Source organism: Girardinichthys multiradiatus, chromosome 23 (assembly GCF_021462225.1).
Source record: "Girardinichthys multiradiatus isolate DD_20200921_A chromosome 23, DD_fGirMul_XY1, whole genome shotgun sequence".
NCBI classification, from domain to species: Eukaryota; Metazoa; Chordata; class Actinopteri; order Cyprinodontiformes; family Goodeidae; genus Girardinichthys; species Girardinichthys multiradiatus.
The window spans coordinates 436691-580869 of NC_061815.1; the positions used below are offsets into that span (position 1 = coordinate 436691).

General features: G+C 41.2%; 1 protein-coding gene across 4 annotated transcripts; it reads left to right on the forward strand.

Annotated features, from left to right (window-relative positions):
• The first annotated feature begins 29898 nt into the window (after positions 1-29898).
• csnk1a1 (casein kinase 1, alpha 1) lies at positions 29899-118285 on the forward strand. Of its 4 annotated transcripts, none has more exons than XM_047352699.1 (11): positions 29899-30527; positions 30715-30821; positions 31755-31881; positions 34423-34521; positions 57711-57794; positions 68418-68557; positions 77286-77364; positions 78808-78882; positions 95632-95738; positions 97880-98028; positions 117607-118285. In XM_047352699.1, the coding sequence occupies exons 1-11, from the start codon at positions 30405-30407 to the stop codon at positions 117612-117614; spliced, it is 1098 nt and encodes a 365-aa protein (XP_047208655.1). In that variant the 5' UTR covers positions 29899-30404; the 3' UTR covers positions 117615-118285. The 4 variants fall into 4 exon arrangements, with proteins under 4 accessions (XP_047208655.1, XP_047208657.1, XP_047208656.1 ...); XM_047352701.1 differs by having other exon boundaries at positions 97880-97992; XM_047352700.1 differs by lacking the exon at positions 117607-118285 and having other exon boundaries at positions 97880-98033.
• The last annotated feature ends 25894 nt before the right edge of the window (positions 118286-144179 follow it).

The following is a 144179-nucleotide window of genomic DNA, read 5'->3' on the forward strand; positions in this document are numbered from 1 at the left end:
AGATATCGACTAGAAATAGTCGGGCTCGCCTCCACGCACAGCGTGGGCTCTGGAACCCATCTCCTTGAGAGGGGTTGGACTCTCTTCTACTCTGGAGTGGCCCACGGGGAGAGGCGGCGGGCTGGTGTGGGTTTGCTTGTTGCCCCCCAGCTTAGCCGTCTCGTGTTGGGGTTTACCCCAGTGGATGAGAGGGTTGTATCCCTGCGCCTTCGGGTTGGGGAGAGGTCTCTGACTATCATTTCAGCCTACGGGCTGAGTGGTAGTGCAGAGTACCCTGCCTTCTTGGCGTCCCTGTCGGGGTTGCTGGATAGTGCCCCTCCCGGGGACTCCATTATTCTGCTGGGGGACTTCAACGCCCACGTGGGGAACGACAGTGACACCTGGAGAGGCGTGATCGGGAGGAATGGCCTCCCCGATCTGAATCCGAGTGGTGTTTTGTTATTGGACTTCTGTGCTAGTCACGGATTGTCCATAACGAACACCATGTTCAAACATAAGGGTGTCCATCAGTGCACCTGGCACCAGGACACCCTAGGCAGGAGGTCGATGATCGACTTTGTTGTCGTATCATCAGACCTTCGGCCGCATGTTTTGGACACTCGGGTGAAGAGAGGGGCTGAGCTGTCCACTGATCATCACCTGGTGGTGAGTTGGATCCGCTGGAGGAGGAGAAAGCCGGACAGACTCGGCAGGCCCAAGCGCATAGTGAGGGTCTGCTGGGAACGCCTGGCGGAGCCCTCGGCCAGGGATGTATTCAACTCCCACCTCCGGGAGAGCTTCGACCAGATCCCGGGGGATGTTGGAGACATAGAGTCCGAGTGGACCATGTTCTCTGCATCTATTGTCGATGCTGCTGCCCATAGCTGCGGCCGTAAGGTCTGCGGTGCCTGTCGTGGCGGCAATCCCAGAACCCGGTGGTGGACACCGGCTGTTAAGCTGAAGAAGGAGTCCTATCGGCTGTGGTTGGCTTGTGGGACTCCTGAGGCGGCTGACGGGTACCGTGAGGCCAAGCGTGCTGCGGCCCGGGCTGTGGCAGAGGCAAAAACCCGGGCCTGGGAAGAGTTCGGTGAGGCCATGGAGAAGGACTACCGGTTGGCCTCGAAGCGATTCTGGCAAACCATCCGGCGCCTCAGGAGGGGGAAGCAGTGCTTTGCCAACACTGTTTATAGTGGGGGCGGGAGACTGCTGACCTCGACTGAGGACATTATCGGGCGGTGGAAGGAGTACTTCGAGGATCTCCTCAATCCTGCCATCACGCATTCCGTGGTGGAAACAGAGGCTGGTGACTCGGGGTTGGATTCTTTCATCACCCAGGCTGAAGTCACCGAGGTGGTTAAAAAGCTCCGCGGTGGCAAGGCTTCGGGGGTGGATGACATCCGCCCTGTGTACCTCAAGTGTCTGGATGTTGTAGGGCTGTCATGGTTGACACGCCTCTTCAACATTGCGTGGCGGTCGGGGACAGTGCCTCTGGACTGGCAGACTGGGGTGGTGGTCCCTCTTTATAAGAAGGGGGACCGGAGGGTGTGTTCCAACTACAGGGGGATCACACTCCTCAGCCTCCCTGGTAAGGCCTACGCCAGGGTATTGGAGAGGAGAGTCCGGCCGATAGTCGAACCCCGGCTTCAGGAGGAGCAGTGTGGTTTTCGTCCTGGCCGTGGAACACTGGACCAGCTCTATACCCTCTACAGGGTACTCGAGGGTTCATGGGAGTTTGCCCAACTGGTCCACATGTGTTTTGTGGACCTGGGGAAGGCATTCGACTGTGTCCCTCATGGTGCCCTGTAGGGGTTGCTCCAGGAGTATGGAATCGGGGGCCCTTTATTAGGGGCCATCCGGTCCCTGTACGAGCGGAGCAGGAGTTTGGTCCGCATTGCCGGCACTAAGTCGGACCTGTTCCCAGTGCATGTTGGACTCCGGCAGGGCTGCCCTTTGTCGCCGGTCCTGTTCATAACTTTTATGGACAGGATTTCTAGACGCAGCCAAGGGCCGGAGGGGGTCTGGTTTGGGGACCAGTGGATTTCGTCTCTTCTTTTTGCGGATGATGTGGTCCTGCTGGCCCCCTCTAGCCAAGACCTACAGCATGCGCTGTGGCGGTTCGCAGCCGAGTGTGAAGCGGCTGGGATGGGGATCAGCTCCTCCAAGTCCGAGGCCATGGTACTCGACCGGAAAAGGGTGGCTTGTCCTCTTCAGGTTGGAGGGGAGTTCCTGCCTCAAGTGGAGGAGTTTAAGTATCTCGGGGTCTTGTTCACGAGTGAGGGAAGAATGGAGCGGGAGATCGACAGACGGATCGGTGCAGCTGCCACAGTAATGGGGGCGCTGTGCCGGTCCATTGTGGTGAAGAGAGAGCTGAGCCGAAAAGCAAAGCTCTCAATTTACTGGTCGGTCTACGTTCCTACCCTCACCTATGGCCATGAACTTTGGGTCATGACCGAAAGAACGAGATCACGGATACAAGCGGCTGAAATGAGCTTCCTCCGTAGGGTGGCTGGGCACTCCCTTAGAGATAGGGTGAGGAGCTCGGCCATCCGGGAGGAGCTCGGAGTAGAGCCGCTGCTCCTCCACAGGAGAGGAGCCAGTTGAGGTGGCTCGGGCATCTATACCGGATGCCTCCTGGACGCCTTCCTCGGGAGGTGTTCCAGGCACGTCCCACCGGGAGGAGGCCCAGGGGACGGCCCAGGACACGCTGGAGGGACTATGTCTCTCGGCTGGCCTGGGAACGCCTTGGGCTCCCCCTGGAGGAGCTGGAGGAGGTGTCTGGAGAGAGGGACGTCTGGGCGTCTCTGCTGAGTCTGCTGCCCCCGCGACCCGGTCCTGGATAAGCAGAAGACGACGAACGAACGAACGAACTTAAAAATTGCTGTCATTTCCTTTCCTCAAGGCACCTGAGCAAGTCTTTTGTACTTGTTGTAATAGGGAGCCGGGGTTTCATTAATATGACTTTTAAATATCTTTGCCGTGAATTGGGGATGGGTTTGGTTCCTCACTGATCACTTTAGAGACACCTGCGAAATTTCTTTCAATCCAATTAAATTTAAAGTAAATACAGGATTAAGCCACAGTTTAGCACAGTCAATATGACATGACTAGTGAATGCATGATGGGTAATAAAACACCTGGTTCTCTTTTTACTTCTTCACAAAACTTCCACTACTATTATAAACTTTACTCTTTATCATCAGCCTCATATTAAATTATTCAAGATTTGATATTTCATTTAATAATTATTTCATTTGGCATCTCTTGCTTTTTCTGTTATTCAATCTCTACAGACTAATTTTGCATTTTTCCTCCAGGAGAAAAGACACCATCTACTGATTCAATCTATTGAGATACTACTGATTCAAATAATTAAAGAGAATAAAAATAATTAAAACAATAAGATGATAAAAAACATAAAACATTAAAAATTAATGATAATATGATTGATAAAAAATGAATGGACTGAAATTTATTTATTGATTTACTGAATAACAGAAGTATTTTAAAGTCTATTCTTTGAGATATGGGGAGCCAATGTAATGACTTTAGAACTGGGGTGATGTGCTTCACTTTCTAACTTTTAGTGAGGACTAGAGGGTGACACGGGAGTGGATTTTCTCTCCTGTCCCATCCCGCTCCCACAGAAAATGTCTTGTACCATCCCAATCCAGGCCAGCATAAAAAAAAAAAAAAATCCTGTCCCGTCCCACTCCTGGTAAATTGACTCCCACTCCCATTTAGAACGACTCCCACTCCTGTGCCACTCCCATTTTTGTTTCATTCATTTAGTCTTTTGGTAATTTCTTTGAAAGACCAGTTAGGTCCCTGTTTTTAGCTGTAGTAAAGGCCAGTTAAAGTAAAAAGAATAATAATCAAGAAATAAAATATCAATCAAGGAAACAGACCATGTCTATCTTAGTTGAATAAACAAAATGTACATAGTTGTATTTTACTCATTTATTAAGTGATTGTTTCCTTTGAACAATGACATTACTTTTATGTTTCAAGTTGCTGAAATGAAAGAAAAATGCACCTAGCAAGAGAACTGCACTTGGTGAACAAAAGTGCAAAAAGGCATTACCTTCACAATTTAGAAACTGTACCTCAATGGTTCACAGCCCTGGTCCTCAGAGACCCCTTCCTTGCAAGTTTTAGATGTGCGTCTGCTCCAGCACACCTGATTCAAATTCTGACATGACCTATACAGGCATCAAGAATGGAGGGTCAAACATAAAAAATAAAAAATTAATGATAATATGATTGATAAAAAAATGAATGGACTGAAATTTATTTATTGATTTACTGAATAACAGAAGTATTTTAAAGTCTATTCTTTGATATATGGGGAGCCAATGTAATGACTTTAGAACTGGGGTGATGTGCTTCACTTTCTAACTTTTAGTGAGGACTAGAGGGTGACACGGGAATGGATTTTCTCTCCTGTCCCATCCCGCTCCCACAGAAAATGTCTTGTACCATCCCAATCCAGGCCAGCATAAAAAAAAATAATAATAATAATCCTGTCCCGTCCCACTCCTGGTAAATTGACTCCCACTCCCATCCCACTCCCATTTAGAACGACTCCCACTCCTGTGCCACTCCCATTTAGAACAACTCGCACTCCTGTGCCACTCCCATTTTTGTTTCATTCATTTAGTCTTTTGGTAATTTCTTTGAAAGACCAGTTAGATCCCTGTTTTTAGCTGTAGTAAAGGCCAGTTAAAGTAAAAAGAATAATAATCAATAAATAAAATATCAAACAAGGAAACAGACCACAGGAGTGCCAGTTGTTCTAAATGGGAGTGGCACAGGAGTGGGAGTCGTTCTAAATGGGAGTGGGATGGGAGTGGGAGTCAATTTACCAGGAGTGGGACGGGACAGGATTTTTTTTTTTGTTTTTTTTTTTTTATGCTGGCCTGGATTGGGATGGTACAAGACATTTTCTGTGGGAGCGGGATGGGACAGGAGAGAAAATCCACTCCCGTGTCACCCTCTAGTCCTCACTAAAAGTTAGAAAGTGAAGCACATCACCCCAGTTCTAAAGTCATTACATTGGCTCCCCATATATCAAAGAATAGACTTTAAAATACTTCTGTTATTCAGTAAATCAATAAATAAATTTCAGTCCATTCATTTTTTTATCAATCATATTATCATTAATTTTTTATTTTTTATGTTTGACCCTCCATTCTTGATGCCTGTATAGGTCATGTCAGAATTTGAATCAGGTGTGCTGGAGCAGACGCACATCTAAAACTTGCAAGGAAGGGGTCTCTGAGGACCAGGGCTGTGAACCATTGAGGTACAGTTTCTAAATTGTGAAGGTATTGTCTTTTTGCACTTTTGTTCACCAAGTACAGTTCTCTTGCTAGGTGCATTTTTCTTTCATTTCAGCAACTTGAAACATAAAAGTAATGTCATTGTTCAAAGGAAACAATCACTTAATAAATGAGTAAAATACAACTATGTACATTTTGTTTATTCAACTAAGATAGACATGGTCTGTTTCCTTGATTGATATTTTATTTCTTGATTATTATTCTTTTTACTTTAACTGGCCTTTACTACAGCTAAAAACAGGGACCTAACTGGTCTTTCAAAGAAATTACCAAAAGACTAAATGAATGAAACAAAAATGGGAGTGGCACAGGAGTGCCAGTTGTTCTAAATGGGAGTGGCACAGGAGTGGGAGTCGTTCTAAATGGGAGTGGGATGGGAGTGGGAGTCAATTTACCAGGAGTGGGACGGGACAGGATTTTCTTTTTTTTGTTTTTTTTTATGCTGGCCTGGATTGGGATGGTACAAGACATTTTCTGTGGGAGCGGGATGGGACAGGAGAGAAAATCCACTCCCGTGTCACCCTCTAGTCCTCACTAAAAGTTAGAAAGTGAAGCACATCACCCCAGTTCTAAAGTCATTACATTGGCTCCCCATATCTCAAAGAATAGACTTTAAAATACTTCTGTTATTCAGTAAATCAATAAATAAATTTCAGTCCATTCATTTTTTATCAATCATATTATCATTAATTTTTTATTTTGTCCAGTTTGACCCTCCATTCTTGATGCCTGTATAGGAGGTCATGTCAGAATTTGAATCAGGTGTGCTGGAGCAGACGCACATCTAAAACTTGCAGGGAAGGGGTCCCTGAGAACCAGGGCTGTGAACCATTGAGGTACAGTTTCTAAATTGTGAAGGTAATGCCTTTTTGCACTTTTGTTCACCAAGTACAGTTCTCTTGCTAGGTGCATTTTTCTTTCATTTCAGCAACTTGAAACATAAAAGTAATGTCATTGTTCAAAGGAAACAATCACTTAATAAATATGAGTAAAATACAACTATGTACATTTTGTTTATTCAACTAAGATAGGCATGGTCTGTTTCCTTGTTTGATATTTTATTTCTTGATTATTATTCTTTTTACTTTAACTGGCCTTTACTACAGCTAAAAACAGGGACCTAACTGGTCTATCAAAGAAATTACCAAAAGACTAAATGAATGAAACAAAAATGGGAGTGGCACAGGAGTGGGAGTCGTTCTAAATGGGAGTGGGATAGGAGTGGGAGTCAATTTACCAGGAGTGGGACAGGACAGGATTTTCTTTTTTTTTTTTTTATGCTGGCCTGGATTGGGATGGTACAAGACATTTTCTGTGGAAGCGGGATGAGACAGGAGAGAAAATCCACTCCCGTGTCACCCTCTAGTCCTCACTAAAAGTTAGAAAGTGAAGCACATCACCCCAGTTCTAAAGTCATTACATTGGCTCCCCATATCTCAAAGAATAGACTTTAAAATACTTCTGTTATTCAGTAAATCAATAAATAAATTTCAGTCCATTCATTTTTTATCAATCATATTATCATTAAGTTTTTAATTGTTTTATATTTTTTATCATCTTATTGTTTTAATTATTTTTATTCTCTTTAATTATTTGAATCAGTTGTATCTCAATAGATTGAATCAGTAGATGGTGTCTTTTCTCCTGGAGGAAAAATGCAAAATTAGTCTGTAGAGATTGAATAACAGAAAAAGCAAGAGATGCCAAATGAAATAATTATTAAATGAAATATCAAATCTTGAATAATTTAATATGAGGCTGATGATAAAGAGTAAAGTTTATAATAGTAGTGGAAGTTTTGTGAAGAAGTAAAAAGAGAACCAGGTGTTTTATTACCCATCATGCATTCACTAGTCATGTCATATTGACTGTGCTAAACTGTGGCTTAATCCTGTGTTTACTTTAAATTTAATTGGATTGAAAGAAATTTCGCAGGTGTCTCTAAAGTGATCAGTGAGGAACCAAACCCATCCCCAATTCACGGCAAAGATATTTAAAAGTCATGTTAATAAAACCCCGGCTCCCTATTACAACAAGTACAAAAGACTTGCTCAGGTGCCTTGAGGAAAGGAAATGACAGCAATTTTTAAGTGTCCACCTTCGTCCGCCACCCAATCCTCTTTGCACCGGTCCCTCACGGTTCCCCCTGCAGGTGGTGGGCCCACTGGGGGGCAATTTTTAAGTGTCCTTTTTTTTTTTTTTCCTTGGAGGTTTAGAGAGAAGCGCTTATCTGTAAGCAAGACATATAGTCTGCCAGCATTACAGAGAATGACGACTGTTAGCACTACTGGGCAAAAAATATGAAATTAAATCAACAGAGAACGACTGACGGAAAGATGATCAGACAAAGGCAGGAAAAAATGCATTTATTTCAAATATTTGTTATTTGACAGTTAAGCTGACAAATCCTCTCTCCTATTCCCTTAATCAGAATCAACTTTATTGCCAAGTTTGTATGTACAAACAAGGAATTTGACTCCGGTACACTTTGCTCTCTGGTTTTTTTGTTGTTGTTTTTTTTCGCATTAAAGAATATACACACAGCTCCCGAGACACCTCCGCAAAACCGCAGACGCCTTAATTCAATAAACAGTGACTGAGGATTTTATAACCTTTATTTTTTATTTTTTCAGTTCATTTATTTCTCTGTTTTTTAGATCATCTACAAGTTACTGGTGCAGATTAGATTACTCAAACATTTGAGCAGAGGAAGAAAGGTTCTGTATCTACTTTTTGTCTTCCTTGTTTTTTAGATGTAAAAACATCCATCTAAATAACCCGTGTGAATTTACAATTCTGTCAGGTTCTCTCTTTTTATCAGAATTTCGTGTCATGTGCCTGCATTAAATTGAGTGACCTTTTAAAGTGGAGAAACTACATGTTTTGTTTTTAGATGTAAAAAACATCTAAAAATTTGAAAGATTTGCTTCCTTGTAATGACAACGTCCGGTTAATGACAACATCCGATTAATGATGATATCCGGTTACATCACAGGAAGGCCCAGCCACCGGAAGTCCCGCCCACCTGTCAAAATTTTCACACCTCGTTTGATTGAAGGATGTCCTTAATGTCTCTATCTCTAACAGCAGGCAACAGTGTCACATTACGATTCTTAATGACAGCATTAACACAGTCTTTCAAATTCAACAACTCAACCATTTGTCGGGGCTGGAGTTTCTGTTGTATGTTTTCGTCTGTGTTTTTTGACTCCTAGTAGGCGCTAGTGCTCAGCAGTGGTGGAGACAGGTGTTTTCCATCTCGGTGATCGAGTCCTGGAGTACTTAAGCAGGAAGCAGCCAGCATCTCGTCGTTCGAGTATTAGCCTCTGTGGTAGGTACTAGGCCAGCCTTGTATTAATTAAGTTTATGTGTACTTTGCCTTCGACAACGTTTAACTTGTTCTTTGTTCTTCTTAGTGAACTGAACCGGCAACTACCTGGAGGTTACCCAGGCTGGCCCCGGTGGCTTCGTTTCGCACTAGCCTCGCTCCTAGGATCTCCCCAGGAAGGATTTTCCACACACACCTGGCTGGCTGCTTCCAGACCCGGATTCTCCAGAGACCATTCAACCTAACCTGTCCACCCTCCACCACTCCGCTGACGCTTCGCCTGCACTCCAAATTCTAACCCAAGTAACTAAGAAATCATCGGACTTACCATTGTCTCCATAATCACTTCTTCTCCAGTCCGAATCCCTCTCCTCCTGGCGGATTGCCTACTCCCTCCTAGTAAGAGACATTTCACATTTAAGTTCTGGTTTCTTTTACAGTGCCAATTACCTGTCGCTTTTCCTTACAGTTGTTCCTGCACACCATACCGATCCATTCTCCTTAAATAAACCTTTTTCAAACTTGTACCCGTTTCCCTTGAGCGTTATTCTGCATGTGGGTCAGAGCCATACGTAACACTATGACAGAATACTCGAGCCAACCCGACCCAGCAGAGGCGCTCAAGGGAATTCTTTCCGATCATACTCACCATATTCAGTCTCACGATTCCTCCTCTCTAGCTGAACAGCAACGTCAGACGAATAAACAGCTCGAACAGGTAACCGCCATGTTACAGCTATCCTTGAACAAGACCCCCACTCAGCCGTTAGAGGCCGCTGCAGCCAGTTCAGAGACCCAGCGTCTTCCTTTCGTCCGTGACGTCACTTCCCCCATTCCTGAGAAAAATTCAGGTGAGACCAGTGACTGTAAGCATTTCTTGTTACAATGTTCTTTAGTGTTCAATCGTTCCCCCCACTCTTTCCCCCATGATGACTCTAAGATTTCTTATGTTATTGGCCATTTGTCAGGAAAAGCACTAAGATGGGCTGAGTCCCGTTTTCCTAGTTGTGTCCAGTTTGGTTGCACATTTTCTGATTTTGAGAAGGAGTTTAGGATACATTTTTATTTCTGTATTGATTATGTGGCTTCAGGTCAAAAGTTATGGACTATTAAGCTATTAAGGTAGACCGCTAACAGAATTTGCTATAGATTTTTGTATCCTTGCAGCAGAATCTGGCTGGGACAGCCGGGCCCTTAAATCTGTATTTTTTCATGCCCTAGATGAGACTTTAAAGGATGAGCTTGTTTTAGTGGTTGAGCCAGAGTTATTAGAGGATTTCATTGCTAAAGCCATTAGAATAGATAGCCGGTTAAGGGAGAGGAGGAAGCCCAGAAATGAACGCAGTTATGTTAGGACCCAGCCAACGCTTATGCCTACTGTTAATCCCAAGCCCCATTCCCAAGAACTGGCAGGAGAAACTGAACCCATGCAGGTGGGTAGGGCGCACCTCACTAGCGAGGAAAAGCAGAGGTGCTGGCAGGCTAGGCAATGTTTTTATTGTGGCTCCATAGACCATCTTGTAGCCGACTGTCCTATTTGTTCTCCTCGGCCAAAAGATCAGGTCCGTCAGTAGATAGGGATATACCGGCGGACAAGACTGTTTCACCCGAATCCCTCAGATTTTATTTGCCAGCCACGTTACTACTTAACCAACAGGTCCACAATCTCTCTGCACTGGTTGATTCAGGAGGTGAACATAATCTTATAGACTTGGATCTAGTTAAAGCAGCTGGGATCGAGACTGTGGCTTTAACAGCACCACGTCTTGTGACACCCCTCAACGGTCAGGAATTGTCTCGTATTACTCGCCAAACTAAACATATAGCCCTCTTGTTGTCTGGCATTAATCGAGAATTAATTTCCTTCTATGTTTTTCCTGTAGCTACGCACACTATGGTGCTGGGTTTCCCTTGGCTTAGTAAACACAATCCTCACCTTGATTGGGTTAAGGGCAGAGTTGAGTCCTGGTCCCCCGGTTGCCACACTACCTGCCTTCAGTCTGCAGTCGCTCCCGTTCCCCCTGACTCAGTTGTTGAGGAGAGTGATTTTCCGGATCTTACCCGGGTACCTTTGATATACCATGATCTTAAACAAGTATTCAACAAAGCTAAGGCGCTTTCGTTACCTCCACACCGACCCTATGATTGCACCATTGACTTACTTCCAGGAGTTTCCCTGCCAACCAGCAGGTTGTATCCCATTTCTACACATGAGCAGCAGACTATGGAGAAATATATTAATGAGTCCCTGGCTACCAGCCTTATCCGACCTTCTTCATCACCCCTAGGTGCAGGATTCTTTTTCGTCAACACGAAGGATGGTTCTTTAAGGCCCTGCATTGATTATAGGGGGCTTAATAACATTACGGTTAAGAACAAGTATCCCCTTCCTTTACTTTCTTCAGCTTTTGAACCTGTCCGCGAGGCCACAATTTTCACTAAATTTGACTTTAGGAATTCCTACCACCTAGTTAGGATCCGCCAGGGGGATGAGTGGAAGACAGCTTTTAAGAACTCACACGGACATTTTGGGCCAAATCGGAAATTCGGGCCAAATCGAGCCAGTGGAAAATGGGCATAAGAGACTGTATGCTTCTGTCCATTCATCTTTAAATGTGTGATTTTCATAGTCCACTTTAGTTATTTTTGATGAAGCCATCTTCTTTTACTCACTCATCTGTGCCCCACCAAGTCATTGTACTATCAGCAAGCGTGAGCTCCCAAGTTAGTAACTTAGCAACCTGCTTTGAAGGACCTGCATAGCGTCTTCTTTGTCGTTTTCTGACAGTAGGCATACAACGCTGTGGTGCATTACTGCCACCTGCTGGCCTGGAGTGTGGACCAGAGTGTCGCTGACCTACACAGCTGCCCGTCACGCCTCTTCAAAAGTCAGACGTGGCAGCTGCCAGGAATAAAATGTTTATATCTACATAGTAAATGAGAAAATGCTTTGCGGTTGGGGTAGCAGCAGCAGCCCTGACTGACACAGCTCATTGCCTGACTTGCATCACGTGCAGCCTCAGGCCAGAAGCTTTGCAGGGCTTTACCATATTAACACGAGTTGCAGCACAAGTGAAGTTAGGCACTGTTGAACAACATGCAGTAATATATAAATGTTTAAAATCAGGTTGGGTCCAGATTGGACGGCACGTGGGTCCGGATCCGGACCATGGTCTGCTAATCCGTGACCTCTGTTCTGGTTCATGTAAGTGCTTACTGTTCATGAAAGTACTGATGTGGTCAAAGCAGCTTTTCTTGTCTCCCTCCTCGAACTCAGGTTGGTCCTGGCCTGGAACCATACCCACATTCTTGGCAATGTGAACCGGTTCTTTCCCTGACAAACTGAGCAGACTCTTCTTAATGTCCCAAACAAGGTTACATCTCTCACTCGCAGCTATGGCAGCAGCACCTCCCTGTTCCACACGATGGGTCACCAACTGGTGGAGACTCAGCCTCTGCTTCAGCTTACAGTTCCCTCAATCCACGTTAGTTCAGATCGTGGTCCCAGATGTCTTCAGTGGGTCTGCTCCAGCTCAGCAGAGTGCGCTGATCCCAGATGAGCCCCCAAGAATTGCAACGGGTCTCAGGAATGCAGACCACAGTCACAAATGTGTAACCTCTACGAAGCAGGGGTGAAAGCAGAGCAATGAGGTAAGGTAAGTTTATTTATATAGCGCTTTTCAGTAACGAGACACTCAAAGCGCTGTACATACAATTACAATACAATCACAAAGAAAATAAACACAGATACAGACACAGAAAAACAAATTAAATGATACCACAATCCTTCTAAGAAATCTAAAAATCTATGAATCCTTCTGAGAAATCTAAAAATCTCTGGCCAACATTACAATGATACAGATAACATTAATAATCCTTTGGGTTTTACTAGTAAGAGCTGGTTCTAAACCAATCTTTCTAAAGAGGTAATTATATCATTAAGTCCTCTATGTAGGGGAAAGCATCTTGTGCTAAGAGAGAATGATCCTTGGGTTCACTGGTATAATGCAGTTGTAGTCCAATAATAACAGTCATTTGCATCCATTGAAATTTAACTAAGCAATCACTGAGTTCTAACTAAGGAAGCTGAGTCACTGGTGTAAAAACAGCTTTTGTTCAAATTTTTAAGAAACTAGTTTTATTTTCCTTTCACTGGCAAATCTAAAAATCTATGAAAAGGAGAAGAAATGAAGAAATGAAATCCACATTTAGGTAAAACTAAGGAGCATGGGAAAGCAACACACATAAGCAAAGATTTTGCAGGGGCATGGTGGACTCGTGAGGGTGCCAATAAATAAGTATGTGTGCAAAGAATTAGACTGTCAACACTGACGAAGGTGCCATTATCCTTGAAAAAGAGATGGAAGTTTTATCAAAAGGCCACACAGTTCAGTTCACAGATGAGAGGGGTTGCTGGGGCAGAGCGTTGTATTTACAGAACATCCAGGAGAAATGTTTTGATAAGAAGCCTGTGAAGGCCATCTCGGGGCACCTGAATTAGACAAACAATAAATGTTTTGGTACAGGCTGGCTGTGATTTTCCGCCTGCCTTCAAAGTCTTACTGGCATTCTCAATTTCAAATCAAAATAGCCACATTTCTGGTACTTTCAGTAGATCCTGAGCAAACAACTTTCTCCAAGATTAAATCATATCACCTTTGAGTCCGGGAAACGCAGCCAGCCTGCGATTGTGTTCAAGAATCGCGTCCAGCTTGCAATTCTGCTCTCTTAACATATCAGAGTGCTGAGATCTCTAAAGATCCCTTCAAACATCCAGGCAGTTTTACAAATCTTTCGATAAGCCAGGTAACCGCCAACTCCAAAAAGCAGAAATCTTGTTATCAGAAATCCAATTATGTACAAATCTTCCACGTCCTCGACTGACATTGTTGTCAGGCACACAATCTTCCACTGCTGCCAGGAATCCATTGCGTATCTGGAGAAGAACGTCCCGTCTGGACAAGAGGGTTCCCTTTTACCCTGTCTTCCCGTCGAGAAAATTTGATCGAGTGCGTTGAGAGACGAGCTGACCAAATCCATAATGAACAAATTAGGAGGATATGCGAACAGAGGCTCTAAGAAAAACATAGACAAAAAGCTGAAGCAGGGCAAAAAATGGGGGAGGATCAAGGAGAGAGTGGAAAAGCGTCTGATCCCACCGAGAGCAGAAGAGAAAAGAGGACAGGATGCATCTCGTCTTCCTCCTGTTTTCATCTCATTTATTTACAAACTCATAAAATTATGTTCACACAATGCATTTTTGCCTCCTGCATTCCAGATTTTTCTAATTCAATTTATAACGTCCTTACAAAATTTAACTAAACTCCGTTATATAAGAGTCTGATTAAAACATGTCAATTTTTGTTATCAACACATTTGCATCAATAATTAAATAAGGTATTTCGTGTATATTTCACATTCCGTTTTACAGTGTACGACTGATTAAATGCTCCACATTCAGTGTGATTTTGTCAAAGTGCACTATCAACTGGTGACCGATCACCTAATATTCTGAAAAAGACATAGTACTGAAATAAAATACCAGAATGTAGTTGTGTTTTGTTTAACTTTCTCTTAACAGTTATGAAAACAAGGTATTATTTAAACAGTTTAACATTTCAACATTCTTATTAAACAACATTTTGAGCTTGTGGCTCCATGGCATATACAAAAGAGTACAAAAGTCATGTAAATATTTCCCTTATTTTTCCCACAACACTGGAGCCAGCTAATTGCAGAAAACACTATGCAAAATGGCCACCGGACTGGAAATTCTCTCGGTAAATAAACCCTCTTTTGTTCGAAATAACTTACAATACAACAATGCAGAATCAGCAAAAACATTGCTGCTACCTTAATAATACACAATTTCTGACCTGTATGAAGCAGGGGAAAGCAGAGCAATAAGGACAGGATGGAGCACGTATTCCTCTAGTTTGCGTCTGAGGAAATATCGGACAAAGCCATCTTTTTACAGGTCCCCAGAACAACTATTGCAAAACAAAGGTTCCACCCCAACTTACAGCCTAAATGTGCCAAAAAATAAACGAATGAATGTCTACATTAACCAAAAAATTATTACAGTGTTTATCTTTTTGAACTGAACACCTGTGGTAATCCCTTTTTAGGGGTGCCACAGAAGCATTGATAAATCTGCTGCTCAGTCTATGGCTTTTTGTCAGACTCAAAGTCAAAGAAGAGAGCCAGAAGAGGCTGCAGGCGGCAAGATGAAACACTCTGGAAAAGCAGAGGAGCATGTGGGAAGTCATAGAGCAGTATCAAACACCGAATACAAGCTAAATGACATCTGAGGGTAAGCTAATGGTACCTAATGCTAAGCTTGCCATAGTGGTCATGCACACAGCAAGCCTAGCCTGCAACACTTTATTGGTTGAAAATAGTTATTTTAATATGTATGTGTGTTTCAGATGGCTGTCTTGTCTGGGTGTTTAACTGAGCCTCCCAGTGGTGGGATGTTATAGTTTCCAGTTTCATGAACACACAGTGGTTGCAGAATCTTAGGATGCCTGAACAAACGTTTAGCTTCCAGTGCAACAAACCGCATCCAGCTCTGGACTAGCGAGATATACATTTTCAGTAATAGGCTTAACCACTGTGTGAAGGAGCTTTGTTCTGCTCCAGATATAAAAATATTCTTCCTAACCCTGAGCCCAGACGTATCATTATATCTCACTATGAATTTTGACAATAAACTTTTGTCAGTCAGGCATTTTCTACCTCTTCTTCCTAAGTGGGTTGCGGGGACGCTGGTGCCTAGGTCACCAGTCCATCACAGGGCAACACAGACACACAAAGGGCAAACAACCAAGCACACACTCATTCACACCTAAGGACAATTTAGAGAGACCAATTAACCTAACAGACATGTCTTTGGACTGTGGGAGGAAGCCGGAGTACCCGGAGAGAACCCACGAACATGCAAACTCCATGCAGAAAGACCCCTGGCTGGGTGTTAAACCTAGGACCTTCTTGCTGCAAAGCAACATTGCTACCTACTGCGCCACCGTGCAGCCTATAAACTTTTGTGTCTTTTAAAAATGTCTCTACTTTTGTTCTGTACATATTTTAAAGAATTTGTGACATATAGAATGCTAAAAGAAATGACTAAGAATATACCAACAGCTGATAAATCACTTTTGGATTGATGTGATTTGGTAAACAGAATTATGAACCATCACGTGGTTGGTTCCATTATGGATGTGAAAAATTCCATTATTCACTAGACCAGTATCAGGATATACAGATGCCAAAATGGCACAGAATTCCTATTTGCAATCTCTAAAAAGTACAGTTTCTTCTTCATTGACACATCCAAACATTGAGTCATTTGTGTGATAACTTTACCCAATAGAATAACAAACTTATTTGGGTTACCTTTTCTTAAAAATGCATCAACAATGCAAATATGTCAATGACAAATGACAATATTGACAAGCAGGCAGCATGATGGTAAGTGCAAAAGATTTAATAACAAAAAACTCACTCACTACAGGAGGCAGGAACAAAACAAACGGGCAGGCAAGACAGGCATGGCATGATCAAAAAAACAAGACTTGGTTTGAGAATGTTTCCGCAAAGAACAACTGAACAGGAGTGTATATATAGTAAGTAAACCAGGTGGAGCTAGGAGACAGATTAGTTTGGGCAGGTGAACTTAATTGACAGACAGAACAAAACGTGGCTGCGGCAAAAACATAACCAGATCTGAAAACCAAACTTGACAAAACATGAACAAGACGACAAAACTAAAGCATGATCAGGAAAATAACAGAAGCATGATTCAAAATCTAAGAAGAATAATAACAAAAGAACGAGTCAAAACCTTAACTGTGAAAAACATAAGAAAAAACCAGAAACCAAAAACCAAACAACCCCAAATCATAACACCTCCTTGCTGTCTCTTATCTTAAATTGTTTCTGTACACTCAATAATTCCTCACTGAAGGCTCTTTCCTTGTTAAGCAGGTCCTTCCTGTCACCGGTGATCCAGGGTTTGTTATTGGGGAAGCATCTCAGCGTTCTGGTGGAGATGGGGTTTTCCACACAGAAGTTTAGATAGTTGGTGACACACATAGTCATGGCATTGATGTCCTCTCCATGTGGCTGGCACAGTGCATCCCAGTCTGTAGCCTTAAAGCAACCTCGCAGAGCTTCTTCAGCTTCCTGTGATCATCTTCTCACAGTTCTCTTTATTACAGGTTGCCTCTGAACAAGGGGCTTATATTTCGAGCAGAGAAATACCAGATTGTGATCTGATTTGCCTAGAGGAGGTCTTGCTGTAGAGATGTATGAGTCCTTGACCTTTGCATAAAACAAATCCAACATTTTGTTTTCTCTGGTAGAGCAGCTGACAAACTGTTGAAACGTTGGAAGTGTAGCAGAGAGTGAAGCGTGGTTAAAATCACCAGATATTGCTACAACGCATTGGGGTTTCTGTAGCTTAGCAACAACTTAGATGATGACATCACATGCAGTGTCGGCAACAGCTAAAGGTGGAATGTAAACTGTTGCCAAAATAACACTGGTAAACTCTCTGGGTAAATAATATGGACGAAAACCTACTGTCAACAGTTCAATATCTGGACTGCAGAGACGACACTTCACAGTAACATGTCCTGGATGACACCATAAGTTTTTGTACTGCTAATCCACCTTCTTTATATTTGCCGCACCTTTTTAAATCTCTGTCTGCTCGTATGGTCAGAAAGCCTGGCAGAGAGGCGCTGGAGTAAGGGATATGATCCTGCAGCCATGTCTCGGTAAAAAAACACATAATGCTGCATTACAATACTCTGGCTGGGTCCTTTGTAGGGCTTGTTCATCCAACTTGTTTCCCAACAATCTCACATTTTCCAATGATAATCGACAGAAGAGATGGTATGAACTTCCTCTTTCTCTCTTCTCTGTGCTCCTGCTAAGCATCTATGGCGCCCCCTTTTGAATTTATCAGGGATTTGGGGTAGTAGTTGAAGTATTATTTGAGCTTTTGAGATATTAATCAGCTGTTCCTGGTTGTAAAAAAAAACCACATTGTTGCTATGATTATGTATCATAACAAATGTACAAAAGTGAAAACGTATCAGCAAAAATCTTTCCTGCTGCACTGCATCCTATACAGGAAAGGATAATCATCCGAAAACGTAAATTTTTAATTATAATCAAATATAACTGCACAAATGAATTATGTAGTTGTAAAGCAACAACTGTGGCCTGGTGCAGGTTGGTAAATAAATTATGTAAAATAATGATTAAAACTTTTCCTGCTTATGGATGCACTACAGCTTAAGGAATAATGGAAGGAATTAATCAACTGTATAACTCTGAAGGTGCTCATCATCTATTATTTATAAGTTGAAACTAAAAACTATTAGCTAATAGTCTTCTAAACAGAGTAAAAGACTAATGCCATCTGCTGGACTGAAAGTGTAGTTCTGTTTTCATCACAACTTCCCCATACGTCATTAGGCTGATAAATAAATGGTCTGTGGCAATGTAAAAGGAAATTGGAGAATTCCCTGGGCTTCCTAAAACAGATCCTGGGGGTTAGTACAACTGACCTCCCATGATCAAGATGGTTTTCAAAGTCAACTCCTCTAAAATGTTAGGGTGGCAATTTCAAAGAAAAGTGTAATCAAGTCTACTAAGCAAATTTGAAAAAAAGTTTTTTTATATAGAGATTACCGTGGAATATTTTTACTGCAACCACTGAAACTAATATTTTGTAATTTTGTATTAATTAACAGAAGTTTAACTAGAATTGACAATCGTTGCAAATGCAGTGATAAACAACAAGTCTGAACACATGTACATATATTCATTGTTGAATGAATTTGCATTGTGTTTTAAACAGTGTCAAAAATTAATAGTACCTTGTTCCTGGGATGGATCGAATGTGTAAATTTTCTGATCTAAGTTCTTCCGTACTATCCTGGATTAGAAGTAAACACCTCAAACTACAGTTGTTCGCCAAGCCCGCAAAATTTGTCTGTTTTTTTTTTTCTATTCCTTGACATTTTTGATTTTTTAGGGGGTTTATCGTGATTGTTTTGTTAACACAACTGAAATTGTACCTTTTTGGAGCAGATTTCTAGGATAAAGATGATGATGGGAGTGCAGATAAAAAGGCTTCTTCTGATAATGAAGTGGCAATAAATGCTCCAGAAAAAGCTGCTGGTATTTATTTTGATCATACCAATTTAGAATTTTTCTGCACCGCTTTTTGGGCATTTTTCTATCTGTGCAATAATTTCTCATACGGACAGGCATAAAGGTACATTACCAGTGTAATTACGTTATAATTAACACATTGTTTTTCCCCTTTTATAAATCTCTACCTTTACAACATAGTTGTATGAATATAAATGCATACTTTTCGATATACAGACCAATTTAATAATATAATATTCAATAATTGAATCTGACAAATGAGCCTCATCAAAATGCAGATCGTAATTTATTTAATGACTGTATAGATATTTATAAAATCCCTCCTATATGATTTATATATAGTTATTATCAAAATAAGTAATGTGATTTAATTTATTTTAGTTGAAATAGTTTACTGAAAATGAGATTTACTGCAGACTGGTACAATTCTTGTTAACCTTTAAATCTAGATAGTTTTTATTTTATATGGAAACATGCAATATATTTTAATGTAGTTTTGTGAGCTACCATCAAATACATATGTCAAATTAGGCGATAACAACTTGAAAATACTCTTGGTTGTTCTTGTTTAGGTGTACATCAATTGCATTTGTGAGTTCAATACTGAATAGTTTGTATCTTTGAACTATGTGTGTTATTTTGTTCAGTTAAAACCAATAAGAAATACTTTATTGATCGCAGACTGTGGCTGAACCATCATCTTCCAAATACCGCAGAGCCCCACCACCTCCTAATCTATCTCCTCCTAATCAGGACCTTCAAATCACTTCTCTGTGATACAGTCTGGGCGCCAGTGGTAACTCTATCAGAAATGAGCATGTCCAGGAAAAACTTGGGCCCCTAATAGGAGATAGTTGTAAAATCTCTGTGCTTATACGTGACAGAAAGAACAAAGTCAAAAGGATAAGAGACGTAATAAACAATCAACAAAAGCCATAAACTGTCAGGTACAACCAGACACAGAGTTAATATCAACAACTAAGTCATATAAACTGGCTTTATTTAACATTAGATCTCTGTCAGGAAAATCATTTTTAATCAATGACTTCATTACTGACCACGATCTTGATGTTCGGTTTTTAACAGAAACATGGTTACATGAATTTAATGAAGCTCCCATTCTGATAGAGGCAACGCCTCCAAACTACAATTTTCTTTGTGAGAGCAGACAGCAAAGAAAAGGTGGAGGGGGGGGCCACTTTGTTTAAAGATTTATTAGAGTGTAAAAAAGTATTTCTGGGCAAATTTGACTCTTTTGAATATCTGGCTCTTCAGGTAAAGAGCCCAGTCCAAATGATGTTCTTGAATATTTACAGGCCTCCTAAGTTCAAAACAAACTTTATCAGTGATTTTAATGAGCTTTTATCTGTGATATGTGTTGATTATGACTGTTTATAAAACACATTATAATAAAAAATATCTTTAAGGACGGTGCTGCTGAAACCTTTAACCAGATTTACTCTTCTACCTCCACTATGCCCTGTAACACTGTAGATGAGCTGGTAGAAAACTTTCATTGTAAAATGTCGGACATCATTGATTCAATTGCTCCAATTAAAGTGAAAGTCATTTCTGGGAAGAAAATGGCTCTGTGGAGAAGTGCTCCACCAGTCAGAAGTGAAAAAAAGGAGTGTCGAAAAGCTGAACACAGGTGGAGAAAGACTGGACTCCAGATTCACTATATTATCTTTAAAGATGTTGTGATTATTAATCTGAGATTATTTATTATTTAATATTAATATTTTAATATTTTATCAAATAATATTTCGGTCTGTTAAGGGTTTTCCTGTGAATACCAACCCAGTAAGGCGATGATATTAGGACAAAATAGAAAGGTGTGAGACGAGCTCTGACATTATTGAACAGCAAAACTCTGCACATATATGGAATGAATTCACACATTTTCTTAAAATACAAAAATTTATTGACAAAAATAAGTCAACTCAAAGTCAAACATATTTCAATCAACAAACTCTTTACTATGCTAAAACAACCCAACTAAACTACCAAGCAGAATTAAAAAATAGGGAAGATTAATAGACTATGTACAATATAAACAAGTTGATTAAAAATGGTTGAAAAACATGACCAAAAGAGTGATGCAACATTACCATGCAATGTTTATGTTTATGTTTGAGAACCAAGGATTATCTTGAAGAATCTGGAAGTGAAGTTAAGTTAGTCTTGGAACTAACTTAGACAACCATTCACAATGCAAGATCAGATAAAATATTATTTTAATAAAATAATATTTTAGATAATGATCTGCTGTATAAAACCAACCTTCTGGATGACCATTTCTCAACGGTGTCTAATTAGCTCCCTTTATTTATTTAAATAATATTTGAAGAAATATTATTAAGGGAGTATTTTGGAAAAGAGCCAAATCTTTCTGGAGAAATGGGTCTTAATGGTGTTTACTTAGTTATCAAATCTAGTAAATAATGTTCAGGGACTATTACTCACTAGCTTGAAAACTAACAACCTTTCTGTTAAATACTCTTTAGTAGCAAGCACGTGTTCTTACCGGTTAGTAGTTGAGCTAACAAAAGAAGCTAATAGCTTAGCACCAGAATCAACACATACCTTTAAAATACCAGGGTTAATAAAAGGGTTAAAATGCATAAGCGCAGACGGCGCGTTATGATCAATGTTCTGTTTAAAATCACCCTTTAAACAAAGTTTGTCTTCTTAACATACAAAGAACACAAACAGGGCACGTGTGCTGCAGATAGCCTGCTAGCACTTAAATAGCAGAGTTTCACCCAAAACCAAACTTCATAAAAATGAAAAACGTTCAGATCATTTCATCCTAAATCTGTCTCTGCCCAAAACACTTAACCTCATGAACCGTGGTGAGGAATGTTGTCTAAGGGCGAAGTTTGAAGAAGGTATCCACAGTGAACAAAGGGTTAGCTTCCCGCTAACCTCCTCAGCTTCTCACGATCAGAAGGTGCGTTCGCTCTGTGAACAAAAGGGTTAGCTCCGAAGCTCTCACAACAGAAGTCAGAAGTTTACAGGATATCACAATGGTGCTACTTTGTGCAATAGTGGTATCTGCATTTCAAGACCCACCCAGGGACGCCAATAATGTAAGGATTAAGATTATTGATTATGATTACTTTTTATCAAAAATTATAATTAAAAACCTTAATTCAGAAAAATTATTTCTTAACCAAAAATCATTACTTACACAAAGAAATCAGAGATGTAATCTGGTGTTGTGATTATTGGCTCAAAGCCCTTAATAATTACAATTAGTTATTTATCATTAATAATTGATAATTATTAACCAAAACCACTAAATGTTACGGTATGTTCAACTGCTACACCGAAGGTGGGGGAACTTTGACCTTGTTTTGAGAAATAAATCACTCTTGCTTAAAATAAACACATTTATTAAATCAACAGCCCTAATACACTTTGCTATTCTGATTCAAAAACCTTCACCTAACTAACGAGCACTATCCTCCACAAAGGGGCAGTGTTGCCAGATCCTGCAAGAAAAACAAGCAACCAGCTCTATGAAAACATCCCAACGGGCAACCACCACTCTATGTAAAACAGAGGGCAATTATAAACATTAGAAATGTTTATAATTATTATGGCATTATACAAAAGCAACAGCAAAATTATGCTAAAAATGTTAACCATAAAAATTTTTTATAACTTAAATTATTTGATTAACTTGTACTTTTAAACTCTGATATAAAGAAAATGCATTTTGCATACAGTACAGACCAAAGGTTTGGACACACCTTCTCATTCAAAGAGTTGTCTTTATTTTCATGACTATGAATATTGTAGCTTCACACTGAAGGCATCAAAACTATAAATTAACACATGTGGAATTATGTACTGAACAAAAAAGTGTGAAACAACTGAAAATATGTCTTATATTCTAGGTTCTTCAAAGTAGCCACCTTTTGCTTTGATTACTGCTATGCGCACTCTTGGCATTCTGTTGATGAGCTTCAAGAGGTAGTCACCTGAAATGGTTTACACTTCACAGGTGTGCCCTGTCAGGTTTAATAAGTGGGATTTCAAGCCTTATAAATGGGGTTGGGACCATCAGTTGTGTTGTGCAGGAGGTGGATACAGTGCACAGCTGATAGTCCTACTGAATAGACTGTTAGAAATTGTATTATGGCAAGAAAAAAGCAGCTACGTAAAGAAAAACGAGTGGCCATCATTACTTTAAGAAATGAAGGTCAGTCAGTCCGAACAATTGGGAAAACTTTGAAACTGTCCCCAAGTGCAGTCACAAAAAACCATCAAGCGCTACAAAGATACTGGCTCACATGAGGACCGCCCCAGGAAAGGAAGACCAAGAGTCACCTCTGCTGCGGACGATAAGTTCATCCGAGTCACCAGCCTCAGAAGTCGTAGGTTAACACCAGCTCAAATAAGAGAACAGGTCAATGTCACACAGAGTTCTAGCAGCAGACACATCTCTAGAACAACTGTTCAGAGGAGACTGTGTGAATCAGGCCTTCATGGTAAAAAAGCTGCTAGGAAACCACTGCTGAGGACAGGCAACAAGCAGAAGAGATTTGTTTGGGCTAAAGAACACAAGGAATGGACATTAGACCAGTGGAAATCTGTGCTTTGGTTAGATGAGTTTGAGATCTTTGGTTCCAACCACCGTGTCTTTGTGCGGCACAGAAGAGGTGAACGGATGGACTCTACATGCCTGGTTCCCACCGTGAAGCATGGAGGAGGAGGTGTGATGGTGTGGGGGTGCTTTGTTGGTGACACTGTTGGGGATTTATTCGAAATTGAAGGCATACTGAACTAGCATGGCTACCACAGCATCTTGGCTGCGTTTAATTGGACCATCATTTATTTTTCAACAGGACAATGACCCCAAACACACCTCCAGGCTGTGTAAGGGCTATTTGACCAAGGAGAGTGATGGGGTGCTGCGCCAGATGACCTGGCCTTCACAGTCACTGGACCTGAACCCAATCGAGATGGTTTGGGGTGAGCTGGACCGCAGAGTGAAGGCAAAAGGGCCAACAAGTGCTAAACATCTCTGGGAACTCCTTCAAGACTGTTGGAAAACTATTTCAGGTGACTACCTCTTGAAGCTCATCAACAGAATGCCAAGAGTGTGCGGAGAAGTATGTATGTATGTATATATATATATATATATATATATATATATATATATATATATATATATATATACAGAATGCCAAGAGTGTGCGTAGCAGTAATCAAAGCAAAACGTGGGTACTTTAAAGAACCTAGAATATAAGACATATTTTCAGTTGTTTCACACTTTTTTGTTCAGTATATAATTCCACATGTGTTAATTCATAGTTTTGATGCCTTCAGTGTGAAGCTACAATATTCATAGTCATGAAAATAAAGAAAACTCTTTGAATGAGAAGGTATATCCAAACCTTTGGTCTGTACTGTACATAATGGCAAAATGACAGTAAACATAGTCAATAAAAAACTTTCTTTAAAATGTTTGAAAGAAAAGACACACAAGAGCCAATTCAAACAGGCTCAGTGTAAAACCATCTATGTTCGTGGTCAGAAATCACATATGCAAAAATTAGCATAAAGCCTGGCACGGATAAAAAAGATGTAAAACGGTATTTACCTGGACCACAATACATCATTGCTATTTTCCCCACTTACTGCAACTCATTCTCCCGCTGTCACTCTGAGCTCCGGCGTGTGTGTGTTTGGGTTCTGTGGTCAACTAAGCGGGCGGTGCGATAACCAGGAAACAGGGAAAGGATGAACTACCTTCCACTCGTGTTTTGTTTTATTGTGGGGAGCTGGGAGATAATCAGGCGGTTTCATTTGGAAAGAAAGTCAAGCCCAAATAAGCAACTTCAAAATCAAAAGCAAGCCCAAAAAACTGCAACCCGCGACTTTAGAAAACAAGAAGCTTAAGCTATGAAAAGGTGCTTATAATAAGTGGACTTGGCAACACTGCAAAGAGGGTAAAAATGACTGCCTAACAATAATAATAAAACAAAATATATGCGCATTGAGTGTCTATGAAGACCAAACCTAGCAGTTTTATGGAGAAAATGTGCAATTTGGGTTAACTTGGAAAGAGAAGCCCTCCTGGTCAAGGTTTTTATCGTTAATGAAAACTAACGAAATAAGGAAAACTGGAAGTAAAAAAACATTTTGGTTAACTGAAATAAAACTAAAAACGAGACTTTACAAAACAACAAAAACTAACTGAAACTGTTATGAGTGTTCACAAAACTAACTAAAATGAACAGAATTTAGAGAGATAATGTGCTTAGTTTTTGTTTGTGTGTGTTTTATGCATAAGTATTAAGTCTAGTCTCAGGTTGTTGTTTTTTTTTCTTGCTGTGACGCATTACGCCAGCAGATGGCGGGTACGTCAGTCAAGTCATCTGTCCATACCTAGCATCATGTTAGCAAAACGTGGGATAAAGCAGCAGAGTCCAAATTGGGATACTTTCAATATGACTGCGATTTAGATAAAACCAGGTGTCTTATAGTGTAGGGTGACCAGACGTCCCCAATTTAGATGACCTGTCCCCGGCTAAAGCCGTCCCCGGAAATGTCCCCACTTTTAGCATTTTGTGAATGAGAAATGTTGGATGTAGACTTACTACGGTAACCGGGGGTAGAAAGCACGAGTGAGCTTATTGCGCACAACAACTGCTGTTACGGTAGTTGGTCGCGCTGCTAACGTTACAGACAGAGTAGAAAAAGAAGAGCTGAGTGCGTCGCCTTGGACTTGGCTGATCCTGGCCATGATGGTTTGTTTCACATCAGGAAACGTTACTAGTGTTCTCAACATTCAAAAAATGGCAAAAAAAAAAAAAAAAAGAATGGCTTGGATGCATTTTGTTTTACTAGAGCTGAGGACACGGATGCTAATAAACCAAGTTTTTATGAAGGAACAGAACAGCAAGTAGGAAGACAAGAGCACAACTCCCTGATTTGGGAAATTGGAGCTACAGTGTCAACAAGGATTCATCCAAAGTAAGATGTTTTAGAATTGATTGCTGACCTTTAGTTTATATTTCCTGAGTTAGTTAATAGTTGTTTTGCTAATTTGTTAAAGTGATTTGGGAACTCGGGCAGAGGGGTGTTTTCCACTCAGTTTGGACATATGAAAGTTACTGAAAGGAGTCAGTAACAGGGAAAGTGAATGAGGCAAGAACTGCATGAACTGAGAATGATGAGAAGGGAGAGAGAATCACTTGGTTAAATGTGCATTTCTTCTGTTATATGAGCCTGTAGCCTGCTGCAGCCAGATTTCTGTAAGACAAAACAAATTAATCAATTTATCACAAATCAGGTCATTACTGACCAAATGTTTATGTTCAATAAACTACATTTAATTGTCTTATTTTTTTGATCAGCCTTTACTTTTATGAGATTTTCATGATCTACTCTTTGTAGGTTGGTTTTTCATCTATTTCATTTTGGGCTTTGGGCAAGACAATATCTCAATGGGGTAATGGTGTATATATGGGAATGAAGACCGCAGTCCCCGCTTCCAGAGTTTGGCAAGTAAATCTGCATGTTTCCCCAATTTGATCTCTGGAGAGCTGACGTGCGTCCAACCAGAGTACAGACTGAGGTTTTTAAACTGATGAATACAGGAAAAAAGATATCTATAGAGGATTGCATGATGTTCTTTTCCTGTGAAAGTAGCCAGGGAATAGGTACAGAAAGCAAAATAAATACAATTAAAATGCAAAGCAGGAGAGAGTGTCTTTGGTAGTTTGCAAGTAATATTGTAAAAAGAAGTAAGCTTCATAAATTGAAGAACAAGTCAGAGACTTCTTCAGATCTGCAGTAATAGAGTGGTGCAGGCATCAACAACCATCACCATGTATAATGACTCTTTGAAGAATCTTGGATAGTTTGAGTTACAACAGCAACAATTAAACAACAATAAAAGCTACAAGCCTGGGGTTTTAAAGTAGGACCTTTCTTTATTTATTTTAACTGCTAGTTTCTTTATTTGTGTACACAATAACAGTTTTTGAAGTCTCTTTTTGCACGTAAAGGGTCTGAAACCATTTATTTTTATCTGTTCAACAACAATAAATATTCTATTCTATTCTATTCTGCAGCATTTCTAACCAGTAAGTCTTTATTCATGTTTTGTTTTTCAAGTTTTGGTCAAAATATTAGAAAACAGTCATTATAAAATTACAAAAGTCAAAATAAACTACACAAAACCACTTTCAAGAAAGCTCCAAATGCTGGACAGCGGTATCAAATAAGAAATTAAAGCTGCAAGCAGCGTTGAGCTGCCCTCGCAGCTTAATGCTGCTCCGGCCTGTTTCGCAACCATGGTCATCCAGCCCCTGGCGAGCCCACCACTCCAGTCCGTGAGCAAGCCTCAACGTTACCTTTGGTCAGGCTGAGTTCTGCTCTGGAGAGAGGTGTTCAAAATTTGGCCGAAATCCGACATTCCTAATCGAAGCTGTGGTCATTTCCTGTTTGGTGTCCCACCGAGACTTTGCTTTCAGTGGGCGGGACTAAAAGGATGTCATCAATTAACCATACCAACACACTGAACAGTCATCCACAATAAAGAATGCAAAATAATTTTCTGCAGATCTAAAAATGAATCAGGGAGATATTTCTGTTTGAAATAATGGAGGGTTGCAGTTGAGTCAAATTCCAGTGTAATTCAACTGACCTCTTTGTTGGTTGACAAAGCTCATTAGTATCCAGTTTGGAGCAAATTGGATTATGCATGTGTTATTTAGAGCTTACCGCATGCAAATGGTGTGATAGGTCGCCACTCTGGCACACTCATACGATCCAGCCAACTGTCAATGTTCACTGTAGGATTGACCTTCTGTATCATCAGACACTGCTTGAAACTTGTGTGTGAGAGAGACACAAGTCACTTCCTTTTCTAAGTGGACAGGGCAAAGTGATGTCAGTAAATGAGCATGTGAATGTGTTGGAAGTTAATAAACTTTCATCTTTTATGGTGAGAAGTTAGACTTTTTTTTTTTGTTTCTTGTTTGTTTTTACCGTGTCCTGTCTAGCAGAGTAGCACTCAGAATTGTTTTCTGAGTGCCAAGAAAAAGCCCAACAGATTTACTTTCACAAGTGGAGCATTACAGCTAACACTTTAAAGCTCTGCTTGATATTCATAAAAAGAAACTTTATTAGAAACTGCTTTGGGATTATTTCAGTTGTTACGGACACGTAGAAAGAAATGAAAAGGAAAAAAAGGAGGAATGAAAGAGAGAAAGGGGGGCAAAAATGAAAAGGGTAGATCTGGAGACTAGAATGGAGGAAATAAAGAAGGATGAAGAAAATACAAGATAACACCCTGCTTGCTTCTACACCTGGAGAAACGTTCATATTACCAGCTTTTTTACCGAAAAGTGCACGGTACTTATGAATGCAAGATGTATTTATTGGTAAATGCGGCTCAATATAAAACATTTGCGTATCTGTTAACAGCTGAATCTAAACACCTGTGGGTCTGAGTGTGAGCACGCTTGTGTATACAAGATTTCTCCATAAATATATGCAATAGTGAGTGTGAGGAGCCACAGACCTGCCCCCTGGACCAGGGACAGATACGGAGGAGATCCAAGTCACATACATCCAAAGGCCCCCCAGAGCACAGGAACCCCAAGAAAACCACCGCCGGGACTACCGTAACCCCACCACAGAGGAGCAGGGGAGAATCCCAGGGAACCACCCAGCAGCCACAGTGCAGAAGCCCCAGGGAGCTGCAGATCCAGCCATGGACCCAGAGACCCGGGATATATCACTCCCCAAGCAGAGGCCCGACCGAGCCCAGGGGTCCAGGCCCCAGCAAGCAGCCACCGGAAGTAAGCCAGCACACACCAAAGCACCCAGCCCCGGATACTGAGAACCACAAGTACACCAGCGGGCAGAGACACCAACCACCGGCAGGTAGTGTGGCGTGAGGGAATAGGCCCCACATTTGATGGGGGGGCCTAAACTGATCCAGGAGAGAGAGCAGCCCAAGACCCAACCTGACACAAAAAACAGGCACACACAATCACAATCACACATTCCCACCCTTATGCGTAAACATAAAAACACTCACACCCACGCACCCAATGTAAAGACAAACAACAATGGACGTTATACACTCACTCACACTCCCCAGCGATACTCCCCAAGTGCCGATACCTCATAGGGACAACCCCAGCCCAGATCCCGGCCAGAAGGCACGCTCCCTCTCCCGGCCTCCGACCCCAGACGGCAAACAGCAAACAGGGGTGTGAAAAGACTCCAAGCCTACCTCCTACCTCTGCCCACTCAAATGTGGTGTTGATGCGTGTTGTTGTAGTGTGCATTTAAAAGACAAACGGGTGGGGAAGAAGGTCTGCCACCCCTAGACACGCAGACCAAATTTGAAGTCAATAGCTCAAGGAGCAGTCTGTCAAAGTTCGACATGTAAGAAATGTCAAAAATGACCCTTTGACCCAAAGGGCTGAATTCCAGTTGGTTTTAGGACATGCATCCGAGAGATTTTTTTTCTTGTTTCGGAAGGTTTTACCTATGTAGCAAATTTCAAATCTTTACAATAGACTAGTTGGTCTATCTCAGTTTATAGGGGCGCTGTAGAGCCGTTTGGTCACGCCCCTTAATTCAATCGATATACAAAACTTTCGCTAAGGGGACAATTTTGAGCAGTTTGGTGAGTTTTTGTATGTGTTAAGTCCTCCAAAGGCCACTTAATTTAAGAGAATAATAATAATAATAATAATAAATATTAGAATTACAAAAAAAGCATCTGCAGATCTTTCGTTGCTCAGGCTTAATAAGTAAAAAATTTACAAATTATCAAGTCAATAAGTTGAGTTATTTATTAAATAATTTTTGTTGATTATGCCCAATCATGAAATAACTATGATAAACAACGGCACAGAGACATTTAACACATAATCTATCGTTATAAATTAACCATAAAAAGAACAGAAATAAAAACGGTTTGTAATTTATCTGTTTATAAAATCGTGTTTTGTTCCTGGTTTTTCTGAAATTTCCAACTGCACTTGAAGTGGCCGTGAGACAGCATTGCTAATTGCCTTCAACGGAAACCAGTTGAGAAAGGGTAGTGAAGACAAGATGGCGGAGTGAGTGGGTTGCGCTTTGTACAAACGGTTGCGGTTCTTAAAGTTAGCCGAAAAAGCAGTTAAGGGCCTGTAGAACGACAAGCATTGTCATTGGGAGCGTCACCTTTAGCTCCCTGTGACAGAGGCTCGGGGTAGTATTCATTGTTACTGCTCGTTACAGCGTTAGCTTGATGCTAAAGTTAGGTGTGCCACCGTTAGCTTCTTGTTAAAGGCCTTCAGCTTTTGGGGATTTAGTTTTGGCTTTACACCCTCAGCTTGACACGCCATTTCTAGTGAAATTAAATGTTTTAGCCAATAACAAAGTCGGTAGCTTCAAAAGAATTCTGCTGAAAATTATCTTTTGGAAAAAATAGTTTGTGTATTGGTTTTTCCAGTAACACGACTTTATGTTCTACCGATAGCCGGGCTTGACTGACAAACACAGAGATCTAGAGCTTCTCAGTTTGTAGTTCTCAAGTTGATATTATGGCCAGCAGCAGTGGTTCTAAAGCCGAGTTTATAGTCGGTGGAAAGTACAAGCTCGTCCGAAAAATTGGATCGGGATCCTTCGGCGACATTTACTTGGCAATCAACATCACAAATGGAGAGGTAACAAGTTTTTCTCTGTTCTTGTTAGGGATTGGGAAGGTTCATGTGTGTTTCTCATTGTGAGAGGCAGATTGCAACACAGTTCTGTCTGTTGTAAGGTTTCACGTTATTCTGTTGGTATTTGTAGTCTCAGATGTGTGTGCTGCAGTGATAACAGAAATGCTGGTATGTTGTGTGTGATTCGTAGGAGGTAGCTGTAAAATTAGAATCCCAAAAAGCCAGACATCCACAGCTCCTATATGAAAGCAAGCTCTACAAGATCCTCCAAGGAGGAGTCGGGATTCCACACATCAGGTAACAATACCTTTTCTACCTTTGTTGGTTTCGTTAGTGTCGTATTTATACGGTTCCGTTTGTTTAGACGTCCAAGACGCCGAGTACCAATTGTGATTTCGCATACGTCTCGTTGGGATCAGGCTAAACCACTATGAATCTATTCTTCTGACAGCTGATTATTTTTACACAAACAAGCTTATTTTATTATGAAGCCTCTTCAGGCCGCATTCGGATCCAGGGCAGGGTAAAGCTATGTGATTGGAAATGGCCGCTCCTCTTTTGTTGTGCTACTTCCCAACATGTCTGTTAGAAAATGGCGGCGGAGTGTTCTGGGTATACAGAGTTCCTCATTGAAGCTAGTCGAACGACCAGGAGCTCGATTTCTGTCGCAACGTCAAAATTATGTTCTTCACAACGAGACGCACAATGTTATCACTACACCGTATATTTTGGAAAATATGTCAATTTTGTTGACGCTGCCATTGGGTGTGGGTGTGTAAATAAACGAAATAACTCAGAATTGCTGTAGGCATGGGTATTCTCATCCATTATCACTGTTAAGTACCATGCATTCAAACTCTGTAATACAGCGCTTCTCAACTCTGTCCTGGAAGTTTTTATGTGGTTCCCTGCTGCCACACACCTGACTTGGATGAATAAGTGAGTAATAAGCTTCTTTAGCTCTCATGAAGAAGATGTGATGCAATCATTTGAATCAGGTGTGCTGGAGCAGACACCTTTATAAAACATGAAAGCCATTGGAAGATCACTGCTGTCATATATTTGGTGACACTTGATTTACTGAAACATTTTTTTTAGAAGGTAAAGAGGTGGTGAAGTCAATCAGCAACTACAGCTAAGTTGTTTCATTGCTGAAACATCATGAACTCAATTAACAAACGTCACGCATACATTGCAAAATAGCAATAAATGTGTTTTTTGTCTTATCAGGTGGTATGGCCAGGAGAAAGACTACAACGTCCTAGTCATGGACTTGCTTGGACCCAGTTTGGAGGACCTATTTAACTTCTGCTCCCGACGATTTACCATGAAAACCGTCCTCATGCTGGCAGACCAAGTAAGGAAAATTGCACAAATTAAGGATAATATCAAAATCTGTACATTTGGGGGGGGGGGGTTCATGGCAATGTAGGAAGACACAACACTGAATTTGTTTTTTACTGCTGCTTGTAGATGGTAAATTTTATATTTGCAAAGAAACTGTCCTTTTTTTATAAAAGCTTCCTACAGAGACAGCAGTGATAATCTATTGCTGCATGGGGCCTGCAACTACAGCTTTTAATGTGATCACAAATGCAAGCTAAGCATTTCAAATAATTCCCAGAACAGCTTAACACAGTCTCAATAGTAACTAACCTGCACTCATTCAGAAGCCTGCACAGTCCTGTTACTTTACAAAACTGACGTCAAGACTTAAGTGTAAAGTCCAAACGTAAACCAACATAAATATCAGTTCAACAAAAAGGTTGGCTTGTATGTGGGAATAACAGTAGGCAGAGTGGCCTCTAAACTGTGCACAGAAGTGAAATGGATGGAGTGTATTTTTAATTAATTTTTTCTGGAGCTTCCCCTTAGAACTGTAAACTTTCCTTAGATCAGTTTGACGTATATTGTTCATGTGCAGTTAGAACATATGTATAATATAGGACAAAGAAAGTTTCTTGGAGATATGCCTAGTAAGAAGTTGCTTAATTTTGTATCCAACCTACCATTTTGAACCCTTATGCATGTTTTATTTTAACAAACAAACTTTGAAGGCTGTGTAGAATAAAAAGAAATCGAAGGTTTGAATTTTCACCAAAGGGTATTGCCATTGCCTGGTTTCAAAGTTTTACTTCTCATCAATAAGTACAAAATGACTATAACTGGCTCATAGAACATGAGCAGCAATTTGACATTAAAACCAGGGCATCCAAGCACAGCAGAGGTATTGCTTTGAATGCTGTTAAAGGTATTGCAAATTTTATGGTTGTGTAAAAAATAAGTTAAATAAAGTATACAATTTGTTTTTGTATGTGAAGAAAGTACTTCCTGTTGACCCTGACAATGTGTTCCATTAATCTCGGAAGTTGGAACTGGGAGGTCTGAGATTACGTAATCTCCTAGTTGTAGCATTCCAGTTTTCCTTCTTATTACTAGCAACTGTAACAGCAGTCTTACAATGACAATAACACTGTTCTATGTGGTATTTGAAGCATTCAAACAGTGTTAAAACTTCTCATCTTATAAACACTGAAAAGTAGTACGTGTACGACGGACTTAATGTTACATAAATAATGAAGAACTGCTAAATGCAGTCAAAGAACATTTTACTACTATTAATGCAAGTAGCAACCACCTTAAATGTGTAAGTCGGGTATGGTTGTGTTGTCCTGACTTTCCGACTTGTAATTCCAACTTTCGTGGGCATTCCAGTTGAAATTTCCTACTCTGAGATCAGAAATTCCAACTTCCAAGTACAAATGGACTGCACCAGGATACATATTCATGATTCATGTAATGTTTCTGACAGGTTTATGACTCCCTTATGGCAACCCTAAAAATAAAGTGTTCTTGTCATTTTAGTCTAGGGATTTTACAGCTTTAGGAGCTGTTTTTGTGAAGGCACACTAAGAGCAATAGGCAGGCAGTAAAGTGACTAGTTAAAAGCAGAGATGGATTGCTGAAATTGTCTACCAGGCCCATGGGCCTAAGAGCTCAGAGGGCCCTGAAGCCTGGGGCTCTGCCCAAAGAGTCTATTGTAGGCGCTCACATTGGGTTTGTCGATCTTCTGTCTGAAAGTTGTCCATTTTCATCCTCAACATTCATCAGAATCTGTCATTTAAGGGGCTACTTTTTAACATTTCCATCTGGGGAGGCTATTTATCAGACCCCTCCTTGATGAAAATGTGTGGATGACCTGGGTTAACATGAAAGGCTACATTAACATTTAAAGGGTTTAAATGTTAAAAGGGTTATGTTCATATAATATGCTTTGCATAAATCGCTGATAAGTGGGTACAGACGATGGTTGGATAGATTATACAACAATAGCTAAATCATGAGCTATCGGGTTTCAAATTGCACACTTGGATGGTGATTTTAATAGTTACCCATATTAATGTTCTGCATGTCTATATGTTTAAAGTAATGTGTATTTGTTCGGTACCCTTGTGTACCCTACCGAAAAGTTTCTGTACATTTACCTTCACATCTGTAGACGGGACCAATATTATTCAATCCTTAGAAAACAATTATTCAAAAGTGATCCACAACGAGATGTTTGATTGCCACTGAAAGTTTATCACATTTCAGTTCAGTTTATTTTAAAGTGTTGATATTTGTCATTTCAAGGTACATTACAAAACAAACAGATCCAATTTCTATATAGAAATATGAAGTTGATTTAATATATTCTTAAAGACATATTTGAGAAGACAGAACAGACACAAAAAAAACGCAAGCACTGGTCCATGAGAACTTTCTATGCTTAAGAAAAAGTAAAGGGTTACTGGCAGCAGTAGCCCTTGTTATTGGGTTCAGCTAATCAGTTAAGTTATGACACTACTAGCTCAGAACTGAACAATGAGCAACATATGGTTTTTGTTTTTTTCCCCAGATGATCAGCAGAATTGAGTATGTACACACAAAGAACTTCATCCATAGAGACATCAAACCGGATAACTTTCTCATGGGTATCGGCCGTCACTGTAACAAGGTAAGGTCTTTGCAGCTTCTATAAATAGTTTTGAATATTGCACAAAGAAGATGTGTAGATCTTGTGGCAAAAGGCTGTATGCAAACCGTTGTAACTATAATGTGGGCGGATAGCAATACAGAAACTGCATATGCTTTTATTAGCTTAATCCCACACTGGGGTCAGGCCAGTAAACCAGCCCAATTATGCCTCTTTTCCACTGGCTCGTTTTAGCCTGCGTTGCTCCACTCCACTCGGTTTCGCTCTACTCGGTACGATAAGTGTTGTTTCCAATGACCGGCCGACGGCTGAAGCTATGGTGCCTTAAGCCCCGCCTCCAGCCATGAGTGTAGAGCTGTGCTGCTATTAACTTGCTGCGTTACATTATCACATTAAAGTAATCTGGTGAAATGATGCAAAATAAATAGAAAACATAAATAAACTAAATACTAATAATGTTTGTATTAATATATATGTATATGCAAGAAAGTCCTATTTATGTTTTTTATGTCTAAAATGATCCACTTTGATAATTATCTGGAGCCCAGCCAGAGCTTATAAAATATGGCTCATGGGTTCTGATGTGAAGGGGTTGAAGCAGGAGAAGCAGAGAGGAGAGACGCTGCTGTCTGGATGGTGAAGCTCCAAAGTTTGACTGAAGAAGTTAACATTTTGGGCTTTTTATGAGTAGCCATGGTAATAACGAGGACAAGGACTTAAAAGCGCAAAACCGTGGACTTATGACCTTTTGAAGTTAGTTATCGGTTGGATCTTGCATATTCGTTCTCCTTAGATTCAGCGGGCTCGTCCTCCTGTTTGGTCCGATGCAGGCAGTCTGATTACGGGCGGCTGCTCTCTGCCTGCATGTAATTCAGAAAGGTGATGTGTTCTTTATCTTTTCTGTCAGCCTTCAGGCATGATTTCTGATCTGTAAATGGTAAAATTACATGTATGACCTGTTCCAACCACTGTGGTCCTTAATAGTATTGTAGTTGATCTTGAGTTTTATTAACTTGTCCCTGCACTGTCTCAATGAAAACCTTGTAATTTCCCCTCCTCCTCACGTCTCATGTAAGCCCGATTCAGCCCCGGTCGGACCTGGTCAGGACCAGGGACCAAAAAACTAGGTACTGGTATGGAAAAAAACTAATGGAAACGCTCGCAAAGTGAGCAGAGTAGGGCCAAATCAAGCCAGTGGAAAAGGGACATTGGTGATTAGAATGACCCCCTGAAAATAATTAGGGACTTGGTCTGCTTTGAAAAAGAAAATAGGGCTAAAATAGAAACATTTTGCTGTGTAATCAAAAATCCCCATGTAAAAGAATAACTCCGCTCCCAGACAAATTTTGAAAAATCCCAACAAAATGGGCAGTGCCAAGTGTGGGGATGAGTGGAAGAGGTTAAGCAGGGGTGTGGTCAGGAGGACAAGGGAAAGTGGCAGCTAGCTTAATTTCACATATTGAAACACAGAGTGAGCAGAACGATACTGATAGTTTAGCCATCCTTTGAAGCGGAGGTCTCCCCCTAATCACCGGAAGTTAAAGTGCTGTGAAATTTTCATGATAAATCCAATTGCATTTATGGAAAGAAAACATTGATCAAATATTTTAAAAAGTAAATTCACATTAAACTGTTGTTGAGATATATGGTCATAAATTTCACTAAAAAGGCATTTCCAGACTACTCCTTTGCAATTTTGATGCCCTCTTTTATGACTGCAGGGGAAGCCCTGCATGTAAACTGACTGCTGCTACAATGGCCAGCAACACAGACAGCAGCAAAGAATCTGATATTTCTTTAGATATACTTCAGTCACCATTGGAGAGAGACGCAGCAGAGTCGGAGGAAGAAAGTCTGCTTTCATCAGATGGCAGAGCATAAGTGCTATGATGCACGGACAGCCATCTAATTCGACCAGAGTCTGTTTTAGCCAGATGCTGAAGCTCAATATGTATGAATCTTAACGCGCCACCAGGAAACAGAACCAGCACAATATCTGGATTTTCAAAATAATTTACTAAAGACGGAATAGATCTCGCTATATTAATAAATACGCACATATATTTATATATACACGTGTATATATTAGCAACTAACATTAGATCAATTACCGGGTTAATTAAGGTATATAATTAAACAATAAATGCACCAAATCAAGCAACAAATATAGCTTCGCTGCACTTAGTGAACTCACCCATTGTAGAACAAAACACATTAAATATCTGGTTGGATAATACGAAAAATAAAGCAGTTTAATTGGTTTACCTTCCACAGAATGAGTTGTTTTGGACTTGCTGCCCTATTTATCACTGCTGTTTATTGCACGATCTGCGTATGGTTCTTGGAGCTCCTCCAGGCTTCAAAGTGGACCAGTCCAGGGCTGACGGTGAAAATCTGGGGTTACAGTATAAAAAAGGCACTGAGGCAACGAAGGCAGCATGGAGCAGTAGTTTAGTAGCAGCAGACACAAGGAAATGTGTGATTTCTTATTTTAATAATAATAATTTTGGATTCTTAATAATAAAATAATTTCAAATTTTTAATAATTAACAATAACTGCTGATATCTAAATGTAGTTTTGTGACAGGGATGTGTTCTTACCTGCTGAGCCTTGATCCGTTTAGCAACAGCAGCAACAACATTTTCTTTGGTGATCTTTTCCCATCAGATGCTGTGAACAGTGTAGCTATAGCATCTGCTTTCAACATTCTCCTTCGTCTGTCAGATATCCTGACCCCTGACATCTATTCTCTTGCGAATTCAGAGGTTTCTTGTTCGAAGCAGTTTGCCGAAAAGTCCTTCGATCACTGCTGGCTGTGTTTAGTGGGACCAGCCCATCTGTCTCTCAGTTTTCCAGCTCTGATCCTCTTCAATTCAGGAAAGTATTGCAGACTAACTGCTGCTGTCGTAGTGTTGCTGCCACCACCAGCAATGCACCGTTTTACCATATTAACGCTGTTTTTAACACACCTTGGCTTCTACCTGAACAGTTTCTCATTGCTCTCACATATTGAGTGACCAGAGACTTCCCCTTGGACATTTCTGAGCGACTTTGGACTTGCAAAATTTAACATCGAAATATTTATTATTTTGTTTCACTATTGTCTTTTATCACGTATTTAATCCTAAAATCAATGACTATATATCAATATATCAATGACTTCAATATTAAGATGTTTTCGTTCAGTTTCCGCGTTTGTGTGAAAGCGTGTCACAGGCACTTCAAGAGAATCTTTACAGAGCCCAGCGGGCCTGAGCCTTATCAGTTCTAGTCTGGTTTAAGGTGCGGAATCAGCGATGCTCAAAGCCAGCACTGCTTCGGCAATGGTAGAACAATTCCAACTCCTGTCTCATTATGGGGGTGTTTTGAAGTGAGATGGTTTCAAACCTGAACGCGGGGGCTGTGATGTAGACATGTATTTGGCTGTACTGTTTGAACCAATTGGAAAATTAACTGCAGTAACCACTATTTAACCCGAAGAGAGCAGCATTGACAGTTTTAGGACAAATATTGCAGAATTAAACAAGTTTACATGAAATAAAAAAAAAATAGCAAAGTAACATAAAGATGGCACACTAAAGGCACAGTTTATATACACTGCTCCAAAAAATAAAGGGAACACTCAAATAACACATCCTAGATCTGAATGAATGAAATATTCTCATTGAATACTTTGTTCTGTACAAAGTTGAATGTGCTGACAACAAAATCACACAAATTATCAATGGAAATCAAATTTATTAACCAATGGAGGGCGAGATTTGGAGTCACACACAAAATTAAAGTGGAAAAACACACTACAGGCTGATCCAACTTTGATGTAATGTCCTTAAAACAAGTCAAAATGAGGCTCAGTATTGTGTGTGGCCTCCACGTACCTGTATGACCTCCCTACAACGCCTGGAGATGCTCCTGATGAGACGGTGGATTGTCTCCTGAGGGATCTCCTCCCAGACCTGGACTAAAGCATCCGCCAACTCCTGGACAGTCTGTGGAGCAACGTGACGTTGGTGGATGGAGCGAGACATGATGTCCCAGATGTTCTCAATCAGATTCAGGTCTGGGGAACGGGCCAGTCCATAGCTTCAATGTCTTCATCTTGCAGGACCTGCTGACACACTCCAGCCACATGAGGTCTAGCATTGTCCTGCATTAGGAGGAACCCAGGGCCAACCGCACCAGCATATGGTCTCACAAGGGGTCTGAGGATCTCATCTCGGTCCTTAATGGCAGTCAGGTTACCTCTGGTGAGCACATTGAAAGAAATGCCACCCGACACCATTACTGACCCACTGCCAAACCAGTCATGCTGAAGGATGTTGCAGGCAGCAGATCTCTCTCCACGGTGTCTCCAGACTCTGTCACGTCTGTCACATGTGCTCAGTGTGAACCTGCTTTCATCTGTGAAGAGCACAGGGCGCCATTGGTGAATTTACCAATCCTGGTGTTCTCTGCCAATGCCAAGCGTCCTGCATGGTGTTGGGCTGTGAGCACAACCCCCATTTGTGGACGTGGGGCCCTCATACCATCCTCATGGAGTCATGGTTTCTAACCGTTTGTGCAGACACATGCACATTTGTGGCCTGCTGGAGGTCATTTTGCAGGGTTCTGGCAGTGCTCCTCCTGTTCCTCCTTGCACAAAGGCAGAGGAATCGGTCCTGCTGTTGGGTTGTTGCCCTCCTACGGCCTCCTCCACGTCTCCTGGTGTACTGGCCTGTCTCCTGGTAGCGCCTCCAGGCTCTGGACACTACACTGACAGACACAGCAAACCTTCTTGCCACAGCTCGCATTGATGTGCCATCCTGGATGAGCTGCACTACCTGAGCCACTTGTGTGGGTTGTAGAGTCCTTCTCATGCTACCACGAGTGTGAAAGCACCACCAACATTCAAAAGTGACCAAAACATCAGCCAGAAAGCATCGGTACTGAGAAGTGGTCTGTGGTCACCACCTGCAGAACCACTCCTTTATTGAGTCTTGCTAATCGCCAGAGATTTCCCCCTGTTGTCTATTCCATTTGTACAACAACATGTGAAATTGATTGTCAGTCAGTATTGCTTCCTAAGTGGACAGTTTGATTTCACAGAAGTTTGATTTACTTGGAGTTATATTGTTTTGTTTAAGTGTTCCCTTTATTTTTTGGAGCAGTGTATTTAATCTGCAAAAACGTTGATATGGGGTTTAGTTCCTCTTTAACAAATGTTGGCTAAATAAAAAGAAAGCAACCATGTTAAAACTTAAATTAAGATGACCGGAATCTTTATTATGTCATCAAACTTCCTTTCTTGTACAGGTCCTTCTCAAAATATTAGCATATTGGGATAAAGTTCATTATTTTCCATAATGTCATGATGAAAATTTAACATTCATATATTTTAGATTCATTGCACACTAACTGAAATATTTCAGGTCTTTTATTGTCTTAATACGGATGATTTTGTCATACAGCTCATGAAAACCCAAAATTCCTATCTCACAAAATTAGCATATCATTAAAAGTGTCTCTAAACGAGCTATGAACCTAATCATCTGAATCAACGAGTTAACTCTAAACACCTGCAAAAGATTCCTGAGGCCTTTAAAACTCCCAGCCTGGTTCATCACTCAAAACCCCAATCATGGGTAAGACTGCCGACCTGACTGCTGTCCAGAAGGCCACTATTGACACCCTCAAGCAAGAGGGTAAGACACAGAAAGAAATTTCTGAACAAATAGGCTGTTCCCAGAGTGCTGAATCAAGGCACCTCAGTGGGAAATCTGTGGGAAGGAAAAAGTGTGGCAGAAAACGCTGCACAACGAGAAGAGGTGACCAGACCCTGAGGAAGATTGTGGAGAAGGGCCGATTCCAGACCTTGGGGGACCTGCGGAAGCAGTGGACTGAGTCTGGAGTAGAAATATCCAGAGCCACCGTGCACAGGCGTGTGCAGGAAATGGGCTACAGGTGCCGCATTCCCCAGGTTAAGCCACTTTTGAACCAGAAACAGCGGCAGAAGCGCCTAAGCTGGGCTACAGAGAAGCAGCACTGGACTGGTTTCAGTTCTTACCAAGTGCTGGTTCTGTGAAAGAACTGCTTCGCTTTTCCATCACCGGGGAGCCAGGTCGGAGTATCATCACATTACATTAACTAAAGTAAATGTCCTGTTAATTTGTTGTTTGATTCTCCTGCTATTCTGTATTTTTGTAGCCACAAAAATAATATTTATTAGGGATGCTCCGATCTGGCTTTTTACTGCCGATCACCGATCACATGAATTGGCAGTATATTTTTTGATTTAGCTATCAGGGCTACTGGCTACATGATGTGGATAAACGGAACCATAGAATCACCTTAATTTAGATGAATAACGTGTTTTTACTTACTTTTTCAAAATAAAAAATACAAACAATTTGCAGGCACAATGCAGCAAATATTCAGTGAAAATGACGACTGTAAAACCTGCTATCATTTATGAAATCGTTAACAGAGTTAAATCATTAACCCTCTAGTGAAATAATGCAGGAAGTCAAATCTCACAACATTGCCTAAATCAAATTATGTGAAGTAAATAAGGAATTGTTAAAAGTCAATTGCAGGTTGCTTTCGAATAAACTGTCATAAGTTACTACATAAAATACCTGAGAGCATGAGTAAACTGTTGTGCATTGTCACAGAAAAAAACTAGGTGTTTACCTTTCTTATAATTTACAAAACAAATCAAGACAGTGGGTCTGTTATGAAATAAAATAACCCATTTGCTACTTAAACAACATTAACATGATCTTAAACATCTTGAAACAGAAAAACAGCACAAGTGATATTGAAGTGCATTTGCTTTGAAAAGGGCAAAAAATGTTGAGCAGCATTTTCACATGCTAAATGCCTATTACTTATTGGTAAGCATTGTGGGAAGATTCTTTTTAATAAAGAGAAGCATCTCAGCTTTTTCAGTCATGACTCTATTCTTGTGTTCGTCCACAATGTTGGATGCAGCTCACTCTCCACACTTGTGCAGGGTGCAGACAGGTAAGCTCTTGGTACTTCAGCAAGGTCTGGAAAACGTTCCTTATTGTCCAGTATTCCAATGATGATGCACTCTGAGAGATGGATGGCTCTGAGAGGTAGATTATCATCTCTGATGGTGTTGCACTGTCGGTGTGAGCCTGCTGCATGGTTTCTTCTGCCAGGATCTCACCGAATATTGAAGACCAACATCCTGGTTGTGGCACTTTCTCTGCTGGCTCCCCTGTGCTGTTTGCTTCAGGTTCTTGGTTTGGATCCCTCTGAGCGTCTTCTGTCATCAGACCAAGAAGCAGTGTGTTTTTTCAGGCCAGTTGAGAATAAAACAATGAACTATGTTGCTTTTATAACTTCTTTATGCTTTTTTATCCATCATTATTTGATGATTAGCTCATTTTGGGTCTATGACTGTTGCCAAACTGTAGAGGGGCTCTTCTTCAATGTCAGCAAATCTTGTGGTGACAGCTTCCAGCAATGTGTCCTTAGTTATCTTCACACCATGATCTGCTGCAGTCTCTTTGGTTAGAAGACGCTTTAAAACCATCACAGAGGGCAGGACATCAGCAGCAGATGCAGTTGATGAGCATATTTCATTAGTCAGCTCTTCAAAAGGTTCCAGCAGTGTTATGTGTTCAATCAATTCCCACTGAGAAGATGTGAAGGTTGCAGGTAGCTCAAAGTCAGCTGTGTTAAAGCCCAATATTCTTTTTTTTGCTCAAGGAGACTGTGCAGCATATTCCACCTAGTGCTGACATCTTGTTGCAGTCTTTTGGAGGGCTGGCCAAGTTGTTTCTGTACACTCTGACGTCTTGCATATGCAAATGGGGAGTGCCTGAAGTGCCCCACAATGTATCTTGCTTTGGCAATAATTTCACTTATACTGCACTGTGACAGCACTGCCTCATGGATGGCCAGCTGCAGGGTGTGTGCCATATACCCAAACTTGGTAAACCAGCATCTGTCGTAGCCATGTCGTAGCACCATGTCTCTGGCATTATCTCTCAGTATCACGTGTCTTGTCTTTTGGAATTTTGCCATGTTTGAAACATTTTCTCAAATGTGGCAGCTAAAGCTGCGGCAGCATGGGAACCAGAAAACTCCTGGGCATGCAGAACAGCTTTATGAAGTTGAAAATCTGAATCAATCCAGTGAGCTGTTAAACTTAGCATTGACACAGGACTGACGTCCGAGCTTCATATATCACTCCTGAAACTTAAAGAGGATGAGATGCCTTCTTTAAGGAGATGTTTGGTGCTTCGTATATATGTTGCTTCTTTTTGCAGAGGTTTTTTTTGCAATCTCAAACTGTATCTTGATAAGCATAAAGTGTGAAATATGATTTATTTTCCCCTTCTCCTACCTAATGTGGTCTCTTTTCTTATCTACCTAAATGTGTGATTTCATTACTTTTCATAGATTTTCAGATTTCTCATAAGGATTACCAGCGAAAGCCAAATATTATTAGTATTTGAAAATTTGGACTAAAGCTGTTTTTACACCAATGACCAGAGAATTTTAGATGTCTTAAAAGGATTGTATTACAACAATTTCATACCAGTGACAGCTAAACGTTATTAGCATTAAAAAAGTTTGGACTAAAACTGTTTTATACCAGTGACCCAGCTTATTTGAATGATGGGACCACACTGCCTCATACCAGCGACCTCCAGGATTAATATTATTATTTTTCTTCTAGCACAGGATGAATTCCTTATCACAGAGGACTTAATGATCTAATTACCTTTATTAAAAAGATTGGATTAGAACCAGCTCTTACCAGTAAACTCCCAAGGATTATTAGTGTCATTTGATTTGTTTTTCTGTGTTTGATTTTCTGTATCATTGTAATGTTTTTCCTCATGTACAGTGCCTTGTTGCTGAAAAGCGCTACATAAATAAACTTGACTTGAGAGTACACTGTCTGGTGGAGCTTGGGCAGGGCTACATCTGTGAAGTACTTACGTCCTGGTAGCACGTAGTGGGGCTCCAAGTGTGAGAGCAGTCGGAGGAACCCAGTGTCTTCCACCACTGGGAAAGGCTGGTCATCTAGCCCGATGATTTCAGTTATTGTTCCGGTTATTTCCTTAGCCTTCTGACTGTCACACTCATACAGGCGAGTGTTGGCAATGGTGGGCTGCATTAACTGCCGTCTGACTGCTCCGGTTGTCTTCTTTTCATTCTCTGCAGTGAGCCTCGAAAACTCACTGTCGTATTAAATTTGTTGTGTTGAAGCATTTTGAGGTGCTTCCCCCTCGAGGTATTTTACCGTTGCATGTGTTGACATTCGTTGCATGTCTTTACATCACTCTCAGAGACAGTATAAAAGTTCCATATAGCTGACATGTCTGTTTAGGTTTTGCCGCCGCGCAAAATCAGTATCTGCGCAGTGTGAAGGACATGGGGAGCTGCAGCTACACTACACTGCAAAGCATGAGGTACATGAGATCGGGTTTTGTGATCGGCAATGAACGATATTGATCGGCACACGCCGATCACATACTTTTTAACGGAAATGGGCAGATAATGATCGGTGGCTGATCAATCGGAACACAACTAATATTTATCATAGTATGTGTGCAAACAGATGTTGTAATACACCACCTTTTTTGAACACTTCAGTCCTCATCAGCTAATCATTGGTTTTGATCTATCTAAGAAAGTAACTGGATGACAGGAACTAAACACAGCTTTAGAGCAAGATTTATTAACAGCATTTGGAAATATTAAACAGCTGAGAGTTTTAAAAAGCTAAGTCATTGATAGTGTTTGATTATGGCGAAAATAAATCAGCTGTAAGTAGAGATGGGTCCTTTTACCTTTGAGACAATAAGGTACCGATGCCCTATACCTGGGAATCAGTATCTGTACTCAACGGTATCAGCTTTCGGTACTTTTGTGTGTGTTTATGTGGTAATAAATGTTAATTTGTTTAATAATAAAATCTCAATTTTTCAATTTAACATTTATTGCCCAATATATAAACTTTAAATGTATCAAAACAACATACGGCTGTTTGAATTGTAACATCTCAGTTGTTTCAAACATTTCTTCTCCCATGTGGCTGGCTGCAGACGACGAGTCGCTAATGAATGTAGGCGTGCTAATGGTGCCGAATGCAGGAGTTGAAGCCGTAGATCTGAGGCTGACGAAAATAGTGCACTCTAGCCTTGAGAAAAATCTGGTGCTTAACCAGGTGCGTCCTCAGATTAGAAGTGCTGCCTTTGCACTTTGCGTCACAAATATTGCAGCAAGCGTAATCTGCATCTCATTTTGAAAGTGGAGCCACACTTTCGAGCACCTTCAATGAGAAATGCTTGCTTTGACTGTACCAACAACTACCGATGCTGTGCAATGCTGTGTTCATGTCCGGCATGTATGTATGTGTGTATAGATATACAAGCATGTGTGTATATATGTGTGTATGTATATATGTATATGTATATAAGAGTGTGAAGGTTCAATTAGCAGGGTAAGAGCACAGTTTTGCTCAAAATATTGAAATGAACACAACATTATGGGTGACATACCAGAGTTTAAAAGAGGACAAATTGTTGGTGCACATCTTGCTGGCACATCTGTGACCAAGACAGCAGGTCTTTGTGATGTATCAAGAGCCACGGTATCCAGGGTAATGTCAGCATACCACCAAGAAAGACTAACCACATCCAACAGAATTAACTGTGGACGCAAGAGGAAGCTGTCTGAAAGGGATGTTCGGGTGCTAACCCGGATTGTATCCAAAAAACATAAAACCACGGCTGCCCAAATTGCGGCAGAATTAAATGTGCACCTCAACTCTCCTGTTTCCTCCAGAACTGTCCGTCGGGAGCTCCACAGGGTCAATATACACGGCCGGGCTGCTAAAGTCAAACCTTTGGTCACTCGTGCCAATGCCAAACGTCGGTTTCAATGGTGCAAGGAGCGCAAATCTTGCGCTGTGGACAATGTGAAACATGTATTGTTCTCTGATGAGTCCACCTTTACTGTTTTCCTCACATCCGGTAGAGTTACGGTGTGGAGAAGCACCAAAGAAGCGTACCACCCAGACTGTTGCATGCCCAGAGTGAAGGATGGGGGTGGATCAGTGATGGTTTGGGCTGCCATATCATGGCATTCCCTTGGCCCAATACTTGTGCTAGATGGGCGCGTCACTGCCAAGGACTACCGAACCATTCTTGAGGACCATGTGCATCCAATGGTTCAAACATTGCATCCTGAAGGCATTGCCGTGTATCAGGATGACAATGCACCAATACACACAGCAAGACTTGTGAAAGATTGGTTTGATGAACATGAAAGTGAAGTTGAACATCTCCCATGGCCTGCACAGTCACCAGATCTAAATATTATTGAGCCACTTTGGGGTGTTTTGGAGGAGCGAGTCAGGAAACGTTTTCCTCCACCAGTATCACGTAGTGACCTGGTCACTATCCTGCAAGAAGAATGGCTTAAAATCCCTCTGACCACTGTGCAGGACTTGTATATGTCATTCCCAAGACGAATAGATGCTGTATTGGCCGCAAAAGGAGGCCCTACACCATACTAATAAATTATTGTGGTCTAAAACCAGGTGTTTCAGCTTCATTGTCCAACCCCTGTATATATACATATATACATATATACATACAGTATGTATGTATGTATGTATGTATATATATATATACTTCTCCGCACACTCTTGGCATTCTGTTGATGAGCTTCAAGAGGTAGTCACCTGAAATAGTTTTCCAACAGTCTTGAAGGAGTTCCTAGAGATGTTTAGCACTTGTTGGCCCTTTTGCCTTCACTCTGCGGTCCAGGTCAACCCAAACCATCTCGATTGGGTTCAGGTCCGGTGACTGTGGAGGCCAGGTCATCTGGCGCAACACCCCATCACTCTCCTTCTTGGTCAAATAGCCCTTACACAGTCTGGAGGTGTGTTTGGGGTCATTGTCCTGTTGGAAAAATAAATGATGGTCCAACTAAACGCAAACCTGATGGAATAGCATGCCGCTGCAAGATGCTGTGGTAGCCATGCTGGTTCAATTTTGAATAAATCCCCAACAGTGTCACCAACAAAGCACCCCCACACCATCACACCTCCTCCTCCATGCTTCACGGTGGGAACCAGGCATGTAGAGTCCATCCGTTCACCTCTTCTGTGCCGCACAAAGACACGGTGGTTGGAACCAAAGATCTCAAACTTGGACTCATCAGACCAAAGCACAGATTTCCACTGGTCTAATGTCCATTCCTTGTGTTCTTTAGCCCAAACAAGTCTCTTCTGCTTGTTGCCTGTAATCAGCAGTGGTTTCCTAGCAGCTATTTTACCATGAAGGCCTGATTCACACAGTCTCCTCTTAACAGTTGTTCTAGAGATGTGTCTGCTGCTAGAACTCTGTGTGGCATTAACCTGTTCTCTAATCTGAGCTGCTGTTAACCTGCGTATTCTGAGGCTGGTGACTTGGATGAACTTATTGTCCGCAGCATAGGTGACTCTTGGTCTTCCTTTCCTGGGGCGGTCCTCATGTGAGCCAGTTTCTTTGTAGCGCTTGATGGTTTTTGCGACTGCAGTTGGGGACACTTTCAAAGTTTTCCCAACTGACTGACCATCATTTCTTAGTAATGATGGCCACTTGTTTTTCTTAGCTGCTTTTTTCTTGCCATAATACAAATTCTAACAGTCTATTCAGTAGGACTATCAGCTGTGTACCGTATCCACCTCCTGCACAACACAACTGATGGTCCCAACCCCATTTATAAGGCTTGAAATCCCACTTATTAAACCTGACAGGGCACACCTGTGAAGTGAAAACCATTTCAGGTGACTACCTCTTGAAGCTCATCAACAGAATGCCAAGAGTGTGCGGAGCAGTAATCAAAGCAAAAGGTGGCTACTTTGAAGAACCTAGAATATAAGACATATTTTCAGTTGTTTCACACTTTTTTGTTCAGTATATAATTCCACGTGTGTTAATTCATAGTTTTGATGCCTTCAGTATGAAGCTACAATATTCATAGTCATAAAAATAAAGACAACTCTTTGAATGAGAAGGTGTGTCCAAACCTTTGGTGTGTTCTGTATATGTGTATATATGTATGTGTGTGTATATGAATCGAACCCACAACCTCTGTTGAATGCACCTCTCCGCTTTTCTCCATGTTAGTTAATTGAAAAATCTGAGAAATCTCAGCAGAATTGATTTATATGTACCTAAAAAGAGACAGATGACTAGTTTGTTCTTGATTAAAGTTGGAACTTGATGCTGCTGCCGTTTCTCAAGTTAAATGCCTCCCGCTGAAAAAATGTCCCAATTTGTCATGAGTGAGCGCAGGGAAAATCATACTCTTCAAACTGCTCTGTTATCTGTATATAGTTTATTAACATATGTTCATACTAACATTGCTTTGTTTTTTTTTAATAATTTTTTTAAATCATAAATTAACCACCAAATGTTTTAACATGTCTGCCTGCTGGACTTAGTCATCTTTGTTTTATAGACCATTTAGTGTAAAGTGGATTTAAGACAGCCAATTCTTGAACAGAGATTATCTAATGACAAAATGTTTCATTCATCTGTTGATATGGCTGAGAAATTGTAAAGCGTATATATTTAAACAATCACCACCCTTCATTGTGATTTGTTATCTTCTTTTAGGTCCACCTCCACACAGTGTTTCCCAAATATAACCATCAGTACCTGGTGAATGGCCTTTGTTTATAAGTTTGTGAGCATAATGGAGTTTTTGTAATGTGATAGGGGAATGTAAAGTTTTAATATTCTCTGATTAGAGAACTGGATGGCGAATATTCTGAAAAATGGAAAGCATTCAGAAGAATGTAGATAAGTAAAATGTTTTATAGGTGTTGGTAATCTCAGAATGTAAGGTTTAATAATTGTTTATTCATGCCTAAAATAGCTTGTATGTTACAGTTGTTTTTCTGCCCTTTAAGCATCATTGCATAACGTTGCTTGGCTTGCTGCTCTGAGTAATAGTTTTGTTAAGTCACATCATCAAGGATTCCTCTCTCTGTTTGATTAAAGTTTTTAGTTTCAAAAGTTTTAATTTGAGTTTTATAAAATAATCATTCAAGTAGTTGGTTCTAGATGGACAAACCTTATCAGTTTATTATTTTACTTGGTACCCCTACACATAGCTCATTCTAAAATGGCCAAACTCTAACACTCAGTAGTTTATTCTTACCTCCCTTGTGCTTGAGACGACATCTGTTGTGAATTGGTGCTATATAAATAAAACTGAATTGAAATTGAATTGAATTATGATCGGTAGACTTTTTAGGAATATATTAATAGAGCATTATGAACCAGTTTAGTATAAATGAAGTTCCAATCTTTTATCCAAATACAAAAATTTGGCTTAACACTCCAAAAGACATCAATCCAATTCAGTTTGTTTTGTGAAGATATGATGTAACTTGTGTGTTTGCTATGGAGGGATGAGACCGATCCATGTTTATCCCAAAAAGTATTCACATTAGATCCAATGCTGGATGCATAACCACAAGCAACTCTTTTATCAGTAGTGGAAAAAAGCTTCTCTTCTAGCCATACATATAAAGCAACACAAACGTTTTCTTTGTGATGTTGATCTGCAAGACATTTGACCCCACGTTGGTTACTGATCTGTGTGTGTCTAAGAATGTATGTTTGAGCACATCTGGGTGAATGTGGTTCCAGTGTAAGTTGCTATGAATGTTTAGTATAACTAAAGTGCAAAATACATTCAGTCCAATTACCGTTTGAAGGTAAAATGTAGCCCTCTAATGCTGTTAAATTAGTCATATTGTTTTGCTGAAAAACTAATTCAGGGTGTCAGCTTTATCTGTCAGAGTTATGGATTTATGGGTTGGTTATTGTGTAGCACCCATTCTCCTTGAAAGCAAACGCCTGTGACATTCACCAGGAGAGGTTTATCAACAATGATCCTGTGCCAGTTCCCCTTTTCTACACAAGAAAATATTGTTAAACCTAGTTTAATATGGGTGCAACATGTAGTGGCTAATCACCAATGCACATTTTACTGTATCAAACATTTTAACCCTAAATTGGCTTAACAAACAGAATAAGCCAACAAAAAAAAGTTAATTCACCTCGCATTAAATTTAAAAGAACACGTGGAGAGAGTAAATTGCTAGACTCTGGGCACATCTACGTTTCTGTATAAATGGCAGGTGGTGACTGATACTTCATTGGTTGTAGGATCTGTGCTCATAGAGTAAGTGGAATTCTGGAGCAGGGATTCTTGGGTTCTAACTTAAACGGGGAATGACACGACATCTTTCCTAGTCTCTCTTTATCTTTAAAGATGGAAGGGTGTAGTTAACCTTTTGAGTCTTTTGAAAAATATTTTTTTAATATCTTAAGTATTTCAGCGCTGTTGCACCCAAATTAAATTTTAAATCTTTTGTGACTCCAAAGTTAAAAATCATCTGCTGAAATGCTTAGCTTATATCCTTTATGGTTGTATAATTTAGCTTTCCCCAAAAAGAAAACTTTTATTTGATGATTATATTTTAGTCAAGTCAATCAGGTTTATTTATAGAGTGCCAATTGAGCTGGCTGTAAGTACAGCAAGAACATACAACTCCTCAAAACACTATAACAATTAAGCGATACCTTGATAAACCAAGCAGATATTTCAGGTGTACACAGCTACATTCTCGACCTTAAAGCTTTGTGAAAGTTTATTTTGTGTCCCAGAATGTGTAATATATCAAAGGTTGCTCAGTTTGTACTGCTCTCCTCTCATCTGCCATTGCCACTTATGTTTCATACGCACTTCAACCTGCAATGAATCATGGGATAGGGTGGGACATAACACAGCCATAACACAGCCACAGTTATGATGCTCACCAGGCAATTGAGGCTATATTGCCCTTAGTGAACTGCATGTGATATATAGTGCTTATCACTGAGACTGAAAAATTTAGACACTCAGCAGCATTTATTTTTTAAACAACACAGTAACACTGTTCTACGCGGTATTTCGTACATATAAACAGCCCGTCTTACAAACACTGAAAAGTAGTATGTCTATAACTGACTATATGTGGCATAAATAATAAAGAACTACTAAAAAACAGTCACGGTAAGAAAGTTTTACTACTATTGATGTGAGTAGCAACCATCTTGCGGAAGTCTGCTATGGTCGTGTTGCCTTTGTGACTTGTAATTCCGACTTTTGCGGGCATTCCAGCTGAAATTTCCTACTCGGAAGGTCGGAAGTTCCGATTTTCAAGTACAAATGGAACACAACATTTGACCTGGAGAGTGGTGGGGTGTGATGTGCCTCAATAGCATTTATAGAGACTGCACCAAAACAAGTTGCTCTCAGGCGCTTCTCAGAAGCGGGGTAAAAGAGGGGCCTGTCAGAGCTACAATAACAAGGAATTCAGGCCAAAGCATTGCAGTTCCACTTTATATAGACCACAACTGAATGATTTAAGTGTGAAAAGGAAGAATTTAAAAGCATGGTATGCCCCCCTTTAAACCCAACAGGAAGTCTGCAATTTTGGATCAAAGTTGCGAAGTTTGATGATTTTACACATGTTGCATTTTAATGAGCTATTCCGATCGATTTTGATGTTTCTGCTTCAAACTTACTTTGTGTACTTCTAAGGCATGAGAGATTAAAGTTATCCAAAAAGCAGTTTTCGCAGATAATATGGGCATGGCTGGATCTGAAAGTGTGACTTCTTGCCATTAAAAGAAAATTGCATTAACTCTCAAAGAAAATGTCTTTGCCACACCTAAATAAACGTGAATTCATGTTACCCTGGTCCTGAACAAAAAATATAGGAAATAATCAGAAAATGACCCACCCTCCCACACCCAACGTGTTGCTCGTGTGGGATTCCACATTTTGTCCAGTCTTCTTTAAATTCACCAGAACTGTTGATCATACTTCTGAACAAATTTCCATGCATGTTATGTAGCCTGAGAAAAATGAATACAGGTCCTTCTCAAAATATTAGCATATTGTGATAAAGTTCATTATTTTCCATAATGTCATGATGAAAATTTTACATTCATATATTTTAGATTCAATGCACACTAACTGAAATATTTCAGGTCTTTTATTGTCTTAATACAGTTGATTTTGGCATACAGCTCATGAAAACCCAAAATTCCTATCTCACAAAATTAGCATATCATTAAAAGGGTCTCTAAACGAGCTATGAACCTAATCATCTGAATCAACGAGTTAACTCTAAACACCTGCAAAAGATTCCTGAGGCCTTTAAAACTCCCAGCCTGGTTCATCACTCAAAACCCCAATCATGGGTAAGACTGCCGACCTGACTGCTGTCCAGAAGGCCACTATTGACACCCTCAAGCACGAGGGTAAGACACAGAAAGAAATTTCGGAACGAATAGGCTGTTCCCAGAGTGCTGTATCAAGGCACCTCTGTGGGAAGGAAAAAGTGTGGCAGAAAACGCTGCACAACGAGAAGAGGTGACCAGACCCTAAGGAAGATTGTGGAGAAGGGCCGATTCCAGACCTTGGGGGACCTGCGGAAGCAGTGGACTGAGTCTGGAGTAGAAACATCCAGAGCCACCGTGCACAAGCGTGTGCAGGAAATGGGCTACAGGTGCCGCATTCCCCAGGTCAAGCCACTTTTGAACCAGAAAAAGCGGCATAAGCGCCTGACCTGGGCTACAGAGAAGCAGCACTGGACTGTTGCTCAGTGGTCCAAAGTACTTTTTTCGGATGAAAGTAAATTCTGCATGTCATTCGGAAATCAAGGTGCCAGAGTCTGGAGGAAGACTGGGGAGAAGGAAATGCCAAAATGCCAGAAGTCCAGTGTCAAGTACCCACAGTCAGTGATGGTCTGGGGTGCCGTGTCAGCTGCTGGTGTTGGTCCACTCTGTTTTATCAAGGGCAGGGTCAATGCAGCTAGCTATCAGGAGATTTTGGAGCACTTCATGCTTCCATCTGCTGAAAAGCTTTATGGAGATGAAGATTTAATTTTTCAGCACGACCTGGCACCTGCTCACAGTGCCAAAACCACTGGTAAATGGTTTACTGACCATGGTATCACTGTGCTCAATTGGCCTGCCAACTCTCCTGACCTGAACCCCATAGAGAATCTGGGATATTGTGAAGAGAACGTTGAGAGACTCAAGACCCAACACTCTGGATGAGCTAAAGGCCACTATCGAAGCATCCTGGGCCTCCATAAGACCTCAGCAGTGCCACAGGCTGATTGCCTCCATGCCACGCCGCATTGAAGCAGCCATTTCTGCAAAAGGATTCCCGACCAAGTATTGAGTGCATAACTGTACATGATTATTTGAAGGTTGACGTTTTTTGTATTAAAAACACTTTTCTTTTATTGGTTGGATGAAATATGCTAATTTTGTGAGATAGGAATTTTGGGTTTTCATGAGCTGTATGCCAAAATCATCCGTATTAAGACAATAAAAGACCTGAAATATTTCAGTTAGTGTGCAATGAATCTAAAATATATGAATGTTAAATTTTCATCATGACATTATGGAAAATAATGAACTTTATCACAATATGCTAATATTTTGAGAAGGACCTGTACACAGTACCTCTGAGAGGATTACCAACTATCAGCCTGAACTCCTACTCTTTTATTTAGGGTTGTGAAATTAAGTACACTCAGAATACATTGGGACCCACAAAAAAGGATAATGAACCCTTAGTCCAAACTTGGCTGGAAGTTGGCCATTTTGGATCAAATGTAATATTTTTGGCATTTGGACTTGACAAAAAAAAGATGACTAAAACCACAGCTTAGGGTGAATTTCTTGAATGCTTATTAAACTTTCATGCACTATGCTCCATTTCCTCAATCTGTTTTTAAAAGTTAGAAATTTTGGTCAACACTCCAAAACGTACTTATGCCAGGCTTGTTTCAATTTCTTTGCAGCTGGTGAATACATTCACAATAAATACATTTTAAATGAGCTGCTTCGGACCTTACTCTCAGAAAGAAAGTAGAGCTTCGGTCGGGATTACAATTGGCGATCAGAAGAAAGAATTTGACAGTTTCATTGTGGTTAAATTCTGAAACAGAACTAAAATGTCTTCATTTAAGAGGAAGGTTGTAATCTACAGATTTGTAATAATTAAAGTTTGCAAGATGTCTCGTAGCAGTAGCCCACAGGGCTTCTGCTCTATTCAGACTTAAAATTGGTGAATAATAAACAATAATGAACCATTTTGATCACTTTCGATCCTTATTTCAGAACGTATAAATATACTTCAACTTTGTTGGTTTAAAAACTCTTAGTAAAGGCTTTGAGAACATGTCTCTCTCTCTCCATATTGGAAGAAACGCTCAAGCAGTGGCTGAGTTGTTTGCAAATAAAAATGCAGAAGTCCAATCAGAATTTGAATTTAACAGAAATTAGAACTTGCAGGGGATATACCTAGAGCTATGTTTGCCATATTAGAATATCAAATAACTGCTCAGATACAATATTAGGTAAGATGTTATATTTCAAATGCCATGCATACCAATTCCACATATCAATAATAAATTTGACCTGTTGGATGGACTTTCACTGCACTCGGTACCCACGCTTGATGTATAGCTCAAAAAGAGTAGTGGGGGAGAGTGTGAGGGAGAAAAAGAGAAGTGAGACAGTTCCTAGCGGTAGCAATGTTTCTATAGCTAAACGGAGCTACTAAGCCTTCTTTGGGTTGTAATGATGGACATTTTCAACCCATGAACTGTGGCTCAGTCCCTATATGGGACAAGGTTTTCCCTTTATTAAAATTTCTGCATGTACTTTTCATAGAAATAAAAGTACAGCTAAAAACTGACATCATGAGTTCAGTATTTTGTCCCTCATTTTACAAAGTGAAACTCCATTGAGATTCAGTACACAAAGAGTGAAATATTTCAAGACTATAGTCAGTCATTTTCTACCGCTTATTCCATAGTGGGTCGCGGGGGAGCTGGTGCCAAGCACACACATTCATACACCTAAGGGCAATTTAGAGTGACCAATTAACCTAACAGGCATGTCTTTGGACTGTGGGAGGAAGCTGGAGTACCCGGTGAGAACCCACGCATGTACGGGGAGAACATGCAAATTCCATGCAGAAAGACCCCCGGCCAGGAATCGAACCCAGGACCTTCTTGCTGCAAGGCAACAGTGCTACCAACCGCGCCACCGTGCAGCCCGCAGAGGCTATATGTCTCTTAATTTTCATGATTGTTTACAGATAATGGAAACCCAAGTTTTAGTGTTGGAAAATTTGAATATAACATAACATCAATAAAAAGGATATTTGACACAGAAAGTCAGGCTGGAAAGTATGTTCATTTCTAAGCTTTTAAAACTTGGTTGGACCTGCATGAATTACTGCATCAATGCGGCATGTCATGGAGGGGATCGCCCTGTGGTTCTGCTAAGATGTAATGGAAACCCAAGTTTTAGTGTTGGAAAATTTGAATATAACATAACATCAATAAAAAGGATATTTGACACAGAAAGTCAGGCTGGAAAGTATGTTCATTTCTAAGCTTTTAAAACTTGGTTGGACCTGCATGAATTACTGCATCAATGCGGCATGTCATGGAGGGGATCGCCCTGTGGTTCTGCTAAGATGTAATGGAAGCCCAAGTTGCTTAATAGCAGCTTCCAGGTCATCTACACAGTTGGGTCTGGTGTCTCTCTTCCTTTTTAATAATATGCTATAAATTCTTTATGACAGGTGTCCAATTCTAGTCCTTGAGGCATGTTGTTCTACAACTTTCAGATGTCTCTCTATCAACACCTGAATCACAGAACTAGGTCATTAGGAGGACTCTTTAGAAATGGAGGGCAAGACAATGTAATTTAAACATTTGATTCAGGTGTGGTGGACAAAAAATTGCAGGACACTGGCGCTCGAAGAGTTTGAAACCCCTGCTCTACAGGGTTCAGGTCAGGTTAGTTTGTTTTGCCAAACAAGCACAGTAACACCATGGTCATTGAACTAGCTTTTGGTAACAGTGTGGGCAGGCACCAAGTCCTGCTGGAAAATGAAGTCAGCATTGCCATGAAGCTTCTCAGCAGAAGGAAGCATTAAGTGCTCTAATATTCCTTGGTAGATGGCTGTGTTGACTGTGGCCATTCAGAAAACCTAGTGGACCAACACCAGCAGATGACATGGCACTCCAAATCATCAAAGACTTTGGAAACTTTACTCTGGACATCAAGCAATGTGGATTCTGTGCCTCTCCACTCTATCTCCAGACTCTGTGACCTGGATTTCACAGAGAAACAGTCCAGTTCTTTTTCTCTGTAGTACAGGTAAGATGCTTCTGATGTTGCCTCTGGTTCAGGAATGGCTCGACAATAGTCTGTGCATAATGGCTCTTCATATGCCGACTCTAGCTTTGGTTCACTCCTCCAAATTCTTAAATGGATTTTGCTTTACAATCCTCTCCAGGCTGCGCTTATCCCTGTTGCTGGTTCAACTTTTCGTACACTCAACTTGCTATAAATATGCTCTAACTTTTCACAATATTTAATTTTCATTATCTGTAAGCAGGGCTGGGAATTAGCAACCACCACTGGCCAAATGCGGGCACATTTATGAAATGGCAGATTTCAACAAAGCACCAGTCATAGTGGCGGGTTTGCAATTTGAACAGAAAAAAAAAAAACTGCGTTAAATTTGCACAACTGACCTGTCGGGGGCAGCAATATGCCCGAGCTGCTGCTAGTCTGCTTTTAATACCGGTATATGGAAAAGAAGAGAAACTGAACAGAAACTTTGGCAATGTGTTGCTACATTCCCGGTGTTAAGTGGGCAGCAGAAAACTAAAATCTTTCTCAAGAGGAGTCAGGGGAAGAACCCATAGTTAAAGAGCATTTTTTTTTTTTTTAATAGAAAAGAACTGAAGATGGCAAGCTGCACTACTGAGTTATGCTCCTGTTTGATGAAAGCAGCCAGTCAACGTTTGTTCCAACTGTTGACAGCATGCGCCCTTGAACAGCAAGACTTTATTTTAGGCACAAAAGATTTTAAAATGGAGGGCAGCAAGGACCACAAATCTTTGAAATGTGACAAGGTGGTGAAATGCATCATTCAAGGAATTGCAGCTCCCGAGAAAAACGTTGCCATCTGGCATTGTGCCAACTGAAAACAGTCTAGCATGAAAAGTTGAACAAACAGTTCATAAGTTATGATGCCAGCGGACCCTTCAGCAATGATTATGAATAGCTTTGCAAGTAAGTAATCCGTTTACTATTGAGCATTTCTCATAACCAAAGCAAATGGTAAACGCAAAGAAAAATAGTGGCTGGTAAAATGTTTGAGTGGCTGGTCAAAAATCTCCATCAGCCACTGTGGCTGGTGGACTATTGGAATTATTGTATTATTATTATTATTTTTTAAATTTATTTCCACCCCTGTCTGTAAGCCATAATCTCTAAATTTACTCTAATAGAGGCTTGAAATACTTCAATGTGAAATGAATTTATATAATATGACTTGCTTTCTGAAATAAAGGACACCCACTATTGAACTTTCAACTTACCGGAAACTCAATGTATAAAAAAGCTTAAGTCAACACACATTCACGCATTATTTGAACTATGGCTTTCAAACACCTGTGTAAAGGAATAAAATACATGTGTTGCATTTTTGAGCACTGGCTGCATTAGGACCCATCAAAGTTTCTTTAGACCTTTTCATTACAGGCTTGAGTAACACTAAGGTGTGAGGGTAGATTATTACATGTTAGATTTTTAATTTGATCTTTATGTTCTTCGGAAACTATTCCATTTTTACTTGGTGAAGAAGGAATTCACTCCTTTTGTATTTATTCACCATTGAATAAATAAGAAATAATATTTTTTGTTTTCTTCCAACTTAGCCAAAAATGTACTTAAACACAACTTCAAAACCAAGGGATGTACCAGCCCAGCCACCCTTCAACACCGTTTAAAAGGTTTCCTGCAGAAACCAATATTAGGTCTTCTGTCGTTTGTCTCCTTATTGATGGCCTGAAAGATAAAATTTTGACTACCCCATTTTTAAGTAGGCTTCGTGTCCTCATTGGCATTTTTATATACTGAAGTTTATGCTTATTCTAGCTGCACAGAATACTGCCTGTTGCACGTAACCAAGAAAACCATGTGGGCGTAACAGAATTGCCTGTTGTGCTCATTTTAATTTTGACAAAAGGTGGAAAGCGGCTGTTTAATTTTGACCCCTGCCCCTCTACTGTCTGCCCTAGTGTTTAGACTCGTCAGTGGGGAAGAGGAAAAGAAGCTTGGCTGTTAGCTCTTCTCAGGACCCATCTTTCTCAGGATTAAACCAGGTGTGACATTTACCACAACACCCGATGCCTCACAACAGCATTTGTTGCTTTGCTATTGTATGTTGGTTTGAATTGCATCGGTCCACAAGCTTCCATTATACCCTGGCATAATACTGGACACATGTCATCTTTTTGCTGTGTGAGAAGATTAGAGATTTCCATTAGAATTGTCATTTGTACTTATTATAGCTCCCAGTTTCTGTAGTCATTTCAAAGTTGGCTTCTTGTGTTCCATAAAGCCCAATTCATTTCGCTCTCATAATATGCTTGGAATGCATAATGTTGTAATATTTTATCCTTAGAGCTGATAAAGTGGTAAACTTGTTGTCACCTAAAAAGTATTTGGTTGCAAGTTTAATATGCAAAGGTTCACTACAGACCTCTTCTGTGCATTACAAGTGAAGTCTTTCCTGGTATTGGTGGCTTTAGATTAAAGCCTCCATTTTTGTGTACTTTGTATACACCTTCTATTTGAGTGAACTACATATTTTGGCATCGGTAGTGAAAAATGAATTAATATACTCTTAAGGCACTGGTGCTTAAAAGTATTGAAAACGTTGCTCTCCAAAGGATTTGGGCATCTGAGCCTCATAATCCAATGTCTCATAAAACAAAATTTGCTGTATCTGCCAAATACAAGGTCAAAGCAGCGTGAAAGTGTGTCATCACAGTCCACTCAACAGAGCCACATCATAGCTTTGTGATAATGACTTTAGTCCATGCCACTAAAAAATAAAAGTGCATGTTGCACTGTTAGAAGTCCTTCTTTGTCACCGTTTATTTCTCATTTGAGGCTCAAACTGTAAAAGAAAGGTTGATAGCATTTTTATAAAAAATTTGACTTTTTGTTGTATGGTGTTGCCATGGTGAGGGTGTTATTCTAAAGCACACATGAACTGATCTACACATTGTATGGTTTTCGAATGTAGTCCTCGTTATTTCTAACTTATTTAACAAGAAGTTGGCACAATGTCAAAGGCCCTTTTAGCTGATTTAAAAATGGTCCCTACCTGAATGTGATTGAACTACAGGGGTTGGACAATGAAACTGAAACACCTGGTTTTAGACCACAATAATTTATTAGTACGATGTAGGGCCTCCTTTTGCGGCCAATACAGCGTCAATTCGTCTTGGGAATGACATATACAAGTCCTGCACAGTGGTCAGAGGGATTTTAAGCCATTCTTCTTGCAGGATAGTTGCCAGGTCACTACGTGATACTGGTGGAGGAAAACGTTTCCTGACTCGCTCCTCCAAAACACCCTAAAGTGGCTCGATAATATTTAGATCTGGTGACTGTGCAGGCCATGGGAGATGTTCCAACTTCACTTTCATGTTCATCAAACCAATCTTTCACCAGTCTTGCTGTGTGTATTGGTGCATTCTCATCCTGTTACACGGCACCGCCTTCAGGATACAATGTTTGAACCATTGGATGCACATGGTCCTCAAGAATGGTTCGGTAGTCCTTGGCAGTGATGCGCCTATCTAGCACAAGTATTGGGCCAAGGGAATGCCATGATATGGCAGCCCAAACCATCACTGATCCACCTCCATGCTTCACTCTGGGCATGCAACAGTCTGGGTGGTACGCTTCTTTGGGGCGTCTCCACACCGTAACTCTCCTGGATGTGGGGAAAACAGTAAAGGTGGACTCATCAGAGAACAATACATGTTTCACATTGTCCACAGCCCAAGATTTGCGCTCCTTGCACCGTTGAAACCGACGTTTGGCATTGGCATGATTGACCAAAGGTTTGGCTATAGCAGCCCGGCCGTGTATATTGACCCTGTGGAGCTCCCGACGGACAGTTTTGGTGGAAACAGGAGATTTGAGGTGCACATTCAATTCTGCCGTGATTTGGGCAGCCATGGTTTTATGTTTTTTGGATACACTCCGGGTTAGCACCCGAACATCCCTTTCAGACAGCTTCCTCTTGCGTCCACAGTTAATCCTGTTGGATGTGGTTCGTCCTTCTTGGTGGTATGCTGACATTACCCTGGATACCGTGGCTCTTGATGCATCACAAAGACTTGCTGTCTTGGTCACAGATGCGCCAGCAAGACGTGCACCAACAATTTGTCCTCTTTTGAACATTGGTATGTCACCCATAATGTTGTGTGCATTTCAATATTTTGAGCAAAACAGTGCTTTTACCCTGCTAATTGAACCTTCACACTCTGCTCTTACTGGTGCAATGTGCAATCAATGAAGACTGGCTACCAGGCTGGTCCAATTTAGCCTCCCACACTAAAATGACAGGTGTTTCAGTTTCATTGTCCAACCCCTGTACATTTTCAGGCTTTTCAAATGTCACCTGTGTTAACATACAACTGTTGAAGTGGCGGTGGTGCTGAAAGCTCTGTCTCAACACAGGCCAGAAATCGCTGACTTACATGAACAATGATGGCTGAAAATGAACACGTTGAGCTGGTGCTGGAAGTTTAAAACACCTTTAGAATATCACACATTAACTCGGGGTAGTTTTCTTGGGCTATTAACTAACCCCCTTTCTTCTGTCTAACCCAGTCCAGATAACCAAAAGTCCAGATATGTAGTGAGTACTTTTTTGTTATTGCAGGGTTCTCTCTAAGGCTTAAAAATATTAGCCACATTGGCTGTTTGTCACCAGTTTCAATATACAAAGTTGATTAGCCACAACTTGATTTTATTGTTGATTTAAAAAAAGAAACTTTAAGCTGAACTTGTATAGTTTATTACAATTGGACAACAAACTTCAAGGAGGAATTCTGCAGACAAAAAAAGCACACAGCCGTGTATTGCTGGATGTGTACACAGTATAACTTAAATTCTAGGCATAACAAAACCTCTTTTTGATCAGCAGTGTTTTCTAGGAACCAGCTGTAGGTTAGGTTGGGAAACACAGATCCTTTATTGTGATATCAGTAAGCAGAAGATATTTAACGTTATACACATGCTACGGGTCTGTTCTTGGTTAGCAAAGTAATGAGTTTTTGTATAGAAATGTTAAAAACCAGAATTACATATTATCTGAAGGACCAGTAGAAATGGATATATCATCATTTTCTTTACTGCCCTGCACAGCTGACAGCAAATATATAAAACTATTAATTGAAGAAGTTATGTTTACTTACTAGTATACTTTGGACTAAACCTAAAATAATTCAGTGGGGAAATTCAGTATTTGATACACTGCCAATTTAACAGGTTTTCTCACTTGCTAAGGATGGAGAGGTAATTTTTATCGTAGGTATACTTCAACTGTTGGATATGGAATCTAAAAAACAAATACAGAAAATCACAGATATAATAATTAATTTTCATTTTCATTACTTGAAATGAGAATTCAATACAGTAGAAAAACAGAACTTAATATTTGATATAGAAACTTGTGTTTATAATTATGAAGGTAAGTTGTTTCCTGTAGTTCTTCACCAGATTTGTGCACACGCAGCAGAGATTTTGGGCCCTTCCTCCATACAAATCTTCTCCAGATCTTTTAGGTTTCGGGGCTGTTGTTGGGCATCAGAGTCTCAGCTCCCTCCAAAGATTTTCTATTTGGTTCAGGCCTGGAGACTGACTGGGCCACTCCAGAACCTTGAAATGCTTCTTACAGAACAACTCCTTAGTTGCCCTGGCTGTGTGCGTGTGTGAATGTCATGCAGGATGTCCCTGCTATGTGAGTCCCAATCCTCAAAGAGTCAATGACTGTTGCTGAGCGAAGGAGGTTGACCAAAATCTCGTGATACATGGCCCCATCTGTCCTAACTTTTAATACAGGCCAGTTTTCCTGTCCCCTTTGCAGAAATACACCCCGAAAGCATGATGTTTCCACCCTTATGCTTCATGGTTAGGATGGTGTTCTTGGGATTGTACTGATCCTTCTTCCTCCAAACAAGGCGAGTAGAGTTTATACCAAAAAGTTCTATTTTGTTCTCATCTGACCACATGACCTCCCAGGTGCATCATCCAGTTGGTCACAGGCAAACTCGAGAAGGGCCTGGACATGTGCTGGCGTAAGCAAGGGGACCTTGCATGAGTGCTGCAGGATTTAATCCATGACTCTGTAGTGTGTTTCCAATGCTAACCTGTGAGACAGTGGTCCCAGGTCTCTTCAGCTCATTTGCTAATCTAATTGGCCTAATCTGTTCAGGATGGTTTGGTTTAACCCATCTTCAATGGCCTTACTCAGGGAAGGAGGTTGTTGGCTAAGATCTCCAGATACATGGCCCCATCCATACTCTCCTCAATACTGTGCAGTTGTCCTCTCCCCTTTGCAGAAAAACTCCCCCAAAGAATGATGTTTACACCTCCATGCCTAACTGTAGAGATTTTGCTCTTGGAATTTTACTTATCCTTCTTCTTCCTCCAATCAAGGCAAGTGGAGTTGAGACCAAAAAGCTCTGTATTTGTCTAATCTGACCCCATGACCTTCTCCCATTCCTCCTCTGGATCATCCGAATGGTCATTGGCAAACTTCAGATGGGCCTGGACATGTGCTGGCTGGAGCAGGGGGACCTTGCGTGCGCTGTAGGATTTTTATAATCCATGGCAGCGTAGTCTGTTACTAATGGTCTTCTTTGAGACTGTGGTCCCAGCTCTCTTCAGGTCATTGACTAGGTTCTGCTGTGTAGTTCTGGGCTGATCCCTCACCTTTCTTATGATCATAGACGCCCCACGAGGTGAGATCTTGCATGGAGCCCCAGAACAAGGGGCTTCTCACCAAGCTGCTTGGCTTTGTTCCAGTAGCCCATCCCAGCCCTGTGCAGGTCTATTTTATCCCTGATGTCCTCACACAGCTCTCTGGTCTAGGCCGTTGTGAAGAGGTTGGAGTTTGTGTGGACAGGTGTCTTTTATACAGATAACGAGTTCAAACAGGTGACAGTTAATCCAGGTAATTAGTGGAGACAAGTAGGGCCTATTAAAGAGCTAAGAGGCCAGTGAGAGCCGGAATTCTTACTGGTTGTTTGGTGATAAAATACTTAAGTATTTTTGAATTGAATTATGTCGTGCAATAAAATGCAAATTAATTACTTAAAAATCACACAATATGATTTTCTGGATTTTTGTTTTAGATTCCATCACTTACAGTTGAAGAGTACCTGTGATAAAAAATTAAAGACTTTGACATGCTTTGGAAGCGGGAAAACCTGCAAAATCAAATACTTATTCTCCCCACTGTATGTTGGAGAACTTGATGGCATATTTGCTTCTTGTTTTTGGATCAAGAACATATTTAAAAGTTGCAGGACACTGGCCCTTGAGGTATTGAGGTTGACACTTGTGTTTAGAGGTATTAGTAATGAGACCCCTAAAGAGTTGGTTATTGTGTGCGGTTTTTGGCGGTCTCTGGAAAACATTTTGTCATTTAAGAAAACTTGGATTGTTAACTTAAACTTTGGTGGTGGTACAGTGTGACAGATGCACAGGCAGCCAATTTAAAGCTTCCACGACCAAATACCATCAATAATAAATATTAACCAATGATTGCTATTTTCTTTCCTCCTCCTCTCCTCATTAGCATCAGACTCCACTAGAATAACCACAACTTGCTGTCCATTTATTGATGCGCCAGTTGTATTGGTCTGTACCGTCTGGCATCGTCCATTGTGAAGTGTGACAGGAGTTAATGCCATACTGACTCTTAACAATGTGACACGTTCAAGTCCTTTTTGGTTTTATAAATTGGAGTGTGTGCTAGGCTTAACAGGTGCAGCTTTATATTAGTTCTAGTGCCAATAACTTCAAGTGTCATAACAGCGGTTCATTACGCAAGAATAATGTAAAATGGTAAATGGCCTTTCCAGTCATACAGACCACTCAAAGCGCTTTACACTAGAGCCACATTCACCAAATCATACTCACTAACGCTCACACATTCATACACCGACGCAGATCGGTAGACAACTTGAGGTTAAGTACCTTGCCCAGGGGCACATCGACATATGGCAGGAGGAAGCTGGAATCAAACCCACAATCTTCTGATTACAAGACAACTACTCTTCCTTCTGAACCACAGTCGCCTAACAATGTACAATTTGTCATTGTAGCTAATTGCATCCATACTAAGCTTGACAAAAAGCACTTTCAACGACCATGGTGAGCACACAAGAAGAACCCTGTATTGGCATCTAGTAGGAAATTGTTGTATCATTGATAGTTTGGCAACCTGGTAGACTAAAGGAAATGTGAGAGACAAGACAAGTATTACAATCATTGTAAGATAAGTACACTGCAGCACATTAATATATACCACTCACAAAAGTCCAGAAAAATTTGGTTGAAATTTCAGGATGAACCTAAAATGCACTATAAGCTTTACAGGTGAACTTAATATGACCTCTAAATTCTTTAATGCAGTTGTCCAACTATTCAATGATTTAGTCCTGTTCATACAACTTGCTGTTCTCTAACAAGGAGCTTAACGGCAAAATTCACAACAACCGTTTGATGAGGAATCGATCAATACAACCAACCGGATGAAAAATGCTACTCTACTCTAGGGACATCTAAGGGGGGTGAGAGGTCAAGTGTCACATCAGACCATTCAAAACTGTTGACATAATTTTGGTCTGCGTGCTAGACCTGCAATGGTGTGTGACCACATCACCAGGCAAATAGGCATCATCATCTTGCATGGACCAGGGAGCATTTACGCTAGACGAGGGACCAGTGGGTCTCAGTGCTGTTTCCTGAAGGTAGATTCATGTTGAACAGAAATGATGGCCACCAACAATGTTTGAGACGTCGAGGAGGACTCTATGTATCAGCCACTGTTGTCGCCAGACAAACGTTTGGTGGTGTTGCAGTGTGGGCAGGTGTGTCTGGTCAATATAGAACTGCCCTACACTTTGTGAATGGTACAGTGACAAGCCTGTACTACCTAAATAACATCATTAATCCAGCCAGTGTTGCCCTGCATGAACAACACATGCCTATTTCATGTTCATAAATGACAATTTCCTTAGGGAATGGCTGCTGGAGACTTGGGTTACCGCCAATGGAGTGACCTTTACTTTCTGCAGACCTGAATCTCATACAGAATCTATGGGATCAGCTGAGTCAACGTCTAGAGGCCTATAACTCTGTACCCCACAACCTCAAAGATCTGAGGGCCACCCTTCACAAAGAGTGGGATGCCATGCCTCACCAGGCAATGAGTCAACTTGTGTACAGCATGAGATGTCGATGTCGAGCTGTATTCGATGCTCAGAAGCTCATGACATGTTATTGAGACATTTACATTTTTTGGAAATGTGAGAGACGGAATGTAAAACAAAATCAGAATCAGAAAAGCTTTATTGCCAAGTACGTTTTTGGACATACAAGGAATTTGTTTTGGCGTAGTCGGTGCAATACAGTACAAATTAAACAGTATAAACATATCTACAATATAATATAAATATATGTGCACAGTTTTAAGTGAGTGAGAGTAAATATAGAGCAGTATTGGGTGCGAGAGCAGTACAACAGTGCAGATCAGTGTGCAAGTATGGCAGTGCAAGTAAAGCAAGAGTCCAAACTGAGCGTTAATGTAACGCATAGAGTTGCAAGTTACAAGTGTCCTGTCAGCAATAAAGGGTGTGCGGGGGAAAGGGAGAGTGTCAGGGTGGTTTCCGGGCTTTGTTAACAAGGCTGGTGGCAGATGGGAAAAAACTGTTCTTGTGTCGTGAGGTTTTGGTCCGGGTGGACCGCAGCCTCCTGCCAGAGGGGAGAGTCTCAAAGAGTCTGTGACCGGGGTGGGAGGGATCAGCCAGAATCTTCCCTGCCCGCTTCAGGGTCCTGGAGGTGTACAGTTCCTTGAGCGACAGTAGACTGCAGCCAATCACCTTCTCAGCAGACCGAATGACACGCTGCAGCCTGCCCTTATCCTTGGCTATAGCAGCGGCGTACCAGATGGTGATGGAGGAGCTGAGGATGGACTCAATGATGGCTGTGTAGAAGTGCACCATCATAGTCTTTGGCAGGTTGAATTTCTTCAGCTGCCGCAGGAAGAACATCCTCTGCTGGGCTTTCTTGATGAGGGAGCTGATGTTTGGCTCCCACTTGAGATCCTGGGAGACGATGGTTCCCAGGAAGCGGAAAGATTCCACAGTGTCAATTGTGGAGTCACAGAGGGTGATGGGGGCAGGTGGTGCTGGGTTCTGCCTGAAGTCCATAACCATCTCCACTGTCTTTAGAGCGTTGAGCTCAGGGTTGCACCACTGTTGCCTTTTGTTTCTAAAAATTGTTTGAGATGAAGAAATCACCATTGACTGCTTCTACTTAAATGTTCTACTTTCTTGATATAATATTACTATGTCACTGTTTACGATTTCCATTAATTTTACCCGAAAGCCAAATACCCCTAACATTTTGTGAGTAGTGCAGCTGAGAGTGGTATTCATTTCCCTGTTGTTTAAGAACATGGGACATCATTTAAAGGCTTGCATTTATTTCATTCTGAAACATGGCATATGCTTAAAACAAATATATTGTCAGATATATAAAAAACGCATACTGTTAGATTCCAACACCTTCCTTTGTATATCCTAATCAGTATCAGTGTGGGATTAAGTTCACAAAAGGACATACCAAACTGCTTCTTTACACACCCTTACAGAACTATGTGACTGGATGTAAATATGATTTGTTCAGGTGATTCTCCTCTTTGTCTATTCAAATGTGAACAGAACCCTTGTGGAATGTGAGCTAAAGTGCACCTAAATTAGGCAGATGTTCATAAGACAGACTCAACAAATAGTTACATTTTTTGTGTAAAAATTGAACCTTGTCCTATTATTCTTAAACCTCACTTGCATTGATCACCTCTACATGCTATTATTTTAAATGATGACTGAAATGTATCAGGAATAGGTTGAGGCAAAAGAACCCTTAAGACTAAGCCCTGAACCATAAAGTGACTGAGCCAGTCATCATCTTTGGCCAGAAGATCCTTTGTTTTTAAAAACAGACTTCTTTGAGACATTACTCCATTTAAACCCAAATTTGATTTGTCTTGTCTTTGTTAAAGGAACGGTGCTTTACACCCACACCTGAAATGCTGAACTTTAAACTGGTTGCGTTGTTTGCAGATTATACTTAGCTGGTGACACCTTTCATTAAATACTTGTCAAAGTGTGTACAAGTTTTCCAACTGTTGAAGCAGTGTTAAGTTTAAAGTATGAATTGTAATTACTGCAACTGCTTGTTTATGAAACAACTTTGGCCAGTTCACATCTCGAATAAAAATAGGTTATTCCTGTAATTGCACAAAGTAGGGTTGCCCAATATATCGGCATTAACATCGGTATCGGCCAATGCAAGTCATTTTTGTACCATGCCTGTACCAGTCTGATAAGTGAAACTAAGCCAATATTAATAACGAATATTTATTGCCATCTTGTTGGCGTTTGTGCATGTGTTTCGGGAGGGGGAGGGGATTGGCCTTGAGGTATTAGTTTGAGCATGTGACACTGATGGTAATGCAGCGCAGGATTGTGTGGTGTTTAACTAGGCCTCCTGCAGCAGACCTTATTATAAACATTTCTTTTTGCTTGTTGAGGAAGAAAAAAAACATTTTATACATATAATAAATAGCGAAGGCAAAGAGCAGCCTTAAACCATCCTTGAATTCTTTTGTGAAAGAGGCTTATGTCTAGTTTCATGTGTCTTGTGAAAGAACCAATGGCATGAAGGAGGTTAAAGTCACCCACTCTCTATCACACCATTGACTCAACAAGCAAAGTAGTCACAGGCCACATCAGTTGACTTATGAAGGGACAGAAGCCAGCTTTGTGTGTCCACGGATTGATGTAATGTTGTAAGGATATTGTTGTTTCCCTATATGAATGGTTGGATATATTGATATCTATAAATATATATAGAGAACTGAACAAAAAAAACCTATATATATGTTTTTTATATATATATATGTATATATATATATATATATAGATAGATATATAGATCTACTGAACAAAAATATAAACGCAACACTTTGGTTTTTGCTCCCAGTTTTCATGAGCTGAACTCAAAGATCTAAAAAATTGTCAATATACACAAAATAACCATTTCTCTCAAATATTGTCCACAAATCTGTCTAAATCTGTGATAGTGAGCACTTCTCCTTTGCATAGATAATCCATCCCATCCCGCAGGCGTAGCATATCAAGCTGCTGATTAGACAGGAGGATTATTGCACAGGTGTGCCTTAGCACATATCACAGTGGTCTTTTATTGTGGCCAGGCTGTTTTGCTTCATTGGGGGTTGCAAGTTAAAGTAATTTATATACAATTGCTTCTTCTCCTCATTTACACCCTCCCCAACAGGTACTTGATACATTTCAGTTGGAAAAGTAATGTTTCCAGTGGGGGACATTAATCCTCTTTAAAAAAAAATTGCTTTATCTGATAGTCAAGTATGTTGTGAAGTTTTTTTTATACCGTTTGTGTTGTCCATTATGGCCTGTGCATATCAATTCTATCAAGTTTCCATCATAATGCTCCTATATTCTTCATATTGTCTTAGTATGACTTAACTACCTCAGTGTCTAAAAACAATTTTTTTGCACATCCATTTTATGTATCTATTTTAGGTTATTGCTAATTTGAGATCTTGAAAACTAAAGATTATCATGTGTTCTCTTTCTCTCCTTTAGTTGTTCCTTATTGACTTTGGTCTGGCAAAGAAGTACAGAGACAATCGAACACGACAACACATCCCCTACAGGGAAGACAAGAATCTGACGGGGACTGCACGCTATGCCTCAATCAACGCACATCTGGGCATTGAACAGAGGTTTGTGAATATATAGATCCAATTTATATAAATAAATGTGTTAATTGCCCCCATTGTTGTGGTTCTTTTTAACTGTTCTCTTGGCACAGTGCCTAGTGCTTTTAAAAAGCTGTGGTAAGTTCTTTGTTTCAAGAACCACATCTGGATTCATCTCTCCCTAATAGTTATAGGCTGATCTCTAAATTACAGTGTCTTTCAAAAGTCCTCGCTGAACAATTAAACTTCATGGAGGCCAATTATATTATAGTGTTGGACCACTTGTTTGCTGAGTATTGGACTATCTGCACGTTGTTGGACGTCACTGTGCCTCTCCAATGGCATCGGCCATTTTGTATCCAGGACAGCCTGCTCCTACATATACCGTCGAGCATTGCGACTGATATGACGGGGCGTCCCAAGTCTGACGTCACAGGGCGCTATATATGGAGGCATCCATGTTGAACACGCCGTCTTCTGCTGGAGACCGGACTAGCAACTGAAGTGCGCCACTTCAAGGGAAGAGTTCCTTGCGGAGTTCATTTATTCTCTCTCGTTGGACAACAAACAATTCCTGACTGAGGTTTCTGGAATGAGAAGGCCAGAAATTTCACTTTGCCGATCGAAGACGTGAGCTTAACATGTAACTAAGAACACGGAGTTTCGAGGAGTCGAACCGCTACCGTGTTTCATCCCAAGTCGACTTTGATGGTCAGATTATATTTTTCCTTTTCGCCAAGAAGGCCAGAAGACGAAGACTGACTGCTTTTTCTTAAGTTAATTGTGGACGCAGAGTTAACTTACTCCCCACCTTTCCTCGCTATAAAAATGTTTCTTATCACATGTTGTGGAAGCTTAAGGCTTTTGTTTGGTAGATTAAAAGTGTTACTATTGTCTTTACTATATGTGAAAGTTGCATGTGATCGTAGTCACTCTGGATCCAGTTTGAAGAGTTATGCCTGCTTGCCAGCAAGGAGAAGCTGTCTCTCCTTCCAGCTCCGCTGGGGACCTGTGTGGAAGAGGTCTGTTTGTTGGAACGCGGGGTTTTAATTTAAACAGTGACGTCACGGGAAGTCCGCTGTTACTCCCTTCTTGTTCCTGTTCCTGGCTGTGTTGGAAGTAGATTAATGCGATTTATTTTGAAAGTTTCAGAAAAGATCAAACTGGCCTTTCTAAATGTTGTAATCAATGGCTGGACCCAAAAAGGCTAACACTAGCATGTTGGCAAATAAGAACTCATTCCATTCAATGTTAATTTATTTAGCCTTATAATTGAAAATTAGCATAAATACTAATGTTAGCATAAATATTTACATTAGTATTGAGGCTAACACTAGCATGTTGGCGAACATTATCTCACTCCATTCAATGTCTTAATCTAGGCTTGTAAGTGAATTTTAGCCTAAATGCTAACATTAACTTAAATGTTAACATTAGCATGTGGGTTATCACTAGCATGCTGGCTAACTTAGTCCATCCATAATGCTCAAGATTAATTACTGTTGGGGTTGGAACAACAGTATTTGCTGTTCAAGTACCTAACACAAAATGCCCACCATCATGTTGCCTCCTATGAAGATGGTGACAGCGTTAGTGGGAAGATCAGGGTTAGGCCATAGTAATGAATGAAAATAAATGGAAGTCAAAGCAAACTCCTCAAAAAGACAGTAAAACAGGGATGTGTGTGTGTGTCCGAGTGGGAGACAGGGAAAGAAGAGAGACAGAAAGAAAGAGAATCACAGACAGACATATACAGTAGGCGATACACAGTGATATACAGGGGTTGGACAATGAAACTGAAACACCTGTCATTTTAGTGTGGGAGGTTTCAAGGCTAAATTGGACCAGCCTGGTAGCCAGTCTTCATTGATTGCACATTGCACCAGTAAGAGCAGAGTGTGAAGGTTCAATTAGCAGGGTAAGAACACAGATTTGCTCAAAATACTGAAATGCACACAACATTATGGGTGACATACCAGAGTTCAAAAGAGGACAAATTGTTGGTGCACGTCTTGCTGGCGCATCTGTGACCAAGACAGCAAGTCTTTGTGATGCATCAAGAGCCACGGTATCCAGGGTAATGTCAGCATACCACCAAGAAGGACGAACCACATCCAACAGGATTAACTGTGGACGCAAGAGGAAGCTGTCTGAAAGGGATGTTCGGGTGCTAACCCGGAGTGTATCCAAAAAACATAAAACCACGGCTGCCCAAATCACGGCAGAATTGAATGTGCACCTCAAATCTCCTGTTTCCACTAGAACTGTCCGTTGGGAGCTCCATACGGTCAATATACACGGCGGGCTGCTTTTGCCAAACCTTTGGTCACTCATGCCAATGCCAAACGTCGGTTTCAATGGTGCAAGGAGCGCAAATCTTGGGCTGTGGACAATGTGAAACATGTATTGTTCTCTGATGAGTCCACCTTTACTGTTTTCCCCACATCCAGGAGAGTTACGGTGTGGAGAAGCACCAAAGAAGCGTACCACCCAGACTGTTGCATGCCCAGAGTGAAGCATGGGGGTGGATCAGTGATGGTTTGGGCTACCATATCATGGCATTCCCTTGGCCCAATACTTGTGCTTGATGGGCGCGTCACTGCCAAGGACTACCGAACCATTCTTGAGCACCATGTGCATCCAATGGTTCAAACATTGTATCCTGAAGGCAGTGCACCACTACACACATCAAGACTGGTTAAAGATTGGTTTGATGAACATGAAAGTGAAGTTGAACATTTCCCATGGCCTGCACAGTCATCAGATCTAAATATTATTGAGCCACTTTGGGGTGTTTTGGAGGAGCGAGTCAGGAAACGTTTTCCTCCACCAGTATCACGTAGTGACCTGGCCACTATCCTGCAAGAAGAATGGCTTAAAATCCCTCTGACCACTGTGCAGGACTTGTATTGGGCGCAAAAGGAGGCCCTACACCATACTAATAAATTATTGTGGTCTAAAACCACGTGTTTCAGTTTCATTGTCCAACACCTGTAAATAGAACAGTGAGAAATGAATTGGCCACTCATCGACTGTCATAGTAACCCGACAGCTGCAGCATTTCTAATGCAGCACGTCACTATCGTCTCATCCTGGCCGGCCCGTTTTTAACATGGTGGTGCATGCACCCGAACTACTCCCCATAACTCGGAAACCAAAAGGGCTATTGACGCCATTCTTTGACCATTTGTATCAGAAAGGACGGGATAATATCAATCTTTCGTTGTAGAAAATGTAATAATAAAGGCAAAACACTAGGTGAAAAGCAAGGGGAAAATGGAGAAAGTCAAAACTGCCTGAACTTGCTCTCGAACAACTTCCTCTAACTCGGAAACTATAAGGGCTATGGATGTGATTCATACATTGTATGAATTAGTAGGCTTTGCTGAACAATCATGGAGCTTTTCATGTTTCTACAAAAATCTGTCTAGGTGGTGTGACCCTATAAAAGAAAAAAAAAAAGATGGATAATTTTTGAACATTTTTAACCTGAGGCAGATTTTTACTCTCAAACTATTCTATTTCATGAGAAAACGGTAAAAGGTATCCAAAACATTTTTGGACCGTAGGTATCAGCAGGCATGGGGAAACAATCCTGGAAATTTACCTGTGTCTACAATAATCCATGTAGGAGAGGTGACGGTGTTAAAAAATTTGTTCATTTTTGAAATTTTCAAATTTTAAGCAGTTTTAGGTAGAACAGATTTGGTACTTTGAAACAAACCTATTTTATGACTTTGGGGTTTGTTGCCAGAAAACCGTTAGTCCCACATCAATGAGGTTGACATTTTTTGAATCTGGAAAGAGATTCCTATGTTTTGATACATAATTTGTATCAGTAAAGTGAAAATTGAGCTGAAAAATTTTAAATAAAGTTTAAACCAAAATTGTACAAAAACTGTAAAAGATATCAAAAAGTTAAATACAATAAGAGCAGAAGGTTGTGAAAGCATTTTAAAAGTTGAATGTTGTTTCTAGCTGAAGGTATGTTGAAGTAGTAAAATGCCAAAAACAGTGAAGTTTTAGTGGAATTCTTGACGTGTTCCATTCATTTCAATGGGAGCAAAAATCCATAAAAACCATAATATTTCAAAAAGTCCAAAAATATCCGCCATGTAGTTGCCTCCAGTGAAGATGCTCAAAGGGTTGGGAGTAGGGTCAGGTTTAGGCCATAGAAATGAATGGAAGTTGGTGTAATGTACTCAAAAAGATAGTAAAACGTGTGTGTGTGTTGTACTGAGAGAGACGGGGAGAGAAGAGAGGCAGAAAGAAAGACACAATCACAGACACAGTGGAAGAGCTATAAATAGAACAGTGAGGAACGAATCAGCCAATCAGCAAAGACTGTCAGTGTTATTTGACACCTGCTGTTTCTTACTTACACAGCACAACACTTTGTGTCCCATCTTTGCCTGGCTTTTTAACATGGAGGTGCATGCTGCTGAACTACTGCCCATAACTTGGAAACCTTACCTGGTATTTGAATAATGTTTGAACCCTGGGCAATAGCCGTCCCTTGTCCCCAATCATGAAGATTTTCATAGCTCTACTTCATTCACAGTGTAAGATAGGATTATGGAAATAAATGTTGACACTTATAGATCTCTGCTCAAACATCACTGAAAATACATGGGAAAAGGCCTGCGGAAAACTTTGACTCCTGGCGATCAAAAGGGGTTTGATTAAAAACCGTGAGAACTAGAGAAATTACAAAGAGATTATGTGAAAGCAGAAGCCCGGCTCTACAAGCTGACCGGAAATGGTGACTTTAGAACGAAATTTTTGTCTGTGAGGGCGAGTTAAAAATCATTTTCCTTGGATAAAATACAGCTTTCTATACTCTAGTAACTGCCATCTCCACCGTAGCAGTGGGATTTTCTCACAAACCTTGTGGCACTTAAAGTCTAAATTTAGAGAAAACGTAGCAGATATCAACAAACCATTTTCACTTCTGAAAAGACGGCAGATTTCTCTACAAACTGAAATTTAAACTGTGTTTCTAGGTGAAAGTATGCCCACACAGCAGAGCCTCATTTTTGTTTTCTTCATTTAGTCTTTTGGCAATTTCTTTCTTTGAAGGACCAGTTAGGTCCCTGTTTTTAGTTGTAGTAAAGGCCAGTTAAAGTAAAAATAATAATAATGAAGAAATAATAAAATATCAAACAAGGCAACAGACCATGCCTATCTTAGTTGAATAAACAAAATGTACATAGTTGTATTTTACTCATTTATTAAGTGATTGTTTCCTTTGATCAATGACAATACTTTTATGTTTCAAATGGCTGAAACAAAAGAAAAATACACCTAGTAAGAGAACTGTACTTGGTGAACAAAAGTGCAAAAAAGCAATACCTTCACAATTTAGAAACTGTGCCTCAATGGTTCAAAGTCCTGGTCCTCAGGACCCCTTCCCTGCAAGTTTTAGATGTGTGTCTGCTCTAGCACACCTGATTCAAATTCTGACATGACCTCCTATACAGGCATCAAGAATGGAGGGTCAAACTGGACAAAATTAATACAATAAAATCATCATTAAATAAATAATGTTGTAAATGTCCCATAAGTGAAGTAAATGTAACATGAAAGAAATGTAACATTAAATGTGCCATTAAATTAAAGGTACCATTTATTTATTTAATACATCATTAGAAACAATAATACCATTATATCATGAAATGGACTATTATGCAATTAAATGTGCCACTGAATAATTAAGTATAATTTTAAAGACGACATGACGTAATTAGTAGTACACTTAATATTTAATGATGCATTAAAATAAATTGTACATTTAATGGTTCATTCAATTTTTTTCTATTTCACAACGTATTTATTTAATATCTTCCCTTGATGAAGCCTGTCGACGGAGCCCGAGAGGGGGCATGGGGGAATTGTTTTTCTTTTGCGTCCCCACGCAATACTTTTTGCGTTCCCACGCATTAGTCTTTGCGTTATCTCGCAAAACTTTGTGGGATAGTTTCCAAACCAGATAACTGCAAAAATGGAACAAACACTACACCCGTTTTTGAGATTTATTGAATTTTACTTTGAAAACGCCCTTAAATAAAATGATCTTCAATCAGACCAAAAGACAGTTTTTATCCACAAGCTGTCAAACTACTGAACTCTGGACATTAATACTGCATGAAACCACATCTCTGACACTTTATTTGCTTATTGCTGCTGCATGACGTGTACTTTTTTTTTTTTTTTGCACGCCATTAGTGCTTATGTTTTTATCGTGATTTGAACGGTTCTTCTTATCCTAAGCATTTAATCGCATTGTTGACTGCATGTTAACCTGCATATGACAAACAAACCATATCAATGCCATATCTGTGCTGTTGGTTTTGTGAGCAGTTTGTCAAATGTGCTGCTGTTCCAAAATGCACAGCTTTCTCAAGGCGATTAACAACTTTTGCGAGCGAACGCAAAAGTATTGCGTGGGGATGCAAAAAAAAAAATCCCCCATGTCCTCTGTGGCAAAAGCTCTTAAATCTTTATTGGACATGCGAGCAATTTTGTTGGTGAGATGCCTTGACACATGATGGTACTTTTGGTTTGACGAATGAAGAGATGCAGGGCTGATTCAATCCAGAATTTGTCTTACAAGTGTGCCTTAATCACTGGTGTACTTGATTACGACTAAACACGTTTTACAAGCAGCATACTGTGTTAACACCGCTACATTCAACTCTCCTGAAGTTCGGTAATATTTGCGACTTTCCTTTCAGCTCTACAAGGTTTAATAGATAAGTCCTTACTTCTGACTTTACATTGCAAATCCAATTTTACTACGTCCACTTCACCTGCGTTTGCTCCCTCCATTCTGAACGCAAGTGGAAAACGTCGATCAGAGGCACTGTTGGCTTGTGGGTCGTGTAGTTCGTTTGACTCGCATTATAGTACAGGTCCTTCTCAAAATATTAGCATATTGTGATGAAGTTCATTATTTTCCATAATGTAATGATGAAAATTTAACATTCATATATTTTAGATTCATTGCACACTAACTGAAATATTTCAGGTCTTTTATTGTCTTAATACGGATGATTTTGGCATACAGCTCATGAAAACCCAAAATTCCTATCTCACAAAATTAGCATATCATTAAAAGGGTCTCTAAACGAGCTATGAACCTAATCATCTGAATCAACGAGTTAACTCTAAACACCTGCAAAAGATTCCTGAGGCCTTTAAAACTCCCAGCCTGGTTCATCACTCAAAACCCCAATCATGGGTAAGACTGCCGACCTGACTGCTGTCCAGAAGGCCACTATTGACACCCTCAAGCAAGAGGGTAAGACACAGAAAGAAATTTCTGAACAAATAGGCTGTTCCCAGAGTGCTGTATCAAGGCACCTCAGTGGGAAGTCTGTGGGAAGGGAAAAGTGTGGCAGAAAACGCTGCACAACGAGAAGAGGTGACCGGACCCTGAGGAAGATTGTGGAGAAGGGCCGATTCCAGACCTTGGGGGACCTGCGGAAGCAGTGGACTGAGTGTGGAGTAGAAACATCCAGAGCCACCGTGCACAGGCGTGTGCAGGAAATGGGCTACAGGTGCCGCATTCCCCAGACCTGGGCTACAGAGAAGCAGCACTGGACTGTTGCTCAGTGGTCCAAAGTACTTTTTTCGGATGAAAGCAAATTCTGCATGTCATTCGGAAATCAAGGTGCCAGAGTCTGGAGGAAGACTGGGGAAAAGGAAATGCCAGAAGTCCAGTGTCAAGTACCCACAGTCAGTGATGGTCTGGGGTGCCGTGTCAGCTGCTGGTGTTGGTCCACTGTGTTTTATCAAGGGCAGGGTCAATGCAGGTAGCTATCAGGAGATTTTGGAGCACTTCATGCTTCCATCTGCTGAAAAGCTTTATGGAGATGAAGATTTCATTTTTCAGCATGACCTGGCACCAGCTCACAGTGCCAAAACCACTGGTAAATGGTTTACTGACCATGGTATCACTGTGCTCAATTGGCCTGCCAACTCTCCTGACCTGAACCCCATAGAGAATCTGTGGGATATTGTGAAGAGAACGTTGAGAGACTCAAGACCCAACACTCTGGATGAGCTAAAGGCCGCTATCGAAGCATCCTGGGCCTCCATAAGACCTCAGCAGTGCCACAGGCTGATTGCCTCCATGCCACGCCGCATTGAAGCAGTCATTTCTGCAAAAGGATTCCCGACCAAGTATTGAGTGCATAACTGTACATGATTATTTGAAGGTTGACGTTTTTTGTATTAAAAACACTTTTCTTTTATTGGTCGGATGAAATATGCTAATTTTGTGAGATAGGAATTTTGGGTTTTCATGAGCTGTATGCCAAAATCATCCGTATTAAGACAATAAAGGACCTGAAATATTTCAGTTAATGTGCAATGAATCTAAAATATATGAATATTAAATTTTCATCATTACATTATAGAAAATAATGAACTTTATCACAATATGCTAATTTTTTTAGAAGGACCTGTATGTTTGAATATACATTTGAATAGCTATTTAAAAGACATTTTTTCTTAAAATGTTCACCTCTGATGTTTACAGTCGTGCTTAGTTCCATCTGGAACTTGGTCAGGATGCACGTTGCTGCCAGGTGTGAACAGGACCTCATAAAAACACAAGCTGTGTCAGTGAACACAGAAACAAGTACACATTGTATTCCTCTTCAGCTGCATCTTCAACTTCATCTATATAAATGTGATTATGCCCCGTTTTCTACTTAACATATGAAGTTGTTTGCATTGTTGTTTGCAGTCGCCGTGATGACATGGAGTCTCTAGGCTACGTGCTGATGTACTTCAACAGAACCAGTCTGCCTTGGCAAGGACTAAAGGTATGAAAGCTTAACATAGTCGATTTTGGTACAACCCACCTAGTTGGACAAACTGCATTTGTGTTTTAATTGAATTTTATTTGCCATTTACATGATCCTCCAGTCCGCATCTAATTTTACAACAGTGTTTAAGCTAGATTTAACCTGTTTCGAATTAAACAGATTAGGGATTTTAAGATGGTGTTGCAGCATTTTGATGTTGTAGGTGTCTTGCATTACCCTGACCCTCACATAGTGGTTGCTTGCCCTGGCTATCTTAAATACATTAGCAACTGTTTTCTTGAAATTCAATAGGGTATTCAATTTGTTATAAGAAAAAATTTATAACAAGCTCCAAGCGAGCATTAACACTTAAAAAAAAGGCCCCAGGAGTGTTCTGTTTAATAGATGGATAATTCATTGTAATGCACAGATACAAGACAAATTCCAAAGCTTTAACTCCCCTTGCCAGAATCCTACAATTACTAAGATTTTGTAAATGTTAATACTTGGCAGAAAGTGTTGGCACCCCTGAAATTCGTCCACAAAATAAAGTATTACTCCTAGAAAATGATTGCAGTTACACAATACAAATGCAATTTTTAATACAAATTCCTATGTATGTATTGTAAAAACACCAAAAAGCAGAGAAAGAAGTAACATTTGATATAGGCCAATAATGGTCCGGACAAAGTTATTGCATGGAGAACCGGAAGAGAAGAAGAAAACTGTGTGAGGAGTGGAGAAATAACAATCTCAGGGTTACAAGTTCTTCTCCAGTGATCTGAATTTTCTTTTGTCCACCATGCATAATAACAATAATAACCTTGCAAGGGAGAACAGCATCACCAGAGATGTATTCAAGAGGTGTTCAGGTTCTGTAAGCACATCATTTTACTGTTTATGGAATGAGGCCTACAAAGAAAGGAACACAGTACCTACAGTCTAGTATGTTGGGGGCTCAAGGATTTTTTTGAGGCCCGTTTTGCTGCCTCTGGGTGCCTTCACCGTGTTCAATGCATCATGAAATCTGCAAAGGACTTAGGCTCAAAATGTAGGGCCCAGTGTCAGAAAGCTGGTTTGTGCCCTAGGTCTTGGGTCTTCTGGCAGGACATTGACCCCAACCATACTTCAAAAAGCACCCAGAAAAATATGGATGCAGAGCACAGAAGAGTTCTGAAGTGTCCATCAATTAGTTGGGGATCTAAATCCCAATGCACACATGTGGAGAAATTGTAATATTGTTGTTGGAAGAAATTCAAATATGAGACCTGGAGCAATTTGCAACCTATAGGTGGTCCAAAATTCCAGTTGAGAGGTGTAAGTAACTTCGTTATGGCTATAGAAAACGATTGATCTCATTTTCTATTTCCCTTTCTTGGTATACTTGACTACTTCTAACCCAAATCCATCAAGGGTTTGTATAATTTTAAGCTTAACTTTAGGTCTGTTTTGTTTTTTTAGGCTGCCACAAAGAAGCAGAAGTATGAGAAGATCTCGGAAAAGAAGATGTCTACCCCCGTTGAGGTTCTTTGTAAGGTAAAATTAACCAGAGCATGCTTGCCTTAAAGCGTAGTTTGCAACTCCTAATCCTTTCGTGCAGGTTTTGTTCTAAATTACAGTTAGGTTTTTTTCTGTCAAATTATGCTTGACTAGCCTGTAGGTCTTTTATAGCCCAGGTGCCAAACCACACTTTAACATGTGCCAGCATCACAAAGCTAAGGCAGGCTTTTCAATTAAAAAATACTTTATTAATCCCAAAAGGAAATTAAATGTTGTTGTAGCTCATTATGACGGTTTCTTCAAAGAGCCGTTGTAGATGCTGATGGCTGTGGGCAGGAAGGATCTCCTGTAGCGCTCCGTCTTACAGCAGATCTGAAGAAGCCTCTGACTGAAGACACTCTGTTGTTGTAGGACAGTCTGATGAAAGGGATGCTCAGGGTTTTCCATAATGTTCTTCATTTTATGAGGAATCCTTCTTTGCACAATGATCTCCAGAGGTTCCAGAGGAGTCACCAGAACAGAACATCAGCTTGTTGAGCTTTTTTTTAAGTCCCTGACTCTGATGGTGCTTCCCCAGCAGATGATGGCAGAAGAGATCACACTCTCCACAACAGACTTATAGAAGATATGCAGCATCCTGCTACAAACACCAAAGGACCTAAGCTTCCTCAAGAAGTACAGTCTGCTCTGTCCCTTCTTGTAGACGGCTTCACACTTGCATCTCCACTCCAGTCTGCTGTCCAGGTGAACACCGAGGTCTTTATACTCCTACACCACCTCCACTTCTTCTCCCATGATGGCAATAGTTTTTGACTTATTCCTGTTTCTCTTAAAATCTACAATCATCTCCTTTGTTTTAGTCACGTTCAAGATGAGATGATTGTTTCCACACCATGCCACAAAGTGGTCCACCACCTTCCTGTACTCAGCTTCTTGCCCATCTCTGATCCACCCCACAACTGCAGAACCATCTGAGTATTTCTGCAGATGACAGGAGTCCGTCTTGTACTGGAAGTCTGAGGTGTACAGAGTGAAAAGGAATGGTGAGAGTACAGACCCCTGTGGTGCTCCTGTGCTGCTGACTACCTGGTTAGACTCACAACCCTTCAGTCTCACAAACTGGTCTGTTTGTCAGGTAGTCTTTGATCCAGGAGATTGTTGAGGCCTCCACCTGAGTCTTCTGGAGTTTCTGACAAAGCAAATCAATGAATTGTTAAATGCACTGGAGACATCCTCACAGTGCAGCTGGCTTTGTCCAGATGACAGTGGGTTTGTTGAAGCAGGTGTATGATGCCATCTTCAACTCCAACTCCACCGTGATAAGCAAACTGACGGGGTCCTGATGGTTTATTGTTCGCTTACTCAGGTGGGCCAACAGGAGTCTCTCCAGGACCTTCATGATGTGGGATGTCAGGGCAACAGGTCTATAGTCATTGAGGACTGATGGGTGAGTTTTCTTTGGTACCGGAACAAGACAGGAGGTCTTCCACAACACTGGAACATTCTTCTGGGCCAGAATAAGATTGAAGAGGTGCTGCAGAATCCCACAGAGCTGCTCTGCACAGACCTTCAGGACTCTAGGGCTGACATGATCTGGACCTGCAGTCTTATTCTGATTCAGGCTTTCCAGTTGTCTCTTCAGCTGACTTCTTGAGACACACAGGTGGAAGGGGGAGGCAAAGGGAGCATCGGCCTTGGTGATTTGGTTGAAGGCAAACATGTAGAAGCAGAAGGGTCTAGGGCTGAGGTGGAAGATAAAACATTTGAGGTGTTACTGGACAGCTGTGGGTCCTGTGGGTCAAAGGAGGGTGGAATGTCTGTTTGGCTGTGAACAGGAGAGGAGGATGCTGAGCTTGTTTCTGAACTGAACCTATTGAAGAATGTGTTCAGTTCATTGGTTCTGTCCAGACTTCCATCGGTCCACACATCTCTGATACTGTTTTGCCGGAGCTGCTCTCCAGCTTCCTCTTGTACACCTCCTTGCTGTCTCTTATCTTGACTTTAAGTTACTTCTGTATACTCCTCAATAATTCTCTGTCTCCCTCTCTCAAGGCTCTTTTTCTCTTGTTAAGCAGGTCCTTCAGGTCACTGGTGATCCAAGGTTTGTTATTGGGGAAGCATCTCACGGTTCTGGTGAGGATGATGTTATCCACACAGAAGTTTATATAGTCGGTTACACACACAGTCATGGCATTGATGTCCTCTCCATGTGGCTGGCACAGTGCGTCCCAGTCTGTAGCCTTAAAGCAACCTTGCAGAGCTTCTTCATCTTCCTGTGACCATTTTCTCACAGTCCTCTTTATTACAGTTTGTCTCTGAACAAGAGGCTTATATTTCGAGCAGAGAAAAACAAGATTGTGATCTGATTTGCCTAGAGGAGGTCTTGCTGTAGAGATGTATGAGTCCTTGACATTTGCATAAAACAAATCCAACGTTTTGTTTTCTCTGGTAAAGCAACTCACAAATTGTTGAAACGTTAGAAGTGTAGCAGAGAGTGAAGCGTGGTTAAAATAACCAGATATTGCTACAACGCATTGGGGTTTCTGTAGCTTAGCAACAACTTAGCTGATGACATCACATGCAGTATGAAAACTTACTGCCAACACTTCAATATCTGGACTGCAGAGATGACACTTCACAGTAACATGTCCTGGATGACAGCATCTGTTGTTCACAAGCACTGCCAGTCCACCTCCTTTACATTTGCCGCTCCTCTTTAAGTCTCTGTCTGCTCGTATGGTCAGAAAGCCTGGCAGAAAGATGCTGGAGTCGGGGATATGATCCTGGAGCCTTGTCTCAGAGAAACACATAATACTGCATTCCCGGTACTCTGGCTGGGTTCTTTGTAGGGTTTGGAGTTAATCCAACTTGTTTCCCAACAATCTCACATTGCCTATCAGAATCGACGGAAGAGATGGTTTGAACTTCCTCCTTCTCCCTCTTCTCTTTGCTCCTGCTCTGCATCCACGGCATCTCCTTTTCAACTCATCAGGGATTTGGGGTTGTAAATTTGATTCTTGTTTTATTTACCATACACTGCAAAGATTTTAATGACATCGCTTCTGCTTGGGCAATAGAGGGGGTAGTTTATTTGATTGATTGCTGATAATCGTCTCCCAGTATAGATCCTGAAGTCTCCATTGATTAGTCATGTCATGTAAAATGCTTGGTATAACTAAAGACATGCTCTGTTCTTCGTTTAAACACGCCCTGCACTCCCTCATGGCTGGTCCATATTTTCTAAGCATTACATTTAGAGTCACAAAAGAAGAGACATGGACTAGGTTTTCCAATGTTGTTCAAACATTTTGTTACATAGGTCAAAATCTTCAAGTTAAAAGTACTCCAAAAAACAACTCATTGAAGAAAATAAATATTAATTTTTATAAATTTTTGACCTGCTCAACAATATATAAAACATGCAATATTTTAATTAACAAAAAGGTAGTCAGATCTATTTTTTGGAAGTGGCACCTCATTCGCAGAATTTGTGCACTATTGAAAAGAATAGAAAAAATCAAGAAAGCAGCATTTGGATCAGTCTTTCTTTGAATTTTAAGAAATTAAATTAAAGTAGATTTGGATGAAATAAAGTCTGCTTTTTAGTAAAAGTTACTGGAAAGATAAAGATAGAAATAAAAAAGATAAAGTTAAAAAAAATAGTGTAAAAGTCAAATACTTTGTGCTGTATTATAACAACATTTTAAAGCCATTTCAGTTTGTTGGTAATAAACCTATCTTAATTAAAAATAAGAACTTCGACCAGATCCCGGGGGATGTTGGAGACATAGAGTCCGAGTGGACCATGTTCTCTGCATCTATTGTCAATGCTGCTGCCCATAGCTGCGGCCGTAAGGTCTGCGGTGCCTGTCGTGGCGGCAATCCCAGAACCCGGTGGTGGACACCGGCAGTAAGGGATGCTGTTAAGCTGAAGGAGTCCTATCGGCTGTGGTTGGCTTGTGGGACTCCCGAGGCGGCTGATGGGTACCGTGAGGCCAAGCGTGCTGCGGCCCGGGCTGTGGCAGAGGCAAAAACTCGGGCCTGGGAAGAGTTCGGTGAGGCCATGGAGAAGGACTACCGGTTGGCATCGAAGCGATTCTGGCAAACCGTCCGGCGCCTCAGGAGGGGGAAGCAGTGCTTTGCCAACACTGTTTATAGTGGGGGCAGGAGACTGCTGACCTCGACTGAGGACATTATCGGGCGGTGGAAGGAGTACTTCGAGGATCTCCTCAATCCTGCCATCACGCATTCCGTGGTGGAAACAGAAGCTGGGAACTCGGGGTTGGACTCTTTCATCACCCAGGCTGAAGTCACCGAGGTGGTTAAAAAGCTCCGCGGTGGCAAGGCTTCGGGGGTGGATGAGATCCGCCCTGAGTACCTCACGTGTCTGGATGTTGTAGGGCTGTCATGGTTGACACGCCTCTTCAACATTGCGTGGCGGTCGGGGACAGTGCCTCTGGACTGGCAGACTGGGGTGGTGGTCCCCCTTTATAAGAAGGGGGACCGGAGGGTGTGTTCCAACTACAGGGGATCACACTCCTCAGCCTCCCTGGTAAGGCCTACGCCAGGGTATTGGAGAGGAGAGTCCGACCGATAGTCGAACCTCAGCTTCAGGAGGAACAGTGTGGTTTTCGTCCCAGCCGTGGAACACTGGACCAGCTCTATACCCTCTACAGGGTGCTCGAGGGTTCATGGGAGTTTGCCCAACCGGTTCACATGTGTTTTGTGGACCTGGAGAAAGCATTTGACTGTGTCCCTCGTGATGCCCTGTGGGGGGTGCTCCAGGAGTATGGAATCAGGGGCCCTTTATTAGGGGCCATCCGGTCACTGTACGAGCGGAGCAGGAGTTTGGTCCGCATTGCCGGCACTAAGTCGGACCTGTTCCCAGTGCATGTTGGACTCCGGCAGGGCTGCCCTTTGTCGCCGGTCCTGTTCATAACTTTTATGGACAGGATTTCTAGACGCAGCCAAGGGCCGGAGGGGGTCTGGTTTGGGGACCAGTGGATTTCGTCTCTTCTTTTTGCGGATGACGTGGTCCTGCTGGCCCCCTCTAGCCAAGACCTACAGCATGCGCTGTGGCGGTTCGCAGCCGAGTGTGAAGCGGCTGGGATGAGGATCAGCTCCTCCAAGTCCGAGGCCATGGTACTCGACCGGAAAAGGGTGGCTTGTCCTCTTCAGGTTGGAGGGGAGATCCTGCCTCAAGTGGAGGAGTTTAAGTATCTCGGGGTCTTGTTCACGAGTGAGGGAAGAATGGAGCGGGAGATCGACAGACGGATCGGTGCAGCTGCCACAGTAATGGGGGCGCTGTGCCGGTCCATTGTGGTGAAGAGAGAGCTGAGCCGAAAAGCAAAGCTCTCAATTTACTGGTCGGTCTACGTTCCTACCCTCACCTATGGCCATGAACTTTGGGTCATGACCGAAAGAACGAGATCACGGATACAAGCGGCTGAAATGAGCTTCCTCCGTAGGGTGGCCGGGCACTCCCTTAGAGATAGGGTGAGGAGCTCGGCCATCCGGGAGGAGCTCGGAGTAGAGCCGCTGCTCCTCCACATCGAAAGGAGCCAGTTGAGGTGGCTCGGGCATCTCTACCGGATGCCTCCTGGACGCCTTCCTCGGGAGGTGTTCCGGGCACGTCCCACCGGGAGGAGGCCCAGGGGACGGCCCAGGACACGCTGGAGGGACTATGTCTCTCGGCTGGCCTGAGAACGCCTTGGGCTCCCCCTGGAGGAGCTGGAGGAGGTGTCTGGAGAGAGGGACGTCTGGGCGTCTCTGCTGAGTCTGCTGCCCCCGCGACCCGGTCCTGGATAAGCGGAAGATGACGAACGAACGAACGAAGTCTCTATATGCATCAACCACCTGTGCTAGTGGGCCAAATTTCTATCATTATTGAATTGCACGCAAGACCAACAGTTCAGTGGCTGCAATTGGACTCCGGGCTGTACTTTTGACACCCATGTCCCTAGGTAAAGGAACTTCGCTCTGCTGCTCAAATCTTCCCAGCTTGTGTTGAGCGTCTTCCTAATTATGTGGTGTTCTTTTGGTTTAGCTGCTCTCTAAGACAACAAGGGTAAATCTATATTTTGTAACATTTTACAGCATTATGTTTTTAAACCATTGCAGATGTAATGAACATTTTTATAGCAACATTTACAGGAACAAAATCTCATACCACCTACCTGAGAGGAGAGATCTTGCCACTTTATTCAGTACTCTTAAACTTAAAACCTACCTGATCTAATCTAAGGATTGCTGTTAAATCGTTTTTAGAAGTCAATCTTTCTTCTCTGATCTGTCTTCTTTAGTAGTTAAATAGAATGCAACTGGACTTATTCTCTTGTGTTCTGAGGACATTTCATTCTTCATCCACAAAGCTGCTTTATTTGTGGACATAGAATCAGAATCAGCTTTATTGCCAAGTTTGTACATACAGTACAAACCAAAGGTTTGGACACACCTTCTCATTCAAAGAGTTTTCTATATTTTTATGACTATGAATATTGTAGCTTCACACTGAAGGCATCAAAACTATGAATTAACACATGTGGAATTATATACAGAACAAAAAAGTGTGAAACAACTGAAAATATGTCTTATATTCTAGGTTCTTCAAAGTAGCCACGTTTTGCTTTGATTACTGCTCTGCACACTCTTGGCATTCTGTTGATGAGCTTCAAGAGGTAGTCACCTGAAATGGTTTTCCAACAGTCATGAAGGTGTTCCCAGAGATGCTTAGCACTTGTTGGCCCTTTTGTCTTCACTCTGCGGTCCAGCTCACCCTAAACCATCTCGATTGGGTTCAGTTCCGGTGACTGTGGAGGCCAGGTCATCTGGTCAGGCCAGGTCACCTTCTTGGTCAAATAGCCCTTACACAGCCTGGAGGTGTGTTTGGGGTCATTGTCCTGTTAAAAAATAAATGATGGTCCAACTAATTGCAAACCGGATGGAAGAACATGCCGCTGCAAGATGCTGTGGTAGCCATGCTGGTTCAGTATGCCTTCAATTTTGAATAAATCCCCAACAGTGTCACCCGCAAAGCACCCCCACACCATCACACCTCCTCCTCCATGCTTCACAGTGGGAACCAGGCATGTAGAGTCCATCCGCTCACCTCTTCTGCGCCGCACAAATACACTCATCAGACCAAACCACAGATTTCCACTGGTCTAATGTCCATTCCTTGTGTTCTTTAGCCCAAACAAGTCTCTTCTGCTTGTTGCCTGTCCTCAGCAGTGGTTTCCTAGCAGCTATTTTACCATGAAGGCCCGATTCACACAGTCTCCTCTTAACAGTTGTTCTAGAGATGTGTCTGCTGCTAGAACTCTGTGCGGCATTGACCTGTTCTCTAATCTGAGCTGCTGTTAACCTGCGATTTCTGAGGCTGGTGACTTGGATAAAAGTATCATCCGCAGCAGAGGTGAGTCTTGGTCATCCTTTCCTGGAGCGGTCCTCATGTGAGCCAGTTTCTTTGTAGCGCTTGATGGTTTTTGCGACTGCACTTGGGAACACTTTCAAAGTTTTCCCAATTGTTCGGACTGACTGACCTTCATTTCTTAAAGTAATGATGGCCACTCGTTTTTCTTTACGTAGCTGCTTTTTTCTTGCCATAATACAATTTCTAACAGTCTATTCAGTAGGACTATCAGCTGTGCACTGTATCCACCTCCTGCACAACACAACTGATGGTCCCAACCCCATTTATAAGGCTTGAAATCCCACTTATTAAACCTGACAGGGCACACCTGTGAAGTGAAAACCATTTCAGGTTTTCTACCTCTTGAAGCTCATCAACAGAATGCCAAGAGTGTGCAGAGCAGTAATCGAAGCAAAAGGTGGCTACTTTGAAGAACCTAGAATATAAGACATATTTTCAGTTGTTTCACACTTTTTTGTTCTGTATATAATTCCACATGTGTTAATTCATAGTTTTGATGCCTTCAGTGTGAAGCTACAATATTCATAGTCATGAAAATAAAGACAACTCTTTGAATGACAAGGTGTGCCCAAACCTTTGCTCTGTACTATACAAACAAGGAATTTGACTCTGGTACACTTTGCTCTCTGGTTTTTGTTTTTGTATTACAGAATATACATATATACAAATATAAACATATATAAATGAAAAGGTGCATTTGCAACATCTGTATGCTGTTGTTTGGTACTCTATTGAATGTTCAACAAAGAAACAGCTTGGGGGAAGAAACTATCTCTGTGGCGGCTGGTTTTAGTAAACAGTGCTCTGTAGCGGCGGCCTGAAGGTAAAACTCAAAACAGTTTTTGTGCAGAGTGTGTGTGGTCTGCACAGATTTTAGCAGCTCTTTTCCTGACTCTAGAACTGTATAAGTCCTGGATGGAGGGAAGTTCAGCCCTGATTATTCTCTCTGCAGTCCTGATTATTCGTTGCAGTCTGGACCTGTCCTGTTTTGTGAATGAGCCAAACCACACTGAGATGGATGAAGATAGGACAGACTGAATGATGGCAGTGGAGAAGATGACCATCAGCTCCTGTGGAAGGTTGTACTTCTTGAGTTCCCTCAGGAAGGCAACTCAAGAAGTAATGGAAATGTCAAGCTTATAAAGTTTAGTCAGAATAATCACACCAACACAATTCATTATAGTCGCTGTTGGGGCCATTAAGGTCACATAAGACACTGGCCCTTCCCCCCAATTTGATCAGTTGGCGGGTTGTAGTCCAACTACAACGTGGGGTGGCGTTTTTGCTTTGTGGAGTGAAAATAACAAACTAAAGGCTTCTCCAGCACATCCCAAAGATTCTCATTGGGGTTAAGGTCTGGACTCTGTGGTGGCCAATCCATGCGTGAGAACTCCATAGCAAATTGAAGCCTTTTTTTTCCGGTTATCCTCACTGATTAGTGGTTTTCTTAAGGCTACACAGCTGTTCAGTCCCAATCCCTTGAGTTCCCTTCACATTGTGCGTGTGGAAATGCTCTTACTTTCACTATTAAACATAGCCCGGAGTTCTACTGTTGTTTTTCTTCAATTTGATTTCACCAAACGTTGTGATTGCCGATCACGATCATTCAGGATTTTTTTCTGGCCACATTTCTTCCTCGAAGACGATGGATCCCCACCATCCTTCCAGTTTTTAATAATGCATTGAACAGTTCTTAACCCAATTTTTTTTGGTCTGCAATCTCCTTAGATGTTTTCTCTTCTGTTTCGGCCCTCTAAAGAAATGCCACCCCACACCATTACTAACCCACTGCCAAACTGGTCGTGCTGAAGGATGTTGCAGGCAGCAGATCGCTCTCCACGGTGTCTCCAGACTCTGTCACGTCTGTCACATGTGCTCGGTGTGAACCTGCTTTCATCTGTGAAGAGCAAAGGGCGCCAGTGGCGAATTTGCCAATCCTGGTGTTCTCCGGCAAATGCTAAGCGTCCTGCACAGTGTTGCTTCCTAAGTGGACAGTTTGATTTCACAGAAGTTTGATTTACTTGGAGTTATATTGTGTTAAGTGTTCCCTTTATTTTTTTGAGCAGTGTGTATTGGGGTTCAGTGTGTACAAAGACTTTACAACATAAAGTCGGAATTAAGGCTCGCAACCTAATGACTACTGTTACCACAGAGCACAGATAGCACAGCTACCTGTTCACGAGAAGGAAGATATACATGCTTTTCCTCCACCAAACAGACCTGAGCAAATGGTAGTCTGTTGAGGGAAGCTCTGAATTCAGCAGAGCAAATGATGCCATAAGAATGCAATGAAGATGAAACTCGGGAATCCAACAAGTTTGTCAACCTCAACCGCTTGAAAAGCTGTCAAGAGCCTTTTTTCCACTGAAAGCCCCTGGATTTTACACGGGTGATCAAAATCCCAGGGAAACTCATACTTTCTTTTTTCATTGCCAAGGACCATTTATTTAAATCAGCCTAATGATGTATGGGGAAGTTGTGATGGAAACTGCAATACACCTTCATTGCAGCAGATGGCATTACTCCTTTACCCTGTTTAAAAGCTAATAAATCATTGTGTTTCAACTGATAAATAATAGATAAGCAGGAGTATAGTTGATTAATTCCTTCCATTATCCCTAAAGTTGCACTGGAGCCATAAGCAGGAAAAGTTTAAATCATTATTTTACATTTCATTTTTTACTAACCTCTGGCCAGGGTTGTTGCTTTACAACTGCATGATTAATTTACAATAACTGCTAAACACTGATTAACACACTTATTTTTCTTTTATCATCAGTTAAACTCAAATCAGATACCTACAGTAAACTGCATTTAGTAGAATAAAAAACTGATAATCATTCCAGAATTACAGAGAATTGATGCCTTGACTGTCTAACCATAAGCAATTATTTATATAAAGTAGATGTCTAGACACAATGTTAAAGAGAATCACTGGGGAACTGCATCCAGACTAGAAAATGTGGTCTCTCCTCCCGCAGAACCTAAACTATGAAAAATTAAAAAATATTAAAGAGTTTATACCCCACTAAGTTAGGTTTATATTAAAAGAAAATCTTAGGCAAATGTGTATTTTTTTTATTTACATAGAAAATTTAAAGTGCTCTGATCATCAGCACTTTATTAAAACATTTGTTTTATTGAACTGTGGCAAAATCGTTTATAATGCCAACAATAACTTAAAATGTCAAATTTCCTGCGAAAAACATTCCGTTTTATTTTCTGGTACTTGCAGTTATTCACCACATACCTACTAAATGCTTTATATTCACAAACAGCAGGTAGCGGGAAATCCCAGAGTGCCTGGCCGAGATCAGGTAGCGGTCAGTGGGAAAGTCCCAGTCCAACCAACTGGTTAGCTTAGCTAGCTAGTAGCAGCCAGACCAGCCTGAAAGCTGAGCTCCACTCCTCTGAAAAATCAAAAAATATATGTAGGATCATTTGGGATGAACTGATTGTACAGATGAAGTTTTAAGGTCTACTTTCTTGCTTAAAAACATCTTAAAACTAGTTTGTGTGACAAATTAATGGAATGAAAATGATGAATTTGTATACTAACCTCCACCATTAGTGAAGCTGATTGTGCCTAGCCTTGCTGTGCACAGCTCTGGCCCTTTAACAAATCCCAGGGAAAGCTGAAAAGACCTACTCCAGAATAGGACCATTTACGCGTGAAAGTACAGCTCCGGGAAGGTGAAATTACTGGGGCAAATCTGTACTGAAATGTGACCTGGGCTTTACAAAGCCTGGGGCTTCTCATAAGCCTGGGCCTTTCTACTGGCAACGCAAAAGGGCTCAAGTATGGTTCAGTTGAATGTAAAGTGGAGCTCATCCTGACTATGCTACACTCAATAACCTGCTTGAAGTCTTTTCCAGGGTTTCCACTTTTTTGTCTTGTGATCAGTTGTCCAGAAGATTTGCTGTTTTAGTTGAACATGGTGTCACTCAATTATTTTAGTTATTTATTTTTTTACTCGACAGCTGGCCAGGCAGTCCCTGTAAAAACATTTGTGTGAGAGCAGTTGTTAGCATTCACTCCAGTGGTGATAAAAAGTTGTTTTACCCCTTCTTAATTTCTTATGTTCGTCGCATATAAACATTTCAAATCATGAAACAAAGATAACACCTTCACATATTCCAGTGAAGGTGTTTATAATAACGTTGAAAGAAATTCCTACCTACATTGCCTGTGTAAAAAGTGACTGCCCCCTAAACCTAATAATTGCTTGGGGCACCCCTTCAGAGCAGCAACTGTAATTAAGCATTTGCCATAACTGGTAATGATTCTTTTACAGTGCTGCAGAGGAATTTTGGCCTACTCAAATTTGCAAATATGATGCAATTTAGCAAAAATGGAGGGTTTTCGAGCATTAACTGCCTTTTTTAAAGGTCGTGCTGCCAGATTGACTAGACCACTCCAAAATCTGTTCCTCTCGTAAGCCATTAAGAGGTGGATTTGCTGGTGGGTAGGATCATTGTCCTGCTGCAGAACCCAAATGCGGCTCAACTTCAGGTCACACAGGGCCATGTAAGTTTGGATTTTTTCTACTTCATAAATAAAACAATTCAATTAATTTTATTTATATAGCGCCAATTCACAACACGTCGTCTCAAGGCACTTCACAAAAGTCAGGTACATACATTCCAATTAATCCTAATCATTGAACAGTGCAGTCAGATTCAGTTATTTATTCAAATTGGATAAAAGGTTTTTCTGTCTAAGGAAACCAAGCAGATTGCATCCAGTCAGAGACTTGCAGCATTCACTCCTCCCAGATGAGCATGTAGAGACAGTGGACAGTCACTGGCGTTGACTTTGCAGCAATCCATCATACTGAGCATGCATGTAGCGACAGTGGAGAGGAAAAACTCCCTTTTAACAGGAAGAAACCTCCAGCAGAATCGGAACCAGGCTCAGTGTGAGCGGCCATCTGCCACGACCGACTGGGGGTTTGAGGGAACAGAACAGTGACACAAAGAGAACAAAGAAGCACTGATCCAGGAGTCCTTTCTATGGGAAGGAAAAGTAAATTTAATGGATGTAGCTCCTTTAGTCGTTTCACCTAGAAAGAAAGAACAGATAAACTCTGAGCAAGTTTTCAAGGTTAGAGTCTGAAAGCGAGCACATAGAGTTAGTCACAGTAAAAGCTCAGTCAATCGCCATGTCTAGGAGAGAGAAAGGGTTAAACGCTAAAAGACAGGGCCATGTGGATCATCGGTAGAGGGTGAGCATTAAGTTGTTGCCAGCAGAAGCTTGGACGATGCATCTCTCCAGAAAGGTGTCACAGGTAGACACAGAGTCAGGCCAGGTGTAGCTTCTAGGAATAGAAAAGAGAGAACAAAGTTAAAATCTGAAATAACAGCAAATAATGCAAAATTGGAGAGTAGTGTAAGAATGTAGCGAAGAGGGTGAAAGTGGTCATTATGTCCTCCAGCAGCCTAAGCCTATAGCAGCGATAGCTCAGGATAACCTAAGCCACTCTAACTATAATGCTAGGGTTATGATTATTGATTAATTAATATTCATCAAGAATTATAATTAAAAGTCATAATTTGAGAAAATCCATTTCTTAACCAAAAATCCTCATTTATGAATCGAAACCAGAGATGTCTTCTGGGGTTGTAATTGTGGCTCAACGCCTTTGATAATTATAACCGTTAAATACTCAGTAATAATTAATAACTATTACTAGATGTCACTGTTTAATCAACCGTTTCTGCCGAAACGTGTGGAACTTTAACCTTATTTTGACTGACAAATCACTCTTGCACAAAATAAACACAAACGACTTCTCTTTATCTACGTGAATATTTATTAAATAAGAGCCTGATACACCTCGCTATTCCGATTCAATAATCTTCACCTAATCAAACATGGAAAGTTCTACATCAAAGAGGGTAAAATATTTAACTAAACCAAATAAAAACAGCAGTGAGTGTGTATGAGATCAATCTGGCAGTTATGGCAAAATACAAAGGGAATATGGTTGAACGAAGCTTTGGGAGCACCCCTCCCAAAGTGTAGCTCAGCGGGACACAGGTCATAAAACCCCCAAGCAAAGTTGTAAACAAAGAAAATGGTTGATTTTCACCATAAGGTTATTATAGCAGTCTAGTTTCACAGCGAACCTGCGCGCAGGTGTTCAGACAGTAAACACACAACTTGCGAGACTCTGTGGCCTCAGAAATCAAAAGGAATCAAGTTTCAATAAGATGGCATGCACATACAGTTCAGAACACATTAGACTATAATTGGCGATTCTAATCGCACTAAAACCTACTCTACCCTGCCCACGCTATTCCTAATAAAGAAATAAAAATAAAAGGTAGATTTTACTTGTCGTTGTCTCCTCTGAGCAGAGGGAGAGAGAGAGGAGGGGTTGAAGAGTTCCACGCGTCCGCGGATACTCAGCAAAGCGGTCTGTTTACTTCCTTGGTGGCCTCCGTGGCAGAAAGGTAGAAAATAATGACGGACCGTCACTAGTCGACTGGTACAAAACAAGGAGGGAAAATTGCGTCTCCTTGAAACTCCGTGGTTCTTTGGTTACTTGTTAAACCCACGTCTTCGATCGGTAAAGTTAAAAACTTACAAGTTTTCTTATTCCTGTAAGCTTAATTCGCTTAGTTTCTCGTTGGCCAACGAAGGAGAATGGAAAAAAATCCACGTGGGACTTTTTTTCCAGAGGGATGCGCTTCAGTTGCTGGTCCGGTTTCCAGTGTGAAAAGCAAATGGCGGCCGTCTCATACTATGTTATATAGTTGACGGTGGCCTCAGGGCTTATCAGCCGCGGTGCCCGCTGGGATTTGTAGGAACAGGCTATCCTGCGGTACAAAACGGCCGATGACGTTGGAAAGGCATAGTGGCGTCCAGCAATGTGCAAATGGTCCAATGTTCAGCAAACAAGTGGTCCAACAATAAGCTTTATCAAAAAGGAAAGTTTTAAGCCTAGCCTTAAAAGTAGGCAGGGTATCTGCCTCATGGACTAAAACTGGGAGCTGGTTCCATAGGAGAGGAGCCTGATAACTAAAGGATCTGCCTCCCATTCTACTTCTAGAGACTCTAGGAACCACCAGTAAACCTGCAGTCTGAGAACGAAGTGCCCTGTTAGGAACATATGGAACAATCAGATATCTGATGTATGATGGAGCTAGATCATTAAGGGCTTTATATGTGAGGAGGAGAATTTTAAATTCTATTCTGAATTTAACAGGGAGCCAACGAAGAAGCTAAAATAGGTGAAATATGATCTCTTTTTAATTTTCGTCAGAACTCTTGCTGCAGCATTTTGAATCAGCTCAAGGCTTTTAACTGCATTTTGTGGACATCCTGATAGTAACGAATTACAATAGTCCAGCCTTGAAGGAACAAATGCATGGACTAGTTTTTCAGCGTCACTCCTGGATAGGATATTTCTAATTTTGGCAATGTTCCGGAGATGAAAGAAGGAAATCCTAGAAATCTGTTTAATATGGGATTTAAATGTCCTGCTCAAAAATAACACCAAGGTTTTTTACTTTATTACCGGAGGTCAATTTAATGCCAACCAGGTTAAGTGATTGACTAAGCAGTTTCTTTTTTAAAGACTCCGGTCCAAAGACGACAGCTTCTGTCTTGTCTGAATTGAGAAGCAGAAAAGTCAGGGGCTAAAGTCATCCAAGTTTTTATTCAATTCAGTTCAATTCAGTTTTATTTATATAGCGCCAATTCACAACACATGTTGTTCACAACAGTCAGGTACATGTCTTCAAGACATGCTTGTAGTCTATCTAACTGGTTGGGCTCATCAGGATTCATGGATAAGTAAAGCTGTGTATCATCAGCGTTACAGTGAATATTTATCCTATGCTGCCTGATAATTTGACCTATTGGAAGCATATATAGTAAAGAGAATTGGCCCAAGTACTGAACCCTGTGGTACTCCACAATTAACCCTGGAGTTTAAAGATGATTTATCATTTACATGAACAAACTGGAATCTGTCAGACAAATAAGATTTAAACCAGCCTAGTGCTGTTCCCCTGATCCCTACAGCATATTCCAGCCTTTCTAAGAGAATATTGTGATCGACTGGATCAAACGCAGCACTGAAATCTAACAGGAGAAGTACAGACACAAGTCCATTATCTGAGGCCATAAGAATATCATTAGTGACTTTCAGCAGAGCCGTTTCGGTGCTATGATGAGCTCTGAAACCTGACTGAAACTCTTCAAACAGGTCATTGCTGTATAAATGCTCACACATTTGATTAGCAACTATTTTCTCAAGAGTTTTAGATAAGAATGGAAGATTGGATATAGGTCTGTAATTTATTAAATCATCTCGATCAAGCGAAGGTTTCTTAAGTAAAGGTTTAATTACAGCTAACTTAAAAGCCTGTGGTACATATCCATTTACTAAAGTTAGATGAATCATATCTAAAATGGGGCTGGTAATCAGAGGGAACACTCCCTGAAATAATTTGGTTGGGATTGGGTCTAACATACAAGTTGAAGGTTTAGATGAAGCTAATATTTCTGATAAGTCAGGAAGCTTCACAGGATCAAAACCGTCCAAACACAAATCAGGTTCTACAGTTACTTCCAATGTTGTCTCACTTGCTGAGGATGAAGTAATCATCTTCAGGTGTATGTCAAAGATTTTATTTTTAATAGAATCAATTTTATTTAAGAAGAATCCCATACAGTCATGATTGCTGAGAGCTAAGGGAATGGATGGCTCAACAGAGCTATGACTGTAAGTTTAGCAACTGTACTAAAGGGAAACCTAGGATTATTCTTGTTCTCTGCTATTAATGATGAGAAAAATGCTGTTCTAGCTTGGCGAAGTGTCTTTTTATACAAAAGTAGGCTATTTTTCCAGATTAAGTAGGAATCCTCTAGGTGTGTAGAGCGCCATTTTCTCTCCAATGTTCTAACATTGTGCTTTAAAGTATGCAGCTCTGAATTAAACCATGGAGCTAGCCTCCTATGAATAATTACCTTTTTCAAGGGGGCTGCATCGTCTAATGCATCACGCAATGATGAAGTAACACTATGAACAAGAGAATCAATTTGTGAAGGGGCAGAAACAAAATTATTGCCCTCCACTGTGCTTTTCTGTGATAATGAGGAAATTAAAAGTGTAACAGATTCTTTACAGGTTGTTAAAGCATTGTCTGATAATGATCTACTATAATGAATTTTTCTAATGAAAACCTTCATTTAATTTCCTGATTACTTGTGTTATCTTAAATATTAATTTTTTTGAAATGACATGTTTATGTGTGACAAACATACAAAAAGAATAAGGAACCATGAAGGACGTGAAAACTGCACATGTATTAACTCAAGCTCTGTAAATGCATGTTTACAGGGTTTTCCAGCAGAGTTTGCCATGTATCTGAACTACTGCCGTGGGTTGCGCTTTGAAGAGGCTCCAGACTACATGTATCTGCGCCAATTGTTTCGCATTCTCTTCAGGTAAACTCATAAACAACAAAAAGGTAATGGTCCACTGTTAGTGAATGATCATTGTTATTAAATAGTTGTCATGTGACACACCATTTACCTCTAGTTATGCTTAATTTACTGTAGTCTAAATGTCTAATCCCTTTCTGAGCTCTCTTTTCCTTTTTACTGACCTTATGCTAGATCTCTTTTGTTTGTGTAGTGGAATTTTCTTATCAAAGTGGGGTAAAAATTAACTCACAACAAAAGAAAGTCCGGACTTTGTCTTTATAAGTTTTATTCAAAGGCATTCGGCGTTTGAAGACCCTGTCACTGAGGTTAGTCAGTGAAGCAGAGCCCCGATCAACATTTACCTCAACGTTTTGCAGACCAACTCCTCTAGGGTAACAAAACACAGAAGTCAGAGGGGAGAGAGGTAAGGGAAGTTCAGAGCAATAAAAATAATTTTCCACAACACTTGTATGCAAATGTTTGTTTCAGCCAGCTTTATACAGGGGTCTACTGTGGCACTGGTCTTTGTTGAGATAGTTAAAATATGCTCACCGACAACCTTATTAGGTACACCTGCTTAATTGTTTTCTAAAACAGCAAATCAGCCAATCATAATCCAGCAACTTCATGCTTTTAGGCATTTAGATATGGTAATATTGACTGGCTGAAGGTCAGAGTGAGCATCAGAGTGGGGATGAAAGTAAGTAACTTTGAAAATGGTAAATTTTTTGGTGCCTAAAAAAGGAGGTCAGAATGCAAAAACTGCTGATCTGCATGGGTTTCACTTATACAACTATGTCAAGTGTACAGAAAATGCCTGAAAAAGAAAACATTCACGGAACAGCAGTTTTGTGGATAAAAATACCTTGTATTCAAAGGTAAGATGGGAATGGGAAGATGCTTTTGAGATTATAGAAAGGCAACAGTAACTCCAAAACCATATTTGAAAGTATAACACGTGGAACCTTGAAGCAGATGGGCTACCGCAGCAAAATACTATACCTGGTCGGGGTTCTGTCAGCTAAATACAGGATATTAAGGTTACAATTCACACAAGCTCACCAAAATTTAACAATAACTGTTTGGAAAAACATTTCCTGGTTGAATGAGTTTTGATTTCACTTGCAACGTCAGAATGTGGTGTAAACAGGAAAGCACAGATCCCTCCTTTGTTGTATCACCGGTTCAGGCTGATGGTTGTGGTGTAATGGTGTTACGATATTTGCACACCTCGGTGCCCCTTGTCACCAATGTAAGACTGTTTAAACACCACAGGCTTCTGGAGTATTGTTGCTAACTATGTCCACCCATTTATAATCTCATTTGCCTATTTTCTACTTCAAGCAGGATAATTTACCATGTCTCGAAAAGCTCAAATAATCTTAAAGTGGTGTTGTGAACATGACGGTACCATCACTGCACTCAAATGGCCTCCAGTCACCAGATCTGAATACAGTAGAGCACATCTCGGTTGTAATGGAGAAGGAAATTGAAATTATGATTGTGCCTCTGACAAATCTGCAGCAACTCAAGGATGTCATCATATCAATATACAACAAAATCTCTGAGGAATATTGTTGTCACCTATGCCACAAAGAATTAAGGCAGTTCTGAAGTCATAATGGGTCCACCCTTGTGCTAGCGGAATGTACCCAAGGTGGCCAATGTTTGCAAGTTTAAGTGCTTTCCCTGTTGCAAATATTATGTCATCAGTAGTCCCAGTTTACAGTGGATCTGAGATCAATCCTGATCTAAGATCCAAACAAGGCCTTATTGTCAGACGTTTGTCTCAACAGGTGCTTGTTGTTCCAGTCTTTATTAGGCTGTTTTCCACTTTGTGCTAAAAACACTTAAGCACTGTTGTGTAGCATGTATTCAGTGTATAGTGTTTCTTTTTAATGTATTTTAATGATGTCACACTATCAAACAGGAATGCATTAAAACAGACCATTAAAGAAATGACTGGCAGGAAACAAATGTAGAGTGTTGAATTCTGTGGAACAAACATTTCTACACGGAACACATTTTTTGGTTTTCAAACACGAGACTGGGAAGCTCTTTATATTTGGCAGGGTTTTCTTTAGGGTTTCTGTCTGTCTGGCATAAATAATTATTGGGAAAAATGCAGATAACTTAATGATTTGTTTTTCTGTTTGTTATAGGACTCTGAATCACCAGTATGACTACACATTTGACTGGACCATGCTGAAACAGAAAGCAGCACAGCAAGGGGCCTCTACAGGGGGCCAGGGCCAGCAGGCACAAACCCCCACAGGCAAGCAAACTGACAAATCCAAGCCTAACTTGAAAGGTTAGTAGCAAACAGCCAAGTGACGTTTTTTTACAGACACCAATTGCTCATATATCCATTCAAGTTTTTATATAGGAGTAGTAAATATCGTTTCATTAATCAATCTTTACCCCACTTCTCCTTTCAAACATACACTGCCTGGCTCAATAAAAAGTCACATGCCAAGGTGCCATTTACTTGTGAATGGTGTTTAGTGAATTTGCTAAAATTTAATGTTTTAGCTTTACGAATCCTAAAATACTCGTTTGGAAACGGGATGCCATGTGAAAAAATTAGACAAAGTGTTGCGTTTTGGATGTATAGATGTTTTTTAAAATAATGCTGTGGTTTGAAAAAAAAAAAAAAAACCCTGATTGTTTTAGAAAAGACCAGTTTTTGCAGTTTTTGAGTACAGCACACATTCACTGCAACTTTATGAAATGGGCTTCAATAAAAGTACAGCTCAATAAATGTAAATATTGTACCAAACGTTCAGTTATTTCAATAATTTGATTCTAAAAGTGAAAGTATTATTCAGAATTATTAAACACAGAGTGAATGCTTCAATAATTGTTAGTTTACTTCGACAATTATGTTTAACAGCTATTGAAAACCAAAATAAGGCTGCATTCTGGCCCCTTTTTTCATGTTCCTCTGAACAGCTCAAAAGTTCACTATGGGTTTTGGTCAGACTAGTTTGCTAGCTAATGAGGCACGGTGATACTATGGTTATTAAAGCAGTAGTAGAAGTAATTAGGTACTTCTGGCAGTGTGGGCAGGTGTCAAATCCTGCTGGTAATTTAAATCAGCATTTCCATAAAGCTCATCAGTGTAGGGATCCTTGAAGTAACCTGAAATATCCGAATGGAGGGCTCCACTGACATTGGACTTCATAAAACTCAGTGGACAAATACCGGCAGATGACATGTCTACACACACACTGGCTATGGAAACTTCACACTGGACTTCAAGCAATTTGGATTCTGTGCCTCTCCTCTCCTTCCTCCATCCTCTGGGATTGACAGTCGTTGCACAAGCTGGACGAGTCTGTGTGTGATGACTCTTGACTCAACCTGTAGACCATGCCTTGTGAATCTCGCCCCAAACACTTGCATGGGGTGTGCTCCGCAATCCTTTCAAAACTGTGCTTATCCCCTTTTGCTTGAACCTTTTTCAGTCTCCCTCTTTCTTCCCCTCAACTTTCTATGAATGTTTTCATACAACATTCGGAACAACCGGCTTCTTTAGCAAAGACATTTTATGGCTTAACCTCCATGTGGAGAGTGTCAATGACTGTCTGCCAGATAAAGGTAAAATCAGCAGTCTCTTGCCTGATTATGTAGGTCATGACATTTCCTTAATAAAAGTACATTTTTACTGGTGTGGTGTTATATTCTAATTTCCCTCAAAGCCAAATTTCTGTTTTCTGTAGCTGTTAGCCATACTCATCAAAATGACCAGAAATAAACATTTAAAACAGACCACTGTGTGCAATTAAACTATTAGTTTCACTTTTTAAATTCAATTACTGAAATAGTCAATTTACCCCTTCAATGGCATTCTTAATTAATTAGCTGTAACTGTAATTCCATATTCATTTTCATGTTGACTTGTTTACTTTGGAGTGATGCATGAATTTAAAGGGCACATCCCAAACTTTCTCAGAGGTTATGGTTTGGGCTCTTTGTAATCAGTGTGTAAAATGTGTGAGCAACCAGGTGGTTCCTTAAAGATGATGGTTCCCGAGAATTGTATATCCTAAAATGTAAAAGTCTTTCATTTTTATCATGTACTCTTCAACTGTGAGTGACGATATCTAAAATAAAAATAAAACAAAATCACATTGTGGGATTTTTAAGTAATTCATTTGCATTTTATTGCACTACATACATATTTGATCAATTAATACCCACAAGAATTCCGGCTCTAACGGGCCTGTTGGTTCTTCTTTAGGAAGCCCTCTTTTTCTCCACTCAGATATCAAATGTTTCTGTAGTTCTTGACAAGGTTTGCACACACTGCAGCAGGGATTTTGGACCACTCCTCCATACAGATCTTCTCCAGATCCAGAGTTTCAGAGCTGTCACTGGGCAATACGGACTTTCAGCTCCCTCCAAATATTTTCAATTGGGTTCAGGTCTGGAGACTGGCTAGCCGGTTTCAGGGCTTCGAGATTCTTCTTACGGAGCCACTCCTTAGTTTCCCTGGCTGTGTGCTTGGAGTTGTTGTCATGCTGGAAGACCCAGTCACGACCCATCTTCAATGCCCTTTCTGAGGGAAGGACGTTGTTGGCTAAGATCTCCAGATACATGGCCCCACCCATCCTCCACTCAATACTGTGCAGTCGTCCTCTCCCCTTTGCAGAAAAGAATCCCCAAAGAATGTTTTCTACCTCCATGCTTCATGGTAGGGATGGTGTTCTTGGGGTTGTACTCATCCTTGTTCTTCCCCCAAACACTGCAAGTGGAGTTGAGACCAAAAAGCTCTTATTTTTGTCTCATCTGACCACATGACTTTCTCCCTTTCCTCCTCTGGTTCATCCAGGTGGTCAGGGGCTAACTTCAGATGGGCCTGGACATGCGCTGGCTTAAGCAGGGGGCCCTTGCATGTGCTGCGTGATTTTAATCCATAATCGTAGTCTGTTACTAATTGTCTTCTTTGAGACTGTGGTCCCAGCTCTTTTCAGGTCATTGACTAGTTCCTGCCTTGTAGTTCTGGTCAGATCCTTCATCTTCCTCATGATCATTGATGCCCACAAGGTGAGATCTTTCATGCAGCCCCAGACTGAGGGAGAGTGAACGTCATCTTGAACTTCTTCCATTTTCTTAGAATTGCGCCAACAGTTGTTACCTTCTCACCAAGCTGCATGGCTATCTTCCTGTAGCCTATCCCAGCCTTGTGCAGGTCTACTATTTTATCCCTGATGTCCTTCCACAGCTCTCTGGTCTTGGTCATGGTGGAGAGGTTGGTGTTTTTTTGAGTGTGTGGACAGGTGTCTTTTATAGGTAGAACTGACTGGCCTGTGAGAGCTGGAATTCTTACTGATTGGTAGGTGATTAAATGGATGATTGTTTGTTTAATTTTTGTTTTAGATTCCATCACTCACAGTTGAAGAGTACCTATGGTAAAAATGAAAGACTTCTACTTGCTTTACAAGTAGGACACCTATTTGTTCTCCCCACTGTATGTAACTGAGTGAGCTTCAATATTTGTTGTTTGTATTTTTACCACATTTTTATAAAATTGTGAAATTTATAGCTGTGGTCAATTTGTTATCAATCATAAGATTCTCATTCTGTTACATTCCTAATCTGCTTTAAAAACAAATGCAAGTAATGGATAAACTACTATTTGGGTAAAACTACATGCTGCAAATTAAAGCATGAACCACTTCAGTAGTTTTGTTATGATAGGCTTTTACCTGTTTAAACAAATCCAGATAGTGACTTTTTTGGGCCAGGTAGTTTTTTAACTGATATCAACAAATTGGAAACACTTTATTTAAAATTTTGGTCAAGGCCAAACATGAGGAAGCACCCCAAAAAAAACAACAAAAACGTCTAGGGACAAAAGGTACAATTGGTCTGCCTTGCACAAGCAAAGACGTCCTTGGGGAATTTGACTACTAACTTTGTTCCCTTTTTATGGTGTTTTTATGTTGGGGCTGGAGAATGGGCTTTTTCATCTATGATTTTGGGCTAGCTAACAAATTCCCTCTGATCTCAAACCTCTAATTCTGCTTATTCTTTTTTATTAACATTCCCTCATAAAACTAAGTATGTTAAAACATTTACTTGACACCTATACTGAAAAGTATTGTAACAATGCTATTAATTACAATTGATTGAAATTATTGGTTGTGTTCAAGTAAACAATCACATTGGTCCATCAACTCCTCCACTTCTCACAGGATGAAAATCCTGTTCACATTAATTGAGTTGGGATGGGGGTGGGAAGTGGCCTGTACCTAGACTCGACAAACGGATCCTGAAAACTGGTAAAATTGTCAAGGTAGGGCAGGACCCTGACAGTACTGTCAGAGAGGAGGATGCTGTCCAAGTGAACAACAATATCAAACAATCTTCTACACTAGTGGTTCTCAGTCCTGGTCCTCAGTACCCACTGTCCTGCATGCTTTAGGTGTTTCCTTATTGCCACACACCTGACACAAACTAGTGATCAACTGGCTTCTGCAGCACTGGATGGCATGAAAAAGAGGTAATACAGTCATTTGAATCAGATGTCCTCGAGCAGAGATGCATATAAAATATGGACGGCACTCGGCCCTGAGGACCAGGATTGAGAACCACTGATCTATACCCTCTTCATGATGTGCCGGCCATTCACAAGCTAATTTAGTAAAACCAATTCCTCCACGAAATGCCACAGAAGGCTACCGGAAATCATTCCTATTTACAGGGCTGGATGATGTGACGGATAAATGTGGTGATTTGCAATTTGTGCTCCATATGTCTTAAGATGACATCATGACTATTTGATTAGAAATTTCAATGAAAACATCTGGTAGTCTGCATCTAATTTGCTGGAGCCTTTCTCTTTATTGCTCCTGAACACATTGCTGACTCCCTCTCCCACCCATGTGGAAATTTGTCACCAATTACAAATGTAAAGAGACCTTGGTTTTCACTGCCAGGTGTTTGATTAAGAGACAGACAACTTGTTAGTAAAAGAAAATTGCTCTGGATCAAGGAGTGGTGATGAGGAAGAGAAATTAAAAAATTTACTTTTAGTGCAAAGTCATCCTGAACAAGAGATTTCAGCTCATAGACATCAAACCTGCTCAGTTTTAGGGGAAGCTGTGAAACTGAGAAAAGGAAAATAAACTTTAGAATCTCTTCCATTTTCAAAGGTGGACTAATTTGGCCATAGTGGTCAGCAGTGTCTTGGCCAGTCATTGAATTCATTTGAAACTGTCATTAGGTTTTTAACCAAGTTCCCTTTCACATTGTACAGTATTGTACAGTAAGTCCTGTTGGATCTTGGCTCTGTAATTCTTCACTACCCTTAATACTGCCTCCCACGTGGACTTTGGGAGCTCCAGTCCATACTCAACAGCTTTTCCTGTTTTGTGTTTTTTTAGTATTCTAACCATATGGTAATGTCATTTCATGAGCACTTTGCCTTACTCTTATATTTGCATAGCCTAAAGCTGTACCCTATTTCTAAGCCACCTATTATCAGTGTCTTATCTCCTCATTTGACCACGTTACTTTACCTTGGGTTAGTTAATGTAAACACTAACCCAAAACCATTTCAAAATTTCTACTCTCACCTATGGCCATGAACTTTGGGTCATGACCGAAATAACAAGATCCCGGATACAAGCGGCTGAAATGAGCTTTCTCCGTAGGGTGGCCGGGCACTCCCTTAGAGATAAGGTGAGGAGCTCGGCCATCCAGGAGGGGTTCGGAATAGAGCCGCTACTCCTCCACATTGAGAGGAGCCAGTAGAGGTGTCTCAGTCTTCTATACCGGAGGCCTCCTGGACGCCTTCCTCGGGAGGTGTTCCAGGCACGTCCCACCGGGAGGAGGCCCAGGAGACGGCCCAGGTCAAACTGTCTCTCGGCTGGCCTGGGAATGACTTGGGGAGAGGGATGTCTCAGTGTCTCTACTGAATCTGCTGCCCCTGTGACCCGAACCCGGATGAAGCCGTAGACGACCAGTACGATAACTGTCAAGCTTGTTGAACGCCTGTTGAATGCTGCAGAATTTCAGTTGGATTTAGATTGATTCTTTGGAAAAGAAACTCAAAAGCTTCAAGGTTTTTTTTTAAATCCCCATAGTTGAACTTGATGCTTTGCTTTGGATCATTTTCCTTCTACATTACCCAGCATGGTTCCAGCAATTACAGTAAGTCATCCATATACCTAAGAAGAAAAGCAGTCATGGAGAGCATTAGTATGTTTTTTTAAGCAAATGTGAGACAGTCATTTGTTTTCCTTGTCAGGAGTGAGTGTTTTTACCATCAACCGAGGAGGCAATTGATCCCTACATTTCTTTAGATGTTATTTTGGTTTCTTCTGTGTCTGCTGTTTTGGTATGGTAGCCACTCGTAAAAAACTGTTCCATAATTTTCTTTTTTATTTGTGGTGAATAGTTTTCACTCTGATTTGCTGTAATCCTTTAAGCTTTAGAAATGGCTTTGCAACCCTATGCAGTCTAACAGATGTCAAGTACTTTGTTTTTCATTGTTCTTAAATTTCTCTAGATCTGGGTATAATGTTGCTTTTTCAGATATTCTGCCGTACCTCATGCTGTCAGACAGGTCTTACGGTTATCAGGTGTGGCTAGTGCCGTTGAATCAAAGAAATGTGGTTAATCACTGTTAATTCATGATTTCAAAAGGGATGCGATTACTTTTTATCATTGGTTATTTTGGATTTTTCCACTGTTTTACACACAATAAATTAATTCAAAAATTTGTTTTCTATTGCCATCTTCATAACTCTATTCAACTGATATAAAAATGTTGGATCAAAAAGCTAAAGGGGCAAGTACTATTTCCCAGACACACATTGCCACCCGTAGACAGTTGTTTTTAGAGTGAACTACTGTCTCAGCTCATCTGTTGTATCAACACTTTTGACAAAACAGAGATGCTCGTCCACTTGTTCAATAATTGTGGCTAGCTGGTAACAAGTTATACAGAAAAATCAGAATTTCTTAAAAGACCATATACAGTACATTACATTATCTATAAATTGTGGCTTTGCCTTAGCTGCACACAGTGAATAGTGGAGGCCTTAACACACATATCCTTCTTTCTTTGTGTTGAACACACAGAACAACATCCTTATATTTGCAAGAGATGTTCACAAGTAAATTTTCAAAGTCAAGTCTTTGAACCCAAGTCAGGGTTGAGTCTGAACAACTCTCATCAAATCCTTCACATCTAGGTCACCTCTAACCCTGCATCACTGTAGATTGGGATTCTAAACATGTACTGTGTGTCCTTAGGCCATTTTACATAAGTTCTACAATTACAAGTCTTTAATCATGTAACATTTCATTCACAATCCAAAAATCTAAAAGGTGATTTTGTATCAGTTTGGAAATTAATGAAATTTATTATTTACCCTATTAGTGATATAGATATACATTTATGCTTTCATAAAAATAATCTGAGATTAAATTAGTGTTTAATTTCTGAATGAATCAAAGTGCTTGTTTGTCTTTGGAATGACTTAGTTAACACCCATTTGTCCCTGTCATCATATTGTCTACTCTTTCATTACACAGTATATTGCACTGAATATTATTTGGAGGCTTTTCTTCTCCTCACTCTGAGTTGGAGCTTTTTTAATAATATTGGGAAACCATTTTCTAAATCCACATATAAAACATTTGTTCTCAATTCTGAAATGCAAAGATGATCAAATTTAAGGTATAAATTACATAATGAACCGGACAGTGTAGGAAGTAAATAAAGTATTGTTAAACTTCTGAATGAACGGAACAGGAAGTGCTTTTATTTTGATATTTTCAGTTGGAAGTGTCCCTCTAATGTTGCAGCTAGCTTCACAGTGAGATAATGTGGAGGTAAGTTACTTTTATTTAGTCATTTAATGCAGTGTCCAGCTGGAGTGACATTTATGTGGTCATTATTGTGAAGCTACAGCTAACATGAACAGGTTTTCGGCCATGAACATCCCATAATCCACCAAAGTCACTAACTAATAATCAAGCTTACCCTTTCACAGTAAAATATGTGCAGCAGCTGCAGTCTACCTTGGCTAAAAGTTGCTTTACAGTGTGTACTTTTTCTTTATTACGACATAAGTTCTGTTTCGAACACCAAATTGTATCACTGATGATTGGATGGCGTAGGACAGTTTCAGCTAAAAGTGAGACGTGGACTACTGACCCTTTAGCCGACAACAAAATGTTTGCAGAGTTGTAAATATAAAGCTTCCGTCTGCTTTTCCTTTATGCTTCCAGACTACCAATGTTGTCTCCAATGAGGGGTTCTGTGATTGGAGTCACTGATTCAGCTCATCTGTTGAGATGAGACACACTTTCATTATGGCTCCTGTTTTGTTCTCAACCCGATTAAGCTACTTTGACTGTTCGGCTGATTGCCCCACCTTTTTTGGAAACATTTTTACTTTAAGTCCCATCAATGATCACCTCTGCCCAGATCTCTGATTGAAGCATCATTTGTAGCCTTGATGCAATGGCTGCTTCAAGAAAGTGTACAAACTTGTCAATCTTTTACACCACAACAACTACCCATGCTGAGAGGTTTTTCCTGATCTCTCCGTGCTTTAAAGGACTTGTGACATCAAATTTTTATGATAAATCCAATTACAGTTATGGAAAGGAAACATTAATAGAATATTTAAAAAAGTAAATTCATCCTGCTTAAATGAACACTTTTTGAGATATATGGTCATAAGTTTCACTAAAAAGATACTTCCACACTACTCTTTTGCGCTCTTCTATGACTTTATAGGGGAACCCTGCCACATAAACTGACTGCTGCTACAATGGCCAGAAACAGATGACGGCAAAGAATTTTATGTTTCTTTAGATATACAGGTCCTTCTCAAAATATTAGCATATTGTGATAAAGTTCATTATTTTCCATGTCATGATGAAAATTTAATATTCCTATATTTTAGATTCATTGCACACTAACTGAAATATTTCAGGTCTTTTATTGTCTTAATACAGATGATTTTGGCATACAGCTCATGAAAACCCAAAATTCCTATCTCACAAAAAAATTAGCATATCATTAAAAGGGTCTCTAAATGAGCTATGAACCTAATCATCTGAATCAACGAGTTAACTCTAAACACCTGCAAAAGATTCCTGAGGCCTTTAAAACTCCCAGCCTGGTTCATCACTCAAAACTCCAATCATGGGTAAGACTGCCGACCTGACTGCTGTCCAGAAGGCCACTATTGACACCCTCAAGCAAGAGGGTAAGACACAGAAAGAAATTTCTGAACAAATAGGCTGTTCCCAGAGTGCTGTATCAAGGCACCTCAGTGGGAAGTCTGTGGGAAGGAAAAGGTGTGGCAGAAAACGCTGCACAATGAGAAGAGGTGACCAGACCCTGAGGAAGATTGTGGAGAAGGGCCGATTCCAGACCTTGGGGGACCTGCGGAAGCAGTGGACTGAGTCTGGAGTAGAAACATCCAGAGCCACCGTGCACAGGCGTGTGCAGGAAATGGGCTACAGGTGCCGCATTCCCCAGGTCAAGCCACTTTTGAACCAGAAACAGCGGCAGAAGCGCCTGACCTGGGCTACAGAGAAGCAGCACTGGACTGTTGCTCAGTGGTCCAAAGTACTTTTTTCGGATGAAAGCAAATTCTGCATGTCATTCGGAAATCAAGGTGCCAGAGTCTTGGGGAAGACTGGGGAGAAGGAAATGCCAGAAGTCCAGTGTCAAGTACCCACAGTCAGTGATGGTCTGGGGTGCCGTATCAGCTGCTGGTGTTGGTCCACTGTGTTTTATCAAGGGCAGGGTCAATGCAGCTAGCTATCAGGAGATTTTAGAGCACTTCATGCTTCCATCTGCTGAAAAGCTTTATGGAGATGAAGATTTCATTTTTCAGCACGACCTGGCAGCTGCTCACAGTGCCAAAACCACTGGTAAATGGTTTACTGACCATGGTATCACTGTGCTCAATTGGCCTGCCAACTCTCCTGACCTGAACCCCATAGAGAATCTGGAATATTGTGAAGAGAACGTTGAGAGACTCAAGACCCAACACTCTGGATGAGCTAAAGGCCACTATCGAAGCATCCTGGGCCTCCATAAGACCTCAGCAGTGCCACAGGCTGATTGCCTCCATGCCACGCCGCATTGAAGCAGTCATTTCTGCAAAAGGATTCCCGACCAAGTATTGAGTGCATAACTGTACATGATTATTTGAAGGTTGACGTTTTTTGTATTAAAAACACTTTTCTTTTATTGGTCGGATGAAATATGCTAATTTTGTGAGATAGGAATTTTGGGTTTTCATGAGCTGTATGCCAAAATCATCCATATTAAGACAATAAAAGACCTGAAATATTTCAGTTAGTGTGCAATGAATCTAAAGAATATGAATGTTAAATTTTCATCATGACATTATGGAAAATAATAAACTTTATCACAATATGCTAATATTTTGAGAAGGACATCTATTTCAGTCACGATCAGAGAGAGACAAACCAGACTAGGGGGAAGAAAGTCAGCTGTCATCAGATAGAAGAGCACAAGTGTTGCAATGTACGGACGGCCATCCAGTTCGACCAGAGGCTAGTTTTGCTGGATGCCGGAGCACAGCCGGGTCAATATCCATGAATCATACCACGTTACTTTACCTTGGCTTAGTTAATGTAAACACTAACTAACCCAAAACCATTTTAAAATTTCTACCCTCACCTATGGCCATGAACTTTGGGTAATGACCGAAAGAACAAGATCCCGGATACAAGCGGCTGAAATGAGCTTTCTCCGTAGGGTGGCCGGGCACTCCCTTAGAGATAAGGTGAGGAGCTCGGCCATCCAGGAGGGGTTCGGAGTAGAGACGCTGCTCCTCCACATCGAGAGGAGCCAATAGAGGTGGCTCATACCGCACCACCAGGAAACAGAACGAGCACTGGCAGCTGGTTAAGCATCCTTGGATGTAGACCTGAGTGTCGTAAGACGTTGGAGGCTAGTACGCCATTTGTTGGAGGGTGTGGAGTGTGACTTTGCAGCTCTTATGACCCCCTACAGGAGAGGAACAATGCTGAAAGCATGGTAGAGCTGTTTTATGCCAATCTGCACACTGAAGGTGCACACTCTGGTTGTCTTAAGAAGATGGCGAAGCCCGTCCGCTAAAAGGAGTGTGTGGCTGTGTTGTGCCTTAGTTAAAAGGTGATCTTCTTGGCACAAGCAATCATACAGCTCTCTACTGATTACTGGTTTTTCCGATCACGCGTCTACGATCAACTCAAAAAAAAAATAAAATAAAATAAACTACTTAACTTTCAAAAACAGCGAAAATACGAAGAACCGTGCAGCAATCAACAAGGGATCTCCTTAGAAGTAAAACCTCCGTGAGTTTCCACCTGCGCCAGAGTGTCGGCAGGGTCTTCGATCGGTATAGGACTCTTCTGACCTTCTTGTATCAGACAGATTTCCAGCTTTTAAGCCCTTCCGGGAATGGCTGTGTGTAGGAAAGGTTCGCCTGCGAGCTTTTGTCTCTCCAGATATGCGCCTCCGTTGCATCGTCCCGTGAGACACGATGGAAATGGCAACGAAAGTTTATTTTCCACGGATTTTATAATAGGTGACGTCAGGGCTGCGACATCTGTTGAGCTGCGCATGTTGAACTGCGCAGCCCAGCCGGTCAATCCCCCAAAATGGATAGCCCCAACAATTGGGTGATCCGCGTATGCTTCTTGGAGCAGACCGGAGTGGTGCAAATGTAAATCAGAAGGACGGAAACGTTTGTGACCGGAGCGCAGCAGAGCAGATCCAGTGCAACTCCAGGGTTACAGTCTATACGGTACTGAATGACAGGAGGCGAAGATGAGCAGCATGGAGCAGTAGCAGCAGACACAAGGGATGATTTAAGATCTGAAGACACTACCTGGTGTGTCATTTGTTTTACTTTTTATTAGAATCTTTAGAGAAACATTTAGTTAAATATATTGTATGTGCGTGTCATTTCTTATTTTAATAATAATTTCAGATTATTAATAATAGCTATAGCATCTGCTTTCAACATTCTCCTTTGTCTGTCAGATATCCTGACCCCTGACATCTATTCTCTTGCGAATTCAGAGGTTTCTTGTTCGAAGCAGTTTGCCAAAAAGTCCTCCGATCACTGCTGGCTGTGCTTGGTGGGACCAGCCCATCCTTCCCTCCTCAGTTTTCCAGCTCTGATCCGCTTATTTCTTTTGCCACAATTGTCTTTTATCACGTATTTAATCCTAACATGATGTCACTTACTGCCCAATTTCTTCATTATTAAAATGTTTTCTTACCATTCATGCATTTGTAGGGAAAGCGGGTCACAGGCACTTTAAAACCTCTTTTAAGGGTAACGACTGTCCATTGAATACTACAGTTTGAATACCCCTTAGCATGCAGAGATGTTGAGAGTGGTGTTTTGGAAGTGGGTTTGTTGAGCACAGCGGCAGGGGACTGCTGGTGTTTGAGAGTAGAAAAGCAGTTTGTGTTTTTTTTTTCTACAGAGTATTCTAGTCCTTGTAATTATGCACGAGCTGTAAAACAACATGAACATTTCTAAATGATCATTTCTAAACTGGACAGTTTTTAAATTGCTACATAGTGGGGGAGAAAGGTATTTGATACACTGAAGATTTTGCAGTGTTTCTCACATACAAAGAATGAAGAGGTCTGTAATTTTCATCGTAGGTAGTACTCTTCACTGTTAGAGATCTAAAAAACTAAATCCAGGAAATCACACTGTATATTTAATTTGCATTTTACTACATTAAGAAGTATTTGGTACAATAGAGAAAAAACTAAATATTTGGTACAGAAACAGTAGTTTACAAGTCAGGTCAGATGTTTCCTGTAGTTCTTGACCAGATTTGTGCACCCGCAGCAGAGATTTTGGCCCGCTCCTCCATACAAATCTTCTCCAGATCTTTTAGGTTTTGGGGCTATTGTTGTGGACCACAGAGTCTCAGCTCCCTCCAAAGATTTTCTATTGGGTTCAGGTCTGGAGACTGGCTGGGCCTCTCCAGAACCTTGAAATGCTTCTTACATAACCACTCCATAGTTGGCTGTGTTTCGGGTCATTGGATGCTGTCCAAATATTATAAATTATATATGAGTAAAGATATAAAATTTAGGGTAAAAAAACAACAACATTTAAGCCAAGCTTGTTCTGAAATACACTTATTTGTCTCTTTATCGCACCTTTGTTCTAGATAAATAGTGCCTGCCCTTTTAGCCTCCTGTAGACCTCTATATAACGTGGAAATGAGTCCAGAGTCCGTTGTATATACACCAATAAAGACTTTCAATAGCTCAGTATAAAATACCCTCTGAGTATCTGGGTTTAGACTGTTAATATGACGTGCCTGAAGAAATCTATAGAAATCCCTATTATTTAATCTGTACTGAGCCTCAAAAACTGAAAGTCACTCAGTATGCCCTGATTAAAAAGGTACAATATGACTGGCGCAGTCCTTTCCACTTCTTATAGCTCGCATCCATCTTCTTTGGGGTAAAGTCCGAATCAGATGAACACCATCTTAAAATCTCAATGTCCTCGAGTCATCCTCGTTTAGAAACTACACCTAACCAGATCCTTAGTGATAAAGTGATCCATCTGTTGCCAGCTTACATTTTTTTATTAGTTTTTTATCCCCTAGACATGTCTGAATTGGGGTCACCCATGACATTTTTTCTTCTATTTCTTTTCACCTGGCCCGATAGTCAGGATTACACCAACAAAACAAGACTCTTAATTGTGCAGGTAAATAAAATTCTTTTAAATAAGGAAGTGGAAGTCCACCCTCGCTTTTCATTAATTAGAGAGTTTGATACTTGATTCTTGGCTTTTTCCCTTGCCATACACGTTGAGAAATTAATTTATCCCAATCAATGAATTGCATATCAAATATTTCAATTGGAAGAGTCTGGAACAGATACAGTATCCTCGGCAAGATATTCATTTTAACAGATTAAATTTGCGATTCAAAACTTAAAAATGTTATTAGATTCCACCTCCTAATATCCTCCTTTATCTTTTTATTTAACCAACTGAAAGTTAAGGGATATAACTTTGTTAGGTCTTTTGGGATGGTTACTCCAAGCTCCATTTCAGTTGATAGTTGGATATTATAGCCTGGCTTGGTCGGTAATTGAACCTGAAGATTTGGGTTTTTGTGATATTTAATTTGTAGCCTAAGACTATACTAAATGAGTCTAGTAATGACCACAGTTTTGGAATTGAACTCTGGGTCTGACATATAAATTAAAACGAAATTTTGTGTTCTTGCCCTAGAATTTTGATACCTGTTATATTAGTATCCTGAACGATCCTCTGGCTTAGTGCTTTGATAAATATAGCAAAAAGTAAAGGATTGATGGAGGCAACCCTGCTTAGTTCCTCTTTCCAGGTCCAGCGAATTTGAAATGGGACCATTTATTTTTATTGTTGCTACCGTATGGTTCTAATAAAGACCTGATGGAATCCAAATTTTTGTAGCACCCTGCATAGGAACTTCCAGTTTACAAAGTCAAAGGCATTTTCTGTCTCCAGCCTCAGTACAACCTGGATATTATCTTTATTTATGTGGTCAATTATATATAATGTTTGGCAAATATCATCCTGGGTCTGCCTTTGCTTGAAAAAAACCTGTTTGATCTCACGTTAATATTTGGGGAATAGTTTCTTTGAGTCTTTTTGCTAAAATGTGTGTGAATATCTTATAATCTTGGTTCAACACGCTTATTGGACGGTGATGCCCACAATAAAGTTCATCTTTTCCTTCTTTAGGTATCAAGGAAATGACCGCCTCTTTCCAGGAGGGAGGTGCCTCACCTGTTTTAAGAATGTGATTAAAGGTTTTTCTCATAATCTCATGAGATTAACAGGTCTTTCATTTCCTTATACCACTCAGATGGAAAACCATCTGGTCCTGCAGCCATATTGGGTTGAAATAGCCCTTTTGATTTCTTTATCTGTTATTTCTTACTTGAAGTAAATTTATAAGATCAAGAAGGTATCTATTTTCTTTTTGTCTGTTTCAGGCTGTCTGTACAGATTGTTATAGTATTTTTCAAATGACTGTGTATAGCTGTTAAATTATAGCATAAAGAATTTGTTTTTGGATCTTTTACTTCATATTTTGTGCTGTCTGCTTGTTGTTTCCTTAATTTATATGCTAATAGTTTTGCCGATTTCCCACCTGCTTCATAATATTTGTTTTAGAAAAATTAGCTTTCTTTTTATATATCATTTGAGGTTAATTTTAATTTAATTTTTTTGTCTTTTGTAGCTAATTTTTCATCCTATGATTTTGTGCAATTTTATGGGTGTTCTCTAAATTTTTAAGTTTCGTTTGAAGGCTTCTTTTGGTTGTTTCGATGGAAGCGCCCTGTGCATTCTCTTGATGTTAAGCACCGTGGTGGTAGGAAGCTCCAGTCCTTTTATCAATAAATCCTCCACAAATGTTAGGACTGATATCGAATAGTTTTCAGCTCCCTCCGTTACTCCGCATATTCTGACATTTGCGTGTGCCCCTCCAAGTCTGTTAACTTGGGTGCCATTAGCATATGTAACTTCACAAGCTCCGTTAAGACCTCCTCCGTGGTGTTAATCCGCTCCTCTGCTTCTTCCATCCATCTTGTTTAAGTCTCGTCTTATGCCACTTAGTTGGTGACTGAAATCCTTTCTAAATTCTCGCAGCTCTTTCAGAATTCGGCTAAGTTGTCGTCACTGCTTGGCTCCGTGTCGTCCTCTGTGTTGCTGCTAGTTTGCGACAATTGACGTCATCCTCCTTGACCTGTACTTTATTCTGTACCGTACTTTAACTATCTGGGGCATTTTTGATTGTCCATAGTGTCTGTGCTCAGTTAGCCATGTCAATAAGTAAATTTGAGTTTTTTTCGGGCAGAAATTTCATCATACTGTCGGGAGCCCAACGTCTTATGCTGCCATTACTGCCTCTGCTCAACCGAAAGTCACGGCGAGTGGAGTTTATAGCAAAAAGTTCTATTTTGGTCTTATCTGACCACATGACCTTCTCCCATGTCTCCTCTGGATCATCCAGTTGGTCACAGGAAAATGTGAGACAAGCCTGGACATGTGCATGCTTAAGCAATGGTAACTTGCACAAATGCTGCAGGATTTTAATTCATGATGGTGTAGAGTGTTTCCAATGGTAACCTTTGAGACTCTGATCTCAGATGTCTTCAGGTCATTGACTGGATCCTCACGTGTAGTTCTGAGCTGGTCACTTACTTTTCTCATGATCACTGATACTCCACAAGGTGGACATTTAAAATGCTTAATAATTAAATGTCAATGTGAATTTTTTTTTTTTTTTTCCCCTGGGTTTTCTTTGAGATTTTGTCTCTTATAGTTGGAGTGTACATCTGTGAAAATTACAGAAAGTGATAAAACTTACAAAATATGTGGTGTATCAAATACTTCTTTTCCCTACTGTAAGTTATATATCAAAACACTTTAACATAGTCTTAAATAATATCTAACAAAGTACAGTGTTCTTGTGAGACCAATTGTGCTGCAGCATGTTTGAATATTTAGTTTTTTAATAACAAGATTTTGCTTACTGTCTGGTACTATGGACAGCAGCACAGCAGAGGTCAGATTTAAATCGGATTGAAAGACTGCTGTTCACTATGGGCATTAAGATTTCAGGACACTTGGAGTTCGTAAATATTTCAGCACATTTGAAATCACATTTACTCACAAAGTATAGTGTGTTCAACATGAGAAGGAAATCTGTACATCTCCTAAATGTTTAATCTGTAGTTATTTAGTTACACTTAGATTTTATGACAATTGCAGCATTGCAAAAGTGGCCTGTATACTAGAGACTAGTGTTGTGGTTGGATTTGTTTTATTTGACAAAAGTTAATTAAAAAAAATGGTTAAGAATGTTATTTATGAAATTCCGAATGGTCAAATCACTAACAGGAATATGTTAACTGAAAGAACGCTGCATGAAAGTGAAATGGTCCTGCTTTGTTTTGTATTCCTCGGATTTGGTTTACTGAATGTTAATTGACTGCATTGTTCTTTATGTCTGTCATGTTCTTTTCTTGCTGTGACGAAAATAGAAAAGGAAGACCTAAATAAGACTTTGGTTACATTTGATAATTAAAAACCGTTTCTTCATTTTGCATAATCTATTGTACCATTTGACTTGTACCATAGACTGAGTTAAACCAGGTGTAAAAATGTGTGGTAGTGCAAGTGATGAAGACATCCATTGTGACAGGAACACATGCCTTGATGACTAATTGGGCCAACCCATTTTAAATGTTTTCTGTGGTCCCTGCCTGGATATGATTTTCCTCTGAGGTCATGATTTTGCAGCCTTGGTTCAATAACTAAATGTTTCATCCATTAGCAGATGTCTCCCATATTTTGTTAAGCATTTAAGCAGAATTGTTGGGTGTGAATCTAGTCAAGACTTGGTGTAGTTCCACTGTTCACTTAAATGGTTTTGACATCTGGATGTATGCTGAATCTGATGTGATCTTCTTTGTCCACCTGTATTTGGAGGCTGTTGTTCTGATAGCTGGCTAATTTCTCTGTTGATTTCATTGTTATCTAGTCTCCATTTCCAAGAAAGATGCCCTTACCCTTGTTGAGGCTTGTGGTCTTGTTTGTTGTCAAACATCCAAAGAACTGCTACTACTGTGCATAGTGACATGAAACCCTGTGATGGCTTATTTTTGGGACAGAATTGTGGTATTAGACACTGATATGACTGTTCTTTCAATGTATCGTGCAGCTCTAATTAGGGGCCAGGTATTTTGAAACGACTGAAAAGGGCCAGCCGATACGCTTGCTGCTTTGAGTTATTAAGGCTAGTCTGCTTTATCTCTTATTTTGCTGGCATGTGTGAATGGTAGCTGAAATGCTGTTTGTTTTTAAGTGTGACTATGTATACAGGCATATATTTAGCACCTGACCAAGCACCCTCTTCTATAGAGTGGTTAATACTGTTGACATCTTCTTGCATTAATTTAAAACATTTTACAGCAGCTCTATTATGGGCTAACTGGGGTTAATTTTGAATTAAAGAATAGATTACAGGCCTACAATAGAGATCACAGTAGAGTACTGAATCTCTCCATAAAACGCATTGCGTTTACTTTTTGTACCATTATACTGGTCCTTCTCAAAATATTAGCATATTGTGATAAAGTTTATTATTTTCCATAATGTAATGATGAAAATTTAACATTCATATATTTTAGATTCATTGCACACTAACTGAAATATTTCAGGTCTTTTATTGTCTTAAAACGGATGATTTTGGCATACAGCTCATGAAGACCCAAAATTCCTATCTCACAAAATTAGCATATTTCATCCGACCAATAAAAGAAAAGTGTTTTTAATACAAAAAACGTCAACCTTCAAATAATCATGTACAGTTATGCACTCAATACTTGGTCGGGAATCCTTTTGCAGAAATGACTGCTTCAATGCGGCGTGGCATGGAGGCAATCAGCCTGTGGCACTGCTGAGGTCTTATGGAGGCCCAGGATTCTTCGATAGCGGCCTTTAGCTCATCCAGAGTGTTGGGTCTTGAGTCTCTCAACGTTCTCTTCACAATATCCCACAGATTCTCTATGGGGTTCAGGTCAGGAGAGTTGGCAGGCCAATTGAGCACAGTGATACCATGGTCAGTAAACCATTTACCAGTGGTTTTGGCACTGTGAGCAGGTACCAGGTCGTGCTGAAAAATGAAAAATTCATCTCCATAAAGCTTTTCAGCAGATGGAAGCAAGTGCTCCAAAATCTCCTGATAGCTAGCTGCATTGACCCTGCCCTTGATAAAACACAGTGGACCAACACCAGCAGCTGACACGGCACCCCAGACCATCACTGACTGTGGGTACTTGACACTGGACTTTTGGCATTTTGGCATTTCCTTCTCCCCAGTCTTCCTCCAGACTCTGGCACCTTGATTTCCGAATGACATGCAGAATTTGCTTTCATCCGAAAAAAGTACTTTGGACCACTGAGCAACAGTCCAGTGCTGCTTCTCTGTAGCCCAGGTCAGGCGCTTCTGCCGCTGTTTCTGGTTCAAAGGTGGCTTGACCTGGGGAATGCAGCACCTGTAGCCCATTTTCTGCACACGCCTGTGCACGGTGGCTCTGGATGTTTCTACTCCAGACTCAGTCCACTGCTTCCGCAGGTCCCCCAAGATCTGGAATCGGCCCTTCTCCACAATCTTCCTCAGGGTCCGGTCACCTCTTCTCGTTGTGCAGCGTTTTCTGCCACACTTTTTCCTTCCCACAGACTTCCCACTGAGGTGCCTTGATTCAGCACTCTGGGAACAGCCTATTCGTTCAGAAATTTCTTTCTGTGTCTTACCCTCTTGCTTGAGGGTGTCAATAGTGGCCTTCTGGACAGCAGTCAGGTCGGCAGTCTTACCCATGATTGGGGTTTTGAGTGATGAACCAGGCTGGGAGTTTTAAAGGCCTCAGGAATCTTTTGCAGGTGTTTAGAGTTAACTCGTTGATTCAGATGATTAGGTTCATAGCTCGTTTAGAGACCCTTTTAATGATATGCTAATTTTGTGAGATAGGAGTTTTGAGTTTTCATGAGCTGTATGCCAAAATCATCCGTATTAAGACAATAAAAGACCTGAAATATTTCAGTTAGTGTGCAATGAATCTAAAATATATGAATGTTAAATTTTCATCATGACATTATGGAAAATAATGAACTTTATCACAATATGCTAATATTCTGAGAAGGACCTGTATCTTGTCTGTCATTCTGTTCTTTGCTTGGTGTTCCTCATTCTTCAGATGAACTAATTGTTGCGGTTTCTGTTTCTTTAGCATGATGGCAAGTGTCTGACCACTGATACTACCTCTGTCTGTTTTTCTGTCTGTCAATAGGGTTCTAAGTCACCCGCTCCCTGACCTGATCTGCTGTTGGTTACCAGGACAACCTGATCTCTCTTCCTGGACAAGCGACAGTCTTCTCTTCCATCATCAATATCTATGTAATGGAATGTATAGATTTACACAAGGCTTTGTCAGTTGTGTTATCTATATTTTCATATGTGTATAAATCATAAAATTCCAATTGGGAAATGTATAGGGTTTTCTTTTTTTTTTTCTCAAGGGTAGTAAGGCTGTAGCTGCCTCTCCCGGTTTCAGACACATCTCTCTCCCCATATATCAGTGTCTTTGTCCTTTTAATTGACTTTTGTTCCTTTGGAGACTGGGTGAGATGGTAAGCTGACTTGGGTTTTTTGACTGAGGTAACAAATCCTCTCCTTCACTAAATAAGTTCACTCACTCCTTTTACCAATGTAATGGTAAAACATGTCAACTTTAAACCCATTCTTTTGTTCCTAAATGATTAAATGAGACAAACCTGTATGTTGAGTTTAACAAAACTGTTGGAATTTTTTTTCCTTTTTTCCTATGGTGAATAGTTTGCTTGTGGAAAGGCGCAAGGCAACAGTTGGTAGAATACCTTTGCTCTCTCCCTTTCTCTAGAACTATGATTTATTAAATCTGTTGTAAAATGGTCTTCAGAAATGCCAATAAAAACATTACTTAACTCAGACCATTATGTTCAAGTTCTTATCGACCGCCTGCCAAGGAAATCATTCTGTGTTGAAGAAAAGAAGCACGTGTCCGACAGTAATCCATTCTGTTTATTCACAGTGTGTAGCTTTGTCATCTACCCTCTTCAGAGATTTGTATTATATACTTTTAAGAAACATTTTAGTCCAAAGTTATTCCTGATGATTATTTGTGAAATTACAAAGGAATCTGTTTTATTGACGCATATCTACTACCAAAGCAACACGTTCAGGTAGTTATAGCAACGTTTGGATGCTCCTATATTTATACTACTTTGTGGATTGAAACAAAAAAATTTAACTTGAAATACTCATTAGACATAACGCATAACATCTGTAACCCCTAACCTAAAACCAAGTTACAAGCTTCCTGAACAGACTGAAATAAAATTAATTGCATCCAACAACTTTGCAGGTAATGCTATCTAACATCTGCAGGCCGATGATTATAAATTGACTTAAAATAAAAATGGGTGTATAAGGACATGCAAGGAATGTCTAGATGCTGCATTGCAGCTCAAGTTATCAGTGGTTCTCCACGTTCTTGGAGAAATTAGCTCCCAGCCAGTGAGGCCACAAAATGATGGAAGAGCTCAACCCCAAGTTGGAATAGACTAAAGGCATATCTCAGAGATAGAAGATCTAACAGCTCGCATTGATGTGCCATCCTGGATGAGCTGCACTACCTGAGCCACTTGTGTGGGTTGTAGAGTCCGTCTCATGCTACCACGAGTGTGAAAGCACCACCAACATTCAAAAGTTACCAAAACATCAGCCACAAAGCATCGGTACTGAGAAGAGGTCTGTGGTTCCCACCTGCAGAACCACTCCTTTATTGAGTGTCTTGCTAATCGCCAGAGATTTCCCCCTGTTGTCTATTCCATTTGCACAACAGCATGTGAAATTGATTGTCAATCAGTGTTGCTTCCTAAGTGGACAGTATGATTTCACAGAAGTTTGATTTACTTGGAGTTATATTGTGTTGTTTAAATGTTCCCTTTATTTTTTTGAGCAGTGTGTTTTTACTTTTGGACATTAGTTATGATGCATCGCCATAGAAATGGGGTTGTTTTTTTTTTGTTTTTTACAACCGGGAGCAGCTATTTAATATCTTGTACTCGTCATTTTCCGCTTCATCCAGGACCGGGACTGGACACCTCCTCTAGCTCCTCCGGGGGGAGCCCAAGGCATTCCCAGGCCAGCCGAGAGACATAGTCCCTCCAGCGTGTCCTGGGCTGTTGCCTGGGCCTTCCTCTGCTGGCAACAACTTAATGCTCACCCTCTACCGATGAGCCACATGGCCCTGTCTTTCAGTGTTTAACCCTTTCTCTCTCCTAGACATGGCGATTGACTGAGCTTTTACTTTGACTAACTATGTGCTCTCTTTCAGACTCTAACCTTGAAAACTGGCTCAAAGTTTATTTGTTCTTTCTTTCTAGATTAAACGACTAAAGGAGCTACATCCATTAACATTTACTTTTCCTTCCTATAGAAAGAACTCGTGGATCAGTGCTTCTTTGTGTCTCTGCTCTGTTCTCTCAAATCCCCAGTCGGTCGTGGCAGATGGCTGCTCACACTGAGCCTGGTTCTGGTTCTGCTGGAGGTTTCTTCCTGTCGCTACATGCATGCTTAGTATGAGGGATTGCTTCAAAGTCAACACCAGTGACTGTCCACTGTCTCTACATGCTCATCCGGGAGTAGTGAATGCTGCAAGTCACTGACTGGATGCCATCTGCTGGGTTTCCTTAGAAAGAAAACCTTTTTATCCAATTTGAATAAATAAGTAAATCTGACTGCACTCTTAAATGATTAGGATTAATTGGAATGTATGTACCTGACTTTTGTGAAGTGCCTTGAGACAACATGTGTTCTGAATTGGCGCTATATAAATAAAACTGAATTGAAATGAATTTGTTGTTTTTTTTTTACAACCGGGAGCAGCTAATTAATATCTCCAAAGCTAAAATGATACTACAACCCCCAAAGTCATGAAGAGTTGAAAAGGAGACGCCCGTGGATGCAGAGCAGGAGCTAAGAGAAAAGAGAGAAGGAGGAAGTTCAAACCATCTCTTCCATTGATCATGATGGGCAATGTGAGATCGTTGGGGGAAAAAAAGTTGGATGAACTCCAAGCCCTACAAAGAACCCAGCCAGCGTACCGGGAATGCAGTAGTATGTGTTTCTCTGAGACAAGGCTCCAGGATCATATCCCCGACTCCAGCATCTTTCTGCCAGGCTTTCTGACCATACGAGCAGACAGAGATTTAAAGAGGAGAGGCAAATGTAAAGGAGGTGGGACTGGCAGTGCTTGTGAACAACAGATGGTGTAATCCAGGACATGTTACTGTGAAGTGTCGTCTCTGCAATCCAGATATTGAACAGTTAGCAGTAAGTTTTCATCCATATTATTTACACAGAGAGTTTACCAGTGTTATTTTGGCAGCAGTTTACATTCCACCTTTAGCTGTTCCCGACACTGCATGTGATGTCAACAGCTAAGTTGTTGCTAAGCTACAGAAACCCCAATGTGTTGTAGCAATATCTGGTGATTTTAACCACGCTTCACTCTCTGCTACACTTCTAACGTTTCAACAATTTGTGAGTTGCTTTACCAGAGAAAACAAAACGTTGGATTTGCGAATGTCAATGACTCATACATCTCTACAGCAAGACCTCCTCTAGGCAAATCAGATCAGATATTTGATACACTGCCAATTTTGCAGGTTTTCCCACTTCCAAAGCATGTCATTAATTTTTATCATAAGTACTCTTTAACAGTAAGTGATGGAATCTAAAACAAGAATCCAGAAAATCACATTGTGTGATATTTTAAAAAGTATTTAATTGGCATTTTATTGCGTGACATAAGTATTTCATCGCCTACCAATCAGTAAGAATTTCGGCTCTCACAGACCTGTTATCTCTTTTTTAAGAAGAACTAACAGGGCTGGAGCTTTTAACAAGACCAGAGACCTTTGTAAGAAGATCAGGGATAAAATTGTAGACCTGCACAAGGTTGAGATGGGCTACATGAGAATAGCCAGGCAGCTTGGTGAGAAGGCAAAAACTGTTACCGCAACTACAAGAAAATGGAAGAGGTTCAAGATGACGCTCAGTCTCCCTCGGTCTGGGGCTCCATGCAAGATCTCACCTTTTGGGGGCATCAATGATCATGAGTAAGGCAAGGGATCAGTCCGGAACTACACGGCAGGACCTAGTCAACCTGAAGAGAGCTGGGACCACAGTCTCAAAGAAGACCATTAGCAACACACTACACCGCCATGGACTAAAATTCTGCAGCACATGCAAGGTTTACCAATGACCATCTGGATGATCCAGAGGAGGAAAGGGAGAAGGTCATGTGGTCTGATGAGACAAAAATAGAGCTTTTTGGTCTCAAGTCCACTCGCTGTGTTTGGAGGAAGAAGGATGAGTACAACCGCAAGAACATCATCCCTACCGTGAAGCATGGAGGTGGTAACATCATTCCTTGGGCAAGCTTTTCTGCAAAGGGGACAGGACGACTGCACAGTTTTGAGGGGAGGATGGATGGGGTCATGTATCTGGAGATCTTAGCCAAAAACCTCCTTCCCTCATTAAGGGCATTGAAGATAAGTCATGGCTGGGTCTTCCAGCATGATAAGGGCCCGAAGCACACAGCCAAGGCAACTAAGTAGTGGCTCCGTAAGAAGCATCTTAAGGTCCTGTAGCGACCTAGCCAGTCTCTAGACCTGAACCCAATGGAAAATCTTTGGGGGGAGCTGAAAGTCCATATTGCCCAGCGACAGCCCCGAAACCTGAAGGTTCTGGAGAAGATCTGTATGGAGGAGTGGTCTAAAATCCCTGCTGCAGTGTGTGCAAACCTCGTCAAGGACTACAGGAAATGTCTGATATCTGTAATTACAAACAAAAGTTCCCAAACTAAGTTTTGTTTTTCTGATGTAGCAAATTCCTGTCATGTAATAAATTGCAAATTTATTGCTTGAAAATCACAGTGTGATCTTCTGGGTTTTTGTTTTCAATTCCGTAGCTACCTCAGAGAGGAAATATAGACACTATACAAGGATAGTATAAGCTCTTTTTTAATTTTGGCTGAAAATGTTTTTATATAATTATTCTATAGGTTTGAAGGAAGTTTAATCTCAGCTCCTGTACTATATGAACACTTTTAAAAAGGGAGGTAATCATCGAACTGTTTTGGGCAGTAAGCCTCATATTCTTTTGGCAGTCCTGCCGAGCATAATCAGACCTTTGGCCACAATACTGGTAATCCAAGGGTATTCAGTATTTGCAAATATGCACCTAAAAATTACCCTACTTTTCGCTATTTGCTAAGCAGCTAGTGGCAGCTGTGAACAGTGGATTATTTACAAGTACATCACCAAAAATTTGAATCTCGTTAGAAAGTGCTATTTTCCTCAGCTAATGAAATAACAAATTTCCCATATTTAACAAAAAGAAAAAAACAATTATTTTTACTTGGAGCTACAGGGTCATACAATAGAAGAAACATTTAACCAGGTGATTCTCTCTCCCTTCTCGTCATTCTCAGTTCATGCAGTTCTTGCCTCATTCACTTTCCCTGTTACTGACTCCTTTCAGTAACTTTCATATGTCCAAACTGAGTGGAAAACACCCCTCAGCCTGAGTTCACAAATCACTATAATAAATTAGCAAAACAACTAATAACTAACTCAGAAAACATAAACTAAAGGTCAGCAATCAATTCTAAAACATCTTACTTTGTACGAATCCTTGTTGACACTGTAGCTCCAATTTCCCAAATCAAAGAGTTGTGCTCTTGTCTTCCTATTTGCTGTTCTGTTCTTTCATAAAATCTTGGTTTATTAGCATCCGTATCCACAGCTCTAGTAAAACAAAACGCATCCAAGCCATTTTTTTTTTACCACCTTTAGTTCAGTCAGAAAATAAACAAACTCCACAAAATAACGTAACCGCGAATCTCGTTCTCAGCTGCTTACCACAAGGTGTCTACACACACAACCATGTCTGCTGTAAGCAGAGAGCTCATAGATTCCGAAGAATACATTTTGCCGCAGTCCACCCAGGTTTTACTCAACCAACAGCAAAGGAAGGCCAGAATTACCACTCCCATCTGAAAAAATGAATTATTAACATAATGATTGTTTAGATAGAGTATGTCAATTCTCAGAAAAATTCAGTTAGATTTGTGCATGTTATTTTGAGCTCAAACTTAACAAAAACCCTTTGGGCTTAAGAGTTTTTAATGGATGAAGTTCCAGCATAATCTGAGGCAGGAAGAAAAGGATGACGTAATTTACTGATAGACAGTTGCTACCAAAATAGCTTGTCCATAAAGCATGAAAACAAATCAGTTAATATATACTAAAAACAATAATTCCTTGAAGATAACTGTATATAGTTTCCTAATTAAGACAGATTTTTGTTTTGTTTTAACCCAAATGGCCTCTAGACAAATATCTAGAAAGATTAGAATAAATCTTAAAGCTTTCCCTGTCCTCAAAAACTACACTATACTGCCGAAAGTATTCGCTCTCCTGCCTTGACTTATATTTGAATTGAGTCAAGTCAAGTATATTTATGTAGCGCTTTTCAGCAACAAGGCACTCAAGGCACTGTACACGAGGAAAAACATTACAATTATACAGAAAATCAAATAACAGAAAAAAAAAATCAAATGACATCAAAAATCTTTGGGGGTTTACTGGTAAGAATTGTTGGAGTTGTTCCCCAGAAACTCCTGCGTGCTCGTTTGTTTTGGTAAAGCTAAATAACACAGAGTCTGCACAGTTTCTTTTGCCCTGGCCGGAGGAGAGGTGTTCCAGCTAAGTCACCAGAACACTTCTGACTTTTCCTCCCCAAAGACAGGGTTTTTATTCAAAAGCAAGGCGTGTACAATTACAAAGAAAAAACACATATTTTTAGCTGAGTGTCTGGTTGAACTCTTACACCTGGCATTCAGCTGTCGGTTCAGACCCTCACAACATTTCTGTTATTCTACTTTTGGCTGTTATTTTCAGACATGTACAGAAATATCTTCACTGGTACCGGGCTGACCACAGCCAAGTCAGACACACACACACAAACACCTGTTTTGAGCAATCCACTAAGTTACACAGTACATTTCATTTCACACATTATTAAACCTAACTTGAGCTAAGCAATGCAGACCCTATTAAGTATTTTAAATATTTTCCAACATTTCCCCCTTTTGAAGTCTCAATTAAGACTTCACCCTAAAATGCCCCATCCACCTCTAACAGTGGCATCATGATGGGATGCTGAGAAGCCTTCCCTTATTGGTTGTGCGTTTGAACATTTGCTCAGTTTGGCGGCTGTCAGAGCATGTCTGGAATGGAAGTTCACAAAACATACCCAAAATCACTGTAATAATGCAAAAAGATATGACACACAAACATCCCATGACCCAACCCTTAGAGGGTTTTGGTCCTGCCCTTTGGCTCCCCATGATTATTTCTGGTAATACTTGTGAGTAATATAATCTTTGATACCTGTAAAAAAAGAAATGAATAGAGATACAAACGTTTTAGTTCAATTTGTTTTGTATTTTCAAGTGGGAGGGAAAACTCTACCACTTTCATTGAGAGGGAAACTCAATCACTGCTGCCTCTTCTCCAGATGTTCTTTCTTCTCTTCAGCTCCCAGGTGTAGACTGACCTGGAGCCTTGCGTTCTCACGCCTGGGGATTATTCTGCCCCTTCAGTGGGGTGAGAAATTTGATCTTCCTTCCCGGTGTTTCCTCTTAAGTTTTCCTGAACCTCAGCGAGGGATCTCTGCGGAGCGTCTGTCGCTGTACACTGACTCCAGTGGTACCAGGTGTCGTCTTTACCCTTGAGTCTCACCGCATGTGAGGTTCTTTCTGTGACCTGGAATGGACCGGTCCACTTCCTTTTGATCACCTTCAGCAGGACCCACTGAGCTTCCGAGGTGGTATTGCCGTTTCTGGTCTCTGGTTCTGCTGGGACCTGTTTGGAGAACGCTGCAACAAGACTGTGGAGAGATCTGTAATAATCACGATGAGACATAGACTGTTCACATTCATTTAGAAAAGGTAACCTTGTTTGTGGGCCTGGAAATGGCCTCCCTATTTGCAGCTCATGTGGGGTCAAACCATGCCTCTGATTCACGGAGCCTCTTACAGACATCAAGGCTAACGGCAAGGCTGTGACCCAATTCATTTTGAGGGTCTGATTCATTCTTTCCACCGTTCCCTGGGACTGTGGATGGTACACTGTCCCAAAGGAATGTTTAAGTCCCAAACATTTCTCAACTTCTCTGAGCTCCTCGTTTTTGAAGTGGGTACCATTGTCTGATCTTATTTTGGCTGGAAAACCGTGTCTAGGGATATAATGATTTATTAAACACTTTACCACAAATTTGCTGTCTTAAGTCCTTCTGCATCCTGCCTAAAACAACAACCATCTGTGTACCGGAGGCAAATTTCTTGTTTGTATGTACGAACTTGGCAATAAAGCTGATTCTGATTCTGATTCTGACCAGCTGTCTTACCTGTGGTCCCTTAAGGGGGCTGGCTTCTAAATCTGATCTTATCTTTTCTGTCCTGCTAACCAGCTCTTCACATTGATGTGGTTCCTCCTGTGTTATTCCATCCTCCATGTTGATTCCCTTGTGAGTGTAGGTTATGTTGGTGCCTCCAAGATTTTGCTGAGCCTGTGTTGTCTCAGAGCTGTCATGGTGAAACTTTGTGAGTTCACATATGCCACCATATGAGTTGTTAAAACATTCAGAGGGTGTCCCATCACTAAGTGAGCTGTTTTTTGAATTAATTTTGCCAACCCTGCTGCATGTTGTGTGTATTGTGGGTGGCGTTTTTTCATGTTATCCATCATTACTGAAATGTACATCAGCACTCTCCTCTCTCCCCCTTTTCTCTGAAACAAAACTCCATTTACTGCCAATTTTGTTACAGAAACATCCAAATAAAATGGTGTGGTGTAGTCTGGGAGCCTAAGTTCTGCCACGTTGGAGAGAAGCTGCTTTAACACAATAAAGGCTTCCTCCGCTTTCTGTGTCCAATTAAGGACATTGTTGAGATTTCGCATGCCCTGTTCTGTGACTAGGTCTCTGAGGGGCTGTGTGAGATCGGTGTTACCTGGGATGTAGTTCCTGCTGTAGCCTGTAAGGCCCAAAAATGACAGCATGTCTTTCAACCTAAGAAGTTTAGGGTGTGTTAAAATACGTTGCTTATGTGAACCTGACATGCTCGTGTTTCCTGCGGTAATAACTCCGCCCAGGAAGGAAACTTGCTTCCTTGCTATTTCTAGTTTATTTTTAATGACCTTGAATCCATGTTTATGCAGATGTCTCAGCATGAGTTCTGTAGATTGCAAACAGAGCTCCGCTGTGGATGCAGCCAGTAGTATGTCATCCATGTACTGAATTAGAGTCACGTTCTGTGGTAGGGGGCAAGTCTGTAACACATCTTTCAAAACCTGGTTAAATATACCTGGGGAAAGGGCGAACCCTTGTGGCAGACGGGTGAAGCGCAGCTGCTCCCCACAATAGGTGAAAGAAAAATGTCTCTGCACTCTTCTGCTAATGGCAAACAGAAAAAGCATTAGCTAGATTAATACATGTGTACCACTGATGTGAAGGTTCAAGGTTGGAGAGAACAACATAGGGATTTGGGACAGGAACAGTAGAAGTCACCAGAACTGAATTTATTGCTCTTAAATCATGTGCCATGCGGTATTTTCCAGTACCTTTTTTCTCTACAAGAAGGATGGGTGTGTTCCATGCTGAGCTGAGGTTTCTAACACACCTGCTGCCTTCAGGCCTTCAATGGTGTCTCTGATGCCTTCCTGGGCTTAGTTTTTGGGCGGATACTGTGGAACCCAAATAAGCGAGGGAGATGCAACCTGAATAGAAACTGGGGCGCAGGGGGTTAATCCTACATCTGTGGGCCCTTCACCCCATAACTGATAAGATAGGCTCTGCAAAAGAGCTGCAGCTTTGGAATGATCTGTTTTTTCTCTTCCAGGATGATGTATGAGCATCTCATACTGCAACAGAACTTCATCAGTAGCTGTACATTTATACAGTATGTGTCTGTGCTTTTAGAATACCTTAAGTTGGTGACTGAGGTGTCCTGCCAGTCCCCAGCTGCCAGAGAGTGTTTTACCACTCCTCCCAATTCCTTAGCTTGATGCTCAGGATGCAAAGAAAGAGAAACATGAGGAACAGCTTCATCTGACATTAAATACCATTCTGCTTGGTCAGGTGTTAAATCAACTGCTGCAGCCACACCCTCCGGAGCCACATAAATATTTTTTGGATGAAATAAACCATGTCCTACCTTCTACTGTTTCACTAAACAAATCCTGGTACCATTCAGTGTGACAACGGTCGTAGAACAGAGTGACATGAGGGGGGTCAGGCGGAGAGGTGTAGGGGCAGAGACTTTGAATCCAGGGTTTCCACAGCTGATACACAGAGAAGATGCTGCTTGGAGAAGAAGGTGCAGTCAGCAGTCCCCAGTATATGTCAGCATATTCCTCTGCAACTGGCTGTAAAAAATATTGTCCATGCTGATTTGTCCACATGCCAAAGAGGAACCATCTGGAAAAGTTACCGTTAACCCATCAATACCACACAGCACTGATGCTCCCAGCTTCACTAATAAGTCTCTGCCCAGCAAATTAACAAAAGGGTGAGTTACTCTCTGAGTCCCAATCTGAACACGAAGAATTTGTGCAGCCCTGATAAGCCCATCACAGAAACAGTCTTGGTAGAGAGCAGTGGTTTAGGAGGTTGCTGTGTTATGGTGGAATAAGTAGCTCCAGTGTCCACTAAAAATTCAGACAGTTCTCTCCCACCTTTGCAGGCAACATGGGATCTGCTGTGCCCACGCTGCCTTGGTCCTCCTCAGGGGCGTCCGTATGGGCCGTAAGAAGGGTGTCCAACCATCTGTGGATACTGGCCCTGCTGGGGTGGTAGAGGTGCCATACCTGCATTAGGAGGGACCGTTACTCCCTGCTGTTACCCCCAGGTGGGGCCGGTGCGTGCCCAATATCCAGACTGACCGCAGTTGTAGCACACATCTCCCAGTGCCCTGCTGTTTCCACCCCTTCCTCTGGGTGCTCCACACCATCCACCACGACCAGCTGACCACCAACATGCCATCTGCCTCCACGACCGGGGCCACTGTACCTGTAATTATAAAAATGGATAGGGTGGAGGAGGGGGTAACCCCCCTCCTTGCCACTGATCAGTCACAGGTGGTAACATAAACATAGGGGTGTGTGCTGCAGGAGATGCAGACGCAGCAGGAGGAACAGGTTGAGCTAACATTACATTTTCAGTTTTATCACTTTTTCTCTTATTTAATTTCTCTTTGGCCTCTTGCAGCTGTAATTTAAGGAGCTAGTTCTGGAGCTGCTCTTTCTCCTCTTTTCTTTTTCTCTGCCTCCTGAGCTGTATGTAAAAGGTGAATTAAACGTTTTTCCCACTTTGTGAAGTCTGTTCCCTGCAAATCAGGATTATTTTTCATCTTTTGACACATGTCAACAGGAACTCCTCTTAATATGGCTTTTTAAACAGCTGTCCCATTCCTGTCCCGTCACCCTTAGGATTAACTCCTGTGTGTCTCATCCATGTGTCCACTGCAGCACTAATGTGCTCTTTAGGATGCTGATTAGAGTCCGAATCGAATTGAGGGACTGCAACGGGGGCGGATACTGATTTCTTATGGCCTTCCCTAGGGCTGTCATTAGACTTGTCAGGGGTGTGTCATCAGGGTCCTTACTGCAATCAGCATTCTGTTCTATCTCCCTAGCCACCGGGGGATGCACAGATCGTCCCAAAATTGATCTAAAGTCACCCAAGGCCAGTGTCATGCCTTTAGTCAATGTATCTAATTCCTGTAACCAGACACGTCCGCATCCTGCAATAGGTGGCAACTTATCCACTAATGCCTGTACATCTCCTAATGAAAAAGGGACATATTTTGTCATTCCAACTGATGAGGTCAACAACGGACATTGAAATCTGGATGGACCGCTCTGGCTACAAGTAGTCATGGTGTGTGTTCTTCCAGAATCTTTAAACTGTTTTTCTGTCATCGGTTGAGAAGCTTTCTCATATAAATCATGCACTTTTGATTCCAATAGTGTAACCCCTCTTAAAAGTCTAAGCGTTTGTTGTGCTTTTGTCTCTCTTATATTCTCGGTTCCCTGTTGAACAACTTGTCTCTTTTTTTTTTATTATCTATGGCAATACAGTTTGTAATATAATCACCGCTTCTACAGTCACTCACACTCAAGTGCAGCCTTTCGCAGCCACTCATTTGTATTCTCTTCTCACTCATATGCATAGTAAATCCAGTTAGACAAATACGAAAACACAACAAGATATATAGCTTGCGCGTGCGGAGGGCCTCAAACCCTTCCACTCAGCGCGACTTTTTCAATCTCTCCTGGTCCAACCGTCAGAAAACATGTGGAGTTGCCAAACTCAGGAAACACTCGGGCCTCGAACTCTTATTCAGAGGGACTCTAACCCTTTAGTTCAAAAAACACTTCTCATTTTGCTTTTCCTGACCTCTTTTACAGTACCTTAATGCATTACTTTACACGTGTTAAATTTAGCAGAACATTTCACTTACTTGGACATCTGACACCAAGAATTTAGGCCTATTGACAATGCCAAAAGTGCAGAGTTCGTTTAAACAGGTTTCTGCTTACCTTGTAAGAAGTGCGGGAGTACCCCGGTGTCAGAGTCTTTTGGTGAAGTTCTGATTTAGCCGAAAGTCCTCGCTTTTCCCAAATCACGTCGGGAGTCACCAAGTTGTTGGAGTTGTTCCCCAGGAACTCCTGCGTGCTCGTTTGTTTTGGTAAAGCTAAATAACACAGAGTCTGCACAGTTTCTTTTGCCCCGGCCGGAGGAGAAGTGTTCCAGCTAAGTCACCAGAACACTTCTGACGTTTCCTCCCCAAAGACAGGGTTTTTATTCAAAAGCAAGGCGTGTACAATTACAAAGACAAAAAAACACATATTTTTAGCTGAGTGTCTGGTTGAACTCTTACACCTGGCATTCAGCTGTCTGTTCAGACCTTCACAACATTCCTGTTATTCTACGTTTGGCTGTTATCTGAGACATGTACAGAAATATCTTCACTGGTGCCAGGCTGACCACAGCCAAGTCAGACACACACACATACACACACACACACACACCTGTTTTGAGCAATCCACTAAGTTACACAGTACATTTCATTTCACACATTATTAAACCTAACTTGAGCTTAGCAATGCAGACCCTATTAAGTATTTTAAATATTTTCCAACAGAATACAATCCTTCTAAGAAACAAAAAACAACCCACACAAGGTGGACGGAGGGGGCCGCGGCAGGAGGGCCAGAAACAAACAGAGTTCAGGCGGGCTCAGGGAGCTCGTCCCCAGCAGGCACAGAGTTCAGGCGGGCGCCATGAGCTGCACCACAAAGTTCTGGGCAGTCAACGGTGAAGGCGTGGAGACCTGCGACAAAGACGTGGAGACCGACAGAAGCGTAGAGACCGTGGTGGCCGGCGACGGGAACCTGCAGGTTGGTCAGGAGGCCGACCGAGCAGAGCTGAGGACCCACCAGAAACTCTGTGGAACTCCGGAGGCGTGGAGCCTGGCGAACCCTCATAGGCTGAAGCAGAGCCTGGCGAACCCTTGTCTCTGGGTTCAAAGGCCAGAACGAGGACAAACTGTTCCTTGAACCCCTCATGAACAGGGTTCGATGGCGCTTCCTCCTCGAACCCCTCGTCGCAGGGTTCAGAAGCCAGAACGAGGACCAGTTCCTCACTGAACCCCTGCAGACAAGGAACAGGAACTGGGGCGTCGGCGGGACCCTCAGTGACGTGAGCAGGAGCTGAGGCATCGGCGGGACCCTCAGTGACGTGTGCAGGAGCTGAGGCGTCGTCGAGACCCTCAGTGAGATGCGCAGGAGCTGAGGTGTTGCCGAGACCTTCAGTGGCGTGAGCAGAGGCTGAGGCGTCACCGAGACCCTCAGTGGCGTGAGCAGAGGCATCGCCGGGGCCCCCGATGACTTGAGCCAGGGCGTCCCTCTTACGACGTCCTCTGCGCCGTGTGGAGGGGGTTGATGCTGACTTAGGCTCAGGCGTCATCCCAGGCTGTGGTGTGTCTGGCCTGGAGTCAGGCTGTGGTGTGTCTGGCCTGGAGTCAGGCTGAGGTGTGTCAGGCTGAGAGTCAGGCTGAGGTGTGTCTGGCCTGGAGTCAGGCTGAGGTGTGTCAGGCTGAGAGTCAGGCTGAGGTGTGTCAGGCTGAAGACCTGGCTGTGGACCTGGCGTGGGCTGCTCTGCAGCAGCAGCAGCTCCCTGGAGTCCTGTTGTGGAAGGAGGTGGACGGGAGAAAACCAGCCTGACTGCAATCTCGTAGTCCCTCTCCACCTGCCTGATTCTCTCCATCAGCTCCGGAGAGGAATACACGAGGCTGGTCTTCCTTAAGCTCTTTATCTGGCTTGCGTAGAACCTTAGCCGCTCCTCCAGTTCATCAGGCGAAGACTCAGTGTTATGGGCTGGAGCGAGCGAAGACGGCATGGGCAGAGCTGCAGCGAGCCTGGCAGACACTGCTGTGGCAGGCGAGGATGCAGGACTACTTCATGCAGACCTCCCGTCCGCAGACAGGGAAAGCACTTCCTTGCCAGCCGACCGGTTGGGAACCCCTGCACGTTGGCGTTTCTTGCGGCGGGAGGAGGACGTGGGCCTCACTGCCAGACCAGAGTGCGCAGCCAGGGAAGCAGGCGGAGAACGGCAACGAAGGGGACCTGTCCTCGGACATGGAATCGCCAACCTGGATCCATCATAAGCCGACTGCGGCACTGACAGCCCTGCAGACCGGCGCAACGACTTCTCCACCTCCCAAGACAGGAGCTAGCCTGATGCTCATCCGTGAGGTCCATTGTTGGCGGAAACATTCTGTTAAGGCTTGCGAGATATAGGACCCCAGAATGCAGACAAGCAGGCAGCGTGATGGTAAGTGCAAAGGTTTAATAACAAAAACTCACTCTCAGCAGGAGGCAGGAACAAAACAACAAACGGGCAGGCGAGACAGGCATGGCACAATCAAAAAACAAGACTTAGTTTGAGAGCAAGACATGATATGAGAAATGTTTCCGCGCCGAATGACAGAACAGGTGTGTGATTATGGAGTGTAAATCAGGTGGAGCTAGGAGACAGATTAGTTTGGAGCAGGTGAACCGAATAAAGCTAATTAACAGAGAACACAACATGACAGGAGCAAAACATGGCTTGAACAGAACGCAAATCCAAGGAAACAAACTAATAGAACTATAACTAGAAAAACATGAAACAAAAGCATAAACAGGAAAATAATAAACAGAAGCATGATTCAAAACTTGAGCAGTGAAAAACATATAAGGAAAAAATCCGAAACCAAAAACCAAACAACCCCAAATCATAACAGATACTAATAATGTTTGGCTTTCACTGGTATGAAATAGTTGTAATACAATCCTTCTAAGAAATCTAAAAATCTATGAAGCCACGTTTAGGTAAAAAGAGGATAAGAAGAAAGACCACATTAGGTAAGACGAGGGGAAAAAATCATATTTTACACTTTATCCTTAGCAGGATACAGTTTGAGATATCAAACAAAAACCTCAGCACGAGGCAACATATTGCAGGGATACGGTGAAGACTGTGTGTCAGGGGTGGGTATGTTTAAATGAGCATGTGCGTGTGTGCAAAGTAAGTCCATGAAGCACTGTCACAGAGGCCATTGTCCTTGATGGTACAATGGAGTGTTCATCAACCGGCCACACGGTTCTGAGCAGGTCCTCAGGGAAGGGAAGGGGCACAGGGAGCAGAGCGTCATGTTTACAAAACTTCCAGAAGAAGTTGAAGATAGCCAGCCCTCAAAGCTGTGCAGGGGAGCCAGATTCAGAAAAACAACAATTATTTGGGTCAGACTGACTCTTAATTTTCCGTCAGCCTTGAGAGTCTCGCCGGTGCTTCTCAATGGCGAATCCAAACATCCAAATTCCTGGTCTTTCGCCAGATCCAAACATACAACTTCTCCAAGATTTATCCCATTTCACCTCTGAGTCCAGGAATCGCAGCCAGCTTGCGATCTTGTAGGATCACATCCAGTTTGCAATTCTGCTCCCTTAACATTTCAGTCTGAGTGTTGATAGCTCTGCAGATCCCTTCACATAAGCCAGGCAGCCTTGTAAGGGCAAGAACCGCTGCCAACGTTTCCCCAATTTCACGATATGCCAGGTATCTGCAAACTCCGAAAAGCAGAAATCCTGTTATCAAAAATCCAATCTTCCACGTCCTCGACTGACATCATTGTCAGACACACAATCCTCTACTTCTGCCAGGAGTCCATTGTGTATCCGTGAAGAATGTCCCGTCTGGACAATGTATGAGTACACTCAGGCTTTCATATGCCACTGTGACCGATACCAGAAATTCTGTAGGAATGGATGTGCGTCATGTTCTTCCGTCAGTGGTCTGAGATGCATTCCATCAGATGTCCATCTTTTCTGGTGCGGTATCACCTCCTGTGGATCCTGCTTTAGACAGAATTAAGCTCAGAATTAAGCTCAGTCCTGTCTGTCAGGACGTGAACAACGGACGAACCCAGAATGCAGACTAGCAGGCAGCATGACGGTAGGTGAAAAACAATTTAATAAAAAACAAAAACTCACTCACAGATGGTGACCACAAAAACAGACATGGGCAGGTTGACAAGACAGGCTTGGCATGATGAAAACGCAAGACTTGAGCATGATTTGAAAAGATGTTTCTGTGACGACTAACTGAACAAGGTGTGTTTAAATGGAGCATGGTAAAGGTGGAACACAAAACTGATTAACATGGTGCAGGTGAACCGAATAAACTTAATTGACAGAACAAAACGTGACTGGAGCAAAACATGGCTTGAACAGAACGCAAATCCGAGAAAACAAACTAATAGAACTATAACTAGAAAAACATGAAACGAAAGCAAAACCAGATCCAAAAACTTAACTTGACCGCACATAAACTAGAAGACAAAATCTAAAGCATGACTAGGAAAATAATAAACAGAGACATGATTAAAGACTGGAGCAGTGAAAAACATAAGGAAAAAACCAGAAACCAGAAACCAAACACCAAACAACCCCAAATCATAACACCTGTCCACATGTTACAGAGAGCCATTTTATAATTGGGCGCAGATCAGCTGTTTTCTTCACCGGTTTGAGACATTGGGCCCTATGGGTCCTCCAACTCCTTTGAACCCGGACTTCCTTCTGCTACCCCGTCGGTTGATCTGGCTCCTGTAACAGCAAAACTGGCTTACAGTGGCTTTTATGGATCCAGGAAGGCCTCTCTGCTATTTTCAGAGCTGTGGGCGTTGTCAGGAGTACTTGAAACGGCCCTTTCCAGCAGGGAGTGCTCCAATCCTTCCTGTGGACTGTCTTAATCAGGACCAGGTCTCCAGGCCTCAGGTCGTTCTGTGGGATAGGAGCAGAGATTATCGGCAGACCACTGGACATTTGTGTTTCTTTTGTCTGCAACATTTTATTCATCCACACAGCTTACTGTTGTGCTTTCTCTATTTCATTCATGTCAGAGGGCAGAGAAAACGGTCTGCCATGTACTATTTCTATGAGAATACAAATTTACATCAGCGACTTGGTGTCATGTGATCTCAGGCTCAGAATATAGTGGGTGGAGTTATACAATGATGTACAGTAGGTGGCAAATGGAGTAAGACCAGTTTGATTTGGAGTTATTCTCATCCATAATTTAACCAGGGATAGGCCTCCGGGCCATGGCCTCCCTGTTTCTTCCATTGTTTTACTTAATCTTTAACTGAAACCCTAATGCATTAGAACTTAGTTCTATTACACTATTTACAAAATGAGTTCCATTATCTGACCTTATAATCTGTGGGATACCATATGTGGGGAAAAAATGTGTCACTAGGTTCATCTATTACAAGTAGGCAATATTTCTTCCCCCGTGTTTGCAACAAATTATGCATGATCTGCAAAAATGATTTGCATAGTCAGAAATATTTATAGTGTAGCATTAATGCTTTACCAGATGTGACATATTCCCCCCTTGACACGTGGGTCTTCCCAATGTGTCACTGTAGCCGCTGTGTTGTATACATTTTTTGGGAGGATTGGTTTATCTTCTATCTGATAGATGTCATCTTTTTTCTGTGCTCCTCTCTTTAGCCAGGCCTTTATTTCTGTCTTGGGTGCTGACTGTTGGGCGTCTTTCAGCACGTCTGTGTCTATAAATAGCAGATCTGACATTTTCTCTTTAATAGGTTGAAATGAGTTAGTTCTGTCCCTGATGATGTTTTAAAACCTCTATTTTGCCAAATCTTATCATGGTGATGTACTGATCCGAAAACGTATTGGCTGTCTGTGTATATAGTAAGTATTTGTCCCTCGTGTAATTCACATGATCTTACTACAGCATATAATTCTGCTGTTTGGGCTGAGCATGTATTGGGTAGAGATTTAGCTTATATTATCCTATCGATGGTTGTTATTGCATAACCAACTCTATTCTTTCCATATTCATCTTTAGATGCTGAGCCATCTACAAACACAACACATGAATCTGGTATAAGGGTTTGAGAAATGTCTTGTCTGGGTTTTGTGTCTTCTTCAACTTTTGCTTTATAAGAATGTGGTTTTCCATCTTCTGCAGTAGGTATTAGAGTACTTGGATTTAAAGGGCACATCTTTTTAGAGTGTATAGTGTAGCATTAATGCTTTACCAGATGTGACATATTCCCCCCTTGACACGTGGGTCTTCCCAATGTGTCACTGTAGCCGCTGTGTTGTAAATATTCTCTTAATATTCCTGACTTCAACATATATTACTGGCTTAGTACCTTCTTCAGCTTCTGGCTTGAAGGGGTATTGGCGGACTAATGGCCTTTTTTCAGATATTAGTTTAACCTTGTATGGTAGGAACCCCTTTATAAGCCCTACATCAGTTGATGATTGGGACCACAGTTCAGGTGGGACAGCAGCTAAGGCAGGATGCATGTTGCTCTCTTTGCTCTCAGCTAAGCCCTGTATTTGTCCCTCTGCCTCATCTAAATGTATCCTTGGATGGACTTTGACTGTCCACCCTAGAGTGAGCTTCCAGATTCCTGTATTAGGATCTATTGTCGACAGTGTCAGTGCTGTTCCTGCAGAGGTTTAAAGCCTCTGTTTTTCCAAATTCTTATTATTCTTTTTTATCATATTTTATAAAGTAAGTCCTTATTACATTTAAAAATGAGATCACTATTTTTGGTAGTTGCTATTATTATAAATAATGCTTGGTTTAGTTCTTATTAAAAATAAAAAATAAAAACTCACTCACTGATGAACACAAAAAATGAAGGGCATATTATATCTTATAATCTTAGTTTATCTTACCCAGTTTTATAGATACAACATACAGTTTCAGTCAGCTTTGTATTTAGTTCAAGTAACTAAAGTTTGTTTCAATTAACTCAAGTTTTCTCTATTTCAGTCCAGTCCAGTAATTCTGTTAAGGTTCATTTCATCTTGTGTTAAGTTTGAGTTCAATTCGATCATTTTGAACCTGACTGGAAAAAGTCTAAATGTCTGTAAAAATCTTTTTGTTTTACCATAGAGAACTGACCTAATATTATTATAGTAATGTTGAGGACTCTAATTTTTACATAACATGAAACAGACATTTATTTCACAAAAACAGAAAGTCAAACACAGACATTTGGCCACATGAACGTTTAAATAACCTGTTTGTAAAAGAATTGTGAAAAATTGAAGACAGATTTATGAACTTTCCTATGGTTATCAGTATTTTCAATACAGGTAGAACCTTTGCCATCTTTATATGATTTTTCGAAAAAGATTCTGGAAACTTTATTAAGATATAAATTTGGCAAAGATCATCAGAACATCAGACCTTTATTAGCGCTTTTAAGGTCCCTCAAAGATGCATTACAATGAAATCAGTCATTCCCATTCACACACATTCACACACTACTTACTTATTTATCTGTCAGAGTAATTTTATTTGCGAAAATTTGAACATAATTTGACTTCTATTTTTCTTAAAATGCACATCTTTTCCTCATAACCCCTTTTGTTTCCACTAGGTCTGTTTTGAACGCTTCAATTCTTTTTTATTCACCAAGAATCAATAAGGTGGTCTTAGTGGGTCCACCTTAAAGGTATTGTCTGTTGGGTGTCATGTTATCATTGTTAGGTCAGTGAGGTTCATAAGTCAGTCAGAACCTTGGTCATTTGTTCTGTGCACATAATGTTTCATAGATCCAGTCTATGATTAGTCAGCAAAACTTCCACCTATAGAAGAAAAATGTATTGTTAATGAATGAGCTGCATTTCCTAGGAACACTGTCTTCCTCCTGGATGAGCATCACCTGTTGAAAAACTTTCATCATTGTTTGTTTCACATATTCATTCAGATCTTTATATTATACCAGTAGGTGAAGTTGTTAGTATCTCATGTAGACTGACATATACTGTTGCATTTGGAGAGGATCTCAGATTAAATAAACATAGTTAGAGCTTCAATCCAAGTTCATTTTGTGTCTGCAGACTTTAGCCAATTTTTCTTTTTACATGAAGAGCAAGATTCAAAACATTTTCAAAAGGCAGATTGTGGCAGAATGTAGACAAAACTGCTTATTGATTGACCAAATAACATTCAAGCACACAATCACCATATTAAAGGCTCTACTTCTAGAGAATCACTAAACTTCTGGGGTCTGGTTTTGGCCCGCGTACCTTGAGTTTGACACATGCAGAGGTATAGTTACAATTTGTATCAGACGTTTCAGCAGAGACAGGCTTCTGCTGTTTGCAGAAGTTTTATCTTTGTTTTCAGGCAGCTGCATCTCTTTGTCAAGGTCGTTTCACAGAGCTGAAATTTAACTTCTCTCAAAGAGGAGAGAATCAAGAATGCACACAATCTGAGCCAATATGGAATTATTTCCCTGTAAAATGAATCTTTTGCATTTTATCATGGTGTTGTTGGTAGTATTACACCATTATAATTTGGGACTACCTTGGTATTCTAAACTGGGATGGGTGGCGGTCCGCTCCCCCTTATTTGTTTTCAGTTAAGCTGAAAGTTTTTCCTGTGCTTTTCTTAAGGCCTCAGTATTATGGCTATGTCAGCTAAAGGCTGCTCTTATTGTTTTTTTTAATTCATCTTTTTGGTTTAATCTGTTTATCAACTGTGTGCACTCAGGGACTGAAAGGTCCCCTTTGAAATTATAATCTGGCAAGGTTTTTTTATTGTCTCTTGAATCTTTTGAATGCATAATCTCCAGTTTAAGATCCCCGTGTAGTTTTAGGATTTCAGTGACAATTAAGTTACCTGAAAATCTGTGTTTTGTATGCCATCGTTTACATATTTCTGTTTTAAAAGGGTTGCTTGATTTATCTGGCTTTTTCTGGTTTGAGGAGGTGCTGCGGCTACGCCTTCTTCCTCCTCCTCACGCTGTATCACTGCCTGTGTAGCAGGCGGCTGCGCTCTTGGAGGCTGCCGCCTCTGCTGTCTGAAGGCAGCTGTAGTCTCCTCCTCTGGCCGCACCAAAACTGCGGCTGTTAACTTTTCTTTTCGCTTCTCCCTCTTATCCTGCCTCTGTATGTCTCTCAGCTTGCTCTGTTCCAACCATTTTTCTGAGAGTTTATATTCAACCTTCCTTTGTTCTTTCTTTTGTCTCTTTTTGGTTTTCATTATTTCTAATTTTAAATCCCCTTGTAATTTTAAGATATCGTTAATATTTAGTTTACCCAAGAAACCATGTTTTTTTTTTATTCCATCTATGACAGATCATACCTGCTCCTTTTACATAGTTCTCCATAAACTTTACATCTGCTTCTAAGTCAATTAGTTTACTTTGTTTCTTCCCCATTATGTTTTATGTTAGTTTAATTATAGTATAAATGTCCCAGATAAAAGGTCACTGGCATGAGACTTTAAGGAGAGGACATTAACACGGCCTTCTACTGCAACTAGTTCGCAGCGGTGTTAATTTTCTGGAATGATATCCGACCTTAATCTCCAAAGTCACCAGTACGTAGTTTTAATCTGGGCAAAAGAAAACACAGGACTTAAAATGCTTAGTCCTCCATACACACACAACACAGTCACACAGTTAGTTTCAGGTACCTTGTAATTTTTTCTAAGTTAACTTGGTGTTATTTTATGAGCTCAATTTACTCCGTTCTTTTTACTTTTATAGCGCTTATTCTATTCCCTCGCAGGGGAATAACCCTTAGTCATTTTATTTGGCCCCCTTCTTGGCGGGGCCCTACCTTAATTTGTCACTATTCCTTTCACGGTGGAATAAAAACCTTCCCAATGCAGTGTCCTTTACTGGCGACACACTACCAACGACTGTTAAGTACTTTTCTTATTAACTGTATTTTAAAACTGTCTCACCTCGGAGTTGACTTCTTGGTGACTCTCTGGACCCTGTGAGAGTCACCCCGCGCCGAGGAAGGCGATAACCCACTGGCCAGGTGTGAATTCACACACACCGGGACTTTCAGCCACTCCGGCTAATGGAGGCTGTGCAGCGGTGCTTCGCTCGACGTCAGGCTTCCCCCACGGATCCCAGAGTCACTGTTAAAGCAAAGAGAAATAAGGTTATTGAATTAATCCGACTACGAAGGACCAAATAAATGTTAGGTATTATTTAGTCAACTCAGAGGTAAGAACGATACAGAGTCAGTTTTACTTGTGACAAGGGTAGCCCACTTTGCAGTGCAACTACAACGTTTTTGACACCTTATCTCTTTATTTATATGTACAGTTCAACAGACAGTTCAGACAGGGTGTATGTGTGTGTGTGTGTGAGACTGAAAGGAGGCTGGTTCTCATGGGAAATAGATAACGGTGATTTCACACACAGGGGGGAGGACTGCACTCAGAGACAAGCTGCATACCAAAGAGCAGACTGCAGGTGCTTTGCAGCACAAAGTTTTTACATGAGTGATAACAAGTCCTCGCACCCATCCAACAACTACCTTAAACATCTGATTTGCAGATGTTCTTACAATTACTTTAACCCAACTCTAATAATATGGTAATATGCTGGGTAGTTTTAAAAGTGCAATCTTTTTGTTAAAGCAAAAAAAAGTTCTTAACCTTTCAACCTGTTATTGAACTAAGAACTAAGAAAATGTTTAAAATAATTGTGATTCTTGTGTTCATACCGTCAGTTATCAACATATATGTATTCTTATAATAGTTTTTTTCTCTGTTGTAATATACAATTTCCAAATTTCATATTAATAATGTAGTTTTGTCTAATTGCATTGTATGTCCTAATATGTCTGGAGGGATTTTCTGTTGTTTATTTTTCAATGTTCTAGTGTTTGGAGCATTTTGGGAGTGTACTACACATAAAACCAGTTATTTGCCTAGTGTATTTTCAAGAGATCAAGATATTTTAAAAAATATATATTTATTGGCTTTTTAGTACTTTAACAGACTTCAACAACATTAGGCAACTCCCTTACCTACCCACCCATACAAAAACAGCACATCGTATAACAAAAGCTACACAGTCAAAGTAATATGAGATAAATTCACCACAGTTTGAAACCCACCATAGATCAAGGTATTTTGAGCAGAGCTGAATTTTCTTTTCAGCAAATTCATCGACTTATGTTGGAAGCATGTGTGAAAAGTAGAAATTCTCAAGGTGCTTCATTTGTGCATCTGTAAAGTTCTACACAGAAGGAAAACAAAAAAATATCACTAAACAAAATAAAACAAAACAGCAGTATGGAATCAAACCAGCAGTTATGGCAAAGGTGATAATATGACAAAGGAATATGGTTTTGAACGGAGATTTGGGAAGCGGCCCGCCAGAAAGTGTAGCTTAGTTACGGTGAGCCATAAAATATCCCCCGCCGCTGGGGATGTTCGAAAACACAAAGGGTTATAAAACTTTTGGCAGCAACTCATAAAACATGAAGTTGAAGACAAAGAAAATGGTTGATTTTCACCATAAGGTTATTATAGCGGTCCAGTTTCACAGCGCACCTGCTCTCAGGTGTTCACACGGTGAAACCACAACCTTGCAAGACTCGGCGGCCTCAGAAAACAACAGTAATCACATTTCAAAAGAACAATGGCATGAACATACAATTCAGAACACATTAGACTCTAAGTGGTGATTCTACATCGCACTAAAACCCTACTCTACCCTGCCCAAGCTATTCCTAATAAAGAAATGAAAATAAAAGGTGGATTTTACTTGTTGAAGTCTTCCTTCTGGGGCAGCGAGTGAGAGAGGAAAGGGGAGTGAAGAGTTTCTGCGCGTCTGCAGTTAAACTCCAAGAAAGTGGTCAATCTCCGTCCTTTGGCCTCCTTGGCAAAAGGGAAAAATATGATCAGACCGTCAGCAGTCGACTGGAACAAAACAAGATGGCGATCCGTCTCCTTGAAACCACTGTGAGGGTTTTTTTCTTCTGTTACGTGTTAAACTCATGTCTTCGATGGGCAAAGTGAAATTTCTGGCCTTCTTATTCCAGAAACCTCTTTCATGAATTTTTCTTTTCCGTTGGCCAACGAGGAGAATAAATGAAATCCACGAGGGAACTCTTCTCCAGAATGAGATGCTTCAGATGTTGGTCCGGTCTCCAACGTGAAGCAAAGTGTGGGCAGTCTCATAGTCCGTTTATATGGTTCAGTGGGGCATCGGAACTGGGACGCCCCGTCTGATCAGCCGCAGTGGCCGGTGGGATTTGTAGGACAGACTATCCTGCGGTACAAAATGGCAGATGACATTGGAAAGGTGTAATGGCGTCCAGCAACGTGCAAATGGTCCTATATTCAGCAAATAAGTGGTCCAACAGCTTCAATAGTCTCATCTGGTTTCTGTTGTCTTTTGTTGCCTCTCCATTATAACATTAGTCTCTGGGTTGCAAATCTCTATGAACTTTGTTTTTAGACACGCGGGGTTCTCCCTTGCCTCCCCGGGGACTTCTATTACTCCTTCGGCTGTAATGACTGCAGGGGTATGTGAGAATGATCATTCCCTCTCTATGGCCTCGGGTCCCGCCTGATTCAGGTGTATGTAGAACTAGGTTTTAGCATCTTTGTCACTGTAGGCAGCGGCGATGAAAAGGTCATATTCACGCTCAAACTTACGCCAGTTTTCAACAACATTGCTGTTGAAGACGAGAAGATCTAGATGCCGAAATCCATCCGCCATGCTGTCCCTTAGCGGAGCTTAAAAACTAGTTTTTGTTGTAGCCCTTACCGGCTCTTACTGCCTTCATTGTAGGCGACTGTGGCTCAGTAGGAAGAGTAGTCGTCTTGCAATCAGAAGGTTGTGGGTTTGATTCCAGCTTCCTCCTGCCATATGTTGATGTGCCCCTGGGCAAGGCACTTAACCTCAAGTTGCTTACTGATCTGCGTATCGGTGTGTGAGCGTTAGTGAGTGCAATTGGGTGAATGTGGCTCTAGTGTAAAGTGCTATGAGCAGTCTGTATGACTGGAAAAGCGCTATATCAGTTCAGTCCATTTACCATTCATTGAACTGTGCAGGCTTTGCGAACCATCCCTCTTCTGACACCATGTATATTTGCTTTTAATAACCAGCAGCATTGACAATAGATACGGAGAACATGGTCCACTCGGACTCTATGTCTCCAACATCCCTCGGAAACTGGGGGAAGGCCTTGCGTCTCTTGTTCGGGCTTCGCCCGGCCGGGTCCCGCAAGTAGCAACCCGGCCACCAGGTTCTCTCCGACGCGTCCCGACCCGAGGCCTGGCTCCAGGGTGGGACCCCGGCTCCGCCGTACCGGGCGACGTCACGTGCCTCGATATAATGGTCCTCATGAGGGTGTCTTGAACGGCTCTTTGTGTGACCGTCACCTAGAGCCTGTTTGCCATGGGAGACCCTACCAGGGGCATTTAAGCCCCAGACAACATAGCCTCTAAGATCATTCGAGCACTCAAACACCTCCACCACATTAAGGTGGCAGTTCAAGGAGGGTGCCGCCAAGTGTGCCACGGCCCGGGCTGTGGCAGAGGCAAAAACTCTGGGCTGGGAGGAGTTCGGTGAGGCCAATGAGAAGGACTACTGGTTGGCCTCGAAGCAATTCTGGCAAACCATCCGGCGCCTCAGGAGGGGGAAGCAGTGCTTCGCCAACACTGTTTACAATGGTGGTGGGAGGCTGCTGACCTCGACTGGGGACATTATTGGGTGGTGGAAGGAGTACTTCGAGGATCTCCTCAATCCTGCCATCAGGTATTCCCTGGTGGAAACAGAGGCTGGGAACTTGGGGTTAGACTATTTCATCACCCAGGCTGAAGTCACTGAGGTGGTTAAAAAGCTCTGCAGGGGCAGGGTTCGGGGGTGGATGAGATCTGTCCTGAGTACCTCAAGTCTCTGAATGTTGTGGGGCTGTCATGGTTGACATTGTGTGGCGGTCGGGGACAGTGCCTCTGGACTGGCAGACTGGGGTGGTGGTCCCCCTTCATAAGAAGGGGGACCGGAGGGTGTGTTCCAACTACAGGGTGGAGCCTCCCTGGTAAGGCCTACGCCAGGGTATTGGAGAGGAGAGTCCGGCCGATAGTCAAACCTCGGCTTCAGGAGGACCAGTGTGGTTTTCGTCCCGGCTGTGGAACACCGGACCAGCTCTATACCCTCTACAGGGTACTCGAGGGTTCATGGGAATTTGCCCAACCGATCCACATGTGTTTTGTGGACCTGGTGAAGGCATTTGACTGTGTCCCTCATGATGCCCTGTGCGGGGAGTATGGAATTGGGGGCCCTTTATTAGGGGCCATCTGGTCTCTGTACAAGCAGAACAGGAG

Excerpts from the sequence above, each read along its gene's own strand:
- csnk1a1 (XM_047352699.1), top strand. The coding sequence starts at position 30,405 with ATGGCCAGCAGCAGTGGTTCTAAAGCCGAGTTTATAGTCGGTGGAAAG. Across the intron at positions 78,883-95,631 it reads CCGTTGAGGTTCTTTGTAAG|GGTTTTCCAGCAGAGTTTGC; the intron begins GTAAAATTAACC and ends GCATGTTTACAG. Across the intron at positions 95,739-97,879 it reads TTGTTTCGCATTCTCTTCAG|GACTCTGAATCACCAGTATG; the intron begins GTAAACTCATAA and ends TGTTTGTTATAG.